Raw genomic sequence first — 130,427 nt, forward strand, 5'->3', positions numbered from 1 at the left:
ATTGGAGATATTTAAATATATCGCAAGGCATTAACGGTCAAATTTGAACCAATTAAAACTGATTCAATATCTGATATGAACCTATACTTCGATCGTTAAATCTGCATGCATATAAATTTCTCACTTGAAAATAAAATAATTTAGGTCAAAACTCAACATATCACCACAATAGTATTGCTCACAATAAATTCCAAACTTCAAACCTTACGAGTTAAATCCAGAACCTTTCGAAAACCTACCTTTAACACCCAAAGAATTCTCCATTATACGAAACAAATCCTTAACCTAGGTCATAATATTTATCCGGTACACAATTTTATTGTGGGATATAATTCGATGGATTTTATGAAAAATAAGTTATTATATAATAATGACGTAAACTACAAGATCTAAAATCATTTTAAAAAATGAGGTTTTTTGAAATATTGAGAAGAAATATTTAATTTAATTTGATATATCCAGTCCAGCTCCAGCCCACAACGACGAAATGAGAACACGTTTACTTTCTAAATCAGAAACATAAATCTCAAAAAGAAAAGAACCGTTTCCTTCCTCTCGCTTTCATTCTCTCTCACAATTGAAGGTCAAAACCACCAACCACGCACCACCACCGTGACCACCGCCGTCTCCGATAAGCGACAAATATTGCAATTACTAACGCCGGATTTTACGCCGACGGTGTATGCTGTTTCTGATCTATTGTTCGCCGTCCCGGTAACTCCCGGTGGCCGGTCGCTTTTTCAACGGCGCCGATATAATCGAGACAAAATTTTTTTGGCTGTATTATGAAGAATAATATTAACGGAAAGCCTAACAACAGCCATAAGAACAGCAATGGATTTATTCCTAATTCTTTGAAATTCATTTCTTCTTGTATAAAGACTGCGTCGTCTGGTGTCCGTTCAGCCGGCGCCACAGTTGCCGCATCCATCTCCGGAGATAATCAGGACCTCAAGGACCAGGTTCTCTTTCTATATGCATGTATAGATTATTGTTAGATGTTAAAACTTTTATGATTCTTTTTTTTTTTCAATTGATATTGAGAAGTGGTAGGTTGTTTGATTGCTGGACTAGTGAATTTGTCGGAAATAAAGGAAGAAAAAAGGCGTGGGATTTGTGTTTTGTGATTTTCAGGTTATTGGGATTTGGGAGTCGAATCCTTTTGAGATACTTTGTTTAGTTACCAAGTATGGAAGCAAAAGAAAGTGAATGAAATTCAGTGTTTAATTTTAGTTGAAGTTTAGGTTTTACTGGAATTAAGGACGTTGGCTCAATTAATTACCATGATATTTAAATATGATGGTTAAAAGAAGAAGTGAGACTTTGTTGTTTGTTGAATTTGAATCGAAGGTGCAAGTGAACATTTGATTTATTCATTTTGCAAGTGAGACATATCCTGAAATACAAGAAGTCTTTTGTCCACTCATGAGAATGCGGTGAATGTATACTTCGATTTTTTGAATTTTTTTATTGGAAGGATTTTCTGCTGGGGTATGTTCTAATAATGGGTTGAGGAGCAGTTATGTTGTTGTGAAAGACAGTAGATTAGATGTGTTTCAGCTGTGGGTGTCATCAGAAGTTCAGCCCACGCATGTGGTGGATCATAGGTTCTGCATATGTCCTGTCACATTTTGTTTACAGGAATGATGTGGATCTTTTTGTTGGAACAGGTACTCTGGGCTTCCTTTGACAGACTAGAAGTTAATCCATCTTCTTTCAAGCGTGTTCTTTTAATTGGTTACTGCAATGGCTTTCAAGTCATTGATGTACAAGATGCCTCTGATGTAAATGAACTTGTATCAAGGCGTGATGATCCGGTTACATTTTTACAGATTCAGCCTTTCCCTGCAAAGTCTGATGATCATGAAGGGTTTATAGCATCACATCCTGTACTTCTGGTTGTTGCTTGTGATGAATCAAAGAGCTCAGATCTAATGCATAGTGGGAGAGATGGGCTGGTCAGGGATGGTTACAGTGATCCCCAAACTGGGAGCCCTCTCATCTCTCCTACCGTTGTTCGCTTTTATTCACTTAAATCTCACAACTATATTCATGTTTTAAGATTCCGGTCAACTGTATATATGGTTCGGTGCAGTCCGCGAATAGTGGCCGTGGGGCTTGCAGCACAAGTAAGCTTTTTTCTTTTGTTATATAATTGAATGAGCAATTCTTAGCTCTGTGTGTGCACAAGCATAGTTTTTTTTTTCTTTTTAATATTTTCTTCAGGGTAAAACGTACTGAATGATCGTTGCCATCCAGTAGATTTCTGTGTTCAATGCTTACCAATTTGCTTGTGACTCCTTGGTGCTGGTCAGTCATAAGCAGTAGTCCAATATAGTGCTGTCCAAATACGAAGACTGTGAGTTTCATAAGTTTATGAAGAAAGGTAAATAGTTTAACTATGGCTAATATCTTTTCTATGTTATGTTGCCCAGATATACTGCTTTGATGCTCTCACTCTGGAAAACAAGTTCAGTGTACTCACCTATCCTGTTCCTCAGTTGGGAGGCCCAGGATACATTGGGATCAATGTTGGATATGGTCCAATGGCTGTCGGTCCAAGGTGGCTAGCTTATGCTTCCAACAGCCCATTGCACTCAAATACAGGTCGTCTAAGTCCTCAAAGTCTTACACCATCCCCTGGTGCCAGTCCATCAACTTCACCTGGCAATGGGAATCTGGTGGCTCGATATGCCATGGAGTCAAGTAAGCAGTTAGCTGCAGGGCTACTCAATCTTGGTGATATGGGCTACAAAACACTTTCCAAGTACTGTCATGATTTTATCCCTGATGGTTCTAGTTCCCCGGTGTCTTCAAATTCTAGCAAGAGAGTCGGTCGAGGTGCATCACAGTTGGCAGAAACAGATGTTTCTGGGATGGTTAGTCTTTGGAATATTGTGAAATTGAGTTTTTAATGTTAACATTTAAATTTCCTGGTGATTGCATGATATTGGGACTTGGAAGTGAAAAATTTAGTTTCCAAATCTGGCTTACAGCCTTACGTAGTGCCTTTGATCTGTGTCCATGTAGCAAGTTCAGTTCACCCAATTTAGAATATCATCATTATAGAGTTGTTCTGTAATTCTAGACAAACTGGATTCGATAGGACTTGCAGGTTTCCAATTGTACTATTTTGTTCTTCTCCTGAAACTCATCAACATTTGAGAATTTCTCTCATATTCAAGTGTTTTTGCAGGTTATTGTTAAAAATTTTCTGCTTACCCCTTTTAAGAATGCCAATTTTTAACTATTCATCCATTCCTTGCTATAAACATTTGAGAATAAAGTGAGAGTTTCCTTTCTCATATTCAATTGTTTTGCAGGTTATTGTTAAGGATTTTCTTTCCAGAGCTGTGGTATCGCAATTTAGGGCTCATACTAGTCCCATTTCTGCTCTGTGTTTTGATCCCAGCGGGACGCTTCTGGTTACTGCTTCAGTACATGGAAATAATATTAATATCTTCCGAATAATGCCATCCTGCTTCCAAAATGGATCCAGTAATCGGAATTACGATTGGAGTTATTCTCATGTGCACCTTTACAAGCTTCACCGTGGCATGACATCTGCTGTATGTTCTTGCCCCCCTCCCTTCAACACCAAAGAACAAACAAATTTCTCTCCTTTTGGTGTGTTTTATATGTTCCTGGGAATTTTTTTTTGCAGGTGATACAAGATATTTGTTTTAGTCATTGTAGTCGATGGATTGGAATTATTTCATCCAGGGGAACTTGTCATATTTTTGCTCTTTCTCCTTTTGGTGGAGAGAATGTTCTTCAGATACAGAATTCTGATGTAGATGGGCCATCCATCTCGCCTGTTCTGCCACTACCATGGTGGTCAACCCCATATTTCATGGCAAATCAGCAATCTTTTTCTTCACTGCCACCAGCATCTGTCACCCTCTCCGTGGTGAGCAGAATAAAATGTAGCCACTTTGGTTGGATCGGTACCGTCAGCGGTGCTGCCTCTTCCGTGGCAGGAAAGGCTGCCATTCCATCGGGTGCGACTGCTGCAATTTTTCACAACTCTGTACGTCATGATTTGCAACCTGCTCACTTAAAAAGTGTTACTGCCTTAGAGCATGTATTGGTATTTGCTCCCTCCGGTCATGTAGTTCAATATAAACTTCTATCAGCAATAGGAGACCCGAATGAATCGGCTTCAAGAAATCTGCATGGCTATTCAGTTCAGATGCAAGATGAAGAGCTACGAGTGAGAGTCGAGGCTGTGCAGTGGTGGGATGTTTGCAGGAGAGCAGATTGGCCAGAAAGAGAGGATTGCATTTCGGGAATTACTCTTGGCGGACAAGAAACTGTGGATATGGCCATGGATATTTCCGATTCTGAAGATAATAAATCTGAGCATAGGGAGCTAAAGTCCCATGAGAGATCTCACTTGCATCTCTCCAACGCAGAGGTGCATATTAACTCTGGGAGGATACCAGTCTGGCAAAAATCAAATGTATGTTCCCAATATAATATGTGATGCTCTTATCTGTCATCATTTATATTTCTTATGCCTTTTTAATGTATCTTCAGATGCATTTTTACACAATGGCTCCTGTGGGGACTGATGAGGTTAATACTGTTGAAGTTCAGTCTGCTGGAGAAAGTGAAGTAGAAATAATTCCTGTTAATGAGGTTGAAATCAGGCAGAAATATCTATTGCCTGTTCTTGACCATTTTCACGTGGTTCAGTCTGGTTGGAGTAACAGGTAAAACCCTGCTTTTCTGCGTTTAGTTTGTGTTAACTTTGTTTTCAAATTTCAAATATATTTGAGGTTTTACTTTGTTATCTTCTGTTCAGATGAGTAACTCTTTCACTGTTCTGTTTTGAGGGAAGTGCACTTAAAGCAGGAGATTCTTCCTGTTCCTGCTAAATTAATATATGCAGTTTGCCTTACTTTTACAGCTTTTAAAAGTGTTCTGTCACATCTCTTTGCTAGGTGGGAGCATGATGGGACTTTTGGAAATGAATGTTAGGTGTTGGTTTAGGATTTGATTTGAAATTTTATCTATTTTTAATTCGTTTTATATTTTTGAGCCTGCTGTCGCTCCATTTATCTGGTTGGATACATGCATACTTCTTCTGGGAAGTTTTGTTTACTCTGGATGTTACATGGAGTCTTTAACATTGGAAATTGAAATAGAAGCACAAGAATATGTTCCTTGACTTGTCTAGAATTCCAAAAAAAAATGTAACAAATAGAGATCTGGGACATGTACTGCACACACTTTGCAAAGAATGTAGCATAAGATGTCAGGAATCAGGATATTGGTGGTCTAATAATAATTGGAGAATTTTGGCCAGAAAAAAAAACTTGTTTTGCCAAAAAAAAAAAAAAAAACTTGTTTTGCCGGTTCCCTTGTTGCCAAATAATTTGTGGAACCAGATTGCATGTGAATTTTCAAAGTGCAAACTAAATAATGCCTAGTCAACGTCTATCTTTTTAGATGCTGTAGAGGCAGTTGAATATAACCATCAAGTCCTTTTGAATGCTCATTTCTGTTAGGCATAGGCCGCAGGAGGGCTTCAATGGTCTGATTCTAAAAAGTGAATCAGGATAGGGTCGTTGACATTACAGGTATTAAAGCTAACTAATTGATATCATTGGTTAAATATAATGAGCATGGTTCTGGGGTACTTAGCATTGATAGCGCTGGTAGTATTAGTCATAGGGTACTAGTACTACTTGTGGTTTAGATTCCTATATTTGTTTGTTTTTTTTTTTTTTGGGGGGGGGGGGGGGGGTGATCTTTCTAGTTAGAGAAAGAAGTCTACTGCATTGAGATGTCCAATTTTTCCTGGGTTCTTGACAGCTCCTTTTTTTTGTGTGCGCATTTATGTGCGTGTAACTGTGTACGAATGTCAATGAGGAGGAAAAGAGAGGTTTTTTTTTGGGGGTGGAGTGGGCTGTTGTTGAAGCGATATAAAAGCTGACAGTGTTGTGTGGGAGAGGGGGAGGGCCTTTACCTGATGCACATCTGGATTTTCTTCATTGCTGAAACATGTGCTCTTGTAGTATTTTTTTGTTGTTTTGATAATTCAGTGATTATCTTGGGTAATTATGGACAACCTCTAGAAATAGTTCATTTGTCTGAATATAGCATTATGGATTTTCCATCTTCTTGTCAATTTATTGTTATCTGGTGGATTATCTAGACTATCTCATTTTCTGATGAACTGATATGCCTGTACAAAATATCAACTGGGTGGCAGTATGTTTTTAGAATCTGCCATTCTATAGTTGGGTACTAGCCTGCCTTCATTTTTTCTGTCGGATAATTGTTTTTACTCAATTCTATCTTCTCTCTCGGAGAATTTTTGCTAGTGTAATGGGCCTTTTTTTAGCATCCAGATTGAAAATGTCATGGAATCTGAAGATAACCATGATTAGGGGTTGACATTTACTGAGCAATAGGCATTTAAATGATATTTCCATGATACAGTTTCTTTGGTATTCCTACCACTAATCAATTTCTCTTTTTATTGTGTTCAGGGGTTTCATCGGGGAAAGGCATGCACTTTCATCTCCTGATTCTCTTGGTGGAACAGAAAAGTTCTATGAAGGTGCTGCTGTAATCCATTCTAATCTGTTGTCACCTAGTTCAGTTGATAACTCAGACAGAGGTATAACAATCTCTTAAAGTTGCATGTAATTTGTTCTTTCAGAAAGATGTAACTTGTTTTTACTCTTGGCACTTCTGTCAGGGTCTTCGATAAATTCTTATCCACCCATGTTCCAATCTGCGAATGTGAATACTGGGGAAAAAAGCGCCAATTACATTTTGGCTAAACCTGCACTGAATTCTAGTTCTCTTAACAAAGATAGTGGTGTATTTTCTGTCAAACAATCTGCCTTGAACGTCCGCGCTGTGGAGGATTATGGTTTTAGAAATAATTTGTCATCTTTAACAAGTGGCTCACTTTCTGAGGGAAGAAACATTGCAAAAGAAGCCCAGTCATCAAACAGTAGTGGGACTAGTGAAGTTTCAAACATAAGTTCCCGCCGTTCTGATTTAAGTATGAACGTCATAGATGAGGGTCCGGTTAATGACTCCCCAGATTTTGAACAATTTTTTCGGGAAGGTTATTGTAACGCATCAACTTTGAGTGAATGTCATGAATCAACAGGAATTGTTACTGATGTGGACAGCAACAGTCCTTGTGATATAGAAAAATGTGTGGAAGATGGTGACAACGATGACATGCTTGGAGGTGTTTTTGCTTTCTCTGAAGAAGGTATGAATCTATAACTTCTGTACGCTTTTGTCCTCCTACGCAAAAAATACTTGGAATTGCTGCTGGTCCGTGCTATTTGGAAATAGCATATGATATGTAAAAATGAAGTTATAAATACATATGCATGTTGTGTGCATGTTTTTTCTGCGGAGAAAGAGATCTCATACCTCATTTAAATGAAGCCCTTTTGGTAAGTTTTAGTACTAGAAACACAAAGACAGGCCCTGATTTTAATAAACCCAAACTTTGCAGGACCTTCCACGTCATTGGTTTATGTGCTTTTTTTTTAACAAAACAATGTTTTACTGAAAAAATTAAGTCTGTCAATGTTTCCATACAAAAGGGCAGCTTAGGTTTTCTTATCTAGTTTTATTTTACTTTCCAATTCTCTCGTGTGGTTTAAGTTTGATCTTCTTAGAGTTTGGTAAAAACTGCATGTGACATGATTTCCTTGGTGATGGATGTTTTGCATAGGAGTTATCTATTATGTTTTCTTTTTTTCTCCGGGTGGCATTTGTTCTTTAACCAAGTATTCTATCCTAATATTCTCGCTGCTCAAAAGTTGCTGACTCTTGCTTCTATACATATTCTTGTGTGTTTTGTTTCATTCTTCATTTTTTTTTTCATGAATGCAGTCTGTATTGTGGAAAAGGGTGGTGAACTTTGCTACAACTCTTAAGTTTATTTTATTTTTTTTCATCAATGCAACCCTTAAAATTCTGACTTAAGCAGTTTGTACCATCTTCTTATGAACTTTTTTTTTTTTTTCCTTTTTTTGGCAGGTTGATGTATGTATATATGTTTATAGCTTCTGATCAAGTCTTGCTACCTCCTCTACATATGAAATGCTATGCAAGGGATTGGTCAAAGGTCGGCCGCATGACCTGATTAGATACTAATTGCCGTCGGAATTGGAATGCTACTAACTGATAGATGCAAGCAATATAATCTTGGCAGAACTTAGTGTTGCGCTGGGGCGAATGCCTGGTTCCTACCTCTAATCCACATGTACATGTATATTGATATTCGTGATACAGCTGATTTGTGTGGAAAGATTCTTTCTATGTCATGTTACATTGTTCATTCTTCAAAGGAAAAAAAGACAAAAATAAAAAGGGTAAAAAAAGAGGAAAATGATGATTACTGTATGTGTTGCTGCCTTCTTAACTGATTTTTTGTGAAGGTTTTGATGATACCTCAAATTCAGCACATACGATAAGAGGTTGGGTGTCGGGTTTGGGGTGGCAAAAATTCGGTTCCAAATCAGTTCTAGGTTGGATAACATAACGTGTTGATGAAAATTTACATGTTTGGATTCTAATCCAGATTAAAATTTTGACGTATTTAATTGATTAAATCGGGATTTAAGTTCAAATAATAACCTAATTCGGGTTATGGTCTGGACAAGTAAAATGAACGAGATTTTTGTTTTTGGACTAAGATCTGATTTTAAACTGGATAAAATTTTTATGTTTTGAACTCAAATTTCAGACATATAATTTATGTCCAAACTTGATTTAATTCGAATCAGACAAATTCAGTCATCCGAATTGAACAGAGTTTTGCCATGATGTGCTGGCTCTTTTGAAATATCAATGTTGTGGGGATGTAGAGACACTCAATACTCTGGAGCTTTGTATTATTGTACAAGCAGTAACAATTAGGATTTCGGTAAAAATAGTAATTTCTATGTTGACCCATTTGTTGTTTTTTCAAGTAATATTTTGAGTAGGTTGTTCAACCTTGAATGGGGCCTTTTTAAATTCCGAAAGTTGCCCAATGTCAAACTCTTATAAATGTGTTAAGGTCTCAAAACTCTTATCTATGCTAAAAGTATGTGAGTATACGTACTGACAAGACTTGCTTATCAAAGTTCACAAGAAAGAAACAGACAACCAAAACAGGGAAAAAATGGGCCCTCAAGTACACAAAGTGAGTTCAATTCATGTCTGCTTCACTTTGGATGCTTGAAAACATGCTGCATCTTTGTTCTTTTGTGGGCTATCATTCATCAGAGTCACATTAATGACAATAAATCAAATTATTAGATGCTCCTCATGTCAATATGACCACAAAATGAAGAAGTGTTCCTTTCAAACAGGGTCCAAGAGTCTGGAAAATTTGGGATCTTTAGGCGTAAATTTAAATGAGGGGTAAATTACTTTTACTCACAAAATTATAATAGAAGAATGGGTTGATGCAATCAGATAAACATTTTGTACAGCCAAGGATATACTTCAATAGGGTCCCATTTTCACAAAATTATTATAAAAGAGTATGGGCGAATCCTCCTTCTCCTAACCGTTCCACAACCCATACTTGGCTGTCTATGAAGTCTCCAGCTAGTGTTTCGTCTCTTCCGATCATATCACCGGTGAAGGGTGACGAACCTAATCCATTAACGATTGCACATTCACCCAATAATTCAGGAAAAGAAATTCTGGTCCCTTGGGAGTTGTAATCACCGACAGCAGTTGGTTCCCCAAAAAATAATTGATGTTGGGGGTTTGTCTTTGTCTCTGTCTTTGGCTCTCTTTAAAATTTAAACTGTGCTATTGGTGAACAATTGTGTTCACTAGGCAAGTTGTTTGGTTTATTCGAACTTAATGAATTACAGGGTGTTCACCCTTTCAGGAAAAAAAAGGTTCCATTTCCATGGATCTATATGCCTAGTCGACACGAATTATGTTGAGTCTTATCATTTATAGGGTTTGGATGGTTCCAATCTAATTGATCTAGATTTGGGCCAAATTGTAGTAAGTTTTGAATGCTATTCTGTTGGAACCCGCACAAAGTCTCACACTAGAAAAATAGAAAGAAAGTATGTGGTTTATAAAGCATGGGGAGATCCAATTCAATGGCTTACGCTTTTGAGTAAAGATGGACTTTTCTCCATGTCAAATAAACCCACATGTGTTAGGTCCATGTAACGTGGGTTCACCCCCAGTCCAAATCTCCCGCATAATAAGCATCAACATATCCAACAGGCTTTCCATAATCATCCTTCATCCATATATACAGTAAGCCATAGCTGGAAGTTCCCTTCAAGTATTTGAATATTCATTTCATAACTTTCCAATTCTCTTTGTCCAGATTCGACATAAATCTGCTCACAAGACTAGTCACATAGGCTAAATCCGGTCTTGCGCAAACCGTGGAATACATGAGACTCTCCATGACACTTGCAGATGATATATTATTCATACCCTCTCTCTCCTCATCAGTCTTTAGAGATAACTTTGAAGATGATTTGAAATTACCTATCAGTGGTGTTTGAACCACTTTTGATTTTCAACATGTCAAATTTATCCACGATCCTCCAAAGATAACTGTAGTGAGATACAAATAACTTCCCATGCTTAATGTCCCGGACAATTTTCAACCCCAAAATCTTTTTGGCTGCCCTCAAATTCTTCATCTCAAATACACTATCTAGCTGAGCTCTTAGCATCCGAAATTCCTTCAATATGTTTTCATAAGTACTTTTTTTTAATTATTAACCTTAAAACCAACCTAGTTAGTTTATAAACTTATGTATGGTAAGAGATAAGAAGCATGGAATTGGACAAGAGAGATGGTATTATGCTTATCCACAATTTTGTATCCTCATTGACAACCTAGCTTCTTGTCACAATCTCAACAACATTTAAGCCACTAAAGGGGGACTATAAATCTTGAATACTTTGATTGGTCCTCTCTATCCAACTAATGAGTACAAATCCTCCAATTGTAATAATTTATTTCTAGGCCAAATCAATAACTTGAGGGTATGCTGGTGATTGTAGTTATTTAATGTTGATGTCATTACCTCGTAGTTGATATAAATTGTAGCCAATACATTAATTTAATTTGGTAAGATTATTTTTTTAACTGAAAATGACATCATACAAACTTTATTTTTTGAACATTCAATATGAATCTAAATTCAGGTTGTCAAGTCGACACACGAAAGTTTCTCATATGAAAACATAATAAATTGGTCAAATCCCAACGTTTGGCCACAAGGGTATTGTTCTCAGGGAGAGTCGAACTTAAAATCTTTTGAATCCATACAATTTGAACCCATAAAAAATTTACCATTAAACTAGTATTCAAGGTTTAATTTGAATCCACTAAACAACTACATTCAATAATAGCAAAAATACAAATGACTTGGCTTGCTTACATGGACATGGACATGGACATGGACATACACATTGTCCTATCATAATTCCCCCCATAGACATATTGTCCAACCACGTACATATTATTAGTGCACGGGGGTCCATCATATTGCCCTAGTATTGTGACACGTATCGAGTCCTACATTATTGCCACCAATACAACACAACCTTGGACAGATCCAGGCCCCCTACATGGTACAACACCCAAACTTGACACATGTTTCAAACCCAGAAATGAAAGAAGGAAAAACCCTGCCATGGACAGAAACTTTATATATATATATATATATGAGACATTTCAACATCAGAATACGAATGGTGTTTTACAACCAAGATAGAACCCCACTTTTGTCCAATGGAAATCTGAAACAACCATTCAAACACCAACAGCGCACAACAAGAAGAAGAAGCCGCAGTACAATAAGTGGAGAATCTTGTGAGGATTGGAGATTGTAGGTTTAATTGGATAAGGAGGAAAGGTTAGGTAAGATTATGTCATCCCCAATTTGGTGATCTCTATTGATATATAGATCATAATTTTTTGCTATCTTCATGTTTTACATCAGTTTTTGGCATTTTCTTTAAGAGTAAGTCAACGTGGACTTTTGTATTCAAAATCTTGTTTGAGGCAACTAAATGTACAAACAAAGATTAAGATTCACATGAATGAATGGTGTTTTCATATAGTATTGGAGGTAGGGTTAAGTTTTGCCTTCATGGGAAGGTGACGGAGAGTGTTAGAGTATATATGCCATAAAACAAAGCTTATATTTCTTGTCAATATAAGATTTTGCAAATGTTGGTAATCACATGCCATCCATAAATTTCTAAATACTTGAGTGTCTTACTCTTTCAAAACACTTGGGTGTCAATATAGTGAATCAACTTTTAGTCCCCCATGCCATTTGAATCAATAAATTTTACCACTCCTGTATTTGCACTGTTTGAGGTGCTAAAATAAAATTTTACTACTCCCTTAGTACCTCCGGTTGGAGTTACTATTAGAGACAGGATAATGATCAAACTACCATACTATCATGGACTTAGTGACGAAGGTGGCACGTGCCCCTTGGTTTTTTCAAAAAAAAAAACTTATATATATATATATATAGGTGTGAATATATAGAGGTTTTTTCACACAAGGTATAAAATATGGAACACTTTTTTAACATTGATTTGGAACATGTGAGAGTCAAAACAATGGACCCCACTTGTCGTCTCACTTAAATCAATGATGAAAAAGTTGTCCGTAGTTTACACGATTATTTTACATCCTTATATGAGAATTTCTATATAAATACATATAGATATTAATATATTATATGAGACAATAGTTTTCTACACTATGCAAAACCCAAGAGTTTTAATTGAACTAAGCCCTAAATATTGTAACCCAAATCTATGCGACACCGTTTATGCTGATCTTATCCAATTTACATTATTATCGTATTGATTTATTCTACACTATGTTAGAATTTACATTATTATCGTATTGATTTATTCTACACTATGTTAGATAGGGAACTTAAAAGCTTATATTTTTATCCCAATGATTTTACTATAATGAAAGTTAATAATTCTTGAAAATCAATTTGATACAGACATTTTTTATGTGTCATAATAAAGAGTTTGAAGGGTTTAAAGGGTTTGGCGATATATTTGAGAAAATGGCTCAACAAAAAAGAAATCATGTGTATCCATTGAAAATGGCATTGATTTTACTGTTTATGACAACTATTGTAGAGATTATTTTTTGCTAAGAACATTGTGAAGAGTCATTTTCACAATCGAGATAAATTATTAAATGATAATTTGATTGTATATATCGAGAAAAAAATGTCTAATGATGTCAGTAATGAATTTATCATACAACACTTTCAGAAAATGAAAAATCATAGCGAATAGTTGTAATTTGTAACTACTTTTATAAATAATATCAAATATAATAATTTATGTTCGATATGGTTATAATCCTACATAACTAGTTGCATTTATCAGACTTATCCTTAACAAATGACATATAAATCGAGACGTTGCCCCCAAACCCTCACAATATCTCCTCATTCTAAATCCCCACTATGTCCTTGCACATTATAATCACAGTTTCCATAAAAACTGTGGAATTGGATATACATAAGGACTAGAATTGAAAATCTCATGCCCCCTCAATCAAGCTCTCTCTTACAACTTGAAGAGGGGAACAAAATAAATGCTGAATCTTTTGAAAACAACCACCTCAAAATACACAAGAGAGGGAGAGCAATAATTACTTAAAAGAAAAAGAGATGGGAAGGTGATAAGGAATCAAGTTTTGGATCTTGTGATGGTTTTAAAATATTAATGAGGTTCACTTCAACTATACCATAATTTCAATGATGAAAAATAAGACTCTACAACACAACCAACCCCACAAGTCAGTATTCTCTCTGTCTCCTCTCTATATAATATTAATCAATCAGACAACCATCTCCACTCTACCTCACATTCTATATGGACATTTAAATTTACTATCAAACCAAGATTATAAGAAAAAAACATGGAGTCTCCATAGCATCTGCAAAGCAAAGATGGAAGGAGTGTTTCAGTTGCAGAAACAGTTGGTTGACTACACAGCTTCACTGTTCAAAGAGGTTTGTTTCTTGAACAATTTTCATTAAAGAGAAGCATACGCATATATATATCATCATCATCATCCGAGCCTTTATCGAAAAATTTTGGGTTGACTAAACGAGTCTATGAGAACATCACCGGAAATCCACCATATGTAATAAGGAAAAAATCTTTAATGTCCTTTTTTTTTCTTCTTATTTTGGTTGAGAAGGGATTTCTGGATGATCAGTTTAACCAACTTCAGCAACTGCAAGATGAGAGCAACCCAAATTTTGTAGTTGAAGTGGTTTCTCTCTTCTTTCAAGACTCTGAGAGGCTTCTTAATGAACTGACAAGAGCTCTGTGAGGCAGTTTATTTTCTTGGTTGTAATCTTTCACTTAATTTCTAACATTCTTTGCTGCCTACTAACTAGTATTTGGTGTGCATCTATATATATATATATATGTATGTATGTATGTATTTCAACAGAGAGCAGAGAAGTGTAGATTTCAAAAGAGTGGATGCCCAAATTCACCAGTTAAAGGGTAGCAGCTCCAGGTAATTGTACCACACAAAACTTAATCTAATCGACAGAACAATGATTTTTTTAGTAACTAAGATTTCCTCAACTCAACATGTCCACCGGATAGTTGGGCAGTTCTAAATTCAAGCTGCCAATCCAGCCCGCTCCACTCTGGCGACAATTGAAACCGGACCGAAGGACGTGCAGGGAGAACCTCTAAGCGTAGGAGTTGAACTTGTGACTTCCCGCATATGCAAAAAGTTACCACATAGTCAATTTCACCATCCCAACTAAAGCTTACGCATTACCTCCTGCTAAGCAATATTTTTCCCTTTAAGCTTCAATTGGATTCTGAGGAAGGAAGTTTTTGTAATGAACAGACCCATCTGATAAAATCATAGCTGCTGCTACTCCTTGAAGCACATAAGCAAAACAGTTGTTCTTAGTGTCTCTTATATATAAAATATTTATATGTTGAAATTATAACAGCATTGGTGCTCAGAGAGTTCAAAGAGTCTGCATTGCCTTCCGCAACTTCTGCGATGAGCAGAAAATTGAAGGGTGAGCACATCTTTTCGATTCATAAACAATGAAAAGTTTCATCTTCTGATGGGCATAAAAGGGTGTGTGTTTGTGTATATATAGGTGCATAACATGTCTAGAACAAGTGAAGCAGGAGTATTCTCTTCTCAAAAACAAGCTTGAAACTCTATTCAAGGTAACTTTAGCAGCTATACTGTTGTAAGAGAAATTTATAGTGTTTTTTGTATTCCCAAATGCTGACCAAGAATGAATTTTTTTACTTGTTTATGTGTAGCTTGAGCGGCAGGTTTTGGACACAAAGGGGTCTATTTCTATGTAATATGATGCAAAATATTAGTAGACAAATACTAGAGAGAGAGTGAAAAGGTATTCCTGTCTCTTCTTTGTTTGATCTCTACTCCACTATCTAGTTTTGTATCAGTTGTATTAGCAGTGGCAGACAATGTGAATAAACCCTTCCATAGTTGCTGTTTCTACTCATTTTCTCTAGCTTCTGCTTATGTTTAAGGTATTCTTGGCCAATTGGGGTTGGTAAAAAGTTGATAAAAAATATGAACCATTGCATGAATTTAAGTGACATATTTTTAATTTATGTAATTTTCGAGGTAAGTTGAAGATCTAACGGTTAAAATCACTTGTATTTTATATTTACTACTTTTTTAAAAAAAACAAATGGAGCACAGGTTGTTAGTCTGGTGCAAAGTGTACTGAACATGCCCCAAATCCATGCTTGACAGGGAAGCTTGCAGGCCTACCATTCCTAAACAGAAGAAATTTGTTTTCTTCATATATGTTACAGCAATCGTTATTTGGTCCGCCATGAATGTTTAAACATATTAACTGACTAAATATATTGGAAACTACCAACAATGAGCTGTGTTTTGTCTTTAACTTTAGTATGCGGAGGAGTATAGTATTTGGGTATTCAAAATTGAGGGGGAACCCTACTCTATCAGCAGCATTTGTTTAAAATGCATTACAGAGTCTTGGGTTACATTCAATGAATGTGTGTATATATATATATATATTATGAAAGTCAACCGTCTCCATAAGGGGTGGGGTGTAATGTATTTGCTCACAATAGCCAACATGGCAATATTCAATGAAACTCTAGCTACAACTAAAGAAAAAATTATTGTATCTGTTTTTTTAATACAAGCAAGGGGGGTTCGAACTCGACACCTTTATGAGATACCACACACATGAGTGTCATCTGAGCTACTCAATGATTCTCAAAAAAAATGTATCTTGCTTACAATAGCCAATATATATGTATGTATTTGCTCACAATAGCCATTATGTTTGACAGAAGTTGGTATTGGCACACATTCATGGTGTAGACTATAATTGCCCTCTAAACTAAACATCGATAGACGGAACCATAACAAAATCGAGAACAGACATTGCAGTGTCAAACTCCATTGACATATTTGGATACAAAATTTTTTTAAAAAAAAAAAAAAAAAAACACAGTGCTCATGAAGCTTATGCCTTAGCGAAGGCATTAAGGTCTTCGGGCATTGGATATGGAAATGAAGTTTGTATCCATAACAAGTATAATCGATACCCTTAACTTCATAACTTGCCATTGACAGGCTTTGCGACAACAGTAGTTCAAAGGTACTGATACAAATCAGGTGGTTGCATGTTTTATGGAAAAATACGATTTCATGGCATAAATGACTCAATCACGTCAATTTAAGTGAAAATCGGGTTGGGTTGACTTGTTTCGATGTGGGATCCTAGTGCTTTGCCACTGGCTCTCGTGATTTTAGCATAATTATATGATGTTTAGGGCTTAATTCACATTTTTATGTTTCGGCTTGTTTTGCAACTTTTGTTTTGGATTTTTTATTCTTTATCTTTGGGCCTATTTTATGTTGGAATAATGCTTGAGACCCCCAGAAGACCCCATTTAATGTGGAGTGTTGGATGTGAAGTGGACCCTATTAGATTTGGGGGATTTTTTGGGATGATATTTTGGGGGTCTCTTGGGCTTATTTCTTTGTAAAAGCCCAACTACCCTTTGGTTTAAGTGTTTCTCCTTTTGTTTTGGTTTAAGTGTTTCTCCTTTTGTTTTTGGATGATATTGAATAGAAATAAGAAAAAAAAAACAAAAACCTAAGAGAATTTTTTTTTCATCCTTCCAAACTCTTGGCATTCCAAAGAAATCAACTTCTTGTTAACACAACTACCTGGCTAGTACTTACGAAGTAGCAAAGCTTGAGTTGTATTAACTATCAAGTGTACATAAAATACACTTGTGTTCAAGAATCGAAGGTATAACACCTTAATGATTTTTAATCGTTTATTTTATAATACGAAAATTCATCATATACAATCTATGATCTCATAAATGGAATGAAGAATTGCTAAATTATGTTCTATAACTATTTTATCTTCACCTTTATTTTATGAATATATACGTTTAAATTGTGAATTAACCGGTATACGTGAACAAGTTGAAATTTTACGATCTTTCTTAGATACACTATATCGTGTTTAATCTATCGTCTCTACGTGTGTTTAAATTTTCAGTACTTTATTTTCTAATTTATTTCTTTGCATTATTTTTTTTTTCATTTTAAGTTAAGTTATAACATATATTTGTGTTATTGTTTACAAAGTCCATATACTGTTCCGATACTAATGACAAAATAGAAATAGAAGTGGAGAGAATAAATAATAAGAGAAGTTGTTGAGAAGGTTATAGTTTTTATTACATATGTATGCCTTTATATAGGCATTAAGCTTTACAATATGACAAATTACTAACTTTGGAAATGTCATTACAATTACAAAAGTAATTAACAAAAAAGTGATCCATACAAATAGTACGTTACATGTGTAACAAATATACAATCTTATTGTGACTACTCCCACCTTATACGTTGATGTAGTCACGTGTCAATAAAATCGTTGCATGCTACATCACACCTCCAAAAATAATATTGTCGTCTTTTGGTTGTGTAGTGCAATCGTTTTGAAATTTTGTTAACCATTACTTTCCCTTCTACTTGTAGTTCAAGTAAAAGGAAAAACTGTACTTCCATCATGTTGTCAATATTTTGTATAGTAATATTATTTTCAAATGATAGAGAGACACGTGTTTCTTACTCCCTTTCTTTTGTTGCTTCTATGTCATTTGCATCCATGAGTAGCAAGATAGGCAGGTTGAGTTATTCTCGATATTTTGTAGTTTGTTTAAAAGTTCTTTAACTTGTTTAAACTGAAACTCTGAAGGTTCATAGTTGATTGGAAGATAAGTGACGCATACTCGTCTTCCATCTATTACTGTCAGTTTCTTGGTTGAACCCAAAACTTATTTTGCATGGGTACTTAATTGGATTAGATTTTCTATCCAATATTGCTCATGAGGTAATCCATTGATCGGATATTGAGAATCTGGGAGTCTATAATTTTCATTCATCGGTCTCTGTCATATGCCAAATGTAATAAGCTAGGTTGAAATTTTTTTTCTTTCACACCATCTATTGGAGCTAGTGATCCATAAGGAAAAAATGTTTGTTATACTTACATGTTTGTTGAACATGGTATAACATTTTCTTGATCATCATTGGTGAAAACCGAATAGTTAACCGAACGAATAGTCGAATATTGTCGATTTTCGATCGATTCCTTAAAGAAATATGAAAAAAAAAGTTTACCAAAAATCGACCATTCATCTGATTAATTGTTCGGTTCAATTTTTTGGTATATTTTTACAACCATTGTTGGACAGATCAAGTCAACCAAAGAAAACCCTATATAGTAAATAAAACCCATTTGCAGAACTCCATCCATATTAAACGGTGGTTCTATCAACGAGTAAATTTAGGAGCGGGTCAACATAATTAGAAGCCCTGGGCAAATATTGTAACCGAGACCCCCTTAAATTTAATATGAAATTTACTTGTTTTTTGAAATGCAAAATCACTAATTAAAGTTTTATATTCAAGATTCTCTAACATTTTTTTTTTCAATCAATAATAAAGCCAAACCAATTGAACTTTCTTGAAAGATAGTTGACCACAAGTAGTTTTCTACAAGTTTAAGTTTAAAATAAATCAAAACCATCAATATCATAATGCATTTCAAATTTTAGAACATTCTCAAGTTTGAGACAATTTTGTTTTAAATCAATATCATCTAACGATTTTAATATTTTTAAATCATATAAGAAACCAAAAGTATTTTCATTTTTTTTTTGAAATTGTTCAATCTACTCTCTAATGAAGTAATAGCTTGATCTACAATGTATAAGAAAAAATTAATCCTAAAAGATTCTTCAACTGGTTGTTGTATCTTATCATTAGGATTTTCATCATATTTTTTTTTTTAGGAATTACATGTTTTTCCCAAAATATAGGTTCAATATTCATTCCAAGTGCAATTTCTCTGGCTAAAATCATGACAAATGTAAAGACATCATCCTTATAATTTAAAAAAAACGATAGGTTCATTTAATTGATTAATGGCAACATCTATTTGCCTATCTTTAGATTATACATTTTTACAAACGCAATTAACTGCAAATAATATATCATACCAAATTATAATTCCTAATAAGAATTCAAAATTTTCATTCCATATGTTGTTATATAATAAGATTTGCTATTTGTTTTTGGATTATCACTAGTTTTTTCTAATTGAAGTAAAATGTGTCTAATTTGTGGAGCTTGATATTTTATTTCCTTAACACTTTCTATTCAATTTCCCCAACATGTTTGTGATAATGATTTTACAATTAAAGTAGGTACATGTTCAATTAATATTTTCCATTGTTTTGTAGAAGAATCAAATAATGTATACATATGTCGTACAACTCCAAAAAAAAGATACAGCTTTAGGACAACAATTAGCTATATCACAAAGCATTAAATTAAGACTATGACAACCAGATGGTGTGTAAAATGCTTTAGGGTTTATATCTAATAATTTCTTGTGTACACTTTGTTGTTTTCCTTTCATATTAGGTTCATTAGTGTATCCTTGTCCTATAATATTATCAATATTAAATTCATTTTTTTTATAACATTTATCAATTCATTAAAAAGTCTTTGTCCCAATACATCATATGCTTTTAAAAATTCTATAAAATATTCTCTATTTTAATGAGTTATAGAAATATTCAAATAACGTAATATTAAATACATTTGTTCTTGATGACTTACATATGAAGTGCAATCAAGTATAATTGAAAAATATTTTCTTCATTTATTTGCTCGATAATTGTCTTTTTAATATTAAGAGCCAACAAGTTTATCAATTCATTTTGCATATTATGACAAAGATAGTGGTTGCGAATTTCACCATGTTGAATATGTCGGATATGTTCTTGCATTACCAAATCAAATTCTGCTATCATTTCAATTACACTAAAAAATATTTCATCGTTTTCTTGATATATTTTTTCATTTTTCCACGAAATGCCAAATTATTTTTAGCAAGAGTTTTACAACATAGCTAATTCTCAATAACACTTTTTTCTATTGTTCTTTTTCTTTGTTTATTCATTCTTGCATATTTTTTGTCACTCATGCAACTAAGCTTCTATATTATTGTGTTTTTGGTAATTCTGTTCGTACCTCGTTAACTAGTTTTTTAATATTGTGAAAGAGCTTGCAAGATATTGTTTTCATTCTTCACAAATTGGAGTTGGAATATTTTCAATTTTGTGAAGTTTCTCTTGTCAAACAAAACTGTAAAAAATTGATATATTTCTTCTGTTTAGGTACAGATGAAGAGAGGAGAGAAGAGGAGAAGAGAGTAGAGATGGGAGCGGGAGGTCATTACCGATGAAGACGTCGCTGCAACGAGAGAGAGAGGTGAAGGATAGGAATAAGAGAGATGGAGTAATGAGAAGAGAGGGGATATATTGAGGTATTTTTGGTACTTCAATTAATATCTACGGGATAAGTGAAAAAATGTTCCAAGATGTTGGAGAATTGTCCATTTTTGAACAATTTTAAAAGAGTCATAATATTGTCTCGGAATACACGCCCGAAAATTATTATTTAGTAGACCAAGACAATAAATGTGTCAATACAATATATTGTTGTTCAAAAGTGTGTGTCAAACGAGCACATAGTAGTACAAGGAAAAATATTACATAACAATAGACACATAGGCATGGCAGTCCTGGCATAGGATTCAATCATATCAACAAACAAACTTTCTCACAATTGGATGTATAGTAGAATAACCGACCCCATAGCAGAGCCAATACCCTTTGCTAAAGGCTCATCATCGAACCTTCACTAAGTTCATCCGACATCTTCATAAACATCTTCCTTGACTTTGGACTTACAAACATTGACATGGTCTTCACATGGTATTCCACTGGGAATTGTATGTCATTTAGAAAACGCATACAAATAGCCAAAGAATCATCAGCATGAGCACTAGTAGCTTTACAACTTGAGGTCTTCAATCTCTCATCCTTTGCATTTTGAACATTGACAAATACAAGGAGTGTCTCACTTACAACACTCATCTTGGATTCCTTCCTCGATCCTTTGGTGGGCAACACGGCCAGTCTTTTGTCACTACGCGTCTTGAGATCCAATTTTCCAGCTTCCAAGGGGTCTTCATCATCCTCAAGATCCACATTACTGTACACCTTTGAATGCCTAAATTGAGCATCTAACTCCTTCTCTTCATTAGTGTTTGGAGGACTCACGGTTGAAGCATGATGTAAAAATTATGTGAACCTTGGCATAATTTTTACAACCCATTTTCTTGAATTGGCAAACAATTGGATGTGCCTACAATTATAAAATAATATGTTTATTATATACTTGTTGAATTTGAAAGCATAATGCATATATATATAATTGTGTTGGTATATAAACATCATCCTTAAACCAGACACACACATGTATATACATTACTAGACATACTAAAGTATGATACATATACATATTACCTTCAAATAAGTTTCCCACACTTCTTCATCAGCAGTCACAGTATTTCTAACTGAATCCGAGCAAAACCCAGTATAGTTTAGAAGATTGGAAAAAAGCACTATGCTTCATCCTCATAACAGATGACACACTAATCTAAGTCTTGTTATTGAAAATCTCAAACATCGTCATTGCCATTACAACTCCTACACCCAGATCGAAATCGAAAATATTGAAACGAGTGTAAAGGCTACAAAAGTGTGCAGAGTCAAGAAAGAGATAGAGAGGCACAACTCTTTTTCAACGTGTGGCTAGGGTTGTCTACAGAGAATGATTCAATGTTGTCGATATCCAGAGCTACGCAAATATTTATAGAAAAGAGTTTCGCGTCATTACTCGAAAACTATTTCGTGTGTTTTAATGAAAATTAGTGAAAACATTTAAAATATATTTTTGTTTTTTAGTTTTTGAAAACACAATATGAGAGACAATTTTACAAAAATGTTTAATAAAAACTATTGTCAAATGAATTTTTACAACGTTTTTTATTTTAGAAAACTGAAAACAATTTTAGAAACTGTTGTCAAACACACTCTAAGAATCACAATCCCAAGGTCCAATACCAATTCGTTGTGCTAAATCATCATTCCATAGGCTAAGCACCAAATTATTGACTAAAATAAACAATCCAACCTAGCTAATGCAAAGAATAACAAGCAATAATGTAAAAGAGACAGGCTATTTAAGTGGTTCAGCGTAAGCCTATATCTATGGGCAACAAAGATCGATTCACTATGATTAAAGAATACAAATGTTATGTTATTTGTATTTAATGAAATATTATTTATTTGATTATCCAAAACATATAACATATCATAACAGATTCAAAATAGATAGCATATCAAAATAGATATAATATCAACAAATCCGAAGCGGAAATAATATATGCAGATTCAAAAGGAAAAAAAGTGTACAACAAAGTAATAAAACATCAAAAGTGATGCGCCTTGGTTTATGGAGTTGATTGGGGATGTTGATGGTCATTGGAGTTGGCCTTATTCGCTGGATCGAGCTCATTTTCAAATGGTAGCTATGATTTCGTGAATTTTTTTCGACGACTCAAGTGATAATCGATGGTCAGTAATGATTGGACTTTGATCGGATTGACCTAGAGTTTAATTTTGGTGATTCGTTAGTCAACAATGATGGTCGGACGACCAACATCTGTCTAATGGTGTCAAGGAAGAAGAAGAAAGATAAAATGAGGAGAAAAAAGAAGCAACATTTTTAATATGCACAGGGATATTTTGATAAATTTTATCTTTTTTCCTAAAGTTTTTTTTAAAAAAATTATCCTCTTTGAAATATAACTTTTAAATTTTTGTAGTTTTATGAAATTCCCCTAATGTTGAAATCCGGGTGCTGTTTGGGAGTGCTGTGAGGTGTGGTGCGGGGCTATGAGTTATAAAACTGTGGTGCTGTGTGGTGAGTTGAAACGCAAAAGCTGTTTGGCGCATCACTTTCAAAACTGTGGTGAGGTGCTGTCAACCGCAGTTTTGCGTTTTACGTATATAATTCATTAATAATATTAATATAAATTAATAATATGAGATAATTAATAATATTAATATTATTATAAATTAATAATATTAATTTAAATATTTCAGTAGATAATTAATAGTATTAATAATATTAATATAAATGTTTCACTAGATAATTAATAATATTGATATAAATTAATAATATTAATATAAATGTTTACATTGCATAGAAGTTTAACATAAAGTACTTTACATCATTTGATGACGTTGGACAATTAAGGAAAAAATGTAATTTAATACGATGCAAAAACTTCAGCCGCAATCATATCGCGGATAGCTGACATCTTTAGGTCCTCACCGATAAATGGTTGGTACTCCGAAGTACTCGCTCCAACTCCGCTGGTACTGGCTTCCATGCCTGAGACATGAACAATGTCGTCATCCTCACTATATGCAGTGAAGTCCAGGTCATCCAATACGCGCAATCGTATGAAATTATGTAAAACCGCGCAGGCAACCACGATATTCACTTGAGTGCGAAATGAGTGAGGCATTGTTGATAAAATGTGCCACTTATTTTTTAGCACACCAAATGTGCGCTCAATAACCGAGCGGAGAGATGAGTGAGCATGATTGAAGGCTTCCCGTGGTGTCGATACATTGGGACCATTTCGGGATACATCGGGACCATTTCGGGATACCTCTAGATGATATCTGTCCCCTATACGGTGCTAGATATCCACTTTGATTTGGATATCCTGAATCAACCAAGTAATATTTTCCTGTAACATATTGAGACAATTAATGTTACTTACTAACGAAATTTGAATTAACAAAGTAGTTTATGATAAATATTTTCATATGCGTTACCTAGTGGAGGGTGGGGAAACTTTGAGTTTCCATTAGAGAGAACCGTATTAAAAATTCACGAATCATGCGCTGATCCCTCCCAACCCGCACACACATATGTGAAGATCATATCGAAGTCACATGCCGCCATCACATTCTGCGTGGTCACACCTTTTCGCCCAATGAATCTTGTTCGATCATCATTCGGGACTGAGGCATGAATATGCGTACCATCAATTGCCCCGATGCAATCCCTAAAGTATGAAAAATATCTGTCGTTTTGTTCTATGTACTTTGGGACTGTCGAATATGTTGGATCCCTTGGTCTGATAATATCGTCTGACATCCGAATCAAACTGCTTAATACATTATGAAACTGGCAATGAACTGTTTCCCCAGAATGTTGAAATCTATCCTGCACATTCCGATTGCTGACACCATTTCCTATAGTGTAAACAAACATCCCGACTATTTCTTTTACACGTAGTTGACGAGATGGTTCGAGGCCATAGCTCGTGCTCAATTCACTGCACAATTCCCTGAACACCCTCTTATCCATCCTCAACACAGACAAACATTTTTTTCTATTACCACGTAACAAGTCCGTCATGTACATATGGCCTGTGTAACATGATGTCCAACAAGGTGTACGTGAAATATGCAACATTGCCTCACCAGCCGCAACAATTGGCACCCCCGTAATAGCCGCTAGTCTTCCATAATAAACTCATCATTTTCATCGACATAGATATCCATATCCTGTTAAAGCAAATTAAATTAAATTGTTGTTAGAAACTACTCATAATAGATTGACAATATAGAGATTATAGCGGAAGCTTGCCCAAACCATTATAGGTAAGGCCAAACATTAAAAAACTTAAGTACAATCCCAAATAAACATAACAACTACAATTATTGAATTGAAATTAAAAACAAATGTCAAAATCATCTCTGCTATCAATAATGTCCTGAATTTAAATCGTATAACAGTCTAAACATATACTAAGTGAAAATGATAAATAAAAATTTTAAAATTCTTCAGGTGCTGCCACCTGCCCCACCCCCCGTTGCGTCCACGTACATCATCTTCAACCACGCAAGCTGTCAGTCCCTGCGTAACATTGCAGTGAAGTACTCACGATGATCTTTGTTCTGAAACAACTTGAGAGCAAACAACAACAAATCTCCCATCTCGACAGTCTCTGGAATTTCCTCCAAAATTCTCATACACTCAGCTATTTCAGCTTTTGCAGATGAAATAGGGGGACTGGCAATTTCATTTGTCCGGCTGCTCATTGCGGACACAAGATTGCCTAAGGACTTGCTAATGTCTTCGCGATAATCAGACATGGATGCCCTACGCTTCTTCTTCCCACGTGTCCCTGATTTGCCTGACCTCCTCTTAACTTGACGATGTGTTAGTGTGGGGGAGCTAGTCACTTCATTACTCTGCTCAATGTTTACGTCAAACTCTTGATCACTGGAAGAATCAGAGCCGAGATGGATAGAATGCACATTTTCACCAGTGCTGGTCCTTAGCAATTCTTCATTAGTTTGGACTGCATTTTGGTGTGATGCACCTGCAAACATTGCAAATTCACCAGTGGCAAATTGACCATCAAATCGTGCCTCCAATTGCTCAAGGTTTTCTGGTCCCTGGATTCGAAACTTTGCAACCTTTTTGTCTTCCTGAAATGTATTAGAATGATATTATTTATTATAAAGCTCATTAAAGTACAGGTGTTGAATCAAGTATTGATATACATATGTGTATGTATAAGCACAAACATTGAAATAAAAGTCATAAAGTGTCCTAGTAAAAGGTCCAGTTAATGCATATCAGTTTGATTATAAGAACATAAGGCATAGTCTAGATACATAAATATCAGACAGCGTACCTTTCACATGCTTAACAGATTGTATAAATTGACTACAACTTCACACAGCAATCTATATACATTCGAAGTGTCCTAAACAATGATAAAACTTTAAGATAATTGACCTATTTTTGAGATAGTGGCATTAAAATTAACATATAGCAAGAAATTGAAAAAATTGATAGATTTACCTTAATTCTTCTCTCCCACCAGTCATTGTCAGCAAGAATGGTGTTATGGACATTGTCCCATCCGGTCCCAGTGTCATGAAGACGCAATTTCTTCCACAATTTGTAATCCTTCTTCAGATTGTCCCATTTGTTCTTGAATTGTGGCTGATCATATCGCTTCCCTGTTTTCTCAAAAAATCCAACAGCTATCTTCTGCCAGCCTTCTTTGGTGAAGTGTGAACCAGGTCTACGTCCTTCATTTACTTGTTCGACACAAAGATCAACAAACACTTTGGTTTGGGCAGAGTCCCAATTGGCCTTGTTTGGTACAGGGGTTGATGGTGCAGGAGGTGTGGTATGACTCATACTACGTGGCAAGGCCCATTTTTTAAACTTAGACAGAAATTTATATGCTAAGGCACACAAATATATAATAATCGAACCATAAAAACGCTAATTATATTGAAGCACAAAGGTTCCTAAATATAATATTTAAGAACAGAACAGAACAAGTAAAAGATACATATCAAGCTAACACAAGCCATACACTCAAGCTAACAGAGGCAACAGGGAATATAAAAACATATCAAATGATAAATATAAATGTCAACTCATTTAACTTAGGTCATATCTTATTCTCAAACTAGATTGCAACGAAACAAACAATTTGCAATCAATTCTATGCAACAAGCTGTTAAAAGTAAACATTAGAACTAACAAAACTGTCACTAATGACTAGATTTCTCACACCAACAAAAAACACCCTCCCTATTTAACCCATGTAACAAAATGAGTCCATCACCATATACAGTAAGAACCCCCCACCCACCAAACACTAGTAAAAACTCTCTAGTCCCAAATCCACACAAAAAAACAACTAAGTCTTTGAAACCAACCAACGATCACCACTGCACCTCAAAAAACAGCACTCACACTGAAACAAAGGAGAGGGGGAGAAAAGAAGTAGAAAAAACACACACACCCAAGGAAAGAAAGACAGAAGGTCTTTTAAACTCAGACAAGGAACAACACAACAAACAAGAAGACATTGTCTTCAGAACTTATTTCACAACAGCAAGTGATGCTAGATAGAGTCTGAATTTCACTCGGATACAGAATGATATTAGCACCAAGTTGCATTAAAAAAATCATAAATTTCTTCACACATCTGTTTCTGAATGTTAAAGCAGCAAAAAAGATGGCTATAACTGCATCACTGTGGAAAGTTGCCTAAGTACAATAAAAGAAAAAAAAAGCTCAATGGATCCACTTAATTTCACAAACTAAGATGACAATATAGAGTTCATAGTGAAAATACAAGTGAATCTCAGCGACAAGCATGCTGGATTATTCAATAAATTTAATTACGGCAATGATCAAGCTAATCAAACACTTGTCTACTGAATTCAAATATCCACCACTGAACAGTAACTTCAAAGGTAAAAGGATCCTTGCCGATCATCGACGAATCAATCATCACAGATTAAACAAGAACATACCAAGGAAATCATAACTCACACACTTGCATAAAAAAGGCATAGATCGAAGTAAAACCTAAGAGTGACTAGATCTCCAATTAGTTACAATAAATGAGTATAACTATAAGAGCACAAAGGGAAAGAGAAGTTACTTCTCCTGTTCCAGCCTAATGGCGGAGACTGAAGAAGGAGCGGACCGTAACCCGGATATGTGAGGAGAGTGAGGAACAGAGGGTGACGGAGAGTAAGTCATGTACCTACCACCGCCACCTCATCCTCCTCCGACACCTGAAGATGTCATTCTTGCTCCTCTCGTCGGTGGTCGCGCACTGTTAGCTGTGGTTTCGTCACTGGTGGGGGAGCGATCCCGACTAGACGCTTTTTATCTATCCAGCAAGAAGGGAAAATAAATTGACTGGCCAAATCGCTTCCATACCTGATTTTAGTTGAGTTGGTCACGAATCCCGTAGTGGTGCTGAGTCGTAGCAACAGATGCCGTGGAGGTCGTGAGGGGAGATCGTCTTCATCGAATCACGAGAATGGAGATTCACAAGTGAAAGAGATCGGCGTTGTGGGTTAGAACGTGGACTGGAACGTGGTCATGAAGTCTGTTGGCTGAAACGCAATGGGCTACATAACCAAACACAATTTGACCCGTTGAGTGTAACCGTGACACAAACGTACTGCCAAACCGGGTCCTGATCTCTCCCTAACCGCAAAATTTAAAAAGACTAGATTTCTACAAATGCTGACGTTTTTGCGTAACTCGCGCGAAAACCATGCAAAAATTCATTCCCCGCTTCATCAGTGCCACGCTGGCGATCTGCGTGAAACATATTCGGCCAATAACATCGCACAGGGACACTCTATATAGACTTTCTGAGACGCCCCAATTCCCTCCAACCAAGCAAAGTACACGAGTCTAATCGTTCTTCACCGAGAAAGAGATTCTAGGTTAATTTTTTTTTTCTCACTCGATTGAAGGATGAGTTCCACTGGTGGAGGCTCGACGAAGGGAGGAAGAGGAAAGCCGAAGGCAACGAAGTCTGTTTCACGGTCTTCGAAGGCGGGGCTCCAGTTTCCCGTCGGCAGGATTGCCAGGTTCCTTAAGGCCGGAAAGTATGCTGAGCGTGTCGGTGCTGGAGCTCCGGTCTATCTCTCTGCCGTTCTTGAATACCTAGCTGCCGAGGTACGTTTATTGTGTTACTTTAATTTTCGGCGTAATCCAGTTTACTGAGTTTGGGCAAATCAGGGTTTCTGAATTCGGTTAGGGTTTTGGGTGGAGAAATATGTTTGTGTTTTACTTCAATTGTTGGTAGTTTGATTGGGGGTTTAAATTTTGATTGTGTTTGGGACCAGGTTCTGGAGCTTGCAGGGAACGCAGCAAGAGATAATAAAAAGAATCGTATTGTGCCGAGGCACATACAGCTTGCAGTTAGGAACGATGAAGAGCTGAGCAAGCTTTTGGGTTCAGTGACCATTGCAAATGGTGGTGTGTTGCCCAACATTCACCAGACTCTTCTCCCCAAGAAGATGGGCAAGGGAAAAGGCGATATTGGATCTGCCTCTCAAGAGTTTTAGATCTCTCTTGGTCTTTTTTTGGTTATAAATTCAACAGTTGTAATATTCGACTTTCTACTCTTTTTTTGTTAATCTTTTTACAGACTTAATGATAATTACGATCGATATTTTATTGGCTTCCTCATTGTCCTAATTTTCTTTTAGTCAAGTGATGGTTTTGATTGGCGAGAGATCTGATAGCCTGATTTATAGACTCTGATTGAATGTGAGTGCGAATTACTTAATGTTTACTGTCCAGCCTTTTACGACCCAATATGGTTTGTGAATACATATAATACAATTGTGGCAAGACCTTCTTCGGCACTGTGTTTGGTTCCGAGAAAGTGGAGTGATGGATTTATTAAAAACCTGTTCTCTTGTTCTGTTTTTCACCTAGATGGGCTATTTGGTCATTCTCGAAGAAAAAGGTCAAAATGGTGACCATTTCCTACTAATGAAGGCGGTTTGATGACATGGTGTTATATGAATAGCTTTTACCTATATTGTGTGGATGAGAATGTCTGCAGTTGAGGCATATAGTCTTTATTGGTTTAAAGATAAATACAATCAAATTTAAATGGCTTATGTTTCCAATTTGGAATCGATATGGATGGGGAGTGTTGTCTATAGCAGGAGCTTATTTTGTACAGTTCCACAACTGAAGAATTCTTGGTGTAGGGTTTTGGGTTCCTCTGAAATTGAGGTTTCAAGGAGAAGAGTGTTGGAGCAAGTGGATAAGGAGCTAGAGAATGGAAATGAGAGGGAAGCACTGTCTCTTGTAAAGGGTCTGCTATCCAAACCTGGTGGTCTGCGTTGTTTTGGTGCAGCTCGGCAGGTAAATCTTTTCATGTTCTTGTGAGATTACAATTATATTGTTGGGGTTTTCAATTTTTTTTCTCTTTATTTGATGGCATGCTATATGGGTCTTGGGTCTCTCCTTTTAGTTGTAGTGCCCTGATTTGGGTCCGTACTTGCAGGTACCTCAAAGGTTGTACACTTTGGAGGAATTGAAGTTGAATGGAATAGAAACCAAGTCTTTTCTATCTCCAGTGGATACTACTCTTGGCTCTGTTGAAAGGAATCTGCAGCTTGCGGTAATTGTTGGAGCGATTTCTGCTTGGAATGCATTTGGATTCAACCCACAACAAGTCCTCTTCATTTCTCTGGGTTTGTTGTTTTTATGGACATGGGATTCTGTAAGTTGCTTCTGCTCATCTTTATCAGTCTCAAAAGGAATGTCTAATTCATCTGTAATTGCATACTTGTCCCTGCCTAAGCATTTCCCAAAACGTTCTTATATTTCTGAACGTAGATTTTTGAGTGCTTTTTTTTAGTTACCTTGTGCAAAATGTGTTTTTGATTATGGTTAATTGGTTGGCGGCTTTCACTTCAGTTCTGCATCTTAAGGGTGAACATTATTTGCTTATTAATACTATAATTTCTTTTTGTAGATTCTTGTTTGTTTCAAACATTCTTGATATCTAAGCTTGCTTCCTTTTGTCCTATTTTGTTTTGAGCATCCTTTGATTGGGCATCCACTGGCTCAAATATTTTTTATTCGTTTGTACTAGAAGAGATTTTCAGTGGTCTGAAATGTCCTGGTGGCTAATTGAACTTGGTCTATAGGTGGCTTTCAATGGTGGAGTTGGCAACTTGGTCCTCGACACAGTTGGTCACACCTTCAGTCAGAAGTACCATAATAGAGTCATTCAAGTAAGATTTCTTGCACTTACCCTCAAATGCAGTTTTCTCAAGTTTCATGCACTTTATGGTGTCATACTGCTATATATTGTAGAACATGCTAATTGTCATAATGTCCACGGCATTTTTCTGCTTCAAATGGTGTAGCAAGTTCAAGGAAGTTATTCTTTAAAATGCTTATCAAGTAATTAGTCCTTCGTATCTTCTGACAAGTCTGATGCATTACTGAGAACTAACTCTAACTCCGGCTACTTACCATAGCATATTGTTCTCTGTGCAGCATGAAGCTGGGCACTTCCTGATTGCCTACTTGCTTGGTATTCTTCCAAAGGGTTATACACTGTCAAGTTTGGAAGCTTTCAAGAAGGAAGGATCTCTCAATGTTCAAGCAGGGACAACTTTTGTGGATTTCGAGTTCCTTGAAGAAGTAGGTGTTTCTTAAGGATAATTTTATGTCATCATTGGGTTCTCTGTCCTGCTGCTGCTGTTTTTTTTTACCCTTTTTTTGTGGGTGTTGCGAAGGAGGACTGGTATGAGAATGTTTATTTCTACCTAAGTGAATCTTACTCTATTTGATGACGAAAATAGTTTTCACATCCATTGAGAACTATGTCTTTAAGTTGAGAGCTTCAAGCAACACACAAAAAGAAAAAAAAAAGAAGAGAGCTTCAAGCCACAAATATGATGGATTGATTAATTTCATGATCGTTTGAATACATACACAAGGATGAAGGGATTCAGAAAAGGGAAGGAGGAGGAGGGGGTGGGGTTGGTTTGGGAGAGCTGTGAGGGAACTGTGCTAAGATTCTGATATGGGGCCAGCTCCAGCAGTACTTACGCAAAGTACAGCCTTCAACTTTGGAGAGGAAAGTAGGCTATGCATGGAAGTGAAATAAGATGAAAAAAGGCTTTTCTTTGTGAAGCTCAACCATTGCATTCCACTCTAGTGGCTTAGCTGCTAATGATAAACATAATCTTCTGACAAATTCCTGATTCAACATCATCATGTGGCCCATCTTTTATTATCACTTGATTGGTTTGAAATTTCTGCATGATGCAGGTTAATGCAGGAAAAGTATCAGCTATGGTATGTTGTCAGCTTCTTAGATTTGAGTATCGTAAATCTCTCTCACGACAAGCGAAACATTCTTATGTTGGACTATATTCTATCAGACCCTGAACAAGTTCTTATGTATAGCACTAGCCGGTGTGGCAACTGAGTACCTTTTATATGGATTTGCTGAAGGAGGGCTTGGTGACATTAATCAGGTTCGCACAGTTTGTCTATTTTAGCATTTGCTTAAAAATTCCTGTCTTGACAGAGTATTGCATGTGTAAACAGTGGGAGTATGCAACATTACCAACTCAACTCTTTTTTTCCCCTTGTTTGTTAATGACAGTTGGACATATTACTCAAAAGCTTGGGCTTCACACAGAAGAAAACAGATTCTCAAGTCAGATGGTCTGTACTGAACACTATCTTAATTTTGCGTCGCCATGAAATGGCCCGAGCAAGACTTGCAGAAGCCATGTCCACTGGAAAATCCATAGGATCTTGCATTGACATCATAGAGGACAGTATAAATTATGCAGATATATAGTTGCAACTGGGTTAGTGTTGCTTGGTTCCCGGTATTCAATTTTTGTATGAATTTCTTCCAAAACTCTGTGCTCATCTTGAAATTACATCAGCTCAGATTTCACGTAAGAGATTCAATTTCTGTCTTACATACATTCAGTGCTGGGAAAAATTGTAAATCAGGGACAGGGAAAAGGGAAAAAAGTTCGTCCATCGAGGAATTGTTTCGTTTCTTGCCTGTACCCTAAAATTGCCTGTTTGATTGAAATTTGGTTGTCAAGCACACAATCACCAAATTTTTTTATTCCCAGTGCACTTAAAGTTAAAATCTAACAACTATCAGGCAAAAAGACATTCTTCCATAGAAAGCTTTGAACTTTCTGTCTACTTGAACTTGGGTTTCTCTGGAATCCAAGAGAGAATGGAAGTGCCTTGGATTATCATATGTCATGGCCTGTTGACACTCCTGGTTGCGATTTCCATGCTTTGCGGTCATTGACCTATGTTCCTGGGCATTCCCATCGAGCATATCAACTACTTCATCACTTATGGTGCCTACGATTACTTCCTTGCTGTACTCCCTCAATTTTACTTTTTATTTACTTATTGTGTGTGTATTTTCGACTTGGTGATTTTTTGTACTGATTGGTTTGGTCTTTGCAGCCGGTTCGTGGGTTTTGTGTTTGGGAATAAGGGCATGAATGCTGTCATTTATGTTGAGTATTACTGCTGCAATCGCCCAAACCCCATCTTGCAGGTATTTCTCTAATCAAAGTGCACATTTATGCACACATTTAGCTACAAAAAATGGCATATTACAATCATGAATATGTGCGTATTAAAGTACCATATATGTTCTATTGAAATGTTACATATATATGTTAATTACCCTCAAAATGTTTGTCATTTTCTTCGTAGCCTAAAGTTAAATTAACACTAGGAAGTGTGCGGGTAACTAGTTTCTCCATGACTGATCAAGAAGCATATACGATAAAGATAGTTTTTTTTCCTCATAATTTATGCATAAGGATGCTTCATTCTTGGCTGCATTGAATAGAATGAGTTAGGCCGGAACAGAGTTTTCATGGTTCTGAAGAAGACAATTGGTTTTTCTTCCTTCATAGATTGGATTTTTCGCTTGATGACATTGGAGGTAGCATTATTGATGGGGAAAAAACTCAAGTAGTAAGTATCATCATAAAGTCTGCTTAGTTAATGTAAAGCCTTATTCAATTGAAGGAGGTTGTGTGTTCAAGGTATTGGACACACAAGCCCTGGCGAGTGCGCTGTAGGTTTAATTGGACAGGATATTGCTTATTGCATAGTCCAATGGCATCTTGTTACCTCATATGACAGTGTAGGGTGAGGTTGTGGGCTCAACCTCCTTTTGGGTGCCTACTAATTGAAAAGAAAGGGCAGGTGGATGCACCCTGTAGTCTTCTTCGAACGGACTTAATTGTTTTCTAACACCAAAGCTGCTTAGTTTTCATTTTCAAACAACATATGGTCTTGTGCATCTGGTGTTTAGCAAACTGTTGCGTCATAAAACCCTATGTTCTTGTGATTGTAGTAGCACTTTAATCTCTCAATAATCTTGTCATTGCAGATTGTGTATTTGCCAATAATTGGAGAAACTTTCTACATTGTTGCCATAACTTCCTGTCAATATATTCCTTGCTACTATTTAAGTGGAGTTCACAGGTGTGGAAGCGAGGCCATGATATTTATACTGTATGCTGCATAAAAATGTAGAACTGTATTCTGTATTCACTAAATGTTGTATATTTCTTGCAAGAGCACAAGCTTCCTGGCAGCTGGTGTTGATATTCTGCCTTTCTCTTTTGACTAGCTTCTCTGATCTTGGAACTGTGAAGGCTGAGAATGTCTTATCAATATCTTTCATTGTATCCCTATGACGATATCATATATACAGAAAAATAATGTTCTATTTGTAAAATTCCTAAGTGAGTTTGTTACTTTTGTGGTAAAGTATCTCTTGAGAGTCATTTAGTTTTATTTATTTATTATGAGGATTTTTTTTTTCTCACTCCTGGAACAGAACCGGCAAGGTCCAAGCAATGTAGCATATGTGCTTGTTGTGTTGCGCGGTTTGACGGACCATCATTATGGATTGATGGTTTGTCATTTTAACCTAGTTGTCTAGTTTATTCTCACATTGTTATTCTATGGAGTGGTGTTTATTCTAACACTGGACAACACAAAGATGTATTGAATAACATTGTTTCAAGATAAATTGGGATAGACTAAATGAAAAACAGGAAGCTAAAAACAACACACATTGATTGATTTAGATTTTTAACTTTTCCTTCATCTAGAAAGATCGTTTTATACTAGATTTAAGAGACTCATCACTGTGCATCAAGTACGTGTCATTGGAGACAAGAAGAATCGATGTAATCGGTGTGGGTGAAAAATACATGACAGATAGATGAGAACATCCAGGTTCCATCTCCATGGGAGATGATGCGGTGAAGAAACCCTACATATTCCTTATTCAGCACAAAGACAGAAATAAAACAATATATCTATACATAGGAATGGTAGATCTTATGCCGTAAGAGGAGGAAAAGGTAGGAGGCTCGTCACTATCCTCCTCCCTTGACTATGAAAGATGGACTTCGGAAAATTGTGAGAATTTTGAGACTTGAAAAAAATAATGTCATCTATAATTTAAAGTTTGTATTTTTGTAAGTACTTAGTTTCCCTACTAGTATTAGTAAAATACTACAACAATATCTCTTCATATATAAAATCACTATTTAATTCTTTAATTTAAAAAATAAAATAATACTTGCACGTAAAAGAATCCTATTTTTATAACTTTCATATAATTTAAAGTAATTTAATTCTAATAGAAAAGATTCAAAACGTAAATTGTGGTGATTGCAACTTAGACAATAAATTCATCAATTAATTGTGGTGGTGATTGCATTTTACACTACATCAGAAAAAAAAAACACTAAACGTAACAACCGTTTCAACATTCATAAAACACAACGAATTTAATAAGCAATAAAATCATCTTAGTGAATGCATCAATTTTCATTCTTTTTTTTGTGTTTTAACATTTCTTTAAAATATTTAATAGGTGCTATAATAGGGGATATAAAAGTACTATTTATCTTAAGACCTTACATAAATTAAGAAATAATATATCTATCACAAGGCAACAAACTACACGTCTATGGCCTAGTTTGGTAAGGGTTTTTTTATTACTTTGTAGTATAAATACTATGAGTCATCCAAACAAAATTTTTTGTGCATGTAATTCGAGACAATTTTTGCAGTATTTTATTGACTTTTATAAATGCTACAACTTTGAAGCATTTTACTACCATTTGAGTAATATTTGTCTATTTTGTCCCCATGATTTGTTTTATTTCGATTATACCCTCATCTTATAACCAAAGTCCAAGTCATTCATTAGAGAGTAACCCACTAACTGTGCTTAGAAACAATATGAAAGCAAGATATATATGTTGTATGTCTTTTGCCTTAGTGAGTTTCATATATTGCCTTTGTCGTCCGGGTTTGTGTGTTGGAATTTTTGGTTTCTGTTTCTGGGATTGCGAGTGAAGATCTCAAGTTTCTCTCCTATTCTCAATTTGATTCATGATTGAATATCTATGATTAGATAACTGTCATTGCATAATTTCGTATCTAATTTGGATCGCCTAGCTACTTTTGGACTCAATCTTTACTATATTAAACTACCGTATCAGCCTAAATCTGTTTGACTTATTGCCTACCCCATGTCGATTTCCCATCTCTGTTTGTTGCCTACAATTAGGTTCATTTGTTTCCCATATCTGTTTGTTGCCTACAATCATGTTCATCTCTGTTTGTATCTAGAATGATTGTCGATTGGACATGTTCTAATTGTTGCATAGCTTATTGGGATGGCCTACCTTTTTAATGCCTCATTTTACCTTTGTCGATCTCAATGTTTCCTCAGATTAGAATACTTGGATTTTCCTACATTGAAAGTTACATAAATTCTGTATATATTACATGATTTGGTGTTGTGCATTGACAGTCTATGCATTAGATGGTTATTAACTGATTGTATCCCTCTATACTGAGTTTAGTATATGCGAAATGTCTTCAAAAGGCAAAGATAAAATTGTAGAAGCTGCAAGTGAGAAGTTTAAGTGGGATACAAACAACACAAAAATATTTCTAGAGGTCTTGACTGTATGGAAGAAGAAAAACATTGGGGTAGTTAAGTGGGATAAAATTTCTAAAGAATTCAAAAAGGTTATTGAAATCTCCTCCTCGCCAGTGAAATTGAAATCCAAACACGACAACATGAAACAGAATTGACAGTTGTTCAATAGACTTAAGAGTTCAGAAACTAGATTGGGTTTTAACTCTGCGATTGGATTGATAGAGACAAGTGATGACTGGTGGGCTGCGAGGATTCAGGTTTCCTATCTTATAACTTAGTTTCTTCTGTTAAATCAAATGACTTATATATGATTTTGATTATGTTATTTTCTATGTCAACAGGAGAACATAAACTTCAAGACGTTTAAGACAATTGGACTTCCACTCTTTGAGGAGATGGACAAGTTATGGGGTGGAAACTCCGCTACTGGTGATGAGGTTATTTCACAATCCGTAGGAGATAATAACTGCTGCCACACTCCACAATCAGTGACACATGTAGATATGGACATCCTTGGCGATGACCTATCCATTGGATTTTCTCCTAACAATGTGATAACACCATTGCAAGAAGCTAGTTCCACAGGCCATGCTGCTGGTTCCACCAGGCAGACTTCTTTTTCAACCAGTAAAGGCTGTAGGAGGAAGAACAACTCAACTACTGACATCACCCCACCTGAGGTTCAGAATCTCTGTATTGGATTGAAGATAACCAGTGCTGAGCAGTGGTCTTACTATGTTTCCAAGAAGACCACTAGTGATGAAAAACGTGCGTATTTTGCATCGAAGAAGGTGTACTACGAGAATATGACTGTTGAACTTGATATTATGATTAATGTGTGTAAGCTTTGGTTAAGATGAACATCTCAGATAGTTACCCCCACATTTACTACTACGTAATTGAGTTGTTCGCGTCACGCGTGAAGCGGAGTTTGTTTCTTGCTATTCCTCATCACTCCCGGTTTGGTTACATAGAGAGGCTTTACAACAAGAGCAATGAATTTGGACCGAGTGGTTAGTGTTAAATTTACTTTGTCCAAAATTCTACATTTATTTACATTATTCTGGTTGATAGTACATTTGGATTATTAATTTGGTTTGTTCTTGTTTTTTATTTAAGTACATTTTTGCCTTTAATGAAATAGAAGTATGAATTAAGGTTTTTCAATTTGGATTGTTCATGTTTTTAAATGATTATTGAATTGGCTGATTAGAACTGAAGATGGATTTGATGTGTGATATATATAATTTCGCAGCTACTGTTAGTATTTTATTTTTAATGGAGTTTTATTTATGAATTGATACGTATTTACTCCTGCCAATTTATGACAGATATGGATGAAAGGATGGACTATAGGATGAATGCATGGAATACAATAGTGATAGCAGTGAAGATGTTATTGAGACTATGAAGCTACAAAGCATTGCCCTTATCTTTTACTACATAAGGTTAAACCATTATAGGAACATCTCACCTCATAGTGGGAGTTTACCATGAAGGACCAGTGAGATGAAGGGATACGCTTGGGTGATGGAAGTGTTTAATGGTAACCCGATACGGTGTCATGAAGTGTTTATAATGAACGTTAATGCCTTTAAAAGTTTGTGCAGAGTATTAAGAGATGATTATGGGTTGAAACAATCGAAGAAGACAACCATTATGGAGATAGTTGCTATGTTTGTTAATATTCTGGGGCATGAAGAAACAAATAGAGATGTACAAGAGCGTTTTCAATATTTAGGGGAAACAATCAGTCGCTATTTCCATGCAGTTCTGGCTGCTACTATGAAGATGGCTAAGGTGATTATACGGCCCAGGGGAAATTCACTTCATGAAACTCCAACGTACATTAGGGAGTATCTGATGCAGATTGAGATATTTCAATTAAATATTTTATTCTGGTATTTTAGGAAATCAATTGTTTGTAAATCAATTAATATTATTTTTCTATGAGTCTAGTATCTTTTTATTAAGAGTACTTTTATATATTTACTTTTAGGTAATTGTTTCCTATTAGAAGTGTCTATGGTTTCGTTTAGCTTACTATATAAGGTTGTAACCCTCATTGAGGAATTTCAGTTTTGAGTTTTTGATTGAATAAAATTAAGAGATGGCTAGTTTTTTCCAATTCTTTGGTATTCGCTAGAATAAACAAAATTTTGAAGCCTTAAATCTGGTATTCATGTGTCGAATCAACAGATCCAAGTAAGTGTTCTTTCCACCACACCGCGCTGCATCATTTGCTCTTGAGAGACGACTAGTCTTTTCCAAGTCTTTGGTATTCACTAGAATAAACAAAGTTTTGAAGCCTTAAATCTGGTATTCGTGTGTCGAATGAACATATTTAAGTAGACTTGTTCCTGGTATTCGTGTGTCGAATCAACAGATCCAAGTAGGTGTTCTTTCCACAACGCTTGCTGCATCAGTTGGTATCAGAGTGAGGTCTTCCTTCACAATCATGGTACGCGAAGGTAGAGCTAATGGAGTCTGTGAAGGTCATGGTAGTAGGCGGGTTCCGAAAGAGAAGGCCTATAAACATGAAAATCGTGGTGGTGGACGGGTTCTGAGTGAGAAGGTCTACGATCATGTGAAAGATGTTCTTGATATTTTCGATTCAGAGGTTGTTCTTGTAGAAGAACTGATCTTCGATCCAGTTGGAGATCCTATCTTTGATGAATACTGATCGATACTTTTTATTGCAAGAAATACTTGCAACTCAACACCGACGGGTTTATCCCAATCGCAAGTGTACGTGCCAACTGACAGTATAATAGTGAAAGGGGTCGAATCCAAGAGGACTGTATTAATTACCAACTATAACTACTAACAATAGTGCAAATTAAATTCGGATGCTTCTAATATTAACTAGCAATAAAATTTAGATAAATATCAATGGATGAAAAACTAGCTTGGGTTTGGCTTGCCAACTACCTCCACCTGTGCACACAAATTAATATGCAATCACACAATTTAAAAGTTTAACAATGTCAATTGAAAGGCCTTGGTCCAGCTGCAGTCAATTAGATTTCCCTAAACAACGATCCTGACTTTGGTCCAGTTGCAAGATCTTTTCTTATCAAAGGAGTCTTGGTTGGTCTACCCTAAGAGTTTCCTAAGACAAGCATAAGCACTAGGAAATCGACAGTTGCACAATTTAGGATAATGGTCTATTACCCAATCAATTATGTCCTATGTTCCCAAAACTTGGATCTTACGCAAGTTCTCGTTACTTCGTCAAACACCGGGTCATGGTCAGCCGAATATGTTTAACTAACAATTCCTAAAACTATGATGTTGATCAGGCATGCATAACAATAGGAAATAAGCAATCAATCCAGAGAACAAAAAATTAAACTTAGTCTGATTGTCAATTAAATCTGTGCACAAGGTTTATGGTAGAAGAATTACCAAACCCTAGCTAGAAAAGAGTTTAGCTACACATGCTCATAACTAAAACCATATAAATACTCATAGACAATGTTCAAATCAATGGAAGAGTAGAAATTTGCTGAAGAATTGATGTGCCCAGCTTTGATGTTGCTTCTCCTCCTTCCTGCCGACACCCACTTCTTCAATCTTTGGTCTTCGGCTGCGCAAAGTAAAGTCCCCCTTTTTGTCTCAGCTTAACACTCTTTATATAGTGCTTAGCAAGCCCTAAACTGGCCCAATTGCCCTTGCCACGTCAGCAACTTAATTAAACAAGTCTGGTTCCCACGTTCTGCGGCCGCGACAAGTTGCAAAACAGGCTACAAATTCTGTCCAGTAATGACTTTATTCTCCAGCAGTACCTGTGCACAAAAACACAATATGGGCAGTATTTTGCACTAATCATCATAGAAAAATAATACTTTTAAGCCCATAAAACTAGGTGTATTTTACACCTAACAAAATCCCCCAAACTTCACTCTTGCTTGTCCTCAAGCAAGCAATCAATCAAAAAAAAAGTTTAAATCCTTTAAACATCAGTTGAAAAACTTCAATCAAGAATTGGCACTACAAGTACTCTCTCATTATTGCAATGCAATATTGACATCTAGTAGAAGATTGCACAGCCCTAACTCTGCTCACAACCACTTTAGTTTACACAACTATTCTCACACACCCTCACCAAGGTACACACATAATATATAGAAGAAAATTTTCACTCAAGTGTTTAAAGGTGGTGTTTACTCTCTTATGAATTCATAACCTGCAGCCATATGCTCACATGTCCACCAATCTTACTTCACACTAAAATCCTCATTCAATGAATCCGAAGGACTTTATTTCAGAAGCACGAAACTTGGCTAAGGAAGGCTCAAAAATGCACAAAATAAATATAAATTGGACTCAAACTAAAGTCATCATAATCCAATCACAATTAAGTTCAATGCACAAAGGATAAACTGCAGGGAATAGCATAAGATATATAAAGGTCTGGTTTAACAAAAATATGTGATGATCATGCCTTATATCACAGTCTCAAAAATAGGCATCCATCATAAAACTAATCCTAACTCCATCTAACCATCCCAACATAATATAGTACCAAAAGAAAACTCCCCTACTCCAAAATGACAAATAAGATTGTCAGCAACCTACTCGAACACCAGCACACAACCACATAACTTCAGGGTAGGCTTCCATCACGAATCAAATCAAACATCTCCCTCTGTTGAGCCTCAAACCTCTGCACTGCCTCCTTCATCTCATGCATATGTGTTCCAATACTCATTTGAAGTGACTCAACTGTTGATTCAAGATGCTCCAACCGGGTTATAACCTGCCCCTGCAAACTCCCTACTTGCTCAACTTCAACACCCAAATCAGTCACTTTCTCCTCAACAGCCTCCAACCTTTCGTCCAAATTACCACAACCTGCACCAACAGTTCCTTCTTCAGTATTATGCACCCGAGACTCCTCAGCTGTCCCAGAAGTTTTCTGCTGCTGCCTAACAAGCTGCACTTCACTTCTATCAAACCAAAACCTGTTAAGAGGTGCTTTCCTTTTCTCCTGAACATCACCCAGCTCCTTTTCCACACTTTCAGCAAGACACAAAGTAGTGATTAGCACTCCAAACGGCAGCACCTGACCAGGTTTATTGTCCTCTTTCACTTTAACAATGTGATCATATATAGTACTTGCCATGCAAAAATCCAAATCACAAATAATGGCATACATCAAATAGCAAGACTTTGCATTGACAGTGGAGAGATGAGTCACAGGTATCACATTCCTGGTCACTATCTGAGCTAACAGTCTATAAGGCTGCATCAAATCTACATATAAAATCACATTTTTGTTCGGCTCATCACTACTATTCCCAGTCAGAGTTTCAACCACAATTCTCCAATCAGGCCACACAATATCAACATTCAAAGTTCCAAAATCCCTAAATTTAAAGCTAGGTTTCTTCAATGGTTCGGTTAAGCTCAAAACAGATGAAACCCTTCTTGGGTTGAAAAAGAACTGCTTACCTCGAACATATGCCATACAATGGTTATCATTAACTATCAAATTGGCATAAAACTCATAAACCAGTTGCCGAATAGCCACACCTGGAACACTGGTGATGCCGAGCCATCCCCTCTCTTTCAATTTGTAATACCAGTTAACCCGTTGGAAGTGCTCCACCACAACATGGCGTTCCACATGCAAAGCCCGCTTCGACCACACTTCCTCACACTCGATCTGCACTGCCGGGGATATGAATCGGTCAAAACCCTCTTCTTCCTCCACAAGGACATCTGCACTCTCAACCACCTTTCCCTTCTTCTTGCTCGCTAACTCCTTCTTCCTCTTTGCACTTCTTGTAGTCATTAATGAACTCGGTATTGTTGCCAAAGGTGAGAGAATTAACCCAAGTTTTTTTTTTTTAGAAAGGTAATCTCCCCTGTCTTTAGGTGCAAGAGGTAGAAGAGAAAATTAAGGGCTGCGGCGGCTGTAGGGCCTGGCACCAACCCTACTCCATATATATATATATATATATTTTTTTTTATTTTAACTTTGGTCACCGCTTCACTGTATACACTTCAGGCCACACTTAGGCTGCACAAAGGCTACAAAGTCCCCAGCACTCTACTTATATACTTCTCTCCACTGTTCAGATTTCTTCATTCAACATCATACTTAGACTCCTCATAACCTTACAACCACCTCGACCATAGCCTCATGATGGATACTATTTTATGACTTATGACACAGGCATAACACATCACATAGATGGGAAGGTTTATCGCAAGAGTAGAAAAATTCAATGAAAAGATTGGAAGCAACAGCCGGGTTCAAGGTAGGCCAAAAATTAACAAAGAATGCCTTCATCACTTTCAAAGAACAAAAACATAGTATTTACTTCAGATGGTCTAATGCAAGTTCTAGCTATACAAAGTCATGAAATTCATAGCACACAAAATTTCCTGAAGGCTCCTCACAAGCTAAGTGGTGTTGCAAATAATGTGTAAGCTAAGCAGACATTCATTGCAAAAGGTTATGCAAATAATCACACCATCAGTCTCAAAAACACTGCCTAACAATTAAGCACAAGTATGCCAATTCTCTTCTCAAAACGCTTTCAAAAATTTTTTTCAGAAATTTTCGGCAAAAGCAAATTCCCTCTCCCCCAAACTTGAAATTGACATTGTCCTCAATGTTTAAGAAGAAAGAACAAAAGAAAATTTGCAAGGACGAAAACAAATAACAAAAATAAGGGAAAGAAAAGAAGAGAGACTTAGCTGATTGAAGTTGTGTAAATTGTGCTCCTCTTCCACATGGGTTACCTCCCATGAAGTGCTAACTTTATTGTCTTCAGCCGGACATAGCCTTATACTCGGTCAGAGATCAGTCGATTGGAGATATACCACTTCATCCACAGTAACTTGTACATTCTCCCAATAAGGCTTCACTCGATGGCCATTCACCTTAAATGTGTGATCAGAATATTGATGTTTTAATTCTAATGCACCATGAGGAAACACAGCTTGTATCACATACGGGCCATGCCATTTTGATTTGAGTTTTCCCGGAAACAATTTCAAACGAGAGTTATACACCAGCACCTTCTGTCCCACAGAAAAAGTCTTCCGTACAAGCTTCTTGTCATGGTACTGCTTTGCACGCTCCTTGTATAACTTAGCATTGTCATAAGCTTCACACCGTAATTCTTCAAGCTCGTTTAGTTGCAAGCGACGCCTATCTCCAGCTGCCTTCATGTCAAAATTTAGCTTTTTAATAGCCCAATAAGCTCGATGCTCTAATTCAACTGGCAAGTGACACTCTTTCCCATAAACCAACCGGAATGGAGACATCCCAATGGGCGTTTTGTAAGCAGTCCTGTATGCCCATAAAGCATCATTCAAGCGTAGAGAAAAATCTTCTCTGTTTGGATTCACCGTCTTCTCAAGAATGGCCTTGATTTCTCTATTGCTTATCTCCACTTGCCCACTCGTCTGAGGATGATATGGGGTTCCCACACGGTGAGTGATCCCATATTTCTTCATTAGGGCCGAACATGCATAATTATTGAAGTGCCTGCCACCATCACTAATGATCGCTCGTGGCATCCCAAAACGAGAGAAAATATTGTCCTGCAAAAACTTCACAACCACTCGATGATCATTAGTTCGTGAGGGGACAGCCTCGACCCATTTGGACACATAATCAACACCAACTAAAATATATTCAAAGCCAAAAGAGTTGGGAAAAGGACCCATGAAGTCAATTCCCCATACATCAAAAAGTTCAAGGACTTGAATACTTGTTAAAGGCATTTGATCTCTGGCAGCTATGTTACCGGTCCTTTGGCATCTGTCACAAGTCTTACAAAAACTCCAAGCATCTTTAAAAATAGTAGGCCAATAAAAACCAGCTTGAAATACCTTAATTGCAGTCTTTTTAGGCCCAAAGTGGCCTCCACATGCATAAGCATGACAATGAGTCAAGATCTCTTGTTGTTCACATTGTGCTACACATCTACGAATAATTTGATCCGGGCATATCTTGAAAAGGTAAGGATCATCCCATATATAATGTCTAGCCCGTGAAATTATCCGCTTCCTTTCCTGATAAGACAAATCAGTAGGAAAAGAATTAGTAACAAGATAATTCACAATGTCGGCATACCATGGCAGTGTGTTTATGGACAGGAGCTGTTCATCCGGGAAAGAGTCACCCAAAGGAAGTTCTTCATGTTCATTGTCAGGTAGCAGCCGAGAAAGATGATCAGCCACTACATTTTCTCTTCCCTTTTTATCTTTAATCTCCAAGTCGAACTCCTGCAAAAGTAGAACCCAACGTATTAGCCTTGGCTTTGCATCCTTTTTTGTCATTAAATACCTCAACGCAGCATGGTCTGTATACACAATAACTCGCGAGCCAATGAGGTAAGATCTGAATTTTTCCAATGCAAAAATCACTGCCAATAATTCTTTTTCCGTTGTTGAATAATTCAGCTGAGCATCATTCATGGTGTGAGAAGCATAATAGATGGCATATGGTGTCTTATTTTTCCGCTGGCCCAGAACAGCTCCCAGCGAATAATCACTGGCGTCACACATTAACTCAAATGGCAACTCCCAATCAGGTGCCTGCATAATAGGAGCTGAAGTGAGTGCTTGTTTTAACTTATCAAATGCTGTCCGGCAGTCATCTGTCCATACAAATTCAGCATCCTTTGTCAGCAATACACACAAAGGTTGCGAGATCTTGGAAAAGTCTTTTATAAATCTTCGGTAAAACCCCGCATGACCAAGAAAACTCCGCACACCCTTTACTGTGGTAGGATGAGGCAGCTTAGATATGACTTCGATTTTTGCCTTGTCGACTTCAATGCCACGGCTGGAAATCAGATGACCCAACACAATTCCTTCTTGCACCATGAAGTGACATTTTTCCCAATTCAAAACAAGGTTGGTTTCTTCACACCTCTCTAACACCAACCTCAAATGCTCAAGACATTCATCAAAATCAGCTCCAAATACACTGAAATCATCCATGAAAACTTCAATAAACTTCTCTACCATGTCAGAGAAAATACTCATCATACATCTTTGGAATGTAGCTGGTGCGTTGCACAACCCAAACGGCATCCTTCGGTATGCAAAAGTGCCATATGGACATGTGAACGTAGTCTTCTCTTGGTCCTCAGGTGCTATGGCAATCTGATTGTATCCACTATAGCCGTCAAGAAAGCAATAATGACTATGCCCAGCTAGTCTCTCCAACATCTGATCAATGAATGGTAGCGGAAAGTGGTCTTTTCGAGTTTCGTTGTTCAACTTCCTATAATCAATACACACTCTCCATCCCGTGGTCATTCGTGTAGGTATCAATTCATTATTTTCATTCTTCACTACAGTAATGCCACTTTTCTTCGGTACTACATGAATTGGACTGACCCACTTGCTATCTGAAATCGGATAAATTACCCCCACATCAAGTAGCTTTAGAACTTTAGCTTTGACAACCTCCTTCATATGTGGATTCAACCTCCTTTGTGCTTCTCGGGTAGGCTTTGCATTATTTTCCAGAAAAATCTGATGCATACATCTTGACGGGCTGATCCCTTTTATGTCCGCAATGGTCCAACCAAGAGCTGTTTTGTGCTGTCTCAAAATTCGGATCAACTTTCCCTCCTCCCCCAAACTTAGATTTGCAGCCACTATCACTGGTAAAGTGCTATGTTCACCCAAGTAGATGTATTTCAAGTGACTTGGCAGCTGCTTCAGCTCCAACTTGGGTGCTTTAACTGTGGAAGGAACAAGAGATGCATTAGTAGGCGTCAGTTGCTCAAATGGAGGAGTATTCTTACCACCATAAGGCCGGTCCAACTGGAATGCTTGGATGGCCTCCTCTATACGGTCATCCTCCAACTCTCCCTCCAAAATTGTCTTCTCATTCAAACCATACGCCACCACTGCTTCAATTGGATCCACTCTAGTAACCTGAAAAACCTCACTCACAAGATCATGTGTAGTGTCAACATTAAAACAATCACTATGATCATCATGAGATTTAAGTGCATCAAACACACGAAATTCCAATTCTTTGTCATTTACTTGCATAGTTACAGTCCCTTTTCTCACATTAATATTCATGTCAGCAGTAACCATAAAAGGTCGTCCAAGTATGATAGGCAAAGATGCTGATCTAGGACTATCCTCCATATCCAACACAACAAAATCAGCAGGCAAGATCAAGTCATTTACAGTCACCAGAACATCCTCTAAAATTCCCTTGGGTCTTTTAACACTACGGTCAGCTAGTTGCAGTGTTATAGAAGTCTCTTGAAGCTCTCCCAACCCAAGTTTTTCATAGACAGAGTAAGGTAACAAATTAATACTTGCTCCTAAGTCTAATAATGCCTTTTCAAAAAATTGATTTCCCACTTTACATGGTATAGTAAAACTACCAGGATCTTTGAGTTTTGGTGGGAGTTTGTTTAACAACACAGCACTGACCTCTTCTTTCAAAGCAATTTTTTCATGAGCAGCAAATTTTCTCTTTTTAGTGCAACATTCTTTAAGAAATTTAGCATAAGATGGAATTTGTTTAATAGCATCAAGCAATGGAATATTAATTTCAACCTTACGCAAATTCTCAAAAATATCAACAGCCTTAGAATCAGTGTTCTTTTTGGCAAACCTTTGCGGGAAAGGTGGAGGATCTCTTTCCCATTCCTATGTCTCCACTGGTGCAGTTTTGCGGCCCATTTGTACCCTGTCTGTAGCTTTACTGCAATTTGTAGACTCTGTTTTCAACTGCTCTGTCTTGTTGATTTGCTTGCCACTTCTGAGAGTTGTGATAGCTTTCAATTGTTCTGGTTGCCCAGCTGGGTTATTCAAGGGCTGCGAAGGTAATTCTCCCTTCTTTCGTTCACTCATCTCCTTAGCCATTTGTCCCACTTGAGTCTCCAATTTTTGGATGGCTTGAGTTGTTTGCTGCATAAATTGCATCATTGTGGTCTCCATGTCACTCCTCTTTGCTGGTTGCTGTGCAGGAGCTGCTGTTTCAGCCACATTCTGTTCATTCCTCCAGGAGAAATTTGGGTGATTACGCCATGGATAAGCTTGATTCCTCAGGTTGAAATTTCCTTGCCCCAAGTAATTGGCTTGTTCTTGGTCCGTCATAGAAGTCAATGGACAGGCTTCAGTCACATGATCATGATTTGAACAAATAGCGCACACAATAACGGGCTTTGTTGGCACCGAAGCTTTCACATTCATTCCCTTCATGGCTTCAACAATCATGTCAATTTTTCGATTGATATTTCCCATCTCCGCTTGTACCATAGTGTCGGTACTGACTTCGTACATGCCTTGCTTCCTTGTTGAGCTTCTACCCCGTGTAGAAAATTGTTGAGAGTCTTCGCTCAATTCTTCGAATAACTCCATTGCTTCCTCACTACTTTTCCTCATTAACACTCCATTACAAGCTGAATCAACCTTCATCCTATTAATCTCATTCAACCCTTCATAGAAGTGCAGCACAACATCATCCTTATGCAGATTATGAGTTGGGCAACGAGTTAAGCAGCTCTTGAAATCTTTCCAAGCCTCATAGAATAAATCACCTTCTTTTTGCTGAAAATTCTGAATTTCTCGCACCAGCTGCTTGGTTCTATGGGCTGGGAAAAATTCCCTTAAAAACTTAGTTGCCATCTGCTCCCACGTGCCAATAGTACCTGCTTCAATAGAGTTGTACCACATCTTGGCTCCTCCTCTAAGAGTGAATGGAAAGAGCACCAATTTCAGATTATCAGTAGATATCCCTGTCATGTGTTGAGTACGACAAAGATCAGTAAAATCCTTCAGATGTTGGTGTGGATCTTCATCAAACCGCCCCTCATAATGTGGTACAGAGTTCAGTAATTGAGGTGACAGGCTGACATTAGCAGCTCCCGTAGGTTGATATGTAATACATGATGGCTGGGTAATGTTCTGCGGGATGTATCTGTTCATCATGGGTATCCATGCATTACCCGCTGCATTCCCAGCACCACCAGCAATTTGAATCTCATGATTGTGTGGGTTTTCAGCCATGTTTCTTTGTCTCAAAGCTCTAGTTGTTCTCTCAATTTTTGGGTCAAATTCTTCTAATGGTTGATGTTGAGAGCGAGTATTGACCATGCAATGTAAGCAACAATTCTGGACCTGCACAAAAATTTATTTATCTATTTATTTATTTTTTTTTTTAAAGTAAGTTTCAGTAGGATAAATCAACTAAATAAATAACTACACACTATTGCCGTAAGAAACAACTGATAATAAACTTAACAGTCCCCGGCAACGGCGCCAAAAACTTGATCGATACTTTTTATTGCAAGAAATACTTGCAACTCAACACCGACGGGTTTATCCCAATCGCAAGTGTACGTGCCAACTGACAGTATAATAGTGAAAGGGGTCGAATCCACGAGGACTGTATTAATTACCAACTATAACTACTAACAATAGTGCAAATTAAATTCGGATGCTTCTAATATTAACTAGCAATAAAATTTAGATAAATATCAATGGATGAAAAACTAGCTTGGGTTTGGCTTGCCAACTACCTCCACCTGTGCACACAAATTAATATGCAATCACACAATTTAAAAGTTTAACAATGTCAATTGAAAGGCCTTGGTCCAGCTGCAGTCAATTAGATTTCCCTAAACAACGATCCTGACTTTGGTCCAGTTGCAAGATCTTTTCTTATCAAAGGAGTCTTGGTTGGTCTACCCTAAGAGTTTCCTAAGACAAGCATAAGCACTAGGAAATCGACAGTTGCACAATTTAGGATAATGGTCTATTACCCAATCAATTATGTCCTATGTTCCCAAAACTTGGATCTTACGCAAGTTCTCGTTACTTCGTCAAACACCGGGTCATGGTCAGCCGAATATGTTTAACTAACAATTCCTAAAACTATGATGTTGATCAGGCATGCATAACAATAGGAAATAAGCAATCAATCCAGAGAACAAAAAATTAAACTTAGTCTGATTGTCAATTAAATCTGTGCACAAGGTTTATGGTAGAAGAATTACCAAACCCTAGCTAGAAAAGAGTTTAGCTACACATGCTCATAACTAAAACCATATAAATACTTATAGACAATGTTCAAATCAATGGAAGAGTAGAAATTTGCTGAAGAATTGATGTGCCCAGCTTTGATGTTGCTTCTCCTCCTTCCTGCCGACACCCACTTCTTCAATCTTTGGTCTTCGGCTGCGCAAAGTAAAGTCCCCCTTTTTGTCTCAGCTTAACACTCTTTATATAGTGCTTAGCAAGCCCTAAACTGGCCCAATTGCCCTTGCCACGTCAGCAACTTAATTAAACAAGTCTGGTTCCCACGTTCTGCGGCCGCGACAAGTTGCAAAACAGGCTACAAATTCTGTCCAGTAATGACTTTATTCTCCAGCAGTACCTGTGCACAAAAACACAATATGGGCAGTATTTTGCACTAATCATCATAGAAAAATAATACTTTTAAGCCCATAAAACTAGGTGTATTTTACACCTAACAAATACAACGATGTTGATGACCCAGAGGTAGATCGAAAATCAGAGTCGTACTTGGCTGAATCAGTGTTTGATTATTATCCGAAAGATATAGAGGAGTTTATATTAGAACAAGTTGTTGGTATGGAAAACCCTACAAAATTCTTAGCTAAAGAAAGATTTCATGAAGGACTTGTTGTAGAGATACAACATGTGGAGTTTATTATTCCAGAATGGCTTGACGACTCACGTGGAAAAGACTCTTTATTAATGTTGTTTCTGAATTTAATCAAGAGTTTAAAGTGTCATGAGTTGGAGGCTTGTTCTTTTGTTGCAATGACAATGATCGAGAAATCTAGAGTTTTCTTACTGCAATTCTTTAAAACTCGAGGTCGAGTTTTCTCCAACAATGTGAGAATGATGCAGATTGAGATATTCAATTAAATATTTTATTATGGTATTTTAGGAAATCAATTGTTTGAAAATCAACTAGTATTATTTTCTAGGAGTCTAGTATCTTTTTATTAAGAGTACTTTTATATATTTATTTTTAGGTAATTGTTTCCTATTAGAAGTGTTTAGGGTTTCGTTTAGTTTACTATTTAAGGTTGTAACCTTCATTGAGGAATTTCAGTTTTGAGTTTTTGATTGAATAAAATTAAGAGACGACTAGTCTTTTCCAATTCTTTGGTATTCGCCAGAATAAACAAAGTTTTGAAGCCTTAAATCTGGTATTCGTGTGTCGAATCAACAGATTTAAGTAGACTTGTTCCTGGTATTTGTGTGTCGAATCAACAGATCCAAGTAGGTGTTCTTTCCACCACGCCGCGCTGCATCAATATCCCAATGTAGGGTACTGTATATGTTTTAAGGATTACATTGGGGCATTGGATGGTACACATATATTGACTGTCGCTGATTCAGAGAGGAGGCAAAAGTATATAGGGTGGAAAGGTGTGCCTACGTAGAACGTTTTAGCGGTCTGTGACTTTGACATGTTTTAATGTTTTATACATATGTGTTAGCTGGGTGAGAGGGTTCGACACATGACAGTTGGGTCTTAGAACATTCATTGCGCGTTGTGCAGCTTTCGAAACCACCTCCAGGTACAAAAAGATCTTGAATATCTATGTTTTACTAAATAACCATATCAATATATACATATTGATAGTAATACATATTTACACATAAAGTAAATATTATTTGGTGGAGCGGGGTATGCAAACAAGACCGGTTTCTTGGCACCATACAAAGGGGAAAGGTTGTATTTTGGAATGGAGCATCTGCATCAGGACCATGTGAAGTTTTCAACAAGGCTCACACAAAAGGACATTTGGAGTAACAAAGAAGAAGTGACGGATATTGGGGTTGATGACTTCATACAAAACAAAGATACAAGTGAGGATTGTGATTGCTTGCATGGCGCTTCACAACTTTATTAAATTCAATGCTGCTGTTGATATTGATTTTAATGAAGTTGGCTCTACGTTTGCGGTAGAGGAGGAGAGCATGGCCAATGCAGAGGAAGGCAATGTGATGGAAGACGGTGAGGAAATTTTGGTCATTGACGACACGAACATGGCTCAATTTCGTGATTTTGTGGCCCAACAACTCATGAGCATGTGATGGATGGTTGTTATTAATTTATGGAAACATGTAAAAACTTATTTGGATGTATTTATATGTAATTGTAAGACAAAAAATGTTAAAAGTGAAGTATTTCCTCTTATTAAGGAATATTTTTATTAAAAATACTTCTTTTTTAATAAATTAATAAATTAACTATTAGAACAACTTTAATTAATTATTTTATTTTTAATAAATTAAATATTTTTAATTAATGATCTTAATTTTATAAATTAGTTTTTACATTTAAATACAACTATATTTCTCTATTACAACTAAAATGCATAATAACCCTGTCTGTAATTTATGACAATATGCTACACAACATAAATGTTACTAGCAAAAGTTTAACCAAACACTCCAACTATTTATGTATCATATCTGCTACTCAAATTGTCCAGTATTTCTGCTACCACCATTTCTATTAGCTTATCTGCTACTTTAAAATTTTTTTACCAAACTAGGCCTATGTCTCTCAATTATCTTGGGGATCTAAACTCAGTTAGGCCTGAGATGCATATTCAAGTTAGGATTACACGCATGTGGGGTTCCCTGAATGCAAGAACAACAATGAGTTAATCAGCGTTGACATAGTCCTCCTCGATGCAAAGGTAATTGTTGATTAGTTTGTTCAATATCAAATGTTAAGCATGTTAGAGTTTTAAATTTTTGATTGAGTAGGCCACGCTCAAGCATGCTGTTATATGGATTAGCAAAAAAACATTTCGTAGCATACTGAAAGGACTCATTTATTGAATTACAAATTTTAGAGTCGTTGAAAGCGAAGCCATGTAAAACCTGTAACTGGGAGGTTGTCTATCGTGTTTTTACCTACAACAAAATTGGGTTATCATATACTAAAGGGATTGGGCATGTTCTGTGTAAGTGAAATATTTATTATCAACATCTTCTTTAAAATTTAAAATATATACCTAATAAGACAAATAATTTAAAAAATTACCACGCATAGCGTGGACATTGCACTAGTATATCAATGAAATATGAAAACTGAGATGAAATTTAGGAGCCTTCTATAACAACACATCAGCAAAAACATTGACACATAATAATACACGTGTTTAATGTAATATGGAAGCTGAGAGAAAATTTAGGAGCATTCTATGACGACACATTAGCGAAAACATTGACTTACAATAATACACATGTTAATATGTCATTTTTTTTGAAAAAATTCATAAAAAACAAAGAAAATATAAAAAGCAATAAATTCATTAGTTTATCGTGGTGGTAATTGCATTTTAAGCCACACCATCAAAAAATTTAGGAGCATTTTATGGCTCCATATCAACGAAAATATTGACTCACAATAATACAAGTGTTAATATATTTTAAGAAATTCTTAAAACTCAAAGAAAATATAAAATGCAATAAATTCATGAGTTTATTGTGGTGGTTATTGAAATTTAAGCTACACCATTAGAAAAATAATCAAAAGTGCAACAATCAAAGACAATAAAATCATCAATTTATTATGATGAACACCAGTTTCATACTTTCAAGTTTCATCTTTTTTTCCTTTAACATTTCTTCAAAATATTTAATTAATACATCAATGTAATATAGAAGCTGAGAGAGAATTTAGGAGTATTTTATGGTGCTACATTAGCGAAAACATTAACTCACAATAATACATATATTAATATGTTTTTTTTGAAGAAATTCATAAAACACAAAGAAAATATAAAAGGTTAAATTCATGATTCTATTGTGGTGGTGATTGTAATTTAAACCACACCATAAAAAAACAAAGGGAGACAATCAAAGACAATAAAATCATCAATTTATTATGGCGAAAAGCAGTTTCATACTTTCAAGTTTCATCCGTTTTTTAAAATATTTAATTGGTGATATAAAATGACTATTTTAAATGTAGAGACATTACATAAATTAGGAAACAATTTTTACCACATGACAGCAAATTAAATTATAATAAATTCAATTAAATTCCTCACATTTAATGTTTATGGTGACTCTATTTCTCTATATCAATAGCAAACAAATGTTACTTGCAAACAATTTAAGAAAAAAAAACCACAAAGTAACAAATTAAACAAAAAGTCTCTTAATTATTTTGGGATATAAACTCAACTAGGCTTGACTAGCACATTCAAGTTAGGATTATACGCCTGTGGTTTTCCCTGAATATGAAGAACAACACATGAGTTAATCAATATTGACATGGTTTTCCTCGATTCAAGGGTAACTATCAATTAGTTTGTTCAATATCAAATATTAAGCATGTTACACTTTTAAATTTTCTGATATTTTTTTGATTGAGCATGGCACGCTCATGCATGCGGTTATATGAAATCGACAAGAAAAAATATTTCGTAGTGTATTGAAGGAGGGTCTCATTTTATCAAATTGTAAATTTTGTAGAAAACAAATTATGCTATTGTTGCCATCGTAGATAACAATTGCGTTTTGACAAATTTGTAATTCATGACTTTTTTATCTCTACCAATTTTAAAAAAATATCTTATCAACATCTTCTTTAAAGTTTAAAAAATATATTTACGGAATCAAATAATTAAAAAGTTTACCGCGCGTAACGCATATATTACACTAGTAATAATAATAATCAAGGATACCTGTACAATGTAAAGGGCAAAAGGTTGCCTATGTACTTTTATTATCACACTTTTCTCGATTCTATCTTTAAATTATGAAAATTTCTCATAGCTATTCTTAAAATATCATTTGTGCATCATTTATGTCCCAAGTCAACATTCCGGTGCTGACTCTGCGAATTTATTGACGTGTCATCCAAACTCTAGTGAATGATGCACATGACTTGATGGCTTGTATAAAAAATCAAATCCACCATAAAATAATTTTTAAAAAAAATAAACACTCCTCAAATCTCTCGTGCATCGTGGAAATTGTGAAAGATCCAAGTCTTTTAATTATAATTTAGAATTAATCTCTCCAAACCCACCACGATGCACTCACCATCATCCTTCTCAAGTTTTCAATTTCAAAGATCAAGTCTAAGGCCAAAAGTGTTGGTGAGGCCAGTAACACCGACACCAAATCGCTAATTCTCTATGGATTTTGCCTCAAACTTCGACTGTGGATTATTGGCCGCCAACATATTTGATTACTGGTTCTTGGAAATCGAAGGCCCAAGAGCAAAACAGTTCCGATGCCAATGGAGTCGTTCATCTCCTTTTCTATCTTTATCTATTATCTCCATCTCTATCATTGCTTGTCCCCTCACAGCTCTCACCGTCTCTTGCAAGTCAATAAAAAATTAATTTTCTTCATAAAATCCTTTGTACTGAAGGTGTGAAATTGGGAGTGCTTGTTGAGGTCTAAAAGAGAATGTGATTTTGATTTGGATATTTCGAAAGTGAAACAGCACTGTATTTCAAGAGCTCCTGTTCCAATCATGATGAACGATCGTGTTCTTCGCGACAATCTGGTAGAAAAGTAGGATTGAGGTTGACGTTTATTAATAAATTGCGATTTCAAAAGAACTGTGTTCTTCGTCTTCTATAGTGTTCTTAGTTATAGGGTTTAATTTGTCTATTTTTGTTTTAAATTCTATTTTAATTTCCATATCCAAATTCGTGTGTCAAATTTTATTTCAATTTCTATCAACGTGGATGCCATGTCAACAGTTTCGCCAGAGTCAACACGGGAATGTTAACTTGGGACAGAAATAATGCACAAATTGATACTTCAAGGATAGAAAGGAGAAATTTTATAGTTTAAGGATAGAATCAAGAAAGGTGTCGCTATACATACCCACTCTAGCCTATACTTATAATGGATAGTATTGAAAAGACAAGTCCAAGCACTAAACCCAATGAGCTTTTTATAAAGGACAATCTTCTACAGTTGTTTCATGTTATAGTGTGTATATATGTTTGCGCATGTGTGTCTCCAAGACCAAGATTTTTTTTTTCCAATGTACCATCCGTACAACACTTATTTCCCGCTCTACCATCCAGTTGAGAATAATTCCCAATCTATCATCCCGAGCCTATGTGCCATTGACATAATTATTTTGTAAAATTTGTTAAATCTACAAATAAATGTTAGAGACAGACTTGACATATATGTCAGCTTTTAAATGAACTTGAACAAAAGCTTTTGATGAGTGGATGCAAGTGAATGAAAAGGCTAATTAAAAAAAATGGAAATATCTGGTCATGCACATGAATGAAAAAGCTAATTAAAAAAATGTTAATTAAATAAAGTGAAATGAGCATGCACAAACAATGTGAAATCTCAACGTGATGAACCTACGCGTCTGCATGGATTGTACAATGAACATGAACATTTTAATTAAAAAAAATCAAAGCAACAAAACCCATTAACTATATTACAAACCATAACGAAATACAACAATTGAGATAATTTATTATATTAATAATTAGGACAGAACAAACATTCACTGATTCCTATTAGGGCATGACCTCTTAGTGTGTCCTACAGTGTGACAAAGACCACAACGATGGGGTCTACGAGCACCATCCCTAGCATCCATCTCAATGTGAAGGCAAGTGGACAAATACCACAACGATGGTGCTCACAGACCCCATCGTTGTGGTCTTTGTCACAGTGTAGGACACACTAGGAGGTCCTGTCCAAATAGGAATTAGTGAATGTTTAATTAGTGAATGTTCGTTCTGTCCTAATTATTAATTAATAAATATTAATTTGGTTTGGTTTCTCGATTTGATTCATATAAAGGGTGGCAAAATTCAATTCGATCCGAATGATCAAATTTGTTCGATCTGGATTAAATTAAGTGTTTGGACATAAGTTATATGTTCGAAATCCATCTCCAAACACATAAATCTTGTCCGAACGCCAACTCAGATTAAGTTCTTGTCCGATTTTAAACTAATCCGAGTTTGATCAATTAAGTACGTCTGAAATTTAATCCGAACTCGAATCTAGGTGTATAAATATTTTGAAAATACGTGATGTTTCATACTCAAAACCAATCTAGAATCAATTTTTTTTATCACCCCTACATTGATAGGTATTATCAAGATGGCAATATCTCATAATCAATAATTCAAATCCCAATGTGTTACGAAAATATAAAACAAAAATACGAAAAAAATAATTCGCATCATCTATCATTTTGTCCTCTCTTCTTTATTATAAGCCGTATCTGATATGACATATACAACTCTGAATAAGGGGAGTAAGAAGTTCATTGTTCATAAATTTCTGACATAGTGACGTGACATATTGCATTAAAACCTTTTTTTGTTTGAAATTGAAGAAATACTAAAAGGGGTCATTTCATAGAAATAGAGTAGGGGATAGGGTGAATTTATCTAGTAAATAGGGTGGGTGTTTTTAGAAATTCCTAATCAAGAAAAGTGTGATAATTGAAGGACAGATAGACTTTTTGTCGAATCTAAAAAGAGCTCTCTAACATTGGAAATAGGAGAAAAAGTATTCCCACCCCCTAATCATTGATTTTAATTTTTTATTATTATTTATATGATTTGATATTTAATTCTTTTGAATTATGTGTGATTTGACATTTGATTCTCATTTAAGAAATTAATTTTCCCACACCCTTATTGGTTTTCCGACCCCATCAATTAATTAAAACAAACTTATTACATTACATCAATGCAGATTAGCGAGTACATCTAATGTATGCTACAAGTTGTTCCAGTAGTAATTCTAGGTACTATTGCATGTAATGTGGGTTTAGCAGTTCTAGAACCTTCAATGGTTGGGGAACCTGCAGATCCATTTGCAACTCCTTTGGAAATATTGCCTGAATGGTATTTCTTTCCCGTATTTCAAATACTTCGTACAGTACCCAATAAGTTATTAGGCGTTCTTTTAATGTCATAATAGGAAGTATTCTGAACCCATTCAATTAATGACTCATGCAAATTGAAAACCTGATAATAGAATTGATCGTGTTAGAAATTTTATAAAATAAAAAAATAAAAGAAATTTTATAAAAGATAAACCTATAGAAATTCATATAAGAATATACATACCATTTCAATGAGAAAATCATCTGTGACATCGATATACAGAGCATAGGAGACGATGGAAAAGGTTATAAATGCTTGGCTTCACTTCAAACAAGATAACATTACGAGTAGCAAGATGATAAATGTAATATAATTAGTAACTTTAACTAGAAGCATGCAACTTCACATTAAGAAACAAAGGAATGGAAAATAAAAAACGGAGGCTAACCTTGAAAAGTATCTCAATCGAACACGGAAATGCAATCAAACAGACCACAAGGAAAGTTGAGTGAAGAAGTGGCCTTTTAAAGATAGCAATCAAATGCCATCATGACATACTACAGTATATCTCGTGATACTTTAGTCCAATTACCATCATCACCGTTGATGGGATTCTCTGATGAAGCAGATATAGAGATAGAAGACAGAGGCAAATAAAAAATAGAGACAAATCAAATCAAATTGACAAGCACGTAAAACATGTAAATTACCTTTTACTTGCTTATATATATAAAATAATAATAAAAAATTAAAATCAATTACTAGGGGGTGGGATAACCAATTTGAAGGGTGGGGATACTACTTCTCTAGAAATAGGGATGGGTATGGCCCATCAGGAGGACCCAACCCAAAAGCATGATCTGTGCGGGGGTCGTGACTTCTTATCTGCTACCAAACCCCCATGTGCTCGGAAATGCCCCTAGTCCGATTACTAGAGAAAGGGGTGGAGTCCAATCCATCCCCACAAGGGCAAAAGCAGCATCCACCAATGCCCCAAAGGCCAGTTTAAAGCAACTCATTTTTACATGCAAAATAAAACGTATTATTTATGACATCATCTTTACTTTGCATACAAATTTCATTGGCAATCAATATTACAGTAAGCAATCCAAAAAGTATTGCACCAAGATTCTGAGATTCAGTAGATGCTTGACCCTTACACAAGATTTAATCATGCGCAAAAACGCTTATAGAGAGAAACTGAGATGGGGATTTCATAGCGCCATCAAGCGCGCGAAACATGGCATGAATCATCTAGGGAAAAAAATTCCACATATAACAATTATTTATTGGATCTACAGATAAGTGATGAGTGACAGAACAATGAAAATTGATCGTTTTCCAATGGTCAACGATGAACACCAATCCATAACCAGGAATTGTAAAAGTTAAATGCAATAAAAAGGATAAATTAACAACTGGTAATAGATTAGAAGGCAGATTAGCGGTACGACAGAGAGGAGCCGGCAAAGGAATATCGCGATGAAACTGGGGCAGGGGCAATTTCAGGTGGGGCACCTTGGTAATGGGATATCCGGTTGTAATTGGAAAGAGCATCTGAGGCATAAGTTGAGTACAACCTACTAACTTGCTCAGGTTCTCTCCTTTGTAAGAGATCCCTCTCACCTGGGTACGTTTCTATCCTTCCACCAGTAGAGTAGGTAGCTGAAGAAACTTCGTCTCTATGCACAGGAAGACGATACGAGTCCACAGAAGAAACACCATAATGGTAAGGATAGTATGGATCCCTATTATAGTGATCCAAAACAGTACCAGTAGCAGTGACAGATGCAGCGGGATGTACAGGGGGAACTGCAGATGGCAAGTCCAGAGCACCAAGTTTGTAAGCCTGATACTCTCTTTCAGTCAAGTAGAGAGGATCAGTACGACTTGATTCTCTGTGCATATTGATAGTGTCTCGATATGTAAGATCTGGTTGTCTAATAAGATTCTCCCTTGCATGATCTCTCTGGTATGGGTCTAAAATCGGAGCAGCATGATGTGGAGAAGGAGCAACATGACGTAGAGGGGTTAAGTTTCTTCTCTCTCCCTGAAGCCCATAAGCTCGATATTCCTTTTCACTCAGGTACATATCACGAGAAATCTCCTCCCTCTTTTGAGGCATGATTTCTTGGTAAGGAATGTGTTCACGCCTTTCACGAGGCAAGATAGGATAACTCTTATCATTATCACCGACATAACGATCTCTACCAACCCTTTCCCTGCTTGAATGGGGCCTCGACTCCTTTACTCTGGCATAAGATTCCCCATCTCGAACAACTGGCATTGCTGGGGAGTGTCCAGGACCTCTAGGTAATGTTCTGAAAAGTTCCGAAAGCTTCCTCACCTGAAAGGAGAAACTGACCAATGCTAAAACATAGAAAACAAGAAGTGGATGATGAAGCACCAGAAATAGGCAATTCTTACTTGTTTAACAGTGAGTTCCGTTTTGAACTTCCGCTTTTCGTTATAATTTTCCTTAATTGCCTTCCTGAAAACACTCTCCGGAAGTGGAAAACAATCTTTGTGGATATCAAACCGCACCTGAAACTCACAAAATCATCAAAATGCAGACCACTTAAATTGATGAATAAATCAGCCACATGTAAGAAGATTATCAATTCAACAGGTCCTAACCTGAACAGGGAAGGCCCCACCGAAGGCTCGACGCTCAATATTCAAACCACCAGGGGACGATGCCTTGTAAATTCCATACAAAAGCTTGAGATCAAAATCATAGAGGAAAAGCTTAAGTCCTGGGTTGATACCCAGTACAAGATCCTTTTTATTCATTGATAAACCCATGACACGATAATGGAAACAATCTGGCTTAGTCTTTGCACTGCACATAAAGATCAAACCACCAATCTTGTCTCCCTTCGTCTCATTTTGTTGGCTCTTTTCGATGCCATCGCACTTTTCTTTATTCTTTTGCCCTGAACTCTTGTCAGATCCACCATGGTTTCCATCACTTCTTTGATTCTGCTGATTCTTATCTGACCATCTGAGCCTTTCTTTGTCTTTGATCTCTAGGTTCCCTTCATTGCTCACCTTATCGGTTACATTTTTCTCTGTGGTTTCTTCGCTTGCATTCAGCTTCTTATTCTTCCTCCTGTTTCTCTTCTTAACTTTGGAAGTACCATTGGCCATATTTGCCTTCGAGGATTCATTAGCCAAGGATTTCTTCAGAATTTTAGGCCTGGCCTTCAACATTTTTGAGGTTTTCTTTGTGGATGACTCTGGTTTGGAGGAGGCTTCTCCTTGATTCTCAGCTTCCATGCTCTTCTTTCCAGTTAATACCTCAGTTTCCATATTGTTCCTTCCAAATGATAGCTGTTTAGTGGACGCCTTTGGAGGATTCACAGCCTTGCCATCGGGCTCCTCAAATGATTGCAATTTACTAAAAGTTTCAGCACTACCTCCAGCTTCCTCACATTTCTTCACAATTTTACGTCTGGCCCTCAACTTTTTTGTGATTCTCTTCGTGGATGTCTCCAGTTTGGAGGTCGCTTGTCCTTGATTCTCAGCCACCATGATGTTCTTTCCAGGTAATACCTCAGTGTCCATATTGTTCTTTCCAAACGATGGCTGTTTTGTGGAGGCTTTTCGAGGATTCACAGCCTCACCACTGGGCTCCTCAGATGATTTCAATTTACTAAAAATTCCAGCATTACCTCTAGCTTCATCTCTCTTCTTCACAATTTTACGTCTGGCCCTCAACTTTTTGGCAGTCTTTTTGGGTGGCTCTGGTTTAGAGGAGGCTTGTACTTGATCCTCATCTTCCATGTTGTTCTTTCCAGGTAATACCTCATCTTCCATGTTGTTCTTTCCAGATAGTACCTCATCTTCCAAGTTGTTCTTTCCAGATAATACCTCATCTTCCACATTCTTCTTTCCAGATAATATCTCATCTTCCATGTTCTTCTTTCCAGATAATTCCCCACCTTCCACGTTATTCTTCACAGATGCTAAGTCAGTTGCCATGTCCTTCTTTTCAGATGATACACCAGCCTCTTCATTATTCTTTTCAAATGATAGCTGTTTACAAGATATTCCAGGATAATTGTCAGCCGGGATATTGGGCTCTTCAGATGATTGAAACTTGATAGAAATTTCTGCATGCATTTCAGCTTCCTTACTGCTATTCTCGGGTTCCATATTAGACCCAATCTTCAAGGACTAAATGAACACCAAAAGTTAGTGATCAAATCAAAGTCATGTAAGTGGACAATGGTTGGTTCAATATGTACAAGATGAAGCAAGAACAGTTTCAAAACCAGGAGAAGAATGGCATTTATAAGACAAAAGAAATTAAATGAGACGAAACCAAGTTATAAGTAACCCAGTATACTTCTGTATGGACTCTACAATGAAGAGAAAACAATTGATAGAAACAATAATTACACATTTTGCGGGTAATTTATTAAGCTTACTAAAGCAGCCATCACTAAGTAATCAAAATATGTATCTGCCTTCAAGTTTTGGAACTTTCATTCCTACTCTGAAATAATACAAAAACTTTAATATTTTCAACCCACAAATGCCAAGAAAACACTTAAGGCCTCTAAATATATCTTATTTATCTTACTAAGGAGCAATTACTTCCATTTAAGAACCACCCGTCCTGTTTAGAAGGAAAAAAATAAAACACAACATAAAAAATTTCAGGAAAAAAAAACTAAAGCATCCTTAACTATAAACCATAAATGCTAGATATTCCATGAGATTGTGATGTGGTTTCCGCATACAAAAAAAAGAAAGAAAAAAGTAGGGCTTTGAATCTAAACTAAATGCACAGCATGAAAATACCCTCGAAATAGTCTTCCTAAAAATCTGCAAGACTGACAAAAAATTAGTTTAATAAAAATATAAAATAACAAAGAAAGATACCGAAACCCAACTGAAACCCACATTGAACAGACAGCGCTACGACCGCTATTAAGCAGAGCCATACATCAACATCGACATAATTTCAACTATGTACGAAAATTCACAAAACAGACAAATAATTAAGCTTCCCAAGCAGCACAATTCAAGTCATTCCAGAAGTAAAAAAAAACAGAAGCATAGCCACGAAACAGAAAAAAGGAAAAACTATAATAAAAATCACGAAAGTAACACCCTTGTTTGGTTGCAAAGAATCCGCATGGAAACAAAAGAAATTAGAAGGGAGAGAGAGAAACAGAGAATAAATGAAGAGAAAGAGATAAGCAAGGAAGAGATGAGAGAGAATAAAAGAAAGCAAAAATCATCATAATTTGTCAACCTAGTTAAACAGGGCAGTCAGGTGTTTAGCGCATTTAAAATTAATATGCGACTAGTTTGGGACCTTTTGTTAAAACAAGAATCCAGATAACCAGTTTAGAAGGGAGAGAGAGAAACAGAGAATAAATGAAGAGAAAGAGATAAGCAAGGAAGAGATGAGAGAGAATAAAAGAAAGCAAAAATCATCATAATTTGTCAACCTAGTTAAACAGGGCAGTCAGGTGTTTAGCGCATTTAAAATTAATATGCGACTAGTTTGGGACCTTTTGTTAAAACAAGAATCCAGATAACCAGTTTGGAAAGACCTCTATCTTTCCACGAATATTTGATAATTTAACCATAAGTTTTCTGTGCCCCCTTATTAAAGTTTTATATCATTTCCTTTTCTGCAAACCTATGGCCCAGCGGTAAGGTTGCCCCATGATAACCTATAGGTCATGGGTACAAATCCTAGAACAGAGCCTTCATATTAATGCTGTAGAGAGGTCGCATAAGTCTCACTACTACCCAACCCTAAGTCCACAGATGGGTTGTTGACTTGTTGCGCAAGGGAGTCGTTAACCTTCTACATTACCCCTACCTACCTTTTCTCATGCTATATCATTTGACGTATCCAAAACTGTGACAAACAAATTCTAGACAAAGTTTATGTAGACAATATAAAACATCCAAAAGATCTATCCATTCAAATCCAACATCAATGTCCTTTGCCAATAATTGCTGGATTTTTTAAGATTTAAATGCTTCCAAGCGAAAATTTTAATCCAATCTACTTTTAGGGTGGAGACGAATTTCCAGTAGCATCGACATCATCCTAAACTGTAGCTGTAATACTTCACAAAAATAATGCTGCATAGTTTATTACAGATTCACACTCATAGCAAGCAGAGAAATACCTTTAAAAAAGGCCTAAAATTCTGCAAGTGGTACATTCATGGACACATGGAAAAGCTACACAGTGCTACGCAACCCAACACATTCTGTCACAAACTAGGGCTGTGAAGCTTTTGAATTATTGGAAATTGGTGTTTTGAAATTGAAGGCAAGTCGTTTAGTCTTTGAAGGTACATAGTTTGATTTTGCAAGTTCAGGTTTCAGTGGAATGAAGACGTTTTTGCTTAAAGGCTCAGTTTCGGAGGAAGCTGTCAATACTAGTTAATTGCGTATTAGTTTAATCTTAATTAGGTATCTGATGACTGAGATTCAAATGAAGACATCAGGGGCCGATATTGGAGGCTAAAAGAATAAATGAGCTACTCTATTGATTAGGTTTCCAGCGAAGAATATATGAGCTTCTCGAATTGGTCTTTCATTCTCTGTTCATTTCCTTTAATTTTAGTTGCTAATTTCCCTGTAATCCTTGATAAAAATCAATACAAAAATAGAAAAGGTACAAAAATCCTATTTCAGTTGTCCTATTCATCTCGATTAAGCTATTGTTTGGTTTGATTAGCAGATTTGGTTGCTGGTCATATAACATATTGCAAAAACAAAACAAAAAAAAGAAAAACAGAATCATAGCCAAGAAACAAGAAAAAAAACAGCAAGAAATCATCAAACTTAATTCAAGCTGAATCCAATGCATACTTCCACCAGACACTCTCGGCTATGTTTGTCTGCGAAATAAAGGCAGGAAAAAAAATTCGAAATCAACTCGATCGAATCACAGTGCATAATTCAATATCCTTAAAAAAACCAACAACGCATTGCAAACCCAACTGCAGATTCAAATACAAACAAAAATTCATAGCTAAAATTGAGAAGAAAATATCAAAGGTTTGCCTTAGAAAGTGCCATACCCGGCCGGAGATAAGGCTGACAGAAGAGAGAGAGAAGCAGAAGTGCAGAACCCTATTTTGAACAAAATTGTCACGATCGCAGTTGAAGAACCAGAAACCTAAGAAAAATAAAGAGAGAGAAGTCCCTGATTTATGGTTGCAGAGTAACACGTGTTCGATTTTCTTCCCAAATGACGATTATGCCCTCGTTGCCTTTCACAATTTTTTTTTTAACTTCTTGAATTATCTTCTTTTATAACTTCTTTTATAAACGGTTTCATTTTATTCCTCATAATAGCATCCACATCAGTTCCTCTTAACAGATTCTTTAAAATATAATAAAATGTGTCTTTTTATAATTTCACAGAATTATAATTCAACAGCACTCACATTAGCTCCCCTAAATCATCCTCTATAATTTAAAATATTCATTTTTCCAATCACTTTTAATATATTTTCTATTTAATTTTTACCATCTATATTTTTAAAGAAGAAATGTATTTTTGAAAATATCATGTTTAAATAAAATAATAATACAAACAAATATCAGAAAATATTAAAATATATATTTATACAATATATTTAGATTTTTTAATTATCTTTTTATGTAATTGACTTAATAAAATTTTTTCTATGTTGCTATTTTAATTATCAAAATTGTTTGGCTATTACAAAATAAACTATGTAAATTATAATTATTTTTTGAGAGCAAACTATATAAAAGAAAAATAAAGAAATAAAATTGTATGTTCAAGAAATTCGTGAGTGGTACAAATAAAGAGTTAACTTGTGGAGCCAACATATAGATATTGAAGTGTACAAATGTGTGGGGCCAATAAAATGTTTTATTAATAAAAAAAGTTTAGAGGAGTACAGTGGTCCGCTACATCAAGCCCAAATGGATAGGGCTGTTACGGTAACGGTAAATTATTCATTGGTGTACCGTTACCGACACATTGGTTACCGAAAATGATACAATGCTGGTATACAGTTACCAATAAGTCGGTATGGTAAATTTACCGCTGATTTTGGTACTGGTAACGGTAAGCAAGGTTCAACATCGGTAAATTTCCCGATTACCGAAATATATATTAAAATTATTTTTTAATTTTAATTTTACTTAATTAAGACCCTTGGATAGATGAGGAAAGGAGATGAGACCATTCATTTTAGGGTTTATTTTTCATCATTCATTTCTCCTTCAGTCTTCTCCATTTCTCGAATAATTCCTATCCCGCTTCTTGTCTTCCTCATTGAGCAGAGCCTCACGAGTCACGACCTCTTGCTTCAAGCCCATCTGTTATCAATCGATTCAATCCCTCACTCTCACTCTCACACTCACAGGCCAGCCTCAACCATCTCTCTCACTCTCTGTTGTCGAACTCGATCCCCTTTCACTCTCACAAGCCACAACCTCAGCCCTCACTCTCACTCTCTAGTCTCTGTTGTCGAACTCGATCCTCGTCGCAAGTCTGTTGACGATTTCGATTTATGATTTCTGGGTGAAGATTGTGGCCTTTTGGGTGTCGATTGTTGACCTAACAAGCCCGATCTCTGTCGCAGCCCGCAAGTCTGCAACTTCGTGGCCTCCATTTTTGTAAGTTTCTCTGTTAATTACTTAGGCTACTGGTTAGTTGATTATGATTACTTAGGCTACTGATTAGGTCTCCATTTTGATGTCTGATTGCTATTGGCATATTGTTAATCAATTTTGAAGTTTTGATTAGGTCTCCATGCTACTGATTAGAATATTTATAACTAAAAAGTGATTAGTATATTCTGATTTCTAATTGCCTATTGTTCACAGTTCTCGTAAATAATTTCTCTATAACTCCATAAGTATTGTATGTTGGTCTGTAGTCTGTACCAGTGATGGTAAAAACATATTTGTAAGTTTGTTAGTTATAGATATCATATTTGGTTTCTTTTTTATGGCAATGACACATACTAGGATTTGAATTTGATAAAGAATAAAGTAAGTTTCATGGCTAGGATGTTATCTGCTATTGCTTATTAATGTATATTTATCTATTTGAATGTCTACTACCATAAAAATAAATAAAGTTAGTAGCTAATAATGTTATCTGCTATTGTTTATATGCTATTGTATATAACTATACATACAAATTCTTATACTATGGTATAAATAGTTGCTCTTTAGTGCAGAGTATGTATATGAACTGGGTATTTATTATTTGATTAGAGTATGCATATGAACTGGGTATATGAACTGAACTAAATTGAATGTTGTTTTCACTTCCATTTTGACATTTCTCTGACCTAATCCTTTTTCCAGAGATGATGGCGGTGGAGTTGCATTGAAAGCTCCTAAGCAGTTGAGCAGGTACAGAAGGGCTAGGGCTAGGGAAGTATATCAAGTTTGCAACCCCAGAAAATGAGTTCATGATCTGAATTCTGAAGTAGTAATGTAGTATCTAAGTATCAATGTAACATTGTCTAGTCAAGTTGTTCGTAGTACATGAAAATTTGAAGGCCATGAAATTGACTTTGTTAATTTCTTTTGTGTAATGGTCTTGTATTTGTATGAAAAAATTGCTAGTAATGTGTGGGACATGGGAAGTGGAACTATTGGAGACATATTTCATTTCAAAAAGCATATTTTTCTTCTTATTTTTACTGCAGGAGACAGGTTTTAGAATTGGTAAATTTACCAATTACCGACTTACCATTACCGATTCATCGGTATACCAATTCTTTCGGTAACGGTAACGGTATCATTTTTTTAGTTACCGAAGGGATCAGTATGGTAACGGGATTAAGGGTTTGGTAACGGTAACCGTACCAATAACAGCCCTATCCATCACCGAGAGCTTAGAGAGAGTGAGAGAAGACTCTCAAAAGCACTTCGTCTCCGTTTTCCTTGCTAACTGAGACCATTAAGAGAGATATAGTGTTTTCTTTGTTGAAGTTGGTATCCACGATTCACCTATAGCATGCCATTGGAAGTCTTTGTGCCCACCCGTTCTTGGTCCTTGCCTGGACTCCAATGGTGAATATCGACGCCGGTGATGGAATTTGAGATGGCTTGAATTTGTTGTGTTGGGATGGGTAGAAGAAACGGTGGTGTGATTAAGTTTGGGATGGGTTGAAGAAACGAACCGCCGGTTATGCTATCGATATATCGATTTTATCGGCAACGATCTGATTATACCGCTTATACGGTATGACTATGCCTATCATCCCGCTGGTGTCGCCAGTTCCCGGTTTTTCCGGTCCAATAGACGGCACGACGGGATATTAAAAATTATGACTGGAGGGCTCCGAAAACGTATATTTACAGTCAAGAATCGCGATACAAGACTTGATTCCAAAATACACAGCACAAGAACCTACATGGTATTAGGGTTTTTTTCTCCCTACAAAGTACAAACTCCTCTCTATTTGTAGACGAAGTAATTAGTCATCTACATCTTTTGTAGGGTAGAGTTAGTTTTTATCCCAATAAATCTTGGACGATCTAACTCAAAAATGCCAACATTTTAGGAGGGATATCCCTTGATTCTCTCTTCTTTTTCATTCGGAGTTCTATTTTCAAAAAAATTAGAAATTTAACTAAGAAATGTAGAAAGAATGAAATATTTTGTGTCTTTCAAAATGACAAACAAACCTATATACTTCTCTTTCAAAAATTAAGGTTCACTGCTAATTCACTACTAAGTTACTTGTTGCATAGTTTTTCATTCCCTCCTCATGAATCATGATGTTCCCAATTAGTTACGTTAATCCACCTAATGCATATGCATTCAAAATTACTAGTATTAAGGAAAACACATTCAGACGGATGCTCCCTTCTACATTACCTCAGTTGCTTCTGAAATAAGGAGCTCTTGGCTTAGTAATAGTCTATTTCTTAGAGCTCGAACCAGAACAAAATTTCTGCTTCAGAGATGCTCTGTCACCCATACTTTGAGAATAAAAAAGAGACTATTATGAGGATTTTAAGGTCCCAATATTGTTGCAATCAGAGCGAAAACTTGAAGCAGCAGTCTTGTAGCATGTGCACTGTGTCTTGTGGGTCGAAAACTTTTTGAGAAGCCAAGAAGTTATGCAGATGCATCAGAATTTGGCTAAAACGATTTCGCGCATGAAGTCCTTGGGAGCTGCAAAACAGAAGACAGAGGGAACCTTCTTGTCAATTGTCATATAAGGAAGTTGTGAGTCTAAATTTACATTCTCTAAAATGAACAACTACTTTGAAGTTGTATACTCCATTTTAGCCTTACGACTTGAATTTTTTTACAACCTGTGCCGTATGTTTCCTCTTGTTATTTTCTGCATCTGGATTTCACACCGATAAATTGCAACCCATAGGTGCTGCTCATAATTAACACTACGAGTTAAGTGACCATGCTTGTTCACGTCGTTTAAAGTTTATCCATACGAGAAATAATAAGACAAGAAGACCTAATACAACAATTGATGCGATCCAATGCACGTATTAGCTATTGCGAAGGATAGGAAATAGATGGAAGAATTTTTTTTATGTACCTTCTCTGCCAGTGAAAAGATTAATCTGGCCAATGGCCTGGCGAAGGAACATTTCAACTCCGCTCACAATGATTGCCCCTGCAGCCTCAGCTTCTTTCAGTAGTCTGGTTTTTCTTGGTGTGTAAACTGCGTCAAACACCAGCTGATAATCCCGCAAAGTTTCCTTGAAAATGCAAATGAGTACTTTAATAATCAAACCCAAATTTAAATTTTGTAATAATTTTAATGAGAGTAGTTTTTTTTAACGACAGTAGATATAATAAGTATAACCTCAGCAACAGGAATTCTGTCTGTATTTGGATGCATTCCTAATGGGGTTGCATTTGCAAGGATCGCACCTTTCTCTGGCTTAAATTTGACTAAATCTTCAAAAGGCTTGGCTTCACCTGACACGGCACCAGCAAGGGACTTTGCTCTTTCTTTTCTTGGAAAACAACAAGAGACAGAAAGATCAGCTCAGATAATCTTAGACTTATATTTGTTGGTAGATTATGTCAGGCTTGATTAGGGATTGAACAAAGGTACAAGGAAGGTATGGGAAAAAGTTCTCTCACTCTCATAACTTCTATACTTCAATGTGGTTGTGTAAGTGGGCTAAAAGGATGCATTCAGATTGCGATAATACAAAACTATAGAAGCATGAAAAGACAAAGGCCCCTTCGAGTAAACATGCCAATACTTACATACCATGGTTGATAGGGAAAGTGCAAATCCTCTGGTTTACATACCAAAATCTATGTCAAAAACAACCACTCGAGCTCCTCTACTTCTAGCACCAAATGCAAGTGCTCTTCCTGCACCTCCGGCACCGGCTAGCACAAACAATTTCTCAGCTAGTGGAGAATCCAAAGATGCGTCACCATTGTTATATGGAAACTCTGAAATGTTAATACCACAAGTATCAGTAAAACCATTTCTAGAATTCCATATCCAGAAAACTCAATAGTCAAACTTTTTCAGGTATAAAAGGAGAAGTATGATATTGCACCATTAACGTAATTAGGTAAGCACCTTTTAAAGCTTCCTCAATTGCAGTTATTGAAGCCTCACAATCTGTGTTATAACCTATCAACTTCCCATCACTAGGACTCCGTATAATAGTATTGACTGCACCGATGGACTTTTGAAGCATGAAATAAACGTTTTTAATCAATGTTCCACACTTGAGACGAGAAATAGCAATTATATTGATTCCATACTAACAGATAATCATAATAATCACCACTGAAGAATGAAAAGTTTGGATGTTGCTGTCTTTACCAAAGAGTAAAGGAAAACTGTTGTTAACCTGAGATAAGAGTGGCAAGGGTGGATACGTTTCTCTCCTGTGTGCAGGTTCGAGCAAAAATTACAAAAAAAGTTTGAGCAGTCAAATGATATGTCATACAAGAGACCACAGAAAGAACTGAGTAGCCCTTACATGATACCCAAAGTAACGATGTTGTCAGCTTCATTTGGTTACCAACCACTGTCTTACATCCAATATCACGCCAGCTAGCTTAGCTGGCACAGTGTGCTGGGGTAATATCCCTGAAAGACTGAAAAATTTCACTGAACACAGCTACAGTCTCCTCCAAGAACAAATTGTCTGATCGAATATTAAACGATAATTTTAACCTCCAACTACGATTCCTTTGCAAATAAATAAAGCCCCATGGGATAGTCTGGACAAATAAAACAGCATGTACTTTTTCCATAAGCAGAACTTCTTTTAAGATATCAATCCTTATTGCAATGAAAATTTTAAATTAACCCTAGCCCGTCATGTGTCGTGATCCGAGACACGCCTCTCTTTAATTGGCATCTAAATGGGGAAGAAAGCTTCACTATAGAAAACAACAGAGTTTTGCAAGCTGTTGCATGTGCATTAGGGAGCTCTGGAGCCCTCCACTGGAAACTTATCAGTTTTCAATAAGTGAGCTGCTGGATTTCAAAACCTTGATCTAATTTCCACTAAAAATTAAGGCTTCATCTTTGATGAATAGAACCATGCATAAAGAGCAGGATATAATTTGAGAAAACAACGAAAAAAAATGTGGAAAATTACGTATTCAATGCAAATATTGAAACAGCAAAGTATGACTAAATTCATTCAACCTGAACAAGTGGATGGACTTCGTCGCAAAATTCAATAATGGCTTCTTTATACGGAAATCCAACACTGCAATATACAAGTATGGAAAATAAGTCAGTCATGTTAAATCACCAGAAAGAATAAAGATAAAAGAAACTGGTTACATATCAAATGGAAAAAAAGAAGAAGAAAACAAAGGGTCATAAACACCAAACATTCACAAACATAAAAGCTACGATATGTCTTTTAGAACCAAGTTGTAATATCTTTTTAGGATATATAAATGAAGAATATGAATCAACCAATATATTGCAGAAAACAATGCTAATGAAGATTTATATGATCGCGTGCCAGTTGAGTGTTCTTTGTTTTGATGATAACTGCACTTTGTTCATTGTCAACTTGTCATTATCAAAGCCTCAAACCCAAATTCCCAGTTCACTCTTGCTATCATAATAATGCATCATATAAGAAGAAAGACTTAACTAGCAATAATATTAAGAGAATCTATCTGCATTCCTAACCACTATGGGGGTATCGGCTCATATATGGCATACCTAAATCCTGTAAAGTCTGGGCTTGAGTAGACTCTAAAGAACTCCTTAAGATTATCAATGAACATGGGAGCATATATTCCATTATACTTCATATGTCTGAAGGTAGGGTTGTGAAGTATAGGGCCTTTGCTGTGGCTAACTGGTTTTGAGATCAGTCCGAAAACTTTAGTGTCAGAATTGATGTAATCAATCTTATAGGCCTCTCTGAGACTGCCTAAAGTAGGCAAACCGGGAACTGAATTTCCTTCCATTGATCCATAGACTAAAACAGCACCAAATTTTGGTCCCAATAGCTGGCTAATTAGGCCCCTTTCGCCCTCACAGTAAGCAATCATTGGCACCTGCAGGATAAAGCAGTTAGCAGGAGTCACTATACTAAAACCATGGAGCACACCAAATTTTAACTATTTGATAAAGAAGTTGTATACACATTTCACATTGAAAACTTTCCACTGCTCATTTTTGTGATTCAAAAGCTTCATCTGCCTCCAAAGGAATGCCGTGCTGATGAACTTAACTGTGAGGTTTATAAGAAGATGTGGTACAGCCATTAAGAAATGTGCATCTGAATTCTTTTGTTTCTTTCTTTTTTCCATGTTCTCTTTGATAAGGTATCTCGATCCATAGATTAGACTGATGAATGTGTCACCCATTCACTGATTAAACTTGAATTCTGTCTTTAACAAATCAGACAATTTACTGCACTATAAGTTCACTTCCAAATTTCTTACTTTTGTTCAGTCCAGCATACATCTTTTAGCATAAATTCCATCAAAAAGTCTAATACCTGGCAAAGTGAAACCAGATGAAACATCCTCTCCACTTCCGTAATATCATTTGGACGGTAACCAATTTTGATGATATCTGCTTCTGTCAGTTTCATACGTTCAATGAGATGGCTGAGATCTTCTTTTTGAGGGACACTGTTCATAGAACATGAAACGATAAATCTCGCACCAGTATGATCACTCATCCTTTCTTTCTTCAAGAAATCATAGGCCACCTAAACATTTAAATAAAGCAACAGAAAAAAAAAATCAGGGACTTAACATCGTTGTTTTCCCCACATCTTCCTTTTCCTTTCCTTGTTTCTGTTTTTCCCGTAATAACTAAGATATTAAGCATAATCAAAGGATTACCATTTTGCTCTAGCACAAAGCTGAAAATTTGATGACGAAGTAACAATTGTAAAACTATGGAAAAAACATAAGATATAATCTCAAGTGCTACAATTAGGAATCTATATACTTCAAATATTTCAATGACACACTAGATTTTTGAAAGACTACCTTGAGCTCAAAATCAATATAGTCTGCTCCCATTTCATTAGCCAGATGAAGTGCTTGCAACCGAGTATTTTCGTCTCCTTCATATCGACCACCTTCCCATTTTGGCCTGGATAAATATTTTCATAAATACTCCCATATTCTTATATGCACTTAAATTCAACACAACAAATATATACTTCACAAATGCAGACCAGCCCACACAAACAAACGCAGGAACACAGAAACTTTTATTAATTCTCAACCAAGTTATATTTCATTTTCGTGTTCGCCAACTTTGAAGTTCATAGAACAATTGATATCGTCAATCCCATGAATATACATTTTGCGCCGTATACATCATAAACAAAAGTAAAGCAAAGCTGCTGCAGGAATCAGCATATAAATTAGGGTAAGAGCATGTTATTTTCAAGTACAGTATGTTCTGTCATGTATGAATGCTATGACAGTACAACTACGCATAATAATAGAATGACAATAATGATTAAATTCAACACTTCCAAATTGCAATCAAATAAGCATCAAAGATACAAGAATTTCATAACAGTGACAAAAAAGTTAATCATCTCACCGGTACACAATAAGCACTGGCAATGGCTTATTTTTAAGGATGATTTCAAGGTCTGGGAAAGGTTGAAAATTATTGATGTAGTCCAATCTGACTTCAACTAAATCAGCACCTTGTGCCTTTGCACGGTGCATGTCACTCACCATTTGCTCCACAGATTGGGCCATTAATGGAGAACAAATCATCCTATGATCATTCAGAACTCCAACATTACCCATTTGACCAAAATATCAAAAGAACCAACCACAGCAGAGGAACAAACGGTAAAGTAAACCAGCCAAAGTAACTCAAACTGATTGGATTATGGTATGCGATTAATGCATACAGCATACTAACCAAAATTTGGTGAATTTCAAGGAGAAGGCCAAACATAAGAATTGGGTGAATTGACCATTGATGATAGAATAGATTCAACAGAACAATTGATAGTCCAAGGCAAAAAAAAAGTAGTGAATTGGTTGGTATTCTCCAGATGAAATGAAGGGATTCCAAGAAATCAAGTAATTCTGGAGATATGCTAACCAGTCTGCCAAAAAAATTTCTATTTGTCAGTACAAATAGCAAATGTCAGAGTGAGACAAGAAAATTTCAAGGAAGGTTATAGGTGGGTCTGGCAGAGGCGTCAACAGACCCCATTTGAGGCATCTTCTTACAAAATGACACGAAAACGTCTACCAATATGTGCGGCAATTTCCCAAACACATCGTAGGCAAAATTCAAAGCAAGAATTGTTGGCATGCAAATGGGTTACTTATGGAAAGATTAGAAGAAGAAAAAAAACCCATCTATTTGAATCAAATCCCAAAAAAAAAAAGAGCAGATAAGCATATCCTCAAGCAAAAGAAAATTGTATACCTATTTTTCCGTTGGGATAGAAATTACTGCTGGAAAATGGACAAAGTTCGTTCGTCTAAACTTTTTAAAGGCCTCTGCAACAGTTTCATGTCACAACTCCACAACTACGCATATATACATGTGTATACCTACCTTCAAAAAAATATATACGCATATTTACCTAGTGGGAAAGCCTTACACGGCACTCACCAACCAGACAGCGGCAAGAATAATATGATTCGTTTGACATATTGAATTCGATGGCTTTATGTGGCCCATGAAAACATAGTTTATCATTCTTTCCACTCAATCACCAAACACAGAAAGCCTACCTAATCCCCAACTTGGCGACTTGCCTATCATTCACAGTATATCATTCAAACATACTTTGTCATTGATTAATACATATTTAAGACTTTGAATCTTCAAAGTATATCATCATTCACATAGAGATGCATCCGCAGAACCTCCCAAAGGGCACGCATATTGGCTACCCCCGTTCCATTCCGGTGACAATCAATGAGGTCCGTCTGACCTGACCTTGGATGAGCCTTTGCTGGAAAATGAAAATTGCAGTGTCTGGCTGACGCTGAAAGTTAATTCAGTACTGATAGTTAGCCCAAGTTTTAGTAGTACAAAAAAGAGCTCAACTACAAGGTGACATGCTGAATGGGCGAAATTGAAAAAATTAGAAAAAGCGGGGGACGGAACAATTTTCCCGTTTGGTGCATAATTTTACACTAGCATTACAGAAGTGATAGAGATCTCAATAAGAAGCAACCCAGTTTCTCAGTAATGAATGTATCATTCTCTGGTTCAATCACCAAGTTTCGTGGCCTCCTACACTTACATCAATCAAGGGATAAGGTCCACTACTGGAATCCACTACTGGGATAATTGAGATATTTTTTACTAGGATCCTTAATATTTTTGTTAGCACTAATACTATCTAATAGCATTAATACGGGATAGGGGGCTGGAATTATTCCAGTAATTTCACCAGATTTACACCATCCAATGCAACAATGCATTGATTTAACAACACTACACCCAATACATTCAATGGTGTAGATCTGGTGAAATTGCTGGAATGATTCCAGCAAATCCTTTTCCCATTAATACTGCCGGTGCATCAAACAACAATTTACTGGTGCTTATCCCAAGACAATTTTCACACAATTTTGATACAATTCTCTAATTGTTATCAAGTGGACAATTTTAAAGCTATTTTGAGGACATTTATTTGGAAATTACATTTATAGCCTTCATATAAGAGTGGAATTCCCTTAATACCCTTATACTTTGGTAAGCCTTATTTTGATCATTGATGATGCAAATATGACTCAATTTTGGAATATGCTTGTCGATCAACTATGGAGCGCATAATGAATAATTTTATTTATATTTTGTAATATGATAAAAAAAAAATGTACGAATTTAGTTGTATAATATTTTATCTTAAAGCTCATATTTCAAAATATATCTAACTTTTATTTTTAATTTATTACATTAATTAAATTTTTGTATTAATATTAAATATTTGTTTAGTATTTATTTTACTATTTATTTCAATCTATTACAAGTTAAAAACATAATACCTCTGCACTTAATTTGTCACAATAATTTTAACAGCTGCTACCAGTAAAAGTATAATCAATCACTACTAGCATTTCAGGCATCATATATACCAGACTGCAACCATTTCTAACCACCATTTAAATTGCCATAATTAATGCTACCATTTCTAACCACCATTTAAATTGCCATAATTAATGCTACTGTAAAAATTGTCCGTCAAACGGACCCCAAGTCCTTTTAACTTTTCATTTTTTTAAATTGCTATGTCAACAAGCTTATGTGGCATGCCACCTCAGTTATGTAAGTTTACAGATAAAATCACTATAGATGTGTAGCATTAATACTCCCTAATAGCATTAATGTTGGCGGTGCGTCAAACAACAATTTGTTGGTGCTGATCCCAAGACAATTTTCACACAATTTTGATGCAATTCTCCAATTGTTATCAAGTGGACAATTTTAAAGTTATTTTGGGGACATTTATTTGGAAATTACATTTATAGCCTTCATATAAGAGTGGAATTCCCTTAATACCCTTATACTTTGGGAAGCCTCATTTTGGTCATTGACGATGCAAATATGGCTCAATTTTGGGATATGCTTATCGATCAATTATGGAGCGCATGATGAATAATTTTATTTATATTTTGTAATATGATAAAAAAAATGTACGAATTTAGTTGTATAATATTTTATCTTAAACCTCATATTTCAAAATATATCTAACTTTTATTTTTAATTTATTACAATAAATACTAAACTAATTTTTAATATTAATAAATTGTTTTAATTTATTACATTAATTAAAAAATTTTATTAATATTAAATATTTGTTTAGTATTTATTTTACTATTTATTTCAATATATTACAAAGTTAAAAGCATAATACCCTTGCACTTAATTTACCACAATAATTTTAACAACTACTACCAGCAAAAGTATAACCAAATACTACTAGCATTTCAGACACCATGTATACAAGACTTAATTTGCCACAATAATTTTAACAGCTGCTACCAGCAAGAGTATAAACCAAACACTATTAGCATTTCAGGCATCATATATACAAGACTGCAATCATTTTTAACCACCATTTAAACTGTCATAATTAATGCTACTGTCAAAATTGTCCACCAAACGGACCGCAAATCCTTTTAGCTTTTCATTTTTTTAAATTGCTATGTCAACAAGCTTATGTGACATACCACCTCAGTTATGTAAGTTTATGAATAAAATCTCTATAGACGTGTAGCACTACCGAATTAGGATTAACATACCAAAAGAATTGGAAAGGAATTAGGTAGGATTGGTGATAGTTAAATTAGATTCCCTAATGCATTTTAATTGATTGATTTCTACCACTTAGTGTTTATTTTCTTGCTTATTATTATTATTTTTTTATTTAATTTAATTAAATCTCAACTATTCGATCGATCAAATAGAATTTTAGGATTAATCATAATTCGTACTTCGCAATTTTTAGTCAATATGCATGGATTCGACACTATATTTATCATTATATTACTTGAGCGATTCGTACACTTGCACAACAATCATCGCTTTCACAATACCACTAAACATTATTAGAGAATGGACTGAGAATGCAGCCAAACATTAGGTCCAGTTCAACTCATCTGGCTATTTATCACCTGAAAATGATGGGCATCCCAATCAATTAGAGTCCTCGACCCATGGGTGTGATTCTAACCCAAGATATCGCGCTTAAGTTGGGTTAACAGTTGCATGTTGAAGAATAAATGGGGATTGAAATGGAATTTTAAAGAATTAACATGTTAATCCATGAGAGTGTTGATTGTAGAGAAAAAAATTGTTTACAAAGAAGATAAAGAATCACCAAAAAAAGAAGATAAAAGAACAAGAAACACAGGAAGAAAAAGCTATCATCTTAGCAAACCAAGAAGTATTATTTGTACACTCTGGTATAGAATATAATGCTAAACTAAACGCAATGAACATAGGCTAAACTATTACAATGATTCAGGTTTACTGACCTCAAAAACAAAATATTCTCGGAATCTTTGTCTTACACTAGAAAATTTGGTTTTAGAACCTCAATTTCAATACATTTCCATGTAAAATAAAAAGAAAATCACAGTTCATCTCTACACAAAACAGAAGGAAAAAGATGGGCTCGGCCTGTTGCAGTGCTTAACCTCAAATCTGCCATTAACTTTGAATCCCACCTTAATGCCACTCCCATAAAACGGGTACTCAGGCCTTTATCCGGATAACAAACGAACCTGTTCATGCATGCACCAGCACAATCACATCAAAGGTATCAGTCAAAAATGAAGAAATCAATTCAAAGTGATAGAGAGAACTTAAAAAGGTTGCATCTTTATCAAATGGATACAGAAATGGCTTTATAACAATTTCAAGCAAAGATGCAAGTTATCGGCAATTGTTTACTTTACAAATGTTGAGACAACATTCCAATCATTAGAAGTTTCTATGGCAGCAAGCTATCAAGAAAGTACCCAAAACAAAGTAAACAGGAAAAAAGTCATTTTTTTTTTGAGCAACCAAACGTAATACTATTTTTATAAAATATAAAAAATAGGGACTGTGAGTGAAGATATAAGACGGACTATTTCCAGAGGCCAAATATAAGAACTCAAAGGCAGCGAACATCAGTCTCTGCCAAATTTTATCTGATAGGAAGAGTCTTAACACATGATCCTAGCCGGAATAGCCTATCAAAATTGATAAACAATGACAATATGTTTTGACTATTTCCAATAAGGTCCTCAAACTCAATCTCTCCTGCAACTACTAATCAGAAGGCATGTACATTTTTCAGTTATAAGACATTTCCCTTCCACAGATTATGTTCCTGTCTTTCAATGTGTCCAGGTGTTAATTTCTTTGATCCAAGAGTGGATGGAGTTGTCCTGTAGATCCAACGTCAAATAATCATACAATTATACAAATACTGTCATTCACATTGCCATGATAGCCCTAAAAAATTCAAGAAACGGCCTGCTTAAATTATGAAAGAAATAGCACAAGGCTGTGCACACTAATCAGAGAGCAGGGACAAAAAGGAGAATCAATACTGCTTTCTCTAAATAACCATTTCTCATTAGAGCAGTCGGCAGTCCATACTCATGCGGATTCAAGCCCACAAATTGTCTACGATTTTAATAATATGGACAGGAAACCACAAGACAGAAGGTAAGAAACCGAGAATATTTCTACAGCAACATACAATGAGAAGCCACAAGCAATGCCCAAGTAAATAACACGGCAATATATTCCAAACAAGAAAAAGTTGACAATTTCATGTTCGAATCAGGGATAAGAATTATGAACTGCTATAAATGCTGCATATAAACAAAGTGCCACTTGAGCCACTAGAAAGCTAAAAAATTGAATAAGAGAACTGACTGATTTAAAGATGAACTGACAGACTTTAAATGTTTGCACTACACAAAGTTCATGACTAGTATAAACTATTAACTATTATGGACGATTGAAATCTAACAATAAACTAGCTTGGATAGCTTCAAACTTATAGTTGCTGGCAGGTGGGGAGATCATGTTGGGAGTTTAGAAGATGGCAAGAGCCATTTATTAATACTTGGAGTCAAAATGACTGAATTAAATTCATGGCTAACCAGTACAGTGAAGCTGTTTGGATGTATGTTAAAAAAACTCGGACATACTTAATCAGCAAAAACATATTAATATGCCAGGATACAAAATGATCAGCATACGGTTGAAGTTGGGACATAAAACATTCCCAGATCAAATACCTATAGCAGTGAAGTTAAGCACAGAGTTTGAACGGGGATCAACATTTAACTTTATGTTTGAAAGCAGCCACACAACTGAGCCTAAGGGTGTCAAAAGGCACACTGCTATAGTACAGGGCATGCCGACAGAGAATTTATATATTGAACGAAGCTTAGTTGACATTAGAAGTCACGTATGGAGGGAACATGATACAGTCGATACAAATTTAATGTACATAATATCAAAAAGCTAGTTAAAATCTGAGCTCATGATTTCTGGTTACTCACATGCTGGAAGGTTGGATACATCAGCAGAAACTGCACATGGAATTCCCAAGTTCGAAAGAGCTCCCCTGATAATTCCACATGGGAAATAGAGATGCATGCTTGTTGCTTGTGTCGCCTTGCTTTCACTAGCATCAGAAGGATCTTGAGATGCCCCACTATTTTCAAGTGAAGGGTCTACCGACATGCGTGCAAGCCAACGAAACTGATTATCTTGCAAGACAAATGTACCCTACAAGACAAATACAACCTTCTTGATAAACTCACAAAGTAATACAAGTTTCAATCCAGTTTAAATTCTTAAACTTACTCTATGATTTGTCTTTAAGTTGTCTATCTGTTTCTTGAAAACCTCAGACCAAAAATCCTTGCAGATGAATTTGATTGCCTCTAAATGATCAGTAAATCGTGGTCTTTCCATTGTATACCTGCCAATAAATTAAGTCTTGTTATTACCGGTAGCATGTTATCCTCAATGGAGTATCCACAGGAGGAAAGATCGCATTTTATTTGATTAGGGATCTAATACACATCAAACACGATATGTCATATCAACTCAAGTTTTCATTAAGACCATATGTGACAATAAACAAACCTTATGGTGCCGAAATCTTATTTCCTTACACTTAACTGAAGAGAATAATCACCTATGCTGCAGACGCCTAAAGATTTTAAGTTTGAGGAATACCCAAACCAGTTCAAAACAGGGAAAATGGTAACTGTAGTAGTACCTAATTTTGAGTGCACTGCCATGCTATCTTAAATTTCTCCAACAGATAACTAGATTACAATGCCAAAAATTTCAAAACTGATCGAAATCTAGCACCTGATCATTCCCTAACAAAAGTTACTAAATTAGAGCCAAATCATGAGCTCTTTCACTACTAGAAAATCAAACTTTTATTTTTCCTTTGCATACCTTATAAATTCTCAGTATCGAACAGCATTAAAAAGAAAAAAAAAATCAACCAAAATATCAACATCATCTTCCGATCCTTTACCACAAAAGTTAGGGTCGGGTAAGATAACAAAATATAACGAACAATAAAATCTCTACTCCGACAACGAAAATGATTAGAATCGAAATTGACAGGTTTTTCGATCAGGTGAGTGAAGTTTTACCGTTCGGAGAGCTGGTGGCCAACCTGATAACCAATTGCCTCGATCCGGCGGGCGGCGAGCTCAGGCTTATTGGCGAAGAAACGATCGCAGTAGGAAGCAACCATTTCTGTTAGTAGACTATCCACGCAGCTCTCAGACACCTCCTTCCCCATTCTCAGTCACTCTCTCTCTCTGATGGTGTTCGGTGTTCCTCTGTCGACGCTCTCTCTCTGTATTGTAGACTTGGGATTCAGTAATTCTCTGTGTTAATGGGCTTGAAACTCTATATTAGATTTGGCCCATTTATTTAAGATTTGCTTGAAGCTATTTATTGGACTTGGTCCATTGTTTTAAGATGGGCTTTAAAACTCACTTTATGATTTGGCCCATTATGACATTCAGATTTGTTCCTTACTTCTTTCTTAAGATGGGCTTTGAAATTTTGATTTGGTTTATTACATTAACCGAGCTTTATATACAGTTATTCCAGCTGCTAAGTTTTATGCATATGATTTCATACAAATGACGTCAGAAATTTTAAGTCCATAAATTTATTTGAATCCTGTTAACAGCTGGATCGGAGATACCAAATGTTGGGTGAAATCTTTATCATTTTCGGGAGTTATTATGATATGAAGAAGACAAATTATTGTTAACATTTTTTCAGCAATATAAAATAAACCTTTAGATATTGTCCCATTCTCTTTCTCAGTACATTGGCAAGTCGTAGTGTCAAGATTGCAACCAATATGTCGATATTTGACTTGTTTTCATATGAAAATTTGATCATTTCTCAATTGTGATTTGTAACGAATAAATAATTGATAAAATGTATTAGAATTGTTTTTTTTTTAAAAAAAAAAACGCCAGAAAGGAGGACAAGAAAAAACCTATTCTACAAGGCCCAACACATATTTGTCAAGCTAAATAGGAGGGTGTGGATTGCAACATTCTGTTAGGTTTTGTTATTCTAGACATTAGGTTTGTTTTGGTGATTTTTTAGCACTCAATCAATAAGTCCCTATTGTTAAGGGTTGCATTTTTTGTTTGATTTAGTCATACCACGTTATTAGGATTTGATAGACGTGGACTGGAGGAAGGGGCCGAGGCCGTAAGTTTTAGAGGAAGAGGAAGGGAAAGAGGCATACAAAACTTCGACCAGGCCACGGTGGATCGCTATAATTGGCATAAATTAGGGCATTTTGAATGGGAATGTCCAAGCAAGGACAAGGAGGCCAACTATGCACAGACTCAAGAAGGGATGTTGTTGATGGCGTTTGTGGATATGAATAAGACCAATAGAGAAGATATATAGTTCCTTGACTTGGTATGTAGCAATCATGTGTGGGAAGAAGGAAAAATTCTTGAATTTTGATGGAAGTTTCATAGATTTTGTGAAGTTGGGTAACATCAAGCATGGTCGTAATAGGAAAGGGTAATGCGCAATTGCAGGTGAATGGAATAGCACAGATCATCATAGTAGTATTTTATGTGCTGGAACTAAAGAATAATTTGCTGAGTATTAGGCAATTACAAGAAAATGAGCTATTTTGTTTGAACGTCGAAAGTGTATGGTGTTTCATCCCGAGAGAGGCTTAATCATGGAGACGAAGATGTCTTTGAACCAAATGTTCATACTGCTTGCTATATCTCAGCCTATAGCATCTACTTGTTTCAACACAATTAGATAAGATATGGTGCAACTTTGGCACTGTAGATATGGACACTTGAGTTTTAAGGGCTTAAAGACTCTTTAGCGGAAGAGATGGTAAATGGTTTACCACAATTTAGGTCTCCCTCAAGGCTATGCAAGGATTGCTTGGTAGGGAAGCAACAAAGGGACTCGTTTCCAAAGAAGAGCACTTGGAGAGCTTCACAAATTCTTCAATTAGTGCATGCTGATATTTGTGGACTGATCAAGCCCATCTCTAACAGCAAGAAAATGTATTTGATTACTTTCACTGATGACTTTTGGAAGAAAAACATGGGTTTACTTCTTGATAGAGAAATCAGAAGCCTTTGTTGTTCTCAAAGGATTTAAGATTAATGTTGAGAAGGAAACAAACAAGTTTATTAAAGGCTTACTTACTGATCGAGGAGGAGAGTTTACATCACAAGAGTTCACCAATTTTTTGTGATGTAAATGGAATACGAAGATAATTGGCAACTGCATACACACATCAACGGAATGGAGTTATGGAACGAAAGAATAGAACCATTATGAATAATGTTCATAGTATGGTTTCAAAAAAGAAAATGCCCCGAACCTTTTGAACTAAAGTAGTCAACTAGATGGTGCATGTCTTGAATCGAAGTCCAACATTGGCAGTGAAAAATAGAGACTCCAGAAGAAGCTTGGAGTGGAGTCATGCCTTCGATTGAGTATTTTAGAGTTTTTAGATGTATCTCTCATGTTCATGTGCCTCATTGGAAAAGAATTAAGCTAGGTGATAAGGTGTTGCGCTAGGAGTTAGTAAGGAGTCAAAGCCTTACATACTTTATGATCCAACTTCACAAAGGATCATAATAATCAGGGATGTTGTATGCGAAGAAGACAAGAGTTGGGATTGGATAAGAAGTATGAAGAAGTCATTGAGTGTGATTTGGAATGGGGTGATCATGAGGAGAAAGCGGTTGTATTTGATGAGAATGAAGAGGGAAGTGAATATGATCTTGATGTTGATATAGAAGAAGAAAAAACGAATTTTTCCTCCAATTCTTTGATCGAAGAAAGCTCTCCTAGCTCGAATGAAGGGAGGAATAGGAAACCACTAGTCTAGATGAGAGATCATGAAACATGAGAAGGACTTTCTAAAGAAGATAATGAAACTTATTTGACCATGTTTCCAGCTACTAATCCTATTCACTTTGAAGATGCAGTATAGAGTGGGAAATGGAGGAGAGCCATGGATGTGAAAATAGAAACAATAAAAAAGGACAAATGTCATGAACATCCTGTGGTTTAGACCATTTCAACATGCACCCCTTCCGATTCAAATGTAAAGAATTACACCCATATACTTTGTTTTCGAATCATTGTTGGTCCTTCTAACTATTAACTTAATAAAATTGAGAAAAAAAACCCAAATAGATAACAAGAGTTTGATTGGAATTATTATATGGGTTTTGTATGGTTATGATGATTGTTGAACCCGTGATATTCAAGTGGCCTTTGATCTAAGGATCATGGCCTCAAAACACCCTCTTTTAATTCCATCTCCAAGAACTCCGGGTGCCTAAGTCTTCTTGTCATACCAGCTTTATTTTACCCGCTTTGTTTGATTTACCCAAACCCAATTCAAGCCATCCAGGATCAGTTTCTGATAAGCTCATATTTTCTCTCATTTTAATACTATCTAAACTTTGTTTTTGTTAGAGGATTGGCTTTAAAAAAGACTTATTACTTTGTTTTTCTCATTTTCTGTTTTCTCTAGCATTTGGATGATTTTTTGATGAAAAATGGTTGATTTTGAGTATTTTTAAGAACCGTCTATTGGAGAATAAAGCTAAGACCTTGAAGAATGTTGGAGAATATTTTGGGAATTTTCGGTGAAGCCAATTGACCCAGAATTTGAAGGCAAGTTGACCTGAAATATGATCTCGGCAGAACTGCGCTATCTGTGAAGAAATAGGTTTAGAATATTCCTCAGAATTTTTCTAGAGATGTGTGAGATGGCCCTGGAAAGCTAAGACATCAAGCTTCAATTTACATATTTTTGGAGATTTTTATGAAGGGCGGAACATGGAAAAAATGTTCGACACATCCAGCAGTGCAGTTTCCTAATCAAAGAAAAGTCAACCTCTTCCCTTTTTGTTGGGTTTATTGTTTTGGAAACCAAGGGTAAGTTTCCTTGGAGTTTTAGTAATTGTTGTAGAGGAAGTATAGGGTTTGAGAGAGCTATTTAAGGAGGACTTCAGAAGATTCTCAGAGACTTTCAGACGTTCAACACTCGGACATTCAACCTACTTTTCTAGGGTGTTCTCCAACCTTTCTTTTGGTGTTCATTCATGACTATGTGTAACTAAAAACTTTTGCTAGGGCATGATGAAATCTTAATATGATTCTCTAGTTTGTTTATTGTTCTTATCTTTGATTGCTCTTTTGATGTTGGATTTCTAATCACTGTGTTATATACTTGTTTGATTGCTGGGATGATTGGCCACCAACTAAGTTTTCAATTAAGTAATTTGATGCAAGCTCACGTAGATACCATACGGGGTTTGGGACCAGCTTCTTGTGATTAGGAATTGGGAACGCCTAGGGTAGATACCATACTCCTAGGGTTTACATGGCATGTTAATGAATTCTTGCACTTAAGGACATCTTGCATGTTCATATTTGAGTTAGATACCATAATCAAATTGCATGTTAGGATAAACGAATTAGCCTAGATACCATAGGTAATTCATGCCTTAGTGGATTCACCAGCAACATCGATTGAGTGGATTAAAGGTGAGATAATCAACAAGTAGAGAGGATTATTAAGATGGATTCATTGTCCTAGTGCTTTCATAAATTTGCTTTCACAACCAAAATCAACAATTTTGTGTTTTCTTTACTTCGTTACTTTGATTTCATTGTTTGCTATCTACAATCAACCATATCTCAAGAATTGTTTCTTTTGCTAAGTTTAGTATAGTAGTTAATCGTATTGTTTGTCCAATCCTTGTGATTCGACCTCGTTCTTGCATAACCTATTCTACTACAGTCTTGTGCGCTTGCGAGTATTTTAATTTGGGAATTTTGTTTGCTTATTTTAAGCGATCGAAAATTACTATCAATTTCTAGAATGGATTCAATAAACCCAATTGAGAATTCCAAGGTTCTTCAAAAGAAGTCAGTTTTATTGATTTGGGATCAAAATCGATGAAGTATGGATCAAGAGAGTTGATTTTGAGGGGTTTAATTAGCATAAAGAGATCAAAGATGAGGATGCTAGATTAGTTCATTTAAATGATCCTGCAAAAGACAAATGAGAGGTTTAAGTTTGTTGGGAATTTGATTCAGACTGCAAAGTATTCACTTCTGACCACCTTGCCCAAGAACTTGTTTGAGTAGTTCCATAGAGTTTGAACAGTTTCATAGTGTTGCATACATATATTTTCTTGTTATTGTTCGTGTTTAATCAACTTCCCCAGGTTGCAGTCTTTGGTCAGGGAGCTTCAATATTGCCTCCAGCCTTTGTTCTTCTTGTTACTACAGTTACAACAAACATAATGGTTGCAATTTGCTAGGGCATGGATGCCAAAAAGTAATGTTCTAATGGGTCAATAAAAATTTCCGAGTTCCAATAATGTCAATATGTTGACTTAATTTTGGTGTGTCATGGAAGTATCATGCCCATATCTTTGCTCTCAGGTGAACCCCACATCACACATTCACATTTCTACACAAAAATCAATATCGGACTCCACCTATATTACACAAAAATCAAATCAACAAATTTATACCATTATACCAATACATTTTATTGTCTTAGCCACATTAACAAAACACATCTCACAATACAACCACATCAACAAAACACAAATCCACATACATTATCCATTCCCCATAAAAAAACCACCATTATGGTTGCTCTTAAGGATGGATATGAGGACTTGGGGGTGACACAAATCAAGACAATGAGGTGCATGATATTTTTTTGATAAGCAAGAAAGAAATGTAATAAGAACTAAAGTACAAGATACGAGGGGCATACCCCAAGAAAAGAGCCCATGGAAAACTCATTGCCATGACATGAAGGCATGAGCTCAAACAAAACTTAGACTAATAAAAGAGAAGACATAAGTGAACAAACATCACCAAAAAACTCAAAGTGTTGAGAAAACACCATACATACTCTACTTCCAAGACCATAAACCATATATGCAAAGAACCCAACTGCACATCATGATAACCCCTAAGCTTGATAGAGTCGTGGACACTCATTCATATCTTTGAAAGGCGCCAAAACAGTGAGCTTACCCTTCACCATTTTCATAACAAAGTCGATCACAAACCGAGAAAGCCTTAAAGATTGTTCATGACATGTAATATTACTTTCATACCATAACCCATATACCATACAGGACAAGCAAAGTTTAGCAATAATTTTTAGCAAATTGTTACCTTTTAGTCGAGTACATGCCCAATCAACCAAATCAGACCAGGGAAGGGAAGGCCACATTATCCCCGTACAGGAACTAATATGCTGCCAGACTTCAGAAGAAAAAACACACTCGAAAAAGAGGTGTGAATGAGTATCATCATAGAAGCCACATAAATAACAAGTTGGGGAGACATGCAACCCAAAACTCACCAACCTATCCATCGTATATAGTCGCTTCGAACAAGCTATCCACATAATAAACCCTGGGAATGTGCCCCTTAAACCAAAGAATGTGATGAGCATTATTTTCTAGGCGCTTGGACCGCAAGAATTCTCACGTCGATTTAATTAAAAAAATCAAGAACTGTCCCCCTGCCAAAGAACTTAATCTTTCCTTCCATGTCTTGGTCGAAAAATCAATAGTCTCCCACATATCATATAATTCAGGCAGCTCAACTGGAAATTGCCACTGATTACTAGAAATAATCCTTGCCACCTTTGAATTCCATGACAATCTTGAAGACGCAGCCCGCCAAGCCGAAATCCTGGTACTCAATGGTCCACTAGGCAACCAAAAATCAATCCACAACGCAGCATCTTTCCCATCTCCAATACGATAACGAAAAAGGTTGCTACACCAATCCCTACATTGAAGAATTTTCCGCCAACTCCACGAAGGACTATAAGGAATACTTAAGTGCGAGAAACTCCTATCCTTAATAAGATAACAATGAATCTAGTTAACCCACAAGGAGTCTCCACTATTCGACAAAATACACCAAACATGTTTCAAAATTGCTGCCCGATTCTAGTCTTCCAATCTTTTAATACCCAAACCCCTTCTTCTTCAGAAAACGAATAGAGTCCCATGCAATCTTAGCACTTCATGGTGAAAGAGATATTTTGGCGGAAAGAATACTCTCAATACACTGAACACTACTGATCGGCAAAATAAATACAGAACACTAATACACTTGTATGGAAAAGAGAGCTTATTTAATACATACATATATATATATATATATATATATATATATATATATATATGTTACATATTCTTATATAATATATAATATAAATTATATTAGATTATATATATATATATATATATATATATATATATATATGTAACGTATTGGAATTGTTGAGATTGATTAATTAAAACTCGTGGTGACCATCATTTTAATTGTGATAATATATTTATTATTATTATCATGGATTTTTATCAAACTTTGTTAGATGGAGTAGGAATCGATCATAGGCTATTTTCTATGGTTATTTTGGTTTGGTTATCCGAACATATATGGTCCGGTTATGGATTCTAAAATATCATAACCGAATCAGTTCAGACATTTTAGTTTCGATTAAAAATCGAACCGAAAACCGAATGGACGCCCCTATTTCTCTCCATTTGGGAGAGTAATAGAGGAATGAAACAAAGGTTGTGCACTGCTGAGAATAGTATGAGTGCATACAATGTGATCACTAGCACAACTATCAAGTTTCCATGAAAAAGTGTTAAAGGAAGTGTCATACGAGGATGATGAAGGAGGAACATGCGAGACATTACCTGCGACTGCAGAAACAAAAGGTAAAGTAGGTGAAGCATTGAAATTGCTACCTGACGAGGAAGGAGCGGAAGACAAACTGTCACTCTATTGAGGAAAATTAGAACTCATGTTGAGAAAAATTAATAAGTTGAGTACACAGTTCAAGAGGCATCTGTAATGCGAATTGAGGTGAATCTAATGATGGTTGACCCTGTGAGTTATTAGCATAATGGGCTCGATCAGGACAAAAGTTGTCACCACAGCATTGTTGACGTTTTGGTTGACCTATGGGTAACCATGGAGTTAACCAACTCCGATACCATTTAAGGACTGTAATTTCCAAAGGAAAACCAGATAAACAAAGATTTACTTTGTTAAAGAAAATATACATCCTATACTAACCTAGGGGTGTACAAAACCCGTTACCCAATCCAACTCGAGAAACCCGACCCAAACCCGTGTCAATGAGGATCATATATGGGTCATATATTTCTAACCCATATTTAAAATGGGTCGGGTGAGGATTGTGTTTTTTTGACCCGACCAAACCCCATTTAGGATTAAATGACATAGTTTATACTTTTATCTAAATATACTAATATATGAATGTATTACATGTTATACTAAGATCTATCCATACTAGTCACAACCCTTAACTGTTAAATGTAATATGAAATTTTTTATATTAATCTTTAATTCTTTAATCCTTAGTTTTTTATACTAATCCTTAATTTATTAACTTAAATTAATTTCTTAGTGTATGAGTTCAAACCTGACCCAACCCAACCTAAAATGAGGTCGGTTGAGGGTTGAAGGAACCCTCATCTGAACCTATGCGAGTCGGATGAGATCTCTCTCCAAACCCGACCCACCCGACCCATGTGCACCCGTAGACTAACCTAAATACCCAAATCTGTCAAAAAGAAAGAATAAAATAATCATTAAAACACTGTAAAAAAAAGGCTCCAATATGTCCCGCCCAAAGAGACTTAGATGTTACGGTGTCACAGTGCCGTTTTAGTGCTTAACACTTCGTCATATTCTTTCCATTTCTCGTTTTCGAGAGAGTGCTCAACACTTTGTATTCTCTTTCCATTTCATCATCTTCAAGAGAGTGTTCAACACTTCGTACTTGTCTTTCCTCATCGTCTTCAACAATTCTTTCGAACGAAACAAAATTAGTCATGTCTAGCAAATTTTGTTATGTATCACGCTCGTTGCGATGACTTTTTTCTCGATCTATCTTGGGATAATCGATCGTATATCCTATACATCTCCTAGGAATTCAACAATCACCTTGTCCGGCGGTAAGATGCCCCATAACTAGAATAAAAATTCCTCCGTAACTATCAACTTAAAGTTCCGCTCCAAAGGTTTAACCAATATGTGCGCATCAAGGACTAGGTCGGAATGGTTCACCTCTGTCAATATTGTGGCAGAGGGTTCGGTTAATCCATAGTTTTTAAAACCGTACCGTGCATTAAACCGTCTAGGCTGAAGGTTTTCGAGGTTCAACCGGTACGATAAATGTTGAACCGTTGGTTTTTTATGCACATAAAATTAATAAATATTGATATATAATATATAGTATATACTGTATAATATATAGTATATAGTATAAGTATGAATTGTAAATAATAGATATAATACAATATAATTACCACAATTGAAATTCCAAATAAGATTCTCAAACTCTAATAACTATGAATTAAGGAGAATATTTAATTCTAAAGTAATTCTTTGAAATTTGAACTTATTTTGAGTTAATAAAAATTAAAAAAAAATTGTAAAAAATGAGAAGTGAAAATTAAATCGTGAAAGCAATGAAAATTGAAAAGGATTTTGTTTTGAATTAAAATTAGTAAAAATAGACAAGTTATATATGCATAATCATTTAGGCCAAAGTTGTATTTTTCATACTAAATAAAACTCGTCGGTTTTTTAAGGTATGAAAGGTTCACTGTACGATACGGTTTTGACGGGATATTGGATGTTTTGACTGTTTGAATGCTTAAATGGTATTTTAGATGTATCGTACTGTTGAACCTCACAGTTTGAGGTTGAACCGCCGATACGATGCGGGTTTAAAACCTATGGGTTAATCTTTCAATTTCAACGACGGATGATTTCGAGTCTTATCTTCAAATGTACTTGTCAGAGAACGATGAAGATGAATTTTTCGATTTCAAAGGGGGATTGACCTACGCCTAAAGCCCTAGTCGGACCTAATCCAAAAATGAGAGAAAGGGGGTCATCATATGTGTGATGTTTTAAAAATTTACATCTGTCTTAAAAAATGGATCTTGATACACCACTCTAAACATCTCAAAATTTATGCAACAATAGTAGTGTCAAGCACTTGAGTCCTTCACTCACAATGGGTGCAATCTCAAGTACTACAAAATAAACTTATTAACTATCACCATCCCCTTCCTTCCAAAATAAAAATTTCTCTGAGTTGATATATTCTGCTTCATTTGTTTCCTGATTACCATTATACAAATCAATTGCTCATTGGTTAGATATTTTACACCACACTCCACATTTTACATGCTCTGACAAATTCTCTCACTCATGAAAGACATTTGTTTTTGTCTTTTATGTATGAGCATGTTCATTTCTGTATAATATGTCATCAATCTCATCATATCCCTTCCTTCATAAATGCACAAGAAGAAATTTCAGAAAAGATAGAGTTTAATGGCAATCAAAAAATGAAATCAAGACATAGTTTGGGGTTTGAAAGCAAGTAAGAACTCAAACTTCATCAACGAATTTGTCTTAAATCATACCCAAAAGTCAGAGATCAACCTAACCCGAAATCTATGTTCCATGTTGGAGCAACCTTTGTACAAATAAGAAGAAATTTACTCACATGCACAGTCGATCTAATCTTCATTCAATAGCTCACAGATATGACGATGGTGCTTGAGGAGATGCAATTGTGTATCATTTTTTGTCATTCTGTTTTGTATCCAGCGATGTTTGGGAAAGATGTGGTCGAAGATAATAGAAAAAAAAGTGAGATAGAAGTGCGACATGGCGTTTGATGATTGGTTGAGTGGATATTATGCATTTACTATTCATCAAATTAGTGAGGCTCCATATGTGGAGCATGGCAAAAGTTCCTCCAAAATTTCAAGGGTGATTTTATGCCCATTGTGAGGCTTTAGCACTACATGTACGGAGATTAACATGATTCAAGCACTCCAAGTCTAGCTTATAAGGATGGACAATCCTCTCATTAGTTAAGGCATTTTCTAGTGTAGAGTTAGGTTCATTCCTTGTGGGTTGGGCTTGGGCCTTCACTCGGGTGTGCTCATGTTGGGCCCCCTCTTTGGGTTATAGGACTTATTTTTGTATCAATTGGTATCGGAGCCCAGGGTCAGGTCTGGTGACTGTACTTCCTTGGTGTGTCTGGGGAAGGTGGTGTGTCTGTATGACTTGACGTATGTGGTCAAGCTGAGTTCTAAGGGGGCGGGAATGATGCGGGAATGCCACATCGGTTGTGGAGACTTCTCAAGTCTAACTTATAAGGATGGACAATCCTCTCATTAGTTAAGGCTTTTTCTAGTGTAGAGTTAGGATCATTCCTTGTGGGTTGGGCTTTGGCCTTCACTCGGGTGTGCCCATGTTGGGCCCCCTCTTTGGGTTATAGGACTTGTTTTTGTATCAGCTAAATTTCTATAATTTATTAAGAGTGATTTTGTACCCATTGTGGGGGTGTAGTGGTACAATTAATCATAAAGTGGGGTTTCAAGTGTTAAAAATATTACCCATTGTGGATGCTCATAAAACACTTGAGAATTTTCTATAATTTATTAAGAGTGATTTTGTACCCATTGTGGGGGTGTAGTGGTACAATTAATCATAAAGTTGGGTTTCAAGTGTTAAAAATATTACCCATTGTGGATGCTCATAAAACACTTGAGAATTGAGAATTTGCACAAGTATCAAGGGATTTGGAGTGGTGACTCAAGAGCTACCATTGGAGATGCTCTGATACCACATGTGGATCCCGCTTATATACACTTTCAAGTTTTTAAAGTGTACTCCATAAATCTTAATTTATTAGATATTTTCAAGTGTGGTTTTCTTCTCATCGTAGAGGTTTAACACTACATTTCACCATAAAATATTGTTTCAAACACTTGATACAATTCCCATTGGAGATGCTCATCATGTTTTTTCCCTTTGTTTTTTATCTCATAAGTGGGACTCACATGTGGTAATTGGTATTTTATACACAATTTCAAGTTCTTTTATAATGTGTCATTGTGCGTGTTTATATCTCCAACACTTGATCACAAGTTTTAATACATATGGAGTATATATCAAGTGTTCACCATTGTGGATGTTTCTATTCATCCACTAAAAGCCTCTCCAAGTGTCCCTAAACATATTTGTTGATATGAAGTGTGAAAAGTGTTCCATTTATAGCTATGTAGCACCTAAAGTTTAAAGTTGAAAAACGAGTAGTGTCCCATAACGGACGTATGCGACGCCGTTTATTTGATGCAATAGTTTAAGTTGGATAAAAGTCATGGAGTCCTACAATATTTGTGTGAAGCTTGCTTGCTTGAAAGAGAAGATGTCGTCGGTTTTGGTTTTTTATTGTGTTTGGCTATCTGAGTTATGAAAGTTAGTTAGTCAAACAACACTGATCGAGTGGATTCTCCAGTTTTTCTTGTGCGTTCTGAGACGTTGCAGAGAGGAGGATCATGCGGGTTCGAGGTTGATTAGGGTTACGATGAGATTTTGTCCTCATCTTAGTCTAACTCCAACGCTCCCACTATAAACACGATCGAAATCTATTGTAGTCAATTCAAATCTCTATGATGAAATCCTAGGGTTAGGGTTTTTTGCTTCTGCTGTTTGGCTCAACCATTTCTCCATATGCAACAAACAAACCTCTCAACATGCCTACCCTTTCAGGAATCGCTGCGGAATCGTCAATTGCATTCCCACTATCTCGGCCTCCTAACTCTAATATGTTAGAAGAATCTGCTTTTCATGGACGGTGGCTCTTCGAGTGCCATGGATTTTGGCACAATGTGGCCTTGATTGTACCCTCGCTATTGTTTGTGTTCTACTTGGCTTTCCAGGTCAAGAAGAGCTTCTCAAAGCTATCTAATGGGCGATCACATATAATGATTGCGTATTATGGGACCCTTTGGCTCGTTAGCTTGCTAAATCTTGTTTGGTGCTCCTTGTAGGTTTGTAATTTAAGTCTGTTTAGATTTTGAATTGTCTGTGATTTATGGGTTCTTTTCTTCATGTTTGTTTCTTCTATGATGATTGATTGATTGTCATAGTTTATGTGATTTATGGGTTCTTTCATTCCTCTTTGATGTTTCTCTCTCTTAAGTCTGTTTCTCTCTCTTTGACACCGCCCACTGGGATGTCCCTTTGTTTGTCGATAGCAAGGAAAATCCACATCATAAGTGGACCTTGTGGGTTTTCCACAGGGCTAGTGTTAACTGCAGTTTATGGATTCATCTCGTTTATTATTTATCACTCCAAGTGGGCGGGGAGAGAGGCTACCTGGTTAGTTCACTAAATATCTATATCATTAACATTGTTTGATCAATTACACCCCTCTTAGAAATTGTGACCGTCTCTTCTTTTCTTTTCTTCAGCAAGACCTGCATTCTACAAATACATCACCCTCATGCATGTTCACCTTGAATGCCATATATCTGTTTGCTCGTGCACTTACAGCCACAGGGAGTGGTGTAAATTTCGGATTCTGGTTAGTTTAGATCAAATTTCATTATGGCAAGTACGCCATTTAAACTTTCAGACAACCATTCAAGTGATCCACTACGAAAATACCTTTTCAGGTTGTTGTTTGCTACCATGCCTTCTACCTTCCTCTTATATATGCGACATTTCTGGCGGACTTTCTCCAGGTAATAATAATAATGATCATTAGTCAGTTTGATGAGGTGTTTTTCATCCTTTATAGAAAGAAAAAAAAAATTTGTTTTATATTCGGTCATTCTTCTGGATCATGAAACCAAACATGGTCAAATCATACCCTTTTTGACTAGTAGTGATTGAATTGGATATGACCACAGGAGGAAGATTTGCACTTACAGAATGCATATTACATAACTATCATATATGGCAAATAATTACACATGCTACGATAAAATATCTGTTTTACCACTCACACTAAAATATGTCAGAAAATTCTTGAGTAGGTTCAAAACATATGCAGAGAATGATTCACATAACTTTACTTACTTTGTACATCTTGTTTGGCTCCTGCTACTCATTGCCATTGAGTGTTTTCGCGTTCAGTTGGAGAACCAGGAACAAATGGAACAAAACCCCGGCCGCCAAATACAGGACGCATGAAAGCATCATCAAACTTACGCCAGTAATAGTGAACTGTGTGCGTTGGCGTGGTCAGCAGTGCACGCAAACTGTTTGGACGGGGACCATTACTCCCACCAAAATCTGCAAGTGAGTCCACAGACTCCTGCCCGGGTCCAAGGAGTGGTACCATGAATGATTTTGGAGTAGACGAATCCGACAATACCATACTAGTTGTATGCTTTGGATGAGGCAGTAAGAACCTTATAAGAGGTTTCGTAAACAATCCAAAAACCTGAGTGTAACCAAACATTTAAGAGAGATTGGTATTTATTATATTTAAAATGAGAGAATGGTAAATAATGAAATTCAACACTTCAAAAGAGGAAAGACCGCCAACAGGGAAGAAAGTAGGTTTATATTTGAACCATTTAATAATTGTTAGTTAAATAACACTATTTAATGCAACCAAGGAAATCCCCAGTAACCACAGATCTTCAGCAAACTAAGTCGCAAAAGGGGATCGCTTACTAATACTCCCATGACTTGTATAATCACCATGACCTTAATTATTATTTCAAGTCAAATTTCTTCTCACTAATATTCTAAATCCATGCATTCAATGTTGAAAAAAGTTGCCACAAAAAGAAAGAATGCTAAATAGTTTTTATAATTACAGGGTAGACCAACACTAGCTCATGCAGTTAGTGATTACTCACTAGTCAAGATAGAAAAGAAATCTTACCACTGTGCTGAAAAGAACAACAGTAATGGTGCTGGTGATCATGATTGCATTTGCTCGCAATTGAGTGTGCCCTGACCGAGTGAACTGCATATAAAAATGTCAACTTTAAGCAATGTATATCATCTCCATCTCTTCCACCCTCCCCATGCATATTATCCAGCAGATTTGGGGCAGGTCTCAACATAAAATAACAGGGAAGGTACATACAGAAGAATTGAATACTACATCTGTTTTTCTGCATAGCTTCAATCCCATAACCTTTCATATGAATAGCCCCAAAGAAAATACCCTATTCATATTTTACCTGATTGTAAGCAAGGGCCATAGATACCGCGCCTCTCATTTGACCAGCCCACCAGATAACAACCTAACAATGACAAATGCAGGTTGGTCAATCCAATGCTCTGAACGAAAACAAGGTAATGGCATCACAAAAACAAATTTCTTACCTGTTGCTTGAGGTCAATTTTGTCATTAGGTGACTTCTTCGCCAAGTTCGATAAAAAGGATAGTGGGAAGACAAAAGCTGCTCTTCCAACCATAACCAGAGCTAGTAACACTGAACTCACTGCAACTGAAGTTCTAGGGCTGCAATTAGCAAAGTATAATCCACAAAGGAAAAACTTTCTTGTTTTAGTGACTCAATATACAAACGAGGCTAAATATATCAAGAACTATCACTGTTCATACATTTGACCATACCTATCACTAACAAATCTCCACTTCTCAATGTCCAAGGCATCCATACCAACATAGAGGAAGATAAATATCTCAGCAACAAATGACAATGTCGCAAAGGCATGCCTGTGATAATTTGGCACCAATACAAAAGCGTCAACCACATGACAACCAGTGGGCCAATGATAAAACACATACAAACCATTAACTTTCAAGTTTTGATGGCCAAATAAAAGTTCTTGAAGAAGACATACTTTGTAGTGATTCTTGAACTCTCTGTCACATTGTGCCAGGTATAATGGGACATGACAATCCCACAGAAAAATACGGTGAGAATACCGCTCAGATAAAAGAGCTGAAAGACGTGATGAATTTGGAATTAGATGGTGGTTTGACGAAGAACTACCAGGCATAAAGTGAAAATCGGAATAAAATCCTAAATCAGGGTCTCAGTGAAAGAGTATTAAGAGCTAAAGTAGAATCTTACTTCTGCCAGCATATATGAAAGGTATGCCATGAGCATCATAAGAGCAACCTCACGATCTGTTGAGTGCCTGAGCCATGTCAAACATCAGTTAGCAAGTGCCATTTTCAACCCTATATGCTCTGATGGAGCATATCTTTTCAATATATCAAACCAATAAAATTTGAAATTTCAGATGAACTACAATCACATTTGGTGTTACAGTCAAATATTCAAATCACATCTTCTGAGTAACTATTGGCAAAAGTAGACTTGAAAACACCACCTACGAAGGCAAAAAGGTTAACACCCAAAATTATCAAATCGATTAAAAGAAGGCATCATAAGCTCTTACTTTGAATTTTCTTAAAGGTCTCAGTGTTTCACCAAGTCAATCACATATCCAACAAATATAGCACATTTTGCAGCCCATTCCAATTTGGGGTAGTTCAATGTATCAAAAAAAAAAGTATGATAAAAAGTAATAAACTAGGTGAAATTCAAAATCCAGCTCCTGTCAAAGACAAACCTGCCAAAGTACAGCTTCTTGATAATGAAAGCACTAAGTAGCCCAGCCTGCAATGGCAAAGAACCCCATGCATGACTCACAGAACAAGGCATGCATACAGACATCCATGTGTGTATGTATGTGCGCGCATGCGCGTGTATGTGTATGAAAAAGAGTGTGTTTGTGTGTGCATACACGGGCACATGAGTGAGAGAGAGAGAGAGAGAAGGTGAGTGGGAGACTTACTATCACTCCTAGCATAGTGCTGGTGATAAATAAATAGAAAAAATTTCCAATGAACTGCAGTGCACTTTCGGTATTAATATGACTGAGGTCATAGCTCTGGATGGCATTGAAAAGCACCACTGACGTAGCATCATTTACAACACCCTCCCCAAAAACCAGACTGTAGAGTAAAGGTGTCTCGTCTTGATTAAGCACCTGAATCATCAGACAGAACAATTTTCAGCTAAAGTTCCAGAGTATTATCCCAATGAAACTTCCCATATTTCAGGAATTTAATATGTATCAGACCTGCAATGTACAAACAGAATCCGTTGCAGCAAAGATTGCACCAATTGCTGAAAATTGTACATAAACATGGTAAGCTCCAGAAAGAATATAAACATAATGCTGGGAAAGAAGGTATGAGAACGAAATACCTAGATAATCTCCTATATCCAGCGAACCAATATCCAGTTTTTTGAAGAACTGTATAACACCTGCATCAGATCAAATTTAAATCCACGAACGGCAAATTAATCTTTTACTTGAAAAAGAAGGTGGATGGGTTGAAATGTTGGATACACTAATGAAATCAGGGGACAACATTTCATCTTCCCCACAAGCCAACTCAGTCGAGTTACAGGTACGATATTAATCATCTCAGAAGTTTCTGCACTAACATAATGTTTCATCGATACAAAAAATATTGGCATATAAGGTTTGCAACCATAAAATTCATTAATATGAACCCTTTATTATTTTGAGATGCAAAAAAGATCTAGACCCTATTTAGTTTCCTTCGCGTACTCTCCTTTAAAAAAAAAATTTAGGTAAGGTGAGTAAACACTGCATTTTAAGCTTATTTGAAAAATGATGATCCCCAAAAAATATTTATCTGATTTCTTTTTTTGATTACATTGAGGATGAAGAATAAATACTACAGACTACTCACATAATTTATGAATGGATGAATGTATGTATCATGTGAGCAGGATAGAGTAACAATTCTTCATTTTTCCTAGCTAGAGGATTATTATGAAAAATCTACCACACATTACTTTCTTAATTAAAATGTTTCCACAATAAGAAAAGAAAACATATATTATTTATTTCCGCACATTTGATTCCGCACATTTGACTCAATATATTTCCAATTTCAATTCTTATTGGAGGAGATTTTTGCAATTGTTCAACCTTTTCCCCACTTTTTGGGGATGCAATTCTAAACCCCGCCTTGTCGACAGGGTGGTGAGTGCCAACCACTTGACCTAAAGGTTCTCCTCAAGTGAAATAATTGATTCTCCAGATAATATTTCAGAAATTCATTCTCCAGCTAAAAAATTCCGTCTCCATTTCTATTTCTAGCCTTGCAGCAAAGTTGGCATAGCTTTTGGATTTTGGCACGCAATTGAAGACTTGGTAACGAGAATCTGCATGGCATTGGCATGGGATTACTGGGAAGGGGAAACACTACATGCTATCATGTTGTTCCGTCCATCAATAAAACACAGTAGGATTTTCATTTACTTAAGGATTTTGAATTGAAATCAAGAGCTGTCTGAGCCACATAAGAGACAGATTAATTCAAGTGCTCTAGTAATCATATACCTGCTGAGATGATGCTACAGGATATCAATGTACCAACAGCACCAAACAGCATGATGGTGATGAAGTTACGAAAAAACTGCTTCTTTTTCACTTGAAACCTGCACTCAAGAAAAATAGCAAATGATGCTTAAGAGAAGATAGTTATTCAAAATATATAACTATAATCTTGAGATGATGAAAGTTAAATTTTCAATAAAGAAACATAAAAGTACTCTCTATAAAGTATAAAGTATACAAGCTTCTTGCTGTATTAATTTACAAGAGTATACAGTGCAAAAAAAATTCTGAGTGAGCAAATCAGCGCCACTGGAATCTGGAAAGACTCCAAGCATGCATAAAAGTGGATCATATAGCACTATGCTGCCTATGTATTCGGTGAATCCTTCACCTTCTCAAAATATTCTACTTATTAAGATGTGCCATTTCATCATGTCGGATCATGTATTGGCTTTAAGTAATAGATAACATGGAATGAATAAAATGATTGGATGTTGGCACGACCAAATTTCAGAAATCATGCAAACTCCATAATAACGCCAATAGTAACATGCAACAGCATATTTAATTGGGATAAGGAGTCAACTTTATTTGCAAGGTTCCTAATGATTTGTAAGTTAAGATAGTTGCCAAAGAGTGACGCAAATTTAGACTAAACCCAAGACTATGCTGCTGCACAATTTTCCAGAACAGGTCAAATCTGAAAACTCCACAGAATTTTTTTACTTTAGTACACTCTTGAACTGATTCTCTTCAATCACCTGCACTATGTATTCCCAAATTGAATATATAATGCATTTACGATAGTTTGACGTGCACAAAAACACATAAAGCATCAGTGTCATGCTGTCAGCCTTTCAGTATAGGTAAGCTATTATTCTTTATTTGATGCAAGACGGCAAGAGTGGTAAACCACAATTTTCAAAATGCATGCAGTTGTGCAAAGATTGCTCTTCATCTATCTTTGGCATGTCTGAAAATCCTAATTTGTAAAAAAAAAACATACGAAGTACTTCTTTCTGGTTATAGAAGTCCAGGAACCCATACGCTATGGAAACTCACCCAATTCAGGCCATCATTACAATCGAACAATATTTCATCAATAGAAATTATTTCCGATATATGTTTATTGGCAACAATAACAATTTTAACTTTGGACTCAATCCTTTCGAAATTCTTGACCATCTATTGAAGTCCAGGAACCCATATGCTATGAAAACTCACCCAATTCAGGCTATCATTACAATCGAACAATATGTCATCAATAGAAATTATTTCCGATATATGTTTATTGGCAACAATAACAAATTTTAACTTTGGACTCAATCCTTTTGAAATTCTTGACCGTCTATTGAAGTAAATTATCACACCAGGCAGAGGTGATGCCAGGATTTTTCTTGGGGTGTCAGACTCGTATGGATGAATTTTATTAAATAGTAAAAACATTAAAGAAAGACATTATCTCAATAAAATTTAAACTCAAATATTGCAATTGTAAAACATTAATCCACATTGATATAAACAAAGTCTACTACAATTGTGATCAACGTGGTCTCATAGTTTAACATTTTTTTATAATAATAATTAACTTTATTAACGATTCAACAAAAATAAATTTTTCAGTGTACATAACGAAATAAGTACTGAATCAATCATTTCTCATGGAACTATAATGATGAAAATACAATATAATTGAGAAAGAATATGATGACAATAAAAAAGGTAGAAACCAATAAAATCAATATAATTAAACTTTTTTTAGTGTTTGTAAATTGAATTGTTTATCAACTAAGGAAAAAAAAGTGAATTTACAAACAAGAAAATTGACATACAGATTTCTAAGGTGGTCAGGAAAATAAGAGGGGTCAAGGTGTGTTAATTGAGTGTTAAAGGGGCAATTATTATCCTGTGACTAAAAGGGTGCTTTTGGAATGAAGCTCATCAAAGACTTCACAACTGTTTCCTACCTATATTTTCATTTCTCAATTATATTTGAGATTACCAGTAAGGCAGTAACCTTATGTTTTGATATTATAATTAAGAACATTATGCAATTAAATGTACTTCTTATACTCGACCCAAAATGTTATTCTTGAAGAGACTAAATTGAGATTTTTCACATAACTGTCATTAAAAATTACTCTAATTCTTGGTATGAAAAGCAAGTTACAAAGAACCATTAGTTACAAGGAACCAATAATAAACAACCACAGCAATAAAAAAATGAGACCACAAAATCTGTTAAAGGAAAAAAGACAAAGAAAAAAAAACAAAAAAAAACAGCAACTTGCACCACCAAGGACAACCAACCACAGCTATAAAAGCAATGCACTTGAAAAAGAACCAAATGAATCAGTCAATCGGAGTAGAACTTACCCCGCATTGAATATAATTGGAGGGAGCATATATATGAAAAAGAGATCTTCACTGAAAACCAAGAGATGAGAGCTTTTCCCTCGACTAACGAGCAAAATAACAATCCCAGTACAAAGACCCTGACAACAAACCCGAGAAAGAATGTTACTTCTAGGTTACATTCCAACCAACTTGTAAAATCTCAAGTGTAAAAGGTATCAGAACTCTACATCTTGAATCCTATGGTTGAATATTCCATAGAATATAGTCAGTCAGAGGCTAATTAAAGGATTTAACCATTCATTTCAATTGTTTTTCACGTTTTAGAGCAATTCCGCAACAGAAGATAGGCTTGACAAAGAAAACTCACAATCAGTAGGGCAGTGATCGACTCGTTCATCCATCGATTCTCCTCCAGAAGATGACCAATAACAATACAAGCGCAGAGAAGTGCAACAAACAGGTTTATAGAGACCACGGAGGCATGATCAGAAGTGGATAGCATTTGTAACTTCTCCGACACAGCACTCAAAATGTCAGCCATTGTAGCAACTTTTTTTTATCACCAACCAATTCAAGATGATAGAATTCCAAAAATTCAGATTCTCTTTAAATTACGAAATTATGAATTCACGGCATCTATGTGAGCGAACTGTCCATTCCACCGGACTAATTAAGTAATCTCTGCAATGAACAAAGCACAAATACAAATTAAATTTAGTGCATTAAAGCAAATTCCGAGCTCATTAAGCAAAACCACAAACGTAAAACAGGAAGAGTATGTGAAGGATCGCAAAGCACAACAATGAATCACTTTTTCAAAATAGGAAACAAGAACAAAAAAATCCTTAATCCCCGTAAATATCGATCTTAACTGCTCAAACTACCAAAAAATGAAAAATAATCTTTCTCTTCCGTCAATTCCCTCCTCAATTATCCCAGTAACCAAACAAAGAAATGAATTCATAAGAAACCAAATATAAATATACGCTCACCTTCATGTCTTCTAACGAAATGAACGCTTTTCAAAGGAGGATGATTTCGAACAGAGACTACTTCTTCTCTGTTTCGAATTCTTCACAATTCTTCAGCTATGTATAGTCAAGAGTCGCAGAGGAAGCTGAAGCAAATTAAGCAATGAAGAAAAAGAAATAACGGTAGAGAGCGAGAGAATACAGCTGAAGGAAATTAGCTGACGAGATTTTGAATCGTAATATGAAATGAAAGCTCTGGAAAGATGTCGTTAGAGAGAGAAAGAGAGGCGTGTGTTTCGGAGAGAGAGGTGGAAGAAGGAAAGGCGGGGGTAGATTTTGATTTGGTACAGCACGGAAGGGCGAGAATCAGTTGTCTGCTGACGTGCTACCGTTAGATTATTTGACTCTCTACCCAAAAAAAAGATCAAGGGTGGGGTTAGAAAGATACTCAGAAGAACTGGGTACAGAGTAGTTTAATTCTTTGATTTACTTGTCCTTTTTTTTTTTTTTGATTCTTCTGGTTTTAGTTAATAAGCATTTTTATTTTTTACACATATTTTTTAGTTTTTTTTAACAATTTTAATAATTCAATCCCAGGGATCTTACATTCATTTCCCTTTTAAGGATATTCTTAATTAAACACAGCAACCATTAATTGGAGTGATAAGAATAGTATGTCTCACTCTGATGACTAAAATTCGAATCTCTCTCTCCCGTTTTAAAAAAAATGATATTTTTAATTAAAGACTCATTATTCCATTATCTCATATTATAGTTAAATATTAGAAAACGATAATGTGAAATCCAAAAAAGTGACCCCCAAAACCCCTCATTTAATGTGAAATGTTAGATGTGAAGTAGGTCATACATGTATGTTTTTAATCAAGAACTATTTTGATGTCACATAGATTTTGGAGACTTTTGGGGTTTCTAACATTTTCCATTAGAAAAAAAAAACTAGTCTTATTTATTGTAACTTTTACTTTTAATATTATTGACAACTAGCAACAAAATTATTATAAAATAATAAAGGGGTAATTGTATAATATAGAGCAAGAAATTCACGAATAATTACAAATTATATAGTCTTTTCCAAAAAGATTTCAGCAAATGCTTCATTTCGATATAAGTAATGTTATCGTGAAATGGATAATGTTTATAATTTGTATTTATGAAAAAAATTGAAGTTTGGAATTTGAAATGTTTTTAAGTTATAATAGAGAATAAAACATGGGTTTTTGATTGTTCAAATTATCGAATGATTAGGTAAGTGATGAGAAAAGGATTAGTGTTTGTGTTTTAATTTGAAGCAACAAATTGATTTTTAAGGCAAATCATGTCCGAGGGTTACGTGTCAAAAATGGAGTTCTCGTGAAATACTTTTCTTTTGGTTTAAATGTTAATCCATATGTCACGGGATCCGCCAATTAAGTTACTTTTTTGTCTTTTTACATTATACACAATAATTTTGGCAAAAAACAAAATACATAATTTAATTATTGGAAAATTAAGGATAAATCCCTCATTGGAAATTTTTATTCCAATAAGCACATTCTTAAAATTATTATTCCATAAAATCAATATAGTTTGAACTAATATTCCAAGAAGGACAAAAAGTTAAAATATATGATTCTATTGTTTAAAATATCATTAACTTCATTCTCAAACATAGTACATGCCTCCTACACATGATTCATCTTAAACCTCCACCGAAAGCTTTGTCTTCACTGCCAGAAGCTTCGTCTCCGCCCCTTGTGACTTATTCGAGAGTTCTATGGCATTTTTTAGTCATTTTTCATCCGGATTTTTGTTGTGTTCGAACTAGATCTACTCATACTCACCACGAGACTTGTACATCTTGTTGTTTTCCTTCGATCTGTCATCATATCATTATTTTCAGTAGTTTCTGTGGTGATTTTCTTGTTTTTTTTGTTCTGATATAAGATATACAGACTGCATATGATATGTTATCTGTTTTGATTAATTTGATATCTGTCATAATGTTATATGTTTTGTTAAAATGTTATATGTCCTTAATGAAATGTTGTTTGTTTGAAGTTCCAAAATGACCAAAATCGATAACATATCAGAACAGATCCAAAACATATATAATATCTGCAAATTCAGATTGCATTTCAGAAGAATATTGACAGATACAAAACAGATATAATATCATATACGAAATAGATATAATATCTGCAGATTCAGATCCGATTTCAAATGGGGAAAAAGTTCAAAAAAGCAATAAAACCTCAAAGGTGATGCGCCTTGGTCTGTGGAGTTGATTAGAGGTGTTGATGGTCGCCGGCGTTGGCCGGATCTAGCTCTTTTTTCAAACGGTGGCCGTGATTTCACTAAGTTTTTTCGGTGACTTAAGTGATTTTCTACTGTTGGTGATGATTAGGCTTTGATCGGACTGACCTAGAGCTTCATTTTGATAGTTCATTCATCGAAAATGATGGTCGGATGGTCAACTTCTAATATGGTGGCGCAAGGAGAGAGGAAGAAGAAGGAGGAGGAGGAGGGAGGATATTTTGGTAAGTTGCTAGGCTTGGTCCTTTTTTTTAAAGTTTTTTTTAGATTGCCTTTGTTGGAATACAACTTTTAAGTTTTGTCCTTATGAATAAAAATCCCTTTAATTATTTATTTCCTATGGTTGGTAATGTCAGGTAGGGTGTGGATGTGTGGTTTGGGGAAAAAACATGGGGATTTACACAAAATAATAAAATGTGTGGATGCAAAATTTCGGACGATCCACACATCAGTTATTGAGAGGGCTGACGCAGCGGCGAACATCCATGAATCTTACAAGAATAAAGGAGAAGGGAGAGGACGGCTGTTCGTGGCTCGTGGACACTCCGACACTTAAGTCAGTGTCAAACTCAAGAAGTTTTAATAATCTTAGAGTGAATTAGAGAATGTATATCTTCCGTACCTTGGAAAAATTCTAGCCTCCTTTAAATAGGAGTTGATAGGGTGAGGTGATAAAAGGTTTGATTTTTGGAGTATTATGGTAGGTAGGATATGGAGTGTCATGACAGGTAGGATCAAATCCCTCCTGATCTTGATTATGATCCCTGATGTTCTTCACATTTGAATGTTACCTTGAGATATTAATCCTTGGAGTGAGAGAGATCCTCTCCCAGCATCTTCCCTAGTACGATGCTTCTTGGAAGTTGGACGTACATTTCTCTTTCTCCATACCACGTGTCATGCTGACATGACATGTGTCATTTTATTTATCCATAAAATGTGACAGTTGTATTCTAATAAGGATGAGTCAAAAAAATAGAAATAAAGACAAAAGTTTCAATTTTATCAAAATGCTCTTACATTGACAAAGACATTTCATCTTCTTCCGTCTTCTTCTACCTTACGCCTCTAGAGGAAGGTTGTCGTCTGGCCATCATTCCCGAGAAATGAACCACCCAAATGAAGTTCCATGACTGTCTGACTGATGTGATCCATGTCGAAGGGATTCACAAGAATCTGATATCTAGGGGCCGGTTGACCAAGAATAGGTTCAGGCTGGTTATCAAGTCAGATCAAGTTATTCTATCTAAGGGTGGAGTTTTTGTAGATGAAATTTATTCTACTGGTGAGCCTTTTAAGCTCAGTGTTATGACCATTGTACCAAAAACCAAGTAACCGAGTAATTTTATACTCGTTTGAATAATATCAATAAAGCATCCACTTTTGTATATTTGCTTGAGTCTTTTAATCTGTGGCATGGTAGATTAGGGGTAAAAGACGATACCTTGAAAAGTTTTGAACTTTCAAGGAGAAGTTGAAAATGAACTTGAGAAAAGTAAAGAATGTTATATTGATAAGTTCAGGATTATCTAAGAACTTGTGGGAGGAGATATTTATATCAGTTAATTATTTTCTGAATAAAATACCTCACAAGAAATTGGATAACACACCATATAAAGTATAGAATGGTAGGAGACCTTCCTAAAAATACATGAAAATATGGGGGGTGTCTCTATTGACTACATATTCATTGGATATGTAAAGAACAGTGAAACAACTGCTCTCTAATAGGGTTAAAGGATAACGTTGTGGATCCACTTGCAAAAAAGCTTACTAAGAGAGCAAGTTGAATCATCAAGGGGAAAGGGGCTAAAAGCCTAATGTTTAAGAGTTACCATAATGACGACCCAACCTAGTTGACTGGAGATCCCAAGATGTAGATTCAAAGGGAAAATCGAATCGTGTGTTGACTCAAGAAGAGCACTAAATAGTTAAATACTCTTATTCTCTCTATTTCTATAATGAAATCGTGCTATCTGCAGTGAATTCAAGTTAAACTAAGCTTTAAACAATTCTTATAGCTTAAAAGATGTTCAAGTGGGGTATTGTAGGGTACTCTTACGAAGAATCACATATGGGAGTGTGAAACGAGGCTACTTCTATGAGAATTGATAATGACTAGATTCTTTAGAGCACTCTCAGAAACTAGGATGTGTTCGGTGCCAAAATGAGCATAATCGTGAGAACCAAGAATTTGTCGAAAAGGAACTATGTGATTCCTATTGTCTAGTTTCCCACAAAAGACTGAACAGTTCAAGACACCTGTTCACTGATTAGCCAAGTGAATCCGATAGATCTCACTAGGGAAAGTTCAAAGTCAAAAGCTATTTGTTCTGATGCAGTAACTTTTCACAATTACTCTCTCTCTCTATTATTTGTTGCTACTCTATTATTTAACTTAGACATACAATTTCCAATCATGTGGGGGATTGTCAGAGATTTTTTATTGAATAGAAATTGTAGGGAGTTGGTTAATGGGTTTGACTGACACCCACTAACCTTCTAATCCTTAATCAACATATCTTTGAACCTTCTAAGTAATGATGTTTTTATAGATGCATGAATTCTTCGACCCTATTATGAAAAACCAAAGCAAACATCAAATATGATTATTAATTTGTAGTGAATTTTTTTTGGACTGAGATTATAAGAATCATCTCAATTGTATTTGTTTGATTAGGTCTCACAAAGTTTGGAACCTTTCACAATCATAAAACTCATACCTTCAACTTCTAATCATGCCTATCATGAGTGATGGTATTAATAAAGTCAACTCTTGTAGACATTTTTAGCATACAATTGATAAGAAATAAAAAATAAATCACAATGAGTAGTTGTTTAATGAATGCCTAGACCTCCTTATTTAAACATCATATCGTTTGGAAAATTTTAATCTAGATGGAGGAACTGAAATTATGGACTACTCCTGCTTTCTTCATAGTTAATTGAGTCGTGTAGGTTTATTAGAGATTCAATTGCAGCGTTTGTGTAGCTAATGGACAATGTTTTTGCATTCATTAGCCATTTTGAATTTCAATATTTATATTTAAAATTGATTTGAGTTATTATATTTAATTCTAATAAAAAAAATTATGAATTGTTTGGATATGATTTTGAACTTTTCAATATAAACTAGTTATTGGACTCGTGCGATGCACAAATAATAAAAAAAAATTATAATTTCACTAAAATATTTGATCATAAAATGACCAACACAAAGTGGATTTAAGAAGAGTGAAGACACACTCTAGAGTCTTGCATTAACTTTAAATTTGTAGCTAGAATTTATTGAAGTCGATAATAATAGAAAGTTGACAATAGTATGACATACCTATATTAAATTATGAAACACAATACTACGTACATTGCTTGTAATATTACATAATTGTCCTTTATCATTAACAATCAATATCTTCAACCCGTTCGTACTTTTTACCCTTGAGACTGCAACATATAATTGGCCATGACTAAAAATTGACCTTGACAAATACAAACCAACATGAGAAAGTGATTATCCTTGACTTTTGTTTATTGTCATAGCAAAATTAATAGCTAATGGATACTATCTTCTTTGGAGTTTAAATGACAACCAAGAATCTGATGGAGATAGTACCATTCGAGAAATAAATATCTTGTGACCCACCTTGATTTTTGAAATAATCTTAGCTTCTATAATGTGTTTTTTCAATTGTGTTACTATCAATCTAGTTTCATTGCATACACCAGATTTCTGATCAATATTTATAAGCAGCATTACTAGAACACCAATCATCAATATTGATTATGGTTTAGAAGACCAGAAGATGTAATGGAATTTAAGTAGGGGTGGAAGTTCGGTGGTTCGGTTTGGTTTTAGCAAAACCGAAAATTTTCGGTCTCATTTTCAAGCAAACCGAACCAGACCGTTTGACTAATATAAACCGAACCGAACCGAATTGAATATTTCGGTTTCGGTTTTTGGTTTTTGGTTTAAACCGAAAACCTACAATTGTTCAATCCAGTTATAAATACCTATTGAAAGTGAACCTGTTCCTGCCAAAGGAAATGGCCAAATCAAATGCAAGTTACTAGCCAATTTGCCAATGCATGCAAAGTGTCCAAAACACATTAATCAAAAGTTTCTAAAGTCTAAAGACTCTAAACAATCCTTAGTCTTCTATAGTTCCATACTTCCATCTCCAATTCAGTTCTTTATCTCCATGCATCAAAAGTCAAAGAGAACAAATATTATAATCTATTAATTCAAAGACCACACTCCATAGGTCATCCAAAAGCATAGTCATACAAAAAGTTTCCACAACAAAAACCACACTCTACAGGTCCACAACAGTTCAAAAAAGGTAATAGACAGCCGTAGTGTTAACAATATTACAATTTATTGATTCAAAACCTGAAAAATTGAAAACAAACAATACACATACATCCACACACAATCATGCCCATGGTAACCTAACTGCCTTGAAGTCTTCAACTCCATTGCTCATTTGCCTGTGGACTTGATAGAGGCACCACCACCAAGTTGTAACACAGAACAAATTAGTATACATAAATACATAATCACATTACAATACGTCAGTACCTTTCAAGTTTCAATATTAACTATTAAGTAGACATATAATCACATTCACGTACCTTTTAAAATACTTCATTCACCTTTTGGGCTCGATTGCCCTTGAACTACCAGTCGTACTCTTACTTTTATTCAATTCTGTAATTAAAAAATAAAGTGTCAAAAGATAAAAATCAAATAATGATGAATAAGCATTAAAGTTTGTATCTTAGTAATAATTTACATTACCTTATTCAAAATCCTCTTGCTCTGCTAAATCCTCCACCATTAATGTTTGAAGAGGTAAACCTCCAAGCCAATCTTCCATACAAATGAGTGATTCAACAACTTTAGGGGTGAATGAACTCCTAAAGGAATCAAGAACTCATCCACCCGTGCTAAAGGTCGATTCAGAAGCCACCGTAGAAACGAGAATCGTCAAAAGGTCACGAGCTATAGTCAAGAGGATCGGAAACCTAGAAGAGTTAATCTTCCACCAATTCAGCACATTAAATTTCTCACTATCCTTTATAGTTTCATTGTCTTCTCCTAGATATTTATCTAAATCAGTTAGGCTATCTCCACCTATAACCTTAGTTTGCAATATTTTGAATCTAGCTCTTGCTTTATTTTCAACCGTTTGCTCCTCTTCTCTAATTGTACCTAATGAAGAAGACTCAATTAGACTTGGATTTTGCAATGATTGGCTTGACTGCTCATTCTTATATTCATTAAACATCTTGAATGTGGTGGACTTCACCTTCTCAGCGACTTCTATTGCAATTTGTTCAGCATACATTTCTTTCAAAGCTAGACTCACATATTGCAATTTGTATCTTGGATCAAACACCACCACCACAAAGATCAAAACATTTAGTTTATCTGATCTTCCTCCCCAATATTTCTCACACCTTCCAATCATCCTATCAGCCATCATGCTCATCTAAGGATCGTCCGAAGACTTCATCTCTCGTAACACATAAAATAGTATACTCAAATCATGAAAAAAGTGACTCGAAGTAACATATGAAGTGCCAGATACCTTCAAAATAAGTTCATAAAAGTACCGAAAAAAAAGTTACCAATCTTTTCAAATTCTTCCAATCATCTTGCTTCGACATGCCACCTTCCGTTGCAATCTCACTCGTAATCTGTGGCTCTAACTCCTCAAATCTTTCAAATCCAGATTCAAACTTCACAGCAACATCTAGAATTAAATAAGTTGAGTTCCATCTAGTGCACACATCTAAGCACAATAAGTTCTTGTGTTGAATTCTTTCCATCTCCACACAAGTTTTGAATTTTTTGAATCCTAGCAGGAGAAGCTCTGATAAACTTAATTGCTGCACATACCCGAACAATTGATGCAATTGATTCTTTCATGCCCTCCATAACAACTAGACTGATTATGTGTGCAACACATCTCACATGCACATACTCACCTAGCACGAGATTAGAGAACCTCCTCTTCAAATAATTGACAAGATGATCATTTGCACTAGCATTATCCACTATAATTGTGAATAATTTCTTGATCTCCCACTCTTTTAAGCAGTTCTCGATCACTCTACCCATAGAGTCCCCTCTGTGGCTTTTAATAGTGGTAAAGTTGATGATTTTTTTCTACAAATTCCACTCACTATCAATGAAGTGAGCAGTTATGACCATATAGCTTTGTCTTTGCTCCGATGTCCATGAATCTGTGGTTAAAGAAACCTTCAATCCATTATTTTGGAACACATTCATCAATCTTTTCTTCACATCCTCATACAAATCAATGACGTTCTTTCTTGCGGTTGGCCTTGAACACACATGGTATCTTGGATTCAATGCATGCACAAAACTCCTAAACCGTGGATGCTCAACAAACCTAAAAGGCAACTCACATTCAACTATCATACAAGTTAACTCATCATGTATGGCCTTCGGGTCATACTTCCATGTGGCAACATCCCCCTTTCCTTGTGCTCCACTGCCCTATAATGACAATTCAGTTTGTTGTCCACTTGCCCTAAGCTTGCGTGGACATCGCAGCAAGTGTTGCTTTAGAGTGGATGTTCCGTTCTTTGTTGAGCTACACTTGTAGACAATTCCACAATGATTGCAACTACACGTCTGAAGGTCTTTGGCCTTTGTAAAGTCTTTCCATACTGTAGACCTAGATGTTGTTGCTTTTCTCTTGCGCTTTTGAGGACTTGTCGCCTCACTTGTTTCAATTGTTTGGGTGCCTAAGGTGGGAATAGAGCTTCCTCCACCACCTCCATCTCCACCTTGATATTCTGGAAGTTGCTCTTCCATATTATGTTCTTCAGAATTATCATTAGAGAGAGAGAGACTGATTGACAACTAGACATCTACAAGAGATAAAATAATGTCAAAAACCTTGAAAGGAATAAACACTAAAACAGAATGACATTTTTCAGATTGCATAAACACTAAAAGACTAATTGTATATCATAACAGTAAGTTCGCCAAGTTGCTAATTTAATTAACTTGAAACAAAACACCATACTAAGTAATTAAATATTGAAATTAGTGAATGAACTTGAAACAAAACACCATACTAAGTAATGAAATATTGAAATTAGTGAATGAACATTATGAACTTACCAAATCCAGGCTATCCAGCACAGTAGCACAATTAGTCAATTATGTATGTACTAATTGAAGACTGAAGAGAGTAGTCACAATTGTGGACAGTGGAGAATGAAGAATGGAACTGTAAGAGCCAAGAAGCGAAGAATGAAGAATGGAAATATGGAATAAACAAAGTGTTAGACTCTGTTATTGTCAATGACTTCACTTAGTCAAAGAAATGTGAAATTTCAACGAATTAATAAGGCAATACCTCTTAGCGATAACTAATAAGTGTCAAGTGATTTAGGAATTAGGGTTTCGACTTTTCGCAAATCACTGGTCTTCGAGTCTCCACCTCTCAGCGTCTCAACCTCTCTCTCTGTTTCTAATCGGCTTGCAAGACGCAAATCGTGGGTACTGTCTGGGTTCACTGATTCACGGATACGGGTTGCCTGACTAGCGACTGCCTGCCTCGATTCGTCACTGACTGATTCACGAAGACGGTGATGAGATGTCGAGATTGTGAGTGGCTGTGGCTGTGGATTTCTTTTCGTCTCTGACTGAAAAGAAAACCCTAGCTAAGGCATACAATTTCTATTTTCTAATAAGTATGAACTCGTAATATTGCATATTTGCATTACACATATAAAGTAATATTTAGTTTAAAGTTTAAACGTTATATAACTGTATAACATTAACTACAATTACTAGTTTACTACATAAGTAATAGTAACAAACTTTATATATAAAATATTACATATAAGTAAAATAATTTCAGTTTTCGGTTTAAACCGAAAATATAATTATTAAACCGGACCGTAAACCGAAAACCGAAAATACCTAAAACTTCAAACCGAAACCGAACCATAAACCGAAAAACCGAACCAAACTAAAAATTATGGTTTGGTTTTCAGTTCAAATTATGGTTTGGTTCGGTTTTTAACAACCCTAAATTTAAGAATTCAGTTGTGCATAAATATTCATGACTATCGACATTCATATCTATTTTGCAAACATTGTCAGAACTAAAATAAGTTATCACCTGAAACTAATGAAAACATAGTCATTCACTGTTTGCACTATTTCAAATGTATACGCAAGAATTGTCCTCTCCTGCACATACTTAGAATCACCTATTTTTTGAAGTAAAGAAAGATATGTGCTATTAACAATTGTTGTCAAGGGATTGTTTGAGTTCTTTATAAGGAGATCATCTAGAATTTCTACAATTCTCCTATGAGAACTCTCTTATATTATTTAATGCAAAATCATGGTCACTTATATGATGAAGCCTAATTTTTTTTGTCAATCTTAAGACCTCGCAAAATTTCACAAATATAAAGAGTTTATCATTACAGTCTTCAACACGCAAACCTGTAAAGGACAAAGATACAAAAAAAAAATATTTTGTCAATCAAAAATTTCTTTTATTTTTTCAGCAATTTGTAATTATTCTTCTTTGGCTCAACACAATAAGCTACACTTTTAAAAAATAATTCATTTCTTTATATTTAATTTTGAAAAAAAGAATCCACAAGTTCTAGAAAAGAGATTTTGTATCAAATTAGGATAATATGAACTTATTTTACTTATGAACTTACTATTTGAGATAACATTCATTGGATATTTTGATTTATCGACCAAACTATCACAATCATACGACCATCTTGAGTTGATTCGAAATAAAAACCAACTTTATATGACGATGGTGGATTATATTCTTTACCTGTAATCTTTTTTTCAATAATAATAAGGTTTTGTGTCTATCATTGATATGTCAATAAAAATATAGCATAACGAACATGTACTTTTACCGTTACAAGATATTCTCATACGTTTGTCTGAGGGGTATTTACTCATCTTGATCAAACAAAGGTGGATCGTGAAAAGAGTCTGATTTTTTTTGGTAAGTGAGTAGAGTCTGAACAATACAGTGAAAAAAATATGTGCATTTAAATAAACTTTTAAAAGACTAAAAGGATAATTAAAAAATTCAAATATGCGTATGTGGTGATGAAAAATTCAAATTTGAGTGTGACTATTATTATCATGTAGAATTTTAAAATATATATTATAATTTAAAATTATTAAACTAAATATAATAATTTCCAATAACTTACAAATAAATGAAAAAATAAAAAATATATTTTGAATACTTACCCCAAACAATGAAATCGAGTCCTCGTGTTGCTATGGATTTATATAGTCAAAAGTCAACACCTTAAGTGATAGTTAAAGTCTTAAGTTAAATTTAATTTAAATGATTAAATGTTATAATTCGTAATAAAATGAAATTTCAAAATTAATATTGAATTTAATTACTTTTCATCGATATCACAAAATTTAATTTTACGTATTATATTTAATTCCAATTAAAAAGTGGTTGTAAGTTTTTTGGATATGATTTAAACTATTTAATATAAATATTTAAATTACTTTGTTAACAAATATTTAAAACTTATTAACTAATTTACTTATTTAATTTGAATTTATTATTTTAAATTCTAACCATCTAACATTTATATTTTTTTTATAAATTTAATTTAATTTATAAAAGTAAAATATAAGATGGAAAAATTATTAAATTATGATTTATTATTGTAGAATTTTCATTTAAAATTGTGAAAAGATGTCAAAATTTTTTATGCTGATAAAGATAATCGTAATCATAAAACTTGCTATGTGCAGAATTTCAAAAAATGATTATTACGACTATAATTATTATATTTTGAAATTTTCAACAATTTCATATTAATCAAAATTATATTCAAATAGTGATAGAGTGATAAAGATAATAACTAAAAAATGATTGAGGACTAAAATTTCAAATACAATTAGTATCATTATTCATTTAAGTCAATAAAATATTTGTTCACAAGGGTGGCTTGTGGTCAGTGGGGCTACTATAATGTATATATAAATTGAATAAATAATACAACTTATAAATATTTTTATTCATTAATGTCATGGTATAATCATATAGGTGACACGTGACGTAGTTATAGTATTTAACATCTTTGTGAACAAATATTTAAATAATAAAAATTATCAATTAATAATTTTCATAGTGATAAAAGATAATCATATTTATAATTAAGTAGTAATAAAAGATAATAGTTAAATAATTAATTATAATTTATATGATAATAAAGGGTATTTATAAATGGTTGCTAGAAGAATAAAATGATAGTAAATTCAAATATGTTTCAAATCTGAGAAAATTATTAAGGATTAAACTCATGGGTAAAGTGATAAGGATAAAAACAATATTGTGAAATTTTCAAAATTTTCATATTAATTGAAATTATATTCAAACATGGGTAAAATTTTGATATTAATTTTCATATTTTAGTTCTTTGATTGACTGGGATATGGGCTGGTGGAACACCAGTCTACTTGAGCAATTATTCGAGCATGATGATGTTCAGATGATTTTAAAACAATCCCTAGGCTCAAGGTATATACATGATGTGATTTGCTGGACAGGAACTACAAATGGTCTCTATACTGTGAAAAGTGGGTACCATAGGGCCATGGAAATTCGAAGTAGAGATTTGGCAACATCATCTAATTGTAACAGTAATGGGTCATATGCTGTGTGGCATTCGATCTGGCCTTTGTTTGCTCCCCCTTCCACAAGGGTGTTCATATGGAGGGTGTATCATGGAATTTTGCCAAATATGGCTACTCTTGCACATAGACATATTGCTGCTCATTCTAATTGTCCTCTTTGCGACTGTCGAGATGAAACAATATTACATGCCTTATGGGAATGCCCTTCAGCTAGGGATGTCTACTGTGCTAGTATTAAACGGCTGCAGAAGATTGGATTAACTACTTGCTCTTTTTCTCAGTTTTGGGATTCTATAAAGGAGTAGTTGAATCAAAGGGAGTTAGCAATTATGGTGATTACCATGAGATTGATTTGGCATAGAAGGAATAAGTTTGTTCATGAAGGGTCTTTTGTACACCCAACTCAAATTGCCAATCAAGGGATTCAATTGGCAGATGACTTTGCTGCTGCACAAGTAGACTCAAGTATGATCTCGACTAATATAATATACCAGAGGAGATTGTACTGGTATAGGTGTTATTTTTAGGGACAGTAATGGTGATGTTATGGCTTGTAGTACATATAAGGGGCAGGTTGTGCTCGATTATATTATTGCGGAGGCGATGGGGGCTCTTCATGCAGTCCAGTTGGCTATTCAACTGGGATTTTACCAGCTGACTTTGGAAGGAGATTCATTGGTTGTTGTGGAAGCCATCAAAGGGGGGAGTTGAATTGGACAGCTTGGAGAGCGATTGTCTTGGAGATTAGAAGGTTGCTTACACAGTTCTTTAAGTGATCAATTTGTCATGTTAGAAGAGAAGGTAATATGGCTGCACATTCCTTGGCAAAATGTGCTCTATAGGAGAATCACTTGAGGGTTTGGATTGAAGAGGCTTCCTTTGTGTGTTTCAGATATTGTGAATGCTGAAAAAATATCTTCTTCCAATGAGAGAACTTTGGTGGTTTAGATTGTGGTTTCTTTCATTATTTTTGTTTTCTTATTTTGTTTCAGTTTTCATTGTCGTGTTCTCGCAATTTTTGGTTATGTATTCCACCTTAGGTGACGTAGAACGGTCCGTGGGAAAGTTTCTTGAGAAGTTGGACCGTGTTTGAAGGAATCCAAATCGAAATCAGAATTGAAGTTGTTGTTTTTGGAAATTAAAGTTTTAGTTTACAACTTTGACCGTCTATAAAGTTTGATTCCCTCATGTGTTTCCTTATTATAATATGTTTTCGAGGACTGATTTTGAAGACCTAAAGTTAGAATATGAAAGGATATCAAAAGGGTGTCGTTTTGTAGTCCAACGGAGTTAATTAAGTTTCCTGTACGTTTTATATTTCCAAATTTTCAATTCTAGTTTAATTAGGAGTTCAATTAGGGTTTGATTATTTTGTCAGTCTATAAATAGTCTCATAAAATTCCTTGAGGTATTCTCAATTGTTCTTGGTGGATTCCAAGTTTCTTGATTTCGTCGTGAACAAAATCAAGTGTTCTAGCTTCCGCACTGCGTCATTAGGGTGGCACGAGTACCTTTTAATAGGACTACATTTCATTTATCCGGTTTTATCTGGAATTATGGAATCATATCAGGTTGCAAAACCTTTTCAAAAAAAAAAACAACTAAAAATATAACTAAGAATTAAAATTTCAAATACAATTAGTATCATTATTCAAATATGGGTAAAGTAATAAGGACAATAACTTATTATTTTTGGTTGAGAGAATAAATTAATAGATTAATTCTCTAATAAATTAATAGCTTATTTCTCTAATTCTTAGAATTAATCAAATCCAAGTGAGTAATATTGCTTATTTCATAATATTCAATATTTATGTGTGTTTTTTATAATTTACATATTCATTCATGATTAGAATTATCATAATACATATAACTTTGCTAACAAATTCATTGTTTCTAATTAAGTTAACTTGGTCTATTCGCGTCTTTACCTTACGAAACGTGGCACGAAGGCTCAACTAGCAAGTTAGACTTTTAAGAGCACTAAATAGAGTACAACGGTCCACATTGATGCTTTGGAAGTGCTCAACTCTCTCCATAGAGTAGCTTTTCACGTTTTTGTGCAATTTGAGACATAACTTGGTCTATTCGTGTCTTTACCTTACGAAACGTGGCACGAAGGCTCAATTAGCAAGTTAGACTTTTAAGAGCACTAAATAGAGTACAACGGTCCACATTGATGCTTTGGAAGTGCTCAACTCTCTCCATAGAGTAGCATTTCACGTTTTTGTGCAATTTGAGACATAACTTGGTCTATTCGCGTCTTTACCTTACGAAACGTGGCACGAAGGCTCAATTAGCAAGTTAGACTTTTAAGAGCACTAAATAGAGTACAACGGTCCACATTGACGCTTTGGAATTCCTTAACTCTCTCCATAGAGGAGCATTTCACGTTTTTGTGCAATTTCAAACATAACTTGGTCTATTCGCAACTTTACCTTACGAAACGCGGCACGAAGGCTCAACTAGCAAGTTAGACTTTTAAGAGCACTAAATAGAGTACAACGGTCCACATTGATGCTTTGGAAGTGCTCAACTCTCTCCATAGAGTAGCTTTTCACGTTTTTGTGCAATTTGAGACATAACTTGGTCTATTCGCGTCTTTACCTTATGAAACGTGGCACGAAGGCTCAACTAGCAAGTTAGACTTTTAAGAGCACTAAATAGAGTACAACGGTCCACATTGACGCTTTACAATTGCTCAACTCTCTCCATAGAAGAGCATTTCACGTGTTTGTGCAATTTGAAACATAAATTGGTCTATTCGGGTCTTTACCTTACGAAACGTGGCACGAATGCTCAACTAGCAAGTTAGACTTTTAAGAGCACTAAATAGAGTACAACGGTCCACATTGATGCTTTGGAAGTGTCAACTCTCTCCATAGAGTAGCTTTTCACGTTTTTGTGCAATTTGAGACATAACTTGGTCTATTCGCATCTTTACCTTACGAAACGTGGCACGAAGGCTCAACTGGCAAGCTAGACTTTTAAGAGCTCTCAATAGAGTACAACAGTCCACGTTGATGCTTTGGAAGTGCTCAACTCTCTCCATAGAGTAGCTTTTCACGTTTTTGTGCAATTTGAGACATAACTTGGTCTATTCGCGTCTTTACCTTACGAAACGTGGCACGAATGCTCAACTAGCAAGTTAGGCTTTTAAGAGCACTAAATAGAGTACAACGGTCCACATTGACGCTTTGCAATTGCTCAACTCTCTCCATAGAGGAGCATTTCACGTTTTTGTGCAATTTGAAACATAAATTGGTCTATTCGGGTCTTTACCTTACGAAACGTGGCACGAATGCTCAACTAGCAAGTTAGACTTTTAAGAGCACTAAATAGAGTACAACGGTCCACATTGATGCTTTGGAAGTGCTCAACTCTCTCCATAGAGTAGCTTTTCACGTTTTTGTGCAATTTGAGACATAACTTGGTCTATTCGGGTCTTTACCTTACGAAACGTGGCACGAATGCTCAACTCGCAAGTTAGACTGTTAAGAGCACTAAATAGAGTACAACGGTCCACATTGATGCTTTGGAAGTGATCAACTCTCTCCATAGAGTAACTTTTCACGTTTTTGTGCAATTTAGAAGAAAAGTAATGAAAAGTAATGGAAATTATAACATCTTATCGTGGAATGACTGCTCTAGTCACTAGTGGAACAAAAAGAATCGGGTTTCAATTCTTCTTCTCTATTAATTTGTCGATTTATTTTCTATTTTCAACATAAAATTTCCATTTGATTTTCAATTCCAAGAATGTTGTCACTTGTCAAACCCTGATAAAAGAAATAAAAAACATGTTGATTTTGAGCCTATTGAAAACACAACTACAATAAAGCAAAAGAAATAGTGTACAATCCTAACCTTCAATTTTATAAGTGAAATTGACTCAATCCATAGCAACCCTATAAGGATATTTCTGAAAAAAAAAAACAATAAAATTATGTTTAGACTCATTGTAATTAGAATATCTATGAATATTAAAAGAGATTGATGCACAATGAATTGTGAGAGGGCAAGCCATATGAATGAGGTGTAAAACCATAATCAAATCGAAAAAACAATTGAGTTAAACAAAGCTCCTCATGAGAGAGCTAAATATATAAATATTAGTGGGAGTGGGAGAGGGAGAGATGGAGAAACTGGGACGTAATTTTTAAATATAGTTATAAATATTTGAAAAATCTTTAAAATATTGGTTATCAAAATTTTTTTAGAATATCTTTAAAATATTTGAAAAAAAGCTTGAAAGTTTAGGAGATATCCTATTATTTACTATATCTTTTATTTAAAAATATTATATTGTTGGTTTAGAAAGAATAAATTAATTAATTAATTAAGACTAAAAATCTTGGAAGTTTGGGAGGAAAAAAGCTTACGTGTATCATACTTATATATATATATATATATATAGATATTTAAAACACTTTACTTACTAAGAAAAAACTTTTATAGTGATAAAGATAATGATAAAGGTTGTTATAATTTTAATATATATTGTGAAATTTTAAAAATTTCATATTAATTAAAATTATATTCAAATATGGATAAAATGATGGATAATAACTAAAAATATGATTAAAAATTAAAATTTCAAATACGATTAGTAGTGTCGTTATTCAAACATAAGTAAAGTGATAAGAATAATAATTATCTCAATGTTGGTTGAGAATATAAATTAATAGGATAAAAAATTTAGAAGTTTAGGAGGGAAAAAAACCTAATTGTATTCTACTTTTATATATATCTAGTTTGGTAAAACTTTTTGAAAATAGCAGATATGCTAGTAGAAATGGTGGTAGCAGAAATGCTTAACAACTTTAGTAGCAGATATACTACATGAATGCTTGGTGGTGTTTGGTTGAACTTTTGCTGGTAACAATTATATTGTGTAGCATATTGTGACAAATTACCTAAAGGGTATTATGCATTTTAGTTGTAATAGAGATATAAATGTACTTAAAAATAAAAATTAATTTATAAAATAAAGATAATTAAAATAAAATAAAGATAATTAATTTATCTAACATAATTAAATAATAATTTCAATGAATACAATTAATTAATTAAATAATAATTGACAATCACAGGGGTATAATGGGAATAAGTAGATTTAATGGGGACAAAATAGACAATTCTCACACAAATGCTAGGGAAATGCTTTATATTAGTAGCATTGTAAAAGTAGTATAAAATGTTGATGAAAATGTCTCGGCATATGCGCAAAAAAAATGATGTTTGGATGACAACTAGCATTTATACTAGCAAGTAGTATAAATGCTAGTAAAAAACTCTTCCAAACGGGACCAGTTTATAGTATGATAATAAGCAATTATTTCGTATTTCACTAACATATTACCACATTAAGACATGTGATGTGTACAATATAACACTCATTTTTCTCTCTCTCTAAAAAAAACCTCTCAAGTCATATCTCTAAAAGGACAAAAACAGTAGGGGAGGGGGAGAGATCAGACTTTTCTCCTCCTCCTCCCATTGGATAGATCTGTCCTTTCTTAATCTAGATTTTTTTTTAATGATTTGTGTTGAGTAAGAATTTGGCAGGGTTTCTCTTCTTTGGCTTTATCCGTAGCAGATTTTTGATCATTGGTGTTTCTGGCGTGCTCCGACGACATATATTTGCTTTAGAGTGGTGAGATTTTCAGATCTGAGGGAGATCAACCTCTCTTGTTGAAAGAGAAGACAAGATCCTTGATGTAGATCAAAGGTGTAATATGTGTGTCGTACAACTTGAGCCACTACTCAAGGCCTTCTCACCATTTTGGAGAAGCATTTGCAATCAAGAGAGAACTTTGTTCAAAGCTTTCAAACATTCAAGCATCCATTGTCTACTAAAATCCCAGCTTCTTCTTGAGCCACTACTCAAGGCCTTCTCACCATTTTGCTGCTGCAAAGAGAGGGTGCTTTCACTTGAGCTCAAGGTGTTATTTCTCCCAAAATCACCTCACCTTACCTACTTGAAAATCCTACCCGTGAGTGTGTGATTGTTGTTATTGAAAGTTATTCACTTAAAGTCCCTTTGTTAGGGCATATTACAAACATTGAAGTTTGAGGGAGTTCTTAGAAACCCTTGGTTGTAAAGTTTGAAGATTGTCTTGAAATCTTTAGTTTCAAGGGTGACCTAAAAACCCTTGTGAGTTTTGTGGAGCTCTTGAGAAAACCACATCCTTAGTGGAGGTTGAAAATCCTAGGTTGGTGAATCTAGGTAGTAGACGTAGGAGAAGGGTCTCCGAACTACTATAAATCGCTGTGTTGATTTCTTTGTTTACTTGTTTATATTTACTACTTGTTTCAAACTGCAGGATTTTCAAAACCCTAATCTGTCCGAGATTAGCAGACTGCCTTAAACTTTGAATTTTGATCTGAAATTTTGATATAGTGTTTATTAAGGTGTTGTGACATTGCATATAAAATTTCGTTGCATTTTGACATCATTTGATAGGTAAAATCTGAGTTGAAAAATCTGTGTGCAGTGTGTTGCTTGAAAATCTGTTTTGTGCAATTCTTGATTATTTGATATTTGGTCATTCACTATATTGTATCACATCTTGCATTGGATTGAATATTGATTAGGAAAATCATTAGAGTCCAAATTTGTGTGCTACTTGTTAATTGCCATTAATTTGTTTAAATTGAAAAAGGGATTCCAATTGGAATTTGGGGACACAATTCACCCCCCCTCTTGTGTTAAAACTCGATCCGTCACCAACAATGTAATGAACAAGATTTGGTCAAGGACGAGGCTGTGTTCTTCATAATGATACAACTGATAATTACAATTTCAGGTGAATCTTAGAATTTTCTACCCACGTTGACAAGCTTCTCAGGGAAAAGATCATTCCCTCCCTCTCCCTCTTTATGCTTTCATTCTAAAGTAATTTTATTTTTTGTTTATTTTATGATTTGTTGTTTATTTTTCTTCACTAGTTATACTTGCAATATAGGGGAGATTACTAATACAAGCTATCAATGCCAACTCTAGGAGAAGATGCTTATGCATGCACAGATTACGTACTTATGATTCCTATAGATTTTTTTCTTTTCTTCTCTTATACTAATGCCATGTTTACAAAAGATAACCATGAATGCTCATTTATTTATTTTCTACTTTTTTTCATGTTTGGCCTTCTACATGAAGGTGGAGGTTGCAGCTTTGTCTGCCTATGAAGAGTAGAAAATCCAGTTTAAAGAGCATGTAGGCCTTTATGAGAAAGAAGCAATGTATAAAACCTCATATCATAATTCCCAATATTATCATGGCTTTGATGCACTGAGATTTTTGTATTGAATACTTTTATGTCTTATAAATTCATGATTCATCCAACTTATTTGACTTCAAGATAGTTCATAACATTGACAGTAATTTTAATGATAATAATGTTTTATGGTAATTATTTACTCCTACTCCTTGGGATGATACCCAACTTCATTGTACTTATACCCAACCTCATTGTAATATCTTAAGTAAAGATAGGGAAAACATTATAGGGATTTTGCTACAAACATCCAGCCGCAACGCGCCGGTCAAACCCTATTTTGTTTGGTATATTGTTTATGTTTAGTTGTATGCTCCTTTTTTACCCTTATGTGAAAAGGGTATTTTAGTCCTTTTGTTCTTATTGTTGTGTTCTTATTGTTGTGTGTGGGTCTGTTTTACCTTCTACGATGAGCTTTGTGTCGTAAGAAGTTGTATCAAACCCCTAGATCTAATTTGTTGATGGTGCTCAGCCTTGCTTAGTTTCTTGTTCTTTTACCTAACAAGGTCATAAGCTCATCACTCTTGTATGTGGGAATAAGTGGGATTACAACCTAATAAGTCTCATAGAACATTTCCATTATCTTGCGATGTTTCCAATATTTCTCCCACCTCATTTCTCTTTTCTGCTTATAGAAGTTTATGTTCATTTTAACATCTTTTAAATGCATCCGAGAAAATAAGAAAAAAATGTATGGGAAATTGTATTCATACTTGAGAAGTGAGCTGTGTCATAAATTGTATTTTGCTTGTGTTAGTTTAGGTGATCAAATGCTGTCTCCATGTTTGATTTATATGCAACAATTGTTATAGAATAGCTTTTAATCTTATTTGATCTCTGGTTGTGAGACTGAATTATCAACAGAATATCAGGATATCATCTCTTTCTATACGTGTGGTGTGGAAGTCCAGATGGAATTTTATTCTCTCATAATTTTGCTTTTTGGTCTTATGTAGATCTCTGTTTGTGTTTTGCAGAAGGCCCCAAGCGAGGCTAATTTATTTGTGTACTATGCAATTATATCGTCACTTATGAATTATTATGACACTAGGAATGCAAGAAACTTAAGGTTACTTTTTGATCGAAATGAGCACTTTTAGACAATAATGGGAGAATGAGACAGACTTGAAAGTTCCCTTGTCCCACAAATACTTCACAAAACGTAAAGATCTTTTAACAATGGGCTTGTCTTTTCTAAACCCTAAACACCCATGAACATCCTCATATCAAAGCCCGGTATACAATCTTTGGCCAATTGCATGAATCCTGTAATAGAAATCATTTGAGTCTACTTTGCACATACTCCATCCATATCTAGAGTTTATGCTTGCCACAATCCCTACCATCTATGATCAAAATATTCGCCTTGAGTAATGATTGAAACAGTTTTATAGTAATAAGGGCCATATGAATCACCTCTCACTTTCATTCATGCTCAAGCTGCAAGGGAATAATCCGAGAGTAAACAACGAATATATCAACAAAAAATTTGATTTGACCTTGTAACTATCGGTGAGCTAAATCCTTGTTAAGCACATTTCCTGTACACAGTACAAAAGTTCATGAAAGAATACCAAAGAATTACATAGAGTAGCAAAATCTAAGAATGGGAACCATAGAAAAATGTTAGCAAAAAAAAAAACAAGACACATTTCTACCAAATAATTATTACCTAAAGGGAGAAGGTAGAACACCAAAAAAAGTACCTGCTAACATTCCTCTGTAGTCTTTTTTGTAAACTCTACCTACAACTATGCCACTGTGAAACTCTACCTACAACTGTGAAATAAAAATCAAGTTAGCATAAGCATAAAAGCAGCGACACGTTGTAGGGCAAAAAGATTAGATTCAGGTCAGGAAAACAAAACAAAGAAAGCCAATCAGAAATGATTTTATCACTACGCGAATCAAAAATCAAACTCAGAGCAAGAATCAACATCCTTACTTAGGGCTAGGCTAAATCGCTTGGAGCTTATGGCGCTTAAAGAAGGCAAAAAGTTGTCAACAAGGGCATGAGGTAATCCCACACATGGAAGAAGAAAGTTTGAGAATACAAGTTCGCATAAACATAAAAACAGCGACACAAAGTTTGAGAATGCACTTCCACAATACCAACTTATGAAGCCACATTGACCCCAATTTCATCCAAAACTTGCCAAGAGAATCACAATGGAAAACTTGCCATCAGTTCTTTTTCTGTAACACCAATCATCAACATTGATTATGGTTTAGAAGACCAGAAGATGTAATGGAATTTAAGAACTCAGTTGTGTATAAATATTCATGACTATCGACATTCATATCTACTTTGCAAACATTGTCAGAACTAAAATAAGTTATTTTTTGACCTGAAACTAATGAAAACATAAAGTCATTAACTGTTTGCACTATTTCAAATGTATACGCAAGAATTGTCCTTCCTGCACATACTTAGAATCACCCATTTTTTAAGTAAAGAAAGATATGTGCTATTTGTTGGAAAGATATGATCATAAAGTTCGTGTTCGTTGTATGCTTCGACAGTACGAAAGGCTCGCTACAAGGGTAACTATTCTAAACCCATAATCGAATGTCGGTTTTAAACAGATCCTCGGATTAGGAATCGAAAATTTTTATTATTTCGCTACTTGATCGTTGTTCGATTCCTAACACTATTAACAATTGTTGTCAAGGGATTGTTTGAGTTATTGATAAGGAGATCATCTACAATTTCTACAATTATTTTATGAGAACTCTCTTATGTTGTTTAATGCAAAATCATGGTCACTTATATGATGAAGCCTAATTTTTTTTGTCAATCTTAAGACCTTGTAAATTTTCACAAATAGAAAGAGTTTATCATTACGGTCTTCAACATGCAGACCTACAAAGGACAAAGATACAAAAAAAATATTTTGTCAATCAAAAATTTCTTCTATTTTTTCAGCAATTTGTAGTTATTCTTCTTTGGCTCTACACAACAAGCTACACTTTTAAAAAATAATTCATTTCTTTATATTTAATTTTGAAAAAAGAATCCACAAGTTCTAGAAAAGAGATTTTGTATCAAATTAGGATAATATGAACTTATTTTACTAATGAACTTACTATTTGAGATAACATTCACTGGATATTTTGATTTATCGACCGAACTATCGCAGTTATACGACCATTTTGAGTTGATTCGAAATAAAAACCAACTTTATATGACGATGGTGGATTATATTCTTTACTTGTAATCTTTTTTTCAATAATAATAAGGTTTTGTGTCTATCATTGATATGTTAATAAAAATATAGCATAACGAACATGTACTTTCACTGTTATAAGATATTCTCATACGTTTGTCTGAAGGGTATTTACTCATCTTGATCTAACAAAAGTGGATCATGAAAAGAGTCTGAATTTTTTTGATAAGTGAGTAGAGTCTGAACAATACAGTGAAAAAAATATGTGCATTTAAATAAATTTTTAAAAGACTAAAAGATAAAAAAAATTCAAATATGTGTATCTTATATCTAAGATGATGAAAAATTCAAATTTGAGCGTGACTATTATTATCATGTAGAATTTTAAAATATATATCATAATTTAAAATTATTAAACTAAATATAATAATTTCCAATAACTTACAAATAAATGAAAAATAAAAAATATATTTTGAATACTTACCCCAAACAATGAAATCGAGTTCTCGTGTTGCTATGGATTTATATAATCAAAAGTCAACACCTTAAGTGCTAGTTAAAGTCTTAAGTTAAATTTAATTTAAATGATTAAATGTTATAATTCGTAATAAAATAAAATTTCAAAATAAATATTAAATTTAATTACTTTTCATAGATATCACAAAATTTAATTTTACGTATTATATTTAATTCCAATTAAAAAGTGGTTGTAAGTTGTTTGGATATGATTTAAAGTATTTAATATAAATATTTAAATTACTTTGTAAACAAATATTTAAAACATACTAACTAATTTACTTATTTAATTTGAATTTATTATTTTAAATTCTAACCATCTAACATTTATATTTTTAATAAATTTAATTTAATTTATAGTTAAATAGAAGATGGCAAAATTATTAAATTATGATTTATTATTGTAGAATTTTCATTTAAAATTATAAAAAGATGGCAAAATTTTTTATGCTAATAAAGATAATCATAATCATAAAACTTGTTATGTGCAGAATTTCAAAAAATAATTATTACGATTATAATTATTATATTTTGATTTTCAACAATTTCATATTAATCAAAATTATATTCAATTAGTGATAAAGTGATAAAGATAATAACTAAAAAATGATTGAGGATTAAAATTTCAAATACAATTAGTATCGTTATTCATTTAAGTGAATAAAATATTTGTTCACAAGGATGGCTTGTGGTCAGTGGGGCAACTATAATGTATATACAAATTGACTAAATAATACAACTTATAAATATATTTATTCATTAATGTCATGGTGTAATCATAGAGGTGACATGTGGCGTAGTTATAGTATTTAACATTCTTGTGAATAAATATTTAAATAATAAAAATTATCAATTAATAATTTTCATAGTGATAAAAGATAGTCATATTTATAATTAAGTAGTGATAAAAATAATAGTTAAATAATTAAATTATAATTTATATGATAATAAAGGGTATTTATAAATGGTTGTTAGAAGAATACAATGATAGTAAATTCAAATATGTTTCAAATCTGAGAAAATTATTAAGGATTAAAATCATAGGTAAAGTCATAAGGATAAAAACAATGTTGTGAAATTTTCAAAATTTTCATATTAATTGAGATTATATTCAAACATGGGTAAAGTGATAAAGATAACAACTAAAAATATAATTAAGAATTAAAATTTCAAATACAATCAGTATCATTATTCAAATATGGGTAAAGTGATAGGGATAATAACTTATTATTTTTGGTTGAGAGAATAAATTAATAGATTAATTCTCTAATAAATTAATAGCTTAATTCTCTAATTCTTAGAATTAATCAAATCCAAGTGAGAAATATTGCTTCTTTCATAATATTTAATATTTATGTGTGTTTTTTATAATTTACATATTCATTCATGATTAGAATTATTATAATACATATAACTTTGCTAATATTCATTGTTTCTAATTAAGTTAACATGGTCTATTTTACTGCATGAATATCAAAATTATATGGCCACAAATTATCACTCTCTCTAGCAGTAATGAAAAGTAATGGAAATTATAACATCTTATCGTGGAATGACTACTCTAGTCACTGGTGGAACAAAAGGAATCAGGTTTCGATTCTTCTTCTCTATCAATTTTTCAATTTATTTTCTATTTTCAACATAAAATTTCCATTTGATTTTCAGTTCCAAGAATGTTGTCACTTGTCAAACCCTGATAAAAGAAAAAAAAACATGTTGATTTTGAACCTATTGAGAACACAATTACAAAAAAGAAAAAGAAATAGTGTATAATCCTAACCGTCAATTTTGTAAGTGAAATTGACTCAATTGATAGCAACCCTTGAAGGATATTTCTGAAAAAAAACCAGTAAGATTATGTTTAGACTCATTGTAATTAGAATATCTGTGAATATTAAAAGAGACTGATACACACTGAATTGTGAGAGGACAAGCCATATGAATGAGGTTTAAAACCATAATCAAATCAAAAAAACAATTGAGTTAAACAAATCTCCTCATGAGAGAGCTAAATATATAAATATTAGTTGGAGTGGGAGCGGGAGAGATGGAGAAACTGAGATGTAATGTTTAAATATAGTTATAAATATTTGAAAAATCTTTAAAATATTGGTTATCAAAATCTTTTTTGAATATCTTTAAAATATTTGAAAAAAAGCTTGAAAGTTTAGACATGTCCTATTATTCACTATATTTTTGATTTAAAAATATTTTATTGTTGGTTTAGGAAGAATAAATTAATAAATTAATTAAGACTAAAAATCTTGAAAGTTTGGGAGGAAAAAAAACTTAAGTGTATCATATTTTTATATATATAAATATATATAGATATTTAAAACACTTTAGTTACTAAGCAAAAACTTTTCGTAAAGGTTGTTAGCATTTTAATATATATTGTGAAATTTTAAAAATTTCATATCAATTAAAATTATATTCAGATATGGATAAAATGATGGATAATAACTAAAAATAAGATTAAAAATTAAATTTTCAAGTACGATTAGTAGTGTCGTTATTCAAACATAAGTAAAGTGATAAGAATAATAATTATCTCAATGTTGGTTGAGAATATAAATTAATAGGATAAAAAATTTAGAAGTTTAGGAGGGAAAAAAACCTATTGTATTCTACTTTTATATATCTAGTTTGCTAAAACTTTTTGAAAATAGTAGATATGTTAATAGAAATGGTGGTAGCAAAAATGCTGGATAATTTTAGTTGCAGATATGCTGCATGAATGCTTGGTGGTGTTTGGTTGAACTTTTGTTGGTAACAATTATGCTGTGTAGCATATTGTGATAAATTACATGCAGGGGTATTATGCATTTTAGTTGTAATAGAGACATAAATGTACTTAAAAATAAAAATTAATTTATAAAATAAAGATAATTAATTTATCTAACATAATTAAATAATAATTTCAATGAATACAATTAATTAATTAAATAATAATTGACAATTGTAGGGGTATAATGGGAACAAAATAGATAATTCTCACACAAATGCTAGGGAAATGCTTTATATTAGTAACATTGTAAAAGTAGTATAAAGGCCCCGTTTGGAGAAGCTTTTTTTTGCAGCATTTATACTACTTGCTAGTATAAATGCTCCAAGCCATCCAAGTCGCATCTCTAAAAAGACAAAAACAGTAGGGGAGGGGGAGAGATCAGACTTTTCCCCTCCTCCTCCCATTGGATAGATATGTCTTTTCTTAATTTAGAAATTTTTTAATGTTTTGTGTTGAGTAAGAATTTTGTAGGGTTTCTCTTCTTCGACTCTATCCATCACAGATTTTTGATCATTGGTATTTCTAGTGCGCTCCGATGACATATATTTGCTTTAGAGTGGTGAGATTTTCAGATCTGAGGGAGATCAACCTCTCTTGTTGAAAGAGAAGACAAGATTCTTGACGTAGATCAAAGGTGTAATTTGTGTGTCATTTTTCTGTTTAGTCTTTGTTACCCGGTGTAGACCGGTGGAATTCGACATTATCCGGTGTAATATGGTATCGTTCGGGAGTGTCCGGCGATGAACATTTTATGTGTTTGTGCTCTTTTGTTTTTTTTTTCTTGTTTTTCATTTAATC

General features: G+C 35.1%; 10 protein-coding genes, 1 long non-coding RNA gene and 1 pseudogene across 20 annotated transcripts; 7 read left to right on the forward strand and 5 right to left on the reverse strand.

Moving 5' to 3' along the window:
• Positions 1-492: 492 nt before the first annotated feature.
• Positions 493-8,391, forward strand: LOC120010685 (autophagy-related protein 18h-like). The gene is made up of 9 exons (XM_038861477.1): positions 493-962; positions 1,671-2,129; positions 2,436-2,879; positions 3,324-3,569; positions 3,665-4,462; positions 4,540-4,715; positions 6,501-6,631; positions 6,713-7,243; positions 8,026-8,391. Exons 1-9 carry the CDS (start codon positions 786-788, stop codon positions 8,028-8,030), a joined length of 2,967 nt encoding a protein of 988 aa, XP_038717405.1. The 5' UTR covers positions 493-785; the 3' UTR covers positions 8,031-8,391.
• A 5,472-nt stretch (positions 8,392-13,863) lies between these two features.
• On the forward strand, positions 13,864-15,542 carry LOC120010671 (histidine-containing phosphotransfer protein 1-like). Its single transcript, XM_038861465.1, has 6 exons — positions 13,864-14,036; positions 14,228-14,358; positions 14,486-14,554; positions 15,009-15,080; positions 15,165-15,237; positions 15,337-15,542. The coding sequence occupies exons 1-6, from the start codon at positions 13,974-13,976 to the stop codon at positions 15,379-15,381; spliced, it is 453 nt and encodes a 150-aa protein (XP_038717393.1). The 5' UTR covers positions 13,864-13,973; the 3' UTR covers positions 15,382-15,542.
• Positions 15,543-25,461: 9,919 nt separating this feature from the next.
• On the reverse strand, positions 25,462-26,770 carry LOC120010496 (L10-interacting MYB domain-containing protein-like). Its single transcript, XM_038861288.1, has 2 exons — positions 26,426-26,770; positions 25,462-26,046 (listed from the first exon to the last, which is right to left on the reverse strand). The coding sequence occupies exons 1-2, from the start codon at positions 26,768-26,770 to the stop codon at positions 25,462-25,464; spliced, it is 930 nt and encodes a 309-aa protein (XP_038717216.1).
• Positions 26,771-28,772: 2,002 nt separating this feature from the next.
• On the forward strand, positions 28,773-29,583 carry LOC120011217 (histone H2AX-like). Its single transcript, XM_038862281.1, has 2 exons — positions 28,773-29,071; positions 29,242-29,583. The coding sequence occupies exons 1-2, from the start codon at positions 28,868-28,870 to the stop codon at positions 29,461-29,463; spliced, it is 426 nt and encodes a 141-aa protein (XP_038718209.1). The 5' UTR covers positions 28,773-28,867; the 3' UTR covers positions 29,464-29,583.
• A 364-nt stretch (positions 29,584-29,947) lies between these two features.
• Positions 29,948-34,734, forward strand: LOC120010663. 4 transcript variants are annotated; one of them, XR_005470894.1, is made up of 10 exons: positions 29,949-30,277; positions 30,420-30,638; positions 31,069-31,155; positions 31,424-31,570; positions 32,204-32,230; positions 32,317-32,412; positions 32,544-32,754; positions 33,386-33,479; positions 34,329-34,423; positions 34,518-34,734. XR_005470894.1 is itself a non-coding variant. In XM_038861456.1 (7 exons), the coding sequence occupies exons 1-7, from the start codon at positions 30,020-30,022 to the stop codon at positions 32,742-32,744; spliced, it is 1,035 nt and encodes a 344-aa protein (XP_038717384.1). In that variant the 5' UTR covers positions 29,948-30,019; the 3' UTR covers positions 32,745-33,375. The 4 variants fall into 4 exon arrangements, 1 of the variants encoding a protein (XP_038717384.1); XR_005470895.1 differs by having other exon boundaries at positions 34,526-34,734; XR_005470893.1 differs by having other exon boundaries at positions 34,329-34,734.
• Positions 34,735-36,134: 1,400 nt separating this feature from the next.
• LOC120010124 lies at positions 36,135-37,946 on the forward strand. The gene is made up of 2 exons (XM_038860826.1): positions 36,135-37,168; positions 37,253-37,946. The coding sequence occupies exon 2, from the start codon at positions 37,307-37,309 to the stop codon at positions 37,769-37,771; it is 465 nt and encodes a 154-aa protein (XP_038716754.1). The 5' UTR covers positions 36,135-37,168; positions 37,253-37,306; the 3' UTR covers positions 37,772-37,946.
• Positions 37,947-59,008: 21,062 nt separating this feature from the next.
• LOC120010917 lies at positions 59,009-64,922 on the reverse strand. Its single transcript, XM_038861842.1, has 4 exons — positions 64,825-64,922; positions 60,398-61,939; positions 60,188-60,304; positions 59,009-60,107 (listed from the first exon to the last, which is right to left on the reverse strand). Exons 2-4 carry the CDS (start codon positions 61,916-61,918, stop codon positions 59,202-59,204), a joined length of 2,544 nt encoding a protein of 847 aa, XP_038717770.1. The 5' UTR covers positions 61,919-61,939; positions 64,825-64,922; the 3' UTR covers positions 59,009-59,201.
• A 1,037-nt stretch (positions 64,923-65,959) lies between these two features.
• On the forward strand, positions 65,960-67,434 carry LOC120011424. The gene is made up of 2 exons (XR_005471021.1): positions 65,960-66,400; positions 67,100-67,434. It is a non-coding gene; the product is annotated as an uncharacterized LOC120011424 (long non-coding RNA).
• A 1,010-nt stretch (positions 67,435-68,444) lies between these two features.
• Positions 68,445-74,794, reverse strand: LOC120010957 (bifunctional 3-dehydroquinate dehydratase/shikimate dehydrogenase, chloroplastic-like). 6 transcript variants are annotated; one of them, XM_038861920.1, is made up of 11 exons: positions 74,653-74,791; positions 73,801-73,983; positions 73,233-73,338; positions 72,731-72,946; positions 71,944-72,284; positions 71,410-71,473; positions 70,324-70,432; positions 70,041-70,190; positions 69,583-69,731; positions 69,313-69,475; positions 68,445-68,924 (listed from the first exon to the last, which is right to left on the reverse strand). In XM_038861920.1, the coding sequence occupies exons 2-11, from the start codon at positions 73,980-73,982 to the stop codon at positions 68,881-68,883; spliced, it is 1,524 nt and encodes a 507-aa protein (XP_038717848.1). In that variant the 5' UTR covers position 73,983; positions 74,653-74,791; the 3' UTR covers positions 68,445-68,880. The 6 variants fall into 6 exon arrangements, 5 of the variants coding, with proteins under 5 accessions (XP_038717848.1, XP_038717845.1, XP_038717846.1 ...); XM_038861917.1 differs by having other exon boundaries at positions 73,801-74,323; positions 74,653-74,667; XM_038861918.1 differs by lacking the exon at positions 74,653-74,791 and adding an exon at positions 74,134-74,592.
• A 3,299-nt stretch (positions 74,795-78,093) lies between these two features.
• LOC120010248 (trafficking protein particle complex subunit 6B-like) lies at positions 78,094-81,591 on the reverse strand. Its single transcript, XM_038860981.1, has 4 exons — positions 81,372-81,591; positions 80,560-80,677; positions 80,253-80,481; positions 78,094-78,470 (listed from the first exon to the last, which is right to left on the reverse strand). The coding sequence occupies exons 1-4, from the start codon at positions 81,521-81,523 to the stop codon at positions 78,442-78,444; spliced, it is 528 nt and encodes a 175-aa protein (XP_038716909.1). The 5' UTR covers positions 81,524-81,591; the 3' UTR covers positions 78,094-78,441.
• A 10,440-nt stretch (positions 81,592-92,031) lies between these two features.
• LOC120010497 lies at positions 92,032-95,129 on the forward strand (annotated as a pseudogene).
• On the reverse strand, positions 95,052-103,172 carry LOC120011273 (sodium/hydrogen exchanger 2-like). 2 transcript variants are annotated; one of them, XM_038862349.1, is made up of 15 exons: positions 102,888-103,172; positions 102,263-102,576; positions 101,914-102,032; positions 99,541-99,638; positions 98,370-98,429; positions 98,242-98,288; positions 97,954-98,148; positions 97,729-97,775; positions 97,224-97,290; positions 96,991-97,091; positions 96,761-96,862; positions 96,508-96,646; positions 96,363-96,425; positions 96,059-96,142; positions 95,270-95,608 (listed from the first exon to the last, which is right to left on the reverse strand). In XM_038862349.1, exons 2-15 carry the CDS (start codon positions 102,434-102,436, stop codon positions 95,270-95,272), a joined length of 1,635 nt encoding a protein of 544 aa, XP_038718277.1. In that variant the 5' UTR covers positions 102,437-102,576; positions 102,888-103,172. The 2 variants fall into 2 exon arrangements, with proteins under 2 accessions (XP_038718278.1, XP_038718277.1); XM_038862350.1 differs by lacking the exon at positions 102,888-103,172 and having other exon boundaries at positions 95,052-95,608; positions 102,263-102,436.
• Positions 103,173-130,427: the final 27,255 nt, after the last annotated feature.

Source organism: Tripterygium wilfordii, chromosome 12 (genome assembly GCF_013401445.1).
Source record: "Tripterygium wilfordii isolate XIE 37 chromosome 12, ASM1340144v1, whole genome shotgun sequence".
Classification (NCBI taxonomy): domain Eukaryota; kingdom Viridiplantae; phylum Streptophyta; class Magnoliopsida; order Celastrales; family Celastraceae; genus Tripterygium; species Tripterygium wilfordii.

Bases quoted from the DNA above. Each gene is read 5' to 3' on its own strand.
- LOC120010685 (XM_038861477.1), top strand. From the start codon at position 786: ATGAAGAATAATATTAACGGAAAGCCTAACAACAGCCATAAGAACAGC. The intron at 2,130-2,435 runs GTAAGCTTTTTT...TATGTTGCCCAG, and splicing joins CCGTGGGGCTTGCAGCACAA to ATATACTGCTTTGATGCTCT. The intron at 6,632-6,712 runs GTATAACAATCT...CACTTCTGTCAG, and splicing joins AGTTGATAACTCAGACAGAG to GGTCTTCGATAAATTCTTAT.
- LOC120010671 (XM_038861465.1), top strand. From the start codon at position 13,974: ATGGAAGGAGTGTTTCAGTTGCAGAAACAGTTGGTTGACTACACAGCT. The intron at 14,037-14,227 runs GTTTGTTTCTTG...TTGGTTGAGAAG, and splicing joins CAGCTTCACTGTTCAAAGAG to GGATTTCTGGATGATCAGTT. The intron at 14,555-15,008 runs GTAATTGTACCA...AAATTATAACAG, and splicing joins TTAAAGGGTAGCAGCTCCAG to CATTGGTGCTCAGAGAGTTC.
- LOC120010496 (XM_038861288.1), bottom strand. From the start codon at position 26,770: ATGAGTCATACCACACCTCCTGCACCATCAACCCCTGTACCAAACAAG. The intron at 26,047-26,425 runs GTAAATCTATCA...AATACATTTCAG, and splicing joins GGTGGGAGAGAAGAATTAAG to GAAGACAAAAAGGTTGCAAA.
- LOC120011217 (XM_038862281.1), top strand. From the start codon at position 28,868: ATGAGTTCCACTGGTGGAGGCTCGACGAAGGGAGGAAGAGGAAAGCCG. The intron at 29,072-29,241 runs GTACGTTTATTG...GTTTGGGACCAG, and splicing joins TTGAATACCTAGCTGCCGAG to GTTCTGGAGCTTGCAGGGAA.
- LOC120010663 (XM_038861456.1), top strand. From the start codon at position 30,020: ATGGCTTATGTTTCCAATTTGGAATCGATATGGATGGGGAGTGTTGTC. The intron at 30,278-30,419 runs GTAAATCTTTTC...CCGTACTTGCAG, and splicing joins GTTTTGGTGCAGCTCGGCAG to GTACCTCAAAGGTTGTACAC. The intron at 30,639-31,068 runs GTAAGTTGCTTC...CTTGGTCTATAG, and splicing joins TTTTATGGACATGGGATTCT to GTGGCTTTCAATGGTGGAGT.
- LOC120010124 (XM_038860826.1), top strand. From the start codon at position 37,307: ATGGACAAGTTATGGGGTGGAAACTCCGCTACTGGTGATGAGGTTATT.
- LOC120010917 (XM_038861842.1), bottom strand. From the start codon at position 61,918: ATGGAACCCGAGAATAGCAGTAAGGAAGCTGAAATGCATGCAGAAATT. The intron at 60,305-60,397 runs GTTAGGACCTGT...TGTGAGTTTCAG, and splicing joins GTGGGGCCTTCCCTGTTCAG to GTGCGGTTTGATATCCACAA. The intron at 60,108-60,187 runs GTAAGAATTGCC...TTCTCCTTTCAG, and splicing joins CGGAACTCACTGTTAAACAA to GTGAGGAAGCTTTCGGAACT.
- LOC120010957 (XM_038861917.1), bottom strand. From the start codon at position 74,015: ATGGGTAATGTTGGAGTTCTGAATGATCATAGGATGATTTGTTCTCCA. The intron at 71,474-71,943 runs GTATGCCATATA...TGTATATTGCAG, and splicing joins CCAGACTTTACAGGATTTAG to TGTTGGATTTCCGTATAAAG. The intron at 69,476-69,582 runs GTTATACTTATT...TGCATTTTCAAG, and splicing joins ACAGAATTCCTGTTGCTGAG to GAAACTTTGCGGGATTATCA.
- LOC120010248 (XM_038860981.1), bottom strand. From the start codon at position 81,523: ATGGGGAAGGAGGTGTCTGAGAGCTGCGTGGATAGTCTACTAACAGAA. The intron at 80,482-80,559 runs GTAAGTTTAAGA...TTTGTCTTGTAG, and splicing joins ACTTAAAGACAAATCATAGA to GGTACATTTGTCTTGCAAGA. The intron at 78,471-80,252 runs GTGAGTAACCAG...ATGCATGAACAG, and splicing joins TGTATCCAACCTTCCAGCAT to GTTCGTTTGTTATCCGGATA.
- LOC120011273 (XM_038862350.1), bottom strand. From the start codon at position 102,436: ATGGCTGACATTTTGAGTGCTGTGTCGGAGAAGTTACAAATGCTATCC. The intron at 97,776-97,953 runs GTAAGTCTCCCA...TTGCCATTGCAG, and splicing joins GCACTATGCTAGGAGTGATA to GCTGGGCTACTTAGTGCTTT. The intron at 97,291-97,728 runs GTTTGTCTTTGA...GACATGGCTCAG, and splicing joins AAGAAGCTGTACTTTGGCAG to GCACTCAACAGATCGTGAGG.